At 41.2% G+C, this 140,449-nt stretch overlaps 1 protein-coding gene across 1 annotated transcript; it reads left to right on the forward strand.

Moving 5' to 3' along the window:
* Positions 1-24,203: 24,203 nt before the first annotated feature.
* FOXP4 (forkhead box P4) lies at positions 24,204-88,276 on the forward strand. Its single transcript, XM_075264289.1, has 19 exons — positions 24,204-24,426; positions 54,844-54,887; positions 58,645-58,830; positions 60,225-60,314; positions 60,405-60,527; positions 62,025-62,111; positions 65,587-65,737; positions 65,925-66,117; positions 67,831-67,938; positions 71,687-71,774; positions 72,150-72,233; positions 72,322-72,523; positions 73,120-73,197; positions 73,425-73,501; positions 76,936-77,037; positions 81,600-81,721; positions 83,316-83,382; positions 86,055-86,209; positions 86,344-88,276. The coding sequence occupies exons 3-19, from the start codon at positions 58,660-58,662 to the stop codon at positions 86,477-86,479; spliced, it is 2,034 nt and encodes a 677-aa protein (XP_075120390.1). The 5' UTR covers positions 24,204-24,426; positions 54,844-54,887; positions 58,645-58,659; the 3' UTR covers positions 86,480-88,276.
* The last annotated feature ends 52,173 nt before the right edge of the window (positions 88,277-140,449 follow it).

A 140,449-nucleotide genomic window follows, 5' to 3' on the forward strand; every position in this document is an offset into this window, starting at 1 on the left:
TGAACCCAATCGAGAATCTATGGGACCACCTAGATCTGATTTTTCGTGCCATGGATGCTCAACCGCGTAACTTAGCGCAGCTGGACACAGCACTGGAGTCAGCATGGCTTAACATCCCAGTGATCACCATGTGTTATTTTTTTTCAGTATTGTATTCAGGTATGTGGTTATGTTGTTTATGTCATTGTTTGGTTTTCTTGTTCTCTTCTGTCTCTATTCCATCTCTTCTACTTTTTCTGTTCCCTTTTCTCTTCTTGTACCTCTCTAGTTGTGTTCCCTTCTTCATTCTTTCATTCCCTCTCGTAGAATTGGTGTTTTTGTAGAGTTTGTATATCTGGTTCTTTGGTCTTTGTTTCTTTGGTCATGTTTGTGTCATCCATGTGTTTGGGTTGCAGCCCGAAGTTCCAACTTGCAATTCCTGTTTCACTGATTGGACTTATGCCGATTCTTCTTATGTTTGTAACTGTTTTTCTATTACATTGTAAAAGTTTCTTTCTTTTCAATAAAAATCAAATTTAAAATAATTAACATCCCAGTGATCATCATCACAACATCCCCTCTCTTCTTGCACATCTCGCAGCGGTCCGCTCTGCCAAAGGTGGTTATTCTGGATGTGACTGGACTGTGTAGATTTGTGTTTTAAAATAATATGGAGCTCTAGGTGGGAAAGTTACCAAAGTCATGTTATTTGGAAAAATATTTTCCTGAGAAGGTGGGGTATCTGTGGGTTGCATCAGAGGCCCAGCATAAGGGAATGAGGACTTTTGTTTTTCGAGATTACCTGAAGCCATAAGAGTTTGGCGAATCTTTTAGGGAATATAGACCACAGATTGAGAAAAATAAAAGATGGTGTGAGACATATGGGGTAGCCGCAGATCAGAACGAAGATATGTAGGACTTAAGACAAGTAGTCTTTAATTGCTTTGCATGACCACTAAATATGGAGGTATGTGCCAGTATGTTTATGGCAGCACTGGTACAAGTGGGAAGCTTCCAGAAAGTATTTATGTATCAATGATGTGGTCTTATAGCATCTAGTTGTATGTTGATTCTTGCAGTTGTACACATGTGGAAGGGTCTTGAGAGCATTTGAATATGGAGGTAAAATATTCTACTAGGAATCTATCAGTGGACTTTATAGCTCTCCTAGGCAAACACAACCAATGTTAAGTTAATGTGAAAGTGACAAGTATGTACTATGGAAAAACTGTTGGTAAGCAGGGAATAAACATGAACAGCGAGCTTTTACACATTTTAACATTTAAAACACTCCAAAAATGAAGGTTGAAGGGTGGAAGGTGTTCGTCTGTAGTTTTTTTTAGAACACACTTGGCAGTTATATTGCAAAAAGTAATAATTTTCTTGAAAAATTTGCACATTTTGATGATAAGTACTACAAACATGTTATTTGGGAGACAAATTTGCCGCTGTGAGGCACGTAATGAAGAAAAGTGATGAAGAATTAAATTTTTTTTAAGAAAAAAAAGCCACCAAAAAGTATCCCTTTATGGAAGCAAATGTGAAATCAAAATGATTTTGCTTTTTTTGATGCCACTGTGGCACCAATAGTATGCTATTGTGGAATGTGATGGACCAGGCTACAAGACATGTTTGTCTAAGTGGTGGCAGAGGTGGTAACTGTGGAAATATGTGTGGCAGCACGGCAGGGCATAATATGATGGACCAGGTGACAGGACATGTCTGCCTGAGTGGTGGCAGTGGTGGTAACTGTTTAGAAGTAGCAGGCAGAATCAGCAGTACAGTAAATAGAACATGATGATAAAGGGAGACAGTGACACGACTATTTGCAGACATCAGACAGAGATGTGTAGAAATCTTCACAAATCCATGTCTGTTTAATTTTGACAAAAGGAATTTTTTTCCATGCTTTCGATGGGTAGTTTCATCCTTTTAGGTATTACCACTTCTCCAGCAGCACTTAACATCCTTTCCCCAGTCATCCTTCACGACAGCAAAACAGGAGAATGGCCTCATGACCGAATAGACACAGGAAACAGAAAGATTTAAAAGGGTACTCCTACCCTCTGCACCCAGTGATTTCCTTTCCCTATTACGGCATGAGCAGAAAGGTGCTGGACAATGTCTGGCTTTAGATTTTTTCTTACCTTCCATTGAGGATCACTTGCTGCTGCCTATCTTCCTCTCCTGCAGCAGTTCCTCTGTAGCAACGATAGAAGTAAGTTAAGTCATTCTGGTCCTCCCAGCCGCCTCTTCCCACTGTCTTACTGATCCGGTATCACTCAGTGCTCTGGCAGCTTCAGTGATTCACTTCTTGATTGTCAGTACAAACGGCACCCATTTCCTTTAGGTGTAATACATATGCATTCCAGTCCTTGGATTTCGCTATTGGTTTTCCAGTTTCACACTTTGTTGACTAGAAGATTCTAATGCCAGGAGTACCTTTCACAGCATGGGGCAAGTTGATTTCCACTGCTACCACCAATGCAATGATGGCTAAAAAGAGAGAACAAAGGACACCAAGCGTCCCATAGCGTATTTCAATATAGAGGAACAGGAAAGGGTGAGGATATATAGGAGACCTTGTGCGGTTGTGGAGAACCACAACACCTTTGATCTCATTAGAACTGATTAATCAGAGGATTCCTCTCTGAGTGGCATGCAGCTGATTCTTTTACACCCTAGGGTGTGCAACTATTAGAATGGAGGACCAATCCCAATCCTTCTTTTAAAGATGGGAGAAACAAGAATCGCGCTTCCACAGTGGGTTGAAGAAATGCAATTTTTATTGGCAATAATTACACAACGCGTTTCGGGCACGCATACGCCCTTTTTCAAGTGTAAATTGCTGTTCCGTTGGACCAGATGCATACAAGGATTGGGACTGGTCCTCCATTCTACCAATGCAATGATAACGCTTTACAAGAAATTGCTCAGCATTGGCCAGGTCTGGAGAAGAAGCTTCTCCATCGCCCTATTCTCAGATCCATTTGCCAAAGGTAAGCCTGTAGTGTGCACTATGCTTGGCAATGGTGATTCTACTACTTCTACCTCTGTCACTGTTACATCTGCATCCTGTTAGCTGATGCAGAAACTGTCTCCCCTTGCCCACCCTTACCTAGAAAACATAAGGTCGCAGTTCTTTTAGATGTACCCTCTGATTCTGACCAAATCAGCCATCGCCCCCCTTAAGTGCTTCAACACTCCACAATTTTCTCTGGGCCATTTACCGCCCCCCTGTAGGCCTCCAGCTCCTATAAGGGGGCGTTATCGCCCACTTTGAGAAGCAATGCTCTACATTATGACACAGGTATCTAGTTTTGCATTTCAGAAACATGGGAAAGCTGGGCTCATTACATTCAATGGCACTCCATTACATCCTTAAACTGAATGGGCACTAATGTCATGCCAGTAAGCACTGTCTACCCAGTCTATGCCCATAAGATTTCTGCTAAACCGCTGAGAGCTGAAGATTAACAGTTAATCCTGTAGACATAACTAGAGATGAACGCGATCATGCATATTTCTGTTTTTATTTATTTTATATGTTTTTAGAGATAAATGCCCCTTTAACCCCTTAGCGACCCTTGACGTAACTGTACGTCATGGGTCGCATGAGGATGTATGGAGCGAGCTCACACGCTGAGCTCGCTCCATACACGGCAGATGCCGGCTGTATAATACAGCCAGGACCTGCCACTAACAGCAGCGGTCAGTGCCCGAGCCGATCGCTGCTGTTAACCCTTTACACACTGCGGTCAAACGCGACCGCAGCGTGTAAACAGCGCAGGCGGCATGGGCGCCGCTATGTTTCCCCGATCGCCGCCCTCCTGAACGTCACAAGAGGGCGGTGATCAGTTGCTATGACAGCCGGAAGCCTATTGAAGGCTTCCAGGCTTGTCTCTGCACTAGATCTATTAGACGATGCCAGAGGCATCGTCTAATAGAAGTGCTGGGATTCTGCTATTCACTGCAGTACTGTAGTATTGCAGTGAATAGTATGAGCGATCAGACCCCCTAGGTTTCAAGGTACCTAAGGGGTCTGATCATAAATGTAACAGAAGAAAAAAAAAGTTTTTAAAAGTATTAAAAAAATAAAAAAAATATAAAAGTTCAAATCACCCCCCTTTCCCTAGATCAGCTATAAAAGTAATTAAAGAACATTAAACATAAACATATTAGGTATCCCTGCGCTCCAAAATGTCTGAACTATTAGAATATTAAAACATTTATCCCGTACTGCGAACGGCGTAGCGGCAAAAAAAATAAAAACAGCCAAAAAGCGTTTTTTTCAACACTTTGCCTCCTATAAAAAATTGAATAAAAAGTGATCAAACCATCGGATCTTTCCCCAAATGGTATCAATAGAAACGTCATCTTGTCCCGCATAAAAAGACACCACAACCAGCTCCATACATGGAAATATGAAAAAGTTACAGGTGTTAGAACATGATGACACAATTTTTTTTTTCTATTTTGCAAAGTTTATCATTTTTTTAAAAGTATCAAAAAATTTCAAATACTATATAAATTTGGTATCACCGCGTTTGTACTGACACGTAGAACACAGGTAACATGTCATAAGAAAATGGCGCAAATGCATTTTTTCTCCAATTGCGCCTCATGCTGAATTTTTTTCCAGCTTCCCAGTACATTGCACAGCATATTGAATGGTGCCATTACAAAGTACAATTTGTCCCGCAAACAATAAGCTATCATGTGACTCTGTGAACTGAAAAATGAAAAAGTTATGGCTCTTGAAATGTGAGGAGGGAAAAACGAAAATGCGAAACCAAAAAATGGCCTGGTCCTTAAGGGGTTAAAGAGAGAGGCACATTTCTTTAGTGAAGTATATTGCATAGTTTGTTTATCTGCACTGTTGATTTAAGAAAAAAATAAATACAAATATACTTATGCTTCAAAACTAACCTTTTGTTACTGTATACAAAGTAAAACCTTGGGACAGACTTATTACACTATTTTGGCAAAAAAGTGGCATGAAAAAGTTATAAACCAGGCTTGCAAATTTGTATACGTCATTTGCGACAAAAATGTCTTCACTGACATTTTTATACTGCCTTGGCCACATGCCTTGCCACATGCTTGTGGTGATCATTTATCCAAGCAAATGATACCTAAATAGGAGACATGTGACTCATCACAAATTAGGCGCATTCTCCACTGGTACTGGGATCTTTTTTATTATCATCAGCGTCCAAAATGCTAGTCTTAATAAACTCCTATTGTGTGAATTGATTTTTTACTCTGTAATATCTCAATTTGTCTTTACTTGATCCCTAGGATTTGTAAAGTGCTGTGGAATATGTTGGCACTATACAAATAAAATGTTTTATTTTATCATATATATATATATATATATATATATACAGTCCTATGAAAAAGTTTGGGCACCCCTATTAATCTTAATCATTTTTAGTACTAAAAATTTTGGTGTTTGCAACAGCCATTTCAGTTTGATATATCTAATAACTGATGGACACAGTAATATTTCAGGATTGAAATGAGGTTTATTGTACTAACAGAAAATGTGCAATATGCATTAAACCAAAATTTGACTAGTGCAAAAGTATGGGCACCCTTATCATTTTATTGATTTGAATACTCCTAACTACTTTTTACTGACTTACTGAAGCACAAAATTGGTTTTGTAACCTCACTGAGCTTTGAACTTCATAACCAGGTGTATACAATCATGAGAAAAGATATTTAAGGTGGCCAATTGAAAGTTGTTCTCCTATTTGAATCTCATCTGAAGAGCGGCATCATGGGCTACTCAAAACAACTCTCAAATGATCTGAAAACAAAGATTGTTCAACATAGTTATTCAGGGGAAGGATACAAAAAGTTGTCTCAGAGATTTAATCTGTCAGTTTCCACTGTGAGGAACATAGTAAGGAAATGGAAGACCACAGGGACAGTTCTTGTTAAGCCCAGAAGTGGCAGGCCAAGAAAAATATCAGAAAGGCAGAGAAGAAGAATGGAGAGAACAGTCAAGGACAATCCACAGACCACCTCCAAAGAGCTTCAGCATCATCTTGCTGCAGATGGTGTCACTGTGCATCGGTCAACTATACAGCGCACTTTGCACAAATAGAAGCTGTATGGGAGAGTGATGAGAAAGAAGCCGTTTCTGCAAACACGCCACAAACAGAGTCACCTGAGGTATGCAAATGCACATTTGGACAAGCCAGCTTCATTTTGGAAGAAGGTCCTGTGGACTGATGAAACAAAGATTGAGTTGTTTGGTCATACAAAAAGGCGTTATGCATGGCATCCAAAAAAAAACAGCATTACACGAAAAACACTTGCTACCCACTGTAAAATTTGGTGGAGGTTCCATCATACTTTGGGGCTGTGTGGCCAATGCCGGCACCAGGAATCTTGTTAAAGTTGAGGGTCGCATGGATTCCACTCAGTATCAGCAGATTCTTGAGAATAATGTTCAAGAATCAGTGACGAAGTTGAAGTTACGCCGGGGATGGATATTTCAGCAAGACAATGATCCGAAACACCACTCCAAATCGACTCTGCATTCATGCAGAGGAACAATTACAATGTTCTGGAATGGCCATCCCAGTCCCCAGACCTGAATATCATTGAACATCTGTGGGATGATTTGAAGCGGGCTGTCCATGCTCGGCGACCATCAAACTTAACTGAACTTGAATTGTTTTGTAAAGAGGAATGGTCCAAAATACCTTCATCCAGGATCCAGGAACTGATTAAGAGCTACAGGAAGCGACTAGAGGCTGTTATCTTTGCAAAAGGAGGATCTACTAAATATTAATGTCACTTTTCTGTTGAGGTGCCCATACTTTTGCACCGGTCAAATTTTGGTTTGATGCATATTGCACATTTTCTGTTAGTACAATAAACCTCATTTCAATCCTGAAATATTACTGTGTCCATCAGTTATTAGATATATCAAACTGAAATGGCTGCTGCAAACACCAAAATATTTAGAACTAAAAATGATTAAGATTAATAGGGGTGCCCAAACTTTTTCATAGGACTGTATATATATATATATGAATTTCTGTCTGTCTGTTCTTTATGCGCCACCAAAAGACTGGACCGATCTTCACCAAATTTGGCACACATGTACATCAGGTGTCTGGGAAGGTTTTACACTGTGTCTCAGCTCTCTAAGACATTCCTGAGATACAGTATTCCCCAAACATGACCTGCATTAGCCAATAGAAGCCTGCAAGTCTATCACTCATATTCCAACAAACATAAATATGCTCTCATGTTCCTTATCAGCCAAAAGAAGCTCGCAGGTGGTTAGTCTCCACATGCACACAGCGTTAATCCAGGTTTCCATAACAACGCAGCCGTTTGTCCTCACTGTTGTAGGTCAACTTTAAAGGGGTAGGGCACTGTGGATGACACTGTTAGGGTGCATGCACACTACGTAACGCCGGGCGTGTATGAGAGCCGTACACGCCGGCGTTACAGCAGGGCTGCTGAACACTTCCCATTCACTTCAATGGGAGCGCTCGTAAACGCCGCTGTTACGAGCGCTCCCATTGAAGTGAATGGGAAGTGTTCGGCAGTCTGCTGTAATGCCGGCGTGTACGGCTCTCATACACGCCCGGCGTTACTCAGTGTGCATGCACCCTTACACAAGGTCACATACACACAGCTTTACTCTAGGTTTCCATAACAACCAATTGCAGGGTTTTCACTCATATCCAAACTGAGATCACATGACGCTTATGGGATCAATGGTAACTCCAAAGTTCTTCAGTCTTGACTTACACACAGCTTTACACCAGGTTTCCAAAGCAAGCAAGCTATATAGGATCGGTATTAGTCAATGGCAGTTTGCAGAACCTTAAATATTCAGTCGTATGACGTATATCAACCATTATGACTTCACATTTCTTTTAGCAGGTTTCCATAACAACACAGCCTTATATAGTCTGTACCTGTACTGGACTGCCATGCTGGATGTCAGCATTCTTATGAATTGAAACATGGGGGCCACTACACAAACAAAAAATAAAATATACCTGTGCAAAGCCAGGTCCTTCTGCTAGTTAACTATAAACTATATATAATCACTTATTGGGTTTCTCAAGTATCCACTAAACAGGCAATGTTTAGTTATGAGACAAGGCTAAAAATATTTGGGGTATGGTTTTTGCAGGATAAAGGTCCCTGCCAGCCAGAGACTAAGCACCACATATGTTCTCATCCCTACTATTCACTTTATCCTAAAAGTGACCATACACATTAAATAACTATCAGCCTAACAAGTATTCTTCCTAACTCCCCATGTACATACATTTATGGGTTGGTCAAGTGTGCGTGTAAACAATATCAGAGAAATCACTTCTCTGTGGCTCTTAAATGTTTACTGGGTAAAGTGACTTTATGAACAGAGTTGGCTCTCTTTTAGTCACACATGAAAACAAAACTACTGTTGTTACGTTCGACTAAGGTTCACATTAATAACACTAAACAAAAGTTCTACTTGTCCACAGTCTTCCAGGAATAAAAGGCAATTTTATCTGGTAATATACAGCCCATGGTCATGTGATATACAGTTCATGGTCATGTGATGGGCACACAGGTGTACAGCTCGTTATAGTTACAGCACAGTAATCAGACATCTGCCTGGTAATCAGCAGTGCACCTGTGTGTTCATCACATGCCTATGTGACACAAACAGCTGATCAGTGTGGGTGCCAATCTGATACTAATGACCTATACTAAAGATAAGTTAATATTTAACCACTTCCGGACCGCCCATAGACTATATACGTCCGGGAAGTGGTTGCCTTGTTCTGACAGGACGTGCTGGTATGTCCAGTCAGAACACAGCAGGTGCATGGAGATCGTGCAGTTGCTGATACTGGGAGCTGGTTTATTCCCGTCCCTGCCTTCTCAATCGCTGTGTATACAATGTAGCTCAATGAGCTGCGCGCTGCCATGATGGGGCCGCCCTCTGACCCGGTGATTACGTGATCCACCGGTGTCAGCGTCTTACCAGAGCTGTTGTGTCCTACAGGTCCCAAGTTAGCTCTGTAAGTGTAAAGAACAGTGTGCAGGAGGCTGGATTCCTCCTGCAACTGAGGCTAAATGTACCAGCCTCAGTTGCAGGGGAAATCAGCCTCCCTAACAAAAAAAAAAGTGATCAGATGTCCCCAAAGGTCTCTTATGACCTTATGGGGACACAATCTAAAAAAATAAGTAAATAAATAAATAAATAAGTAAATAAAATAATTTTAAAAATAACTAAAATAATACGCTAATAAAACGCCATTATTAAAGGTTATAGCCAGACACAATTTCCCTCCTATTATGCTTATATTTTCCCGGATAAAAAAAAAAATTAAAACACATTTGAAAATAACAACAAAATAAAAATAAAGCATCCCCGAAAAAAAGACGCAAAAATTAGTTGAATGAGACATACGATAAAAATGTCACAGCCCTCAAAACCGCACATACAAAAAAAAACCGAAAATGTGTCTGGTCCTGGACCACAAATTGGCCCGGTACTGAAGTGGTTAAAGGGGTATTCCCATATACATAATTATTTTTAAATTTGTAGATAATTAAAAGTTAAACATTTTTGCAAATATAAGTAAACATTTTGCAGAGTTTTAAAGATTTTCTCTTTCTTTTTTGTGGTCACAGTCTTGTGGTCTTTATCAGCTGCCAGTGGATACGACCATGAATGCAGAACCTTTCTAAGGTCAAAAAATCAGCCATGATTTCCTTATTGTGGCCGGGATATCTTCTGATACATATAGTGTCCTTGCCTGATAACTCAGCTACAATAAGAAAATCATAGTTCCTGACAAGTTCCTGACTGAAGCATTAGTGCTCGTAACCATTGGCAACCAATAAAAAAAAACAGACTCTCACCACTAAGAAAGTTAGAGAAAATCTTTAAAACTTTGCAGAATTTTTAATTACTTATATCTGCAAAAATGTTTAATAGATATGAGCGAACATTGAAATAGTCGATATTCGTTATTCATTTCGAATAGCCCCTCAATATTCGACCCCCATTATAGTCTATGGGGAAAAACCGTTATTTTCAGGGGAAACCACAATTTGACTCAGGAGGGTCACCAAGTCCACTATGACACCTCAGCAAATGATGACAACACCTCTGCAATGCATCAGGGGAAGCATGCCTGGGGGCATATAACACACCCAAGTCCCAGTATTACCCCAATATCACAGCCTATCAACTACACACTTTCCACACTCAAAAAACCCACTATGAAAGTGGAAAAATACCTGGAAACCTTCTTTCCTCCACAATTGGATGGACAGAAAACCAAATTTTAAGCTAAAGAAACATTACCAAGCACCCCTTTAAATCACGTTGCCCATGACAACCACAGATGGCATAGGTAATGGGAAATCCAACAGTACCCACCCTGAACTGTCATTGTGGATGTGTGTGTGTGATGTGGTATGACCTTCCAAAATTCACTTTTCTGGCCCTTAACGTGAGCCCTTCCAAATTAAGTTAGAGGCCTTTAAGCTGAGCTACCAGCAGAGATTGAGGCCCTTGAGGTGACTTCAGCCTTTTACCAGCAGAGTTTTTGGCCCTTTAACTTAGTTGAGCCTTGCACCAGCAGTGTTTTTGGCCCTTGAGGTGAGTTGAGCCTTGCACCAGCAGTGTTTTATTTTTTGGCCCTTGGGGTGACTAGAGCTTTGTAGCAGCAGTGTTTTATTTTTTGGCTCTTGGGGTGACTAGAGCCTTGTAGCAGCAGTGTTTTATTTTTTGGCCCTTGGTGTGACTAGAGCCTTGTAGCAGCAGTGTTTTATTTTTTGGCTCTTGGGGTGACTAGAGCCTTGTAGCAGCAGTGTTTTATTTTTTGGCCCTTGGGATGACTAGAGCCATGCAGCAGCAGTGTTTTATTTTTTGGCCCTTGGGGTGACTAGAGCCTTACACCAGCAGTGTTTTATTTTTTGGCCCTTGGGATGACTAGAGCCATGTAGCAGCAGTGTTTTATTTTTTGGCCCTTGGGGTGACTAGAGCCATGTAGCAGCAGTGTTTTATTTTTTGGCCCTTGGGGTGACTAGAGCCATGCACCAGCAGTGTTTTTGGCCCTTTGAGTGAATTGAGCCTTGTAGCAGCAGAGTTTTAGTTTTCGGCCCTTGGGGTGACCCCTAAAAAATTAGATTTCAGGCCCTTGGGGGTGAGCCCTAAAACATTAATTTTTAGGCCCTTGGGGGAGCCCTAAAAATATATTTTGCAGGCCCTTGGGGTGGAGCCCTAAAAAATTGCATTGCAGGCCCTTGGGGGGTATCCATGAAAAATTTATATATTTTTTAAGAATTGCATTAGGGTGAAGGGGTTGGGGGAGGAGGAGGAGGATGAATGAATTGGGTGCTGGCATCCCCTCTCCAGTACCTGGACTGTGGACTGGATACCCAGCTGGATATCCACGTCCACGTCCCCTTCTGCTACTGTCGAGAGGCACTGCTAGCAGCCCCTCTCCAGTACCTGGACTGTGGACTGGATACCCAGATGGATATCCACGTCTTCGCCCACTTCCCCTGCTGCTACTGTCGAGGGGCACTGCTGGCAGCCCCTCTCCAGTACCTGGACTGTGGACTGGATATCAACGTCCACGTCCTCGCCCATGTCCCCTGCTGCATGATTGGCAGGTTCACTGTATGTATACAGTGCTCCTGCAGTGTAGCTCTGAAAAGAGCTGTTTTATGAGAATATTTTCATGCCTAGACAAGGCTAAAATCAGTGTATTGCCCTGAGACCAAGTTCTCCCTATCACTCTAAAACGAAAATGAGACGAAGATGGCCGACACTATGCTTATGAATCAGAGGTCACATGTTTTCGGCAGCCAATGGGTTTTTCAATTTTTTTTTTAAATGCCTACATTGTCGTAGTTCCTGTTCCACCTCCCTTGCACAGTTATTGGTGCAAAAAACGTGCAAGGGAAGGTGGGAGGGGATACGAATTTTTACTGCGTTTGCCGCGCGTTATTCGATTGGAATCAAATATATCGAACAGCCTGATATTCGATCGAATACTAATTTTATCGAACCGCGTACGCTCATCTCTAATGTTTAACTTTCAATTATCTACAAATATAGATATGATTATGTACAGTACATGGCAATACCCCTTTAAGTCCCAGAAACCCCTTTTAATTGTGGTTAACGGATATTTTTTAAATGTGGTATATGATTACATAGTAGATGAGGTTAAATAAAGACATTAGTCCATTAAGTCCATCCTATAACCCTACAATCCCTACAGTGTTAATCCAGGGGAAGGCAAAAAACCCCATAAGGCTCCTGCCAATTGCCCTATTTCAGGGGAAAAAATTCCTTCCCGACTCCAAATCTGGCAGTCAGTATAAAAACCTGGATCAACGTGTCCTTAACATCTAGAATCCATAACCCGTTATATTTTTCTCTTCAAGAAAGGCACCCAGGCCCTCTTTGAACTTGTTTAAAGGGATTCTACCATTAAAAAACTTTTTTCTGTGGATAACATGTCGGAATAGCCTTTAGAAAGGCTATTCGTCTCTTACCTTTAGATGGGATCTCTGCAGCGCCGTTCCTTAGTAATACCGTTTTTTACCGGTATGTAAATTAGTTCTCTGGCAGTGATGGGGGCGGGCCCCAGCGCTGAAAATGCGAGGGCGTCCCCACGGCTGCCCGAGAACAGGATCCTGCTACACCTCTATCTTCTGCTGGATCTTCCCCTTCTTTCTTCAGCAGCGTCACCTCTGTCGGCTCTTACACTAGTAGAGCCAACTGCGCATGCTCACAATTGCAGCCTCGGAACTATGGCTGCGCATGCGCAGTCGGCTCTACTAGTGTAAGAGGCGACAGAGGTGACACTGCTGAAGAAAGAAGGGGAGGATCCAGCAGAAGACAGAGGCGGCGCAGGATCCTGTTCTCGGGCAGCGGTGGGGATGCCCTCATCGCATTTTCAGCGCTGCCAGAGAACTAATTTACATACCGGTAAAAAACGGTATTACTAAGGAACGGCGCGGCGGAGATCCCATCTAAAAGTAAGAGACAAATAGCCTTTCTAAAGGCTATTCCGACATGTTATCCACAGAAAAAAGTTTTTTAATGGTAGAATCCCTTTAATGAATACGCCATCACCACTTCCTGGAGCAGAGAGTTCCAGAGCCTCGCTGTTCTTACTGTGAAGAATCCCCTTCTATGTTTCTGGTGAAATTTTCTCTCCTCCAGACGAAGAGGGTGTCCTCTTGTCAATTTAATGCTGTATATTAGGTAAAAGTGGTCGATGGTCCTATTCAATGACTGATAGCCATCCCGGATTCACTGCGTATAAAGAGTTAGCTGTAAGTCACTTAGTAGGACCACCCACTATACTCGTAGGCATATAAAAATGCTGCTTCAATTATAAAGCCACTTTCCATAAATACAGATATTTTGTATTTTGTAGTATAACTTATTACAGAAATATGATTCCTTTTACACTTATCTTTACTAGTACAGTGCATCTCAATTGGCATTTTGTCTAGCTTCCATAGAAAGCATAGATGACTATGATGCTTAGAATCCATGTCTCTGCTTATGAGGAAGTGTATTCATATGTAAACTTACTGATCTGCTACTTTCTTGTAAGATAGGAAACTCAAGTCTTTGAATTGTTGTTTTCTCTTTTTTCACCAGCAGTACTACATCTAGAATGCCAGCAGAGTCCTGGGAATGTTGGGCTGCTTGAGTGACATGGGGGATCTGTTTCCAGTAAGGATTTCTGCTGCACACAGCTCAGGGGCAATTTAAATTACTTGCTAATTAAAGTAAGTGTGAGGCAAGTTATTGAAGCCCCTTGTGCACAAAGGATACACAATGACTGGCTTCTCCATGATCCCTCTCTGCTACAGGCCTGCAGAGCTGTATATTTCTATGTATTTCTTGCAGGACCTCGGGTTCACCTCCCTGTGCTGTACTTGAGGGAACATTTGTCATTAGGCTTATCATTGGCTGTTCAGCTTTACTACAGCATCTTCTTCAGCACCACCTAACCACAGCACTTCCCTTTGGCTGCACTTGACTCTGTGTGGTACCATCTCTCCTCACCACTTAAAAGACTCCTGAATCCTCTTGACCTCTGCTCCACCATTACACTTCTGAGTTCTTTACTGTCTTATTAGAAATGTAAATTAGACATTGTTTACTGTAAATCATATCTATTTACTTCAATATGTGTGAACTCAAACGTATCCGCCTACACAGATTCTACTAGTGTGGTTTTCTTCATATATAACATCACAGATCACAAGCAATGCTGTAAATCATCACCACACGTCTATGTATACACTTATAGCCTATTACGTTATTGACAATATAAAGTTTCAACCAATATTTATGTTTTTATAATGGGTTTTAGCGCTCCATCATCTTCAGTAGTGGTGCATATTATCCAAAAGAGAATAGATTATAAAAGTAAATGAATGGTGTAAACAAATATGTTGTAGAAACATAACAGGGAGCCCCAGATAATCTCTGTAAATTTGTAACTGAGTTGTATGTAAATTTTGACATGTAACTTATCCAAGAGGTTTTTGCTTTGTTTGTGTATTTCTAGTTCTATCATTCTTTAATTAAATGATATGTATGAGCAAACATATTATAATATCATAATAAACGGTATATACAATTTCAAATGAGTTTTCATTTGAACATGTTTTTTTTTTTGTGTGTCACCATCTTTCTACCAAGTGACAATATGCAGTAACATTTGCATTTTCCTATCAGAGACTATTAGATTGATAATCATACGTCAGGTTTCTTCTCCTCACACTGTTTCCAGAGAAATAAACAAGCTTTAACAATGCCTGCGTCTGCTCCCCATTACTTTGGGGTTCTGGTTGCTGTAAGACTTTGCACACACAAAACCCAAGTGAAATCAAAAAAACAAGCAGAAAGTTTCTCCCACTCTCCCCCCTTCCCTTCTCTTTTAAATGTGGAGCAGTAGGAGGCCAGGACACAAGAAAGGAATACAAGAAGAAAAGCGGGAGAAGCGCCTTCCGAAGGAGCTGGCTGTGAATTTGCTGAAGCTGGTTTCTTATTCGGACAGATTTTTTATTTACAAAAGACAAACTTTTCATTTACCGTGGTTCAATAAATGATGATACCAGAATTCGATAAAACAACAGTTATACTGCAAAGATATTAGGGAAAAAAATAGACTTTAGGGTTTTATTGCTTGAATCTTTTGTCTAGTGTCCAGTAGGAAGTAGTTTACTGGTGTTCACTGGATGTTGGGAGATGGTACATGTGATTTCACTGAAAATAGATGGCATGTATTAGAAGAGTAAGTAAAGGTGACCTGCAGGAGGATACGTAGGAAAGCAAGAATCTAACATATAGATCGTGATACATGATATGGATCCACTCTGATGCCAAATGTCATAAGTTGACCATATATTTTACATAACAACTGCCCCTTTCACACACATATACATTTACACAACTGCATAAATAGAGAGAAACAAGCCACTACTGGACACCTCAAAAAAAAAAAAACAAACCTGCAATTATCTCCCAAAATTTACAAGCCTGTCTTCTCAGGCACTGGCGTAACTAGGAATGGCGGGGCCCCGTGGCAAACTTTTGACATGCCCCCCCGCCCACCCGACACCGAAAACCTCGACTGACCCCCTCCTACGCATTCCTGCACACTCTATTATGCCCCATAGTGGCCCCTGCACACAGTAGTATGTCCCTTAGTGGCCTCTGTACACACTATTATGTCCTTCAGTGACCCCTCCACACAGTATTATCCCCCATAGTGGCCCCTCCACACAGTATCATCCCCCATAGTGGTCCCTGCACACAGTATTATGCCCCATAGTGGCCCCTGCACACAGTATTATGTCCCACTGTGGACACCCATAAACAATTATTATACTCTGGGGTCTTTTCAGACCCCAGAGTATAATAATCAGAGACCCAGGGGGAGAAAAACATAAAAAAAACTCTGTTACTCACCTATCTCCCATCTCCTACGCTGTCGGCCTCCGAAGTAGTTGATCTTCAATTACGTCAGATGTCAAATGACCCGGGATGCAGGCCAGGGTGATGAGACGTCAGACGACTAGGCCGAAGCCTGCCCAGATCGTGGAGAGGTAAGTAACAGTGTTTGTTATGTTTCTTACCTCTCCCGGTCTTTTCGGACTCCCAAGTATAATGATAGCAGCGGTAGCGGCTGTCACCAGGCCCCTAATGTTCCGGGCCCTGTGGCAGCTGCCTCTGCTGCTACGGCGGTAGTTACAACACTGTTCTCAGGGTACATAGGAACATATCACATATATAAAAAAGGTCCATTTGTTGCAGATTTTTCATATGCTCATGTGAGTATCTCTTTACGGAGGAAAACCACTAGTTAAAAGGCATGCTAAGGCCCCATGTAGTATCTTGCAGCAAAAAAGAGCTGTGGGAAAAACCTCAGCGGCAATGCATCGCAATTTTTCCCACAGCTCTTTTTACAGAAATTTTGCAGAGTTTTCCTCTGCAGACTTTCTGCTTCAATTATACCTATAGGGAAACCACCAGAGTTTTCATAGGTATAATTGACATGCTGCGATTTCCAAAACTGCGACAGTTTTTTCCCCATGTGGGACACTGGCCTACAGAATTGAAATGACCTCTGTGTTTATACCAGTTTTTATGCAGAGTCATTTTACAAAACTTTATAAACCACTGTAAATTCTTAGCGCATCTCTCAGTTTCCCATATCCTCTACTAAGGCTGTATTCACACTGTGCCACTTTGCGTCCTGTGTCGGATCTGTTTATTTCACAGATTCAATCACATCAATGGGCTAATCAGGGCCAATATGGTCCATAGAGACAAACCAGTGGGACTGATACATGAATAAATAGAGCATGTCCTAGTTTTTCATGGACACAACATATCTAGGAAACTTGGTCGTGTCAATACTGCCTTACATCACCAGAAACATTTTAAAGCAGGCTGGAAATAACTTATCTCTTTTCTGCCTACTCTAAAGTGTCCATAAGAGGACAAGAAAACACAAAATGATCACCTAAATCTCCACTGGAATAGGCCTCTGTCCATATTTGAAATGTTGCATGGTTATTCCATTGGCTGAAGAATACAGCAGGGAAAGTGATATGGAACACTTGTATATTAAATCCACTTCTTAAAATCCAGTGATGCCAGTAGTTCCATTGGGACCCTGAATGTGCTGCGTCTGTGACTTCTTCTTGACTTGAGCAGTCACAGCACCCTCAGGATCGTAGTGCAACTGCATTCATTTACATTCGTGAAGGAGTCACAGGGCAACACATTGATCTTTGGTCGTGCAATAGTAACACATCACAATTTCTAAAACAATACATATAAACCTCCAATACAATCATGGAAGTTTATGGAAAAAAATTGTAATATTATTAAGACAGGAACTAGTCAAATAGTAGTAGCACACAATAGTATAAATATGCATTATAATAAATAATAATAATAAGCTTTATTTATATAGCGACAACATATTCAGCAGCACTGTACAATTTGTAGGGTTCAAATACAGGCAGAAAGATACATAACAAAGAACGTCATATCACACACTGGGACTGAGGGCCCTGCTCGCAAGAGCTTACAATCTATGAGGTAGAGAGGGTGCTTATACAGATGTCAGACAATGTTGTAATAGAGGTGACTGTCATTACACAAACATAAAACTTTATGAGCCATGACTAGTGGTATCCTATAACATGTGGATGGAGCTTGGACATATAAAGTTAGCCTGAAATGGCATCATATCATGTGGGATAATGTGGGAGCGGGGACAGAGGAGGGTTAGATTTTGGGGATTCTAATTATATTATGGAAGGGTTTACATTAGAAATTGTGATAGGCCTCATATCAATAACTTCATACATGTGATCACATATCCTGAATATTTTGTATCTGTTGTTACAATATACATAAACATCATCTGCATCACCAGAAAGAACATTTAAATGGTCACTAGAGCATGTGATTCTGGACCTCAATGTAATGCGCTTCAAAAATGTGGCTGCTTTTTGCCTGAAAACCTCTCTATAGTTCCTGCCACTAGGTGTTTCCCTTGTTGCTATTTTGCAGTTGTCTCCCCTATTGCCAGAGAGGTATGTCCCTAGATACAAGATAAGATGGAAAGCCAGAGAGTGGAGGGGAGGAGCTTTTCCATCTTTATATAGTGAATGCAGATGGGAGGGACTGATTCTTCTCCCAGCTGGTATACACCTTTGTGCAAAGGACTGAACATTCTGTAAATCTCATAGTTTACAATGTAAGAAAAGTCTTCTATGTACTTGTATCAACTTCTGGCTGCCTGTGTAATAGCAGATAGGATATTATTCCCAGACAGCAAGCAACTGTCCAGATTGTGCTCATATACTAGATTCACAATAGTGTTTGGGTTTCCATTCTTCGGGTGCACACGGGGACCCAAAAGATGAAAACCCCATCCTTTTAAAAATCGGTTACACATGGAAACTATAGACTATGAAGGGGTCCACCAGGTTTCCACTGCTTTCATAAGGAAAACAGTGGAGAGAAAAGTCCTCCTTGACAATTTTATGTGGATTCAGGGGTGGAATGCTCAAACATTAGTGTGAACCTAGCTTTAGATTGTTTTGGGTTTTTTTGGATGTGTTTTAGCTGCTTGGCTGCATATATTTGCTAAGTATTTACAGTCTAATGTTCCAGGATCTCCTGTATGGTGGTTACTTGGGCTTTACTCAGCTAATTGTTTGATATTGTACCATTACTACTGACAGAATGGCAGAGCAGAGTCGGTAATGGATAGGAGTTGGGGTTCTCCTTATTGTAACTGCCCACAGTCTGAGACACAAAAGCAAAATGTGTTTCAACCACATTGTGCTTATCAGCAGTAGAAAAACTGACATGACGCCATGTATGAACACTAAGAGGTTTTTCTCCTTTTAGGTATTTTTTGCTACATGAGATGGAGCATTGTCATGAATGAGGATGATTTTGCTACGAAAGGCACAATTCTACTTTTGCACTATGGAGGAAAGTGTTCAATCAGAAATTTTAGATTCTTTGCAGAGGCCATTTTCACACCTTCAGGTACTTTAAGGGTCTACCACCTCTCTTCCCATGATTCCAAACCAAAACATGGTTCTGCCACCTCCTTGCTGACGTCGCAGTCTTGTTGGTACATGGTGACAAACCAACAAGCATCTAATACTCTATCTGTCTGAACATCCAGCGTTGCATGACACTCATCAGTAAACTTTTAAAATAATGTCTTCATATATGTCTGAGCCCACTGCAACTGTTTCTGCTTGTGAGAAAAGTTTAGGGGTGTCCAAATAGTAGGTTTAGGCACAACTGCAAGCCTCTGGAGAATCGTACATCTTGAGGTTTGTGGGACTCCAGAAGCATCAGCAGCTTCTAATATCAAATTTTTGTGAAATATCTAATGTTTTAATACTTTGTCCAAGGCATCGCACACTGCTTTTTATACTATCCAATCCATAAATTACATTTAAAAAATCTGCAGTGGAAATGCTGCATTTTCAAAGATGCCCGCATTTTTGAAAATCGTAGCATGTGAATTAAACCTGCGGAAATGCTGGCGTTTTCTGATAGACATAAAGTTCTCAGAAGCAAACTCTGTGAAAACACAATTAAAAAACCTGCAGCATTTTTTGCTTTCACCTAAGGTCCCACATAGAGGGAGAAAATGCAGCAGAAACATATCATGGTTTTTCCTGCAGCGCTTTTCAAGGAATGTTCGCAGAGGAAAACTTGAATTACACCAATTGGGAAACCGCCAGCGATTTTGGCTAATCCCATCCACACATTACAGAAAAATATCCTCGGCAAACAAAAACCACATGGTTTTGTAAATGGCAGCATGTCAATTATACCCATGGAAATGCTGGTGTTTTCCCTATAATTGAAGCGGAAAATCTGCAGAGACAAACTCTGCTGAATTTCTGTGTTTTTTCCAACAGTGCTTTTTGGTTGCAACTCACTACGTGAAACCTTAGTCTTAGGCTCCTTTCCCACGAAGTAACGTGCCGCGCATTCAGATACATATACACATGTCAGAGTGTGAGTGCTCAAAAAAGATCCCATTCACTTCAATGTGTGCCAGTTTACGGGTACTATACATTGAAATCAATGGGAGGCTTTTTAACCCATTGATTTTAATGTGTAGCGCGCGTGAGCCGGCACACATTGAAGTGAATGGGATCTGTTTTGAGAGCTCACACTCTGACACGTGTATACGTGTCTGAATGCACGGCGCATTACTCTGTGGGAACAGAGCCTTAAGGTTGGTTCAAGGTTTTGATTAACAATTCATTCTTAGGGTATGTTCACACGGCCGAATTTGCATTCCGCCTGTGAACATTCCGTGCGCCATTCAGCTCCTGATTAGGCCCAAATGCTAGCAGAAAAAAGAAGCGAGCGGATTTTGAGGCGGATTCCACTTCAAAATCCGCTGCCAAAAATATTTGTTGTAGAATTTGTTGAGCTACCTAATTGATGTTACGTCTGCTCAATGAGCTGTTCCTTGTAATTGTGTAAAGCTATTGAGGTTTAAGTTCGTAGTTCTCCCTTATTGAGGTTTGCATTAGTAGCTCCCTTTCACACCTTTAAAAACGTACCCATTAGAACCTAACTGACTACAATTACCTAACTAGTTTTTATATAAAGAGTGTTGCAAATGCTTAAATGTCTTTAATATATATTGAGGTTTATATTAGTAGCTCACTCTCAACCTTTGTCATTTCTGTATTAGAATTTTTAGTAATTTTTAGAAGTAGTGTTTAACTAGTTCTTCCCTTTAATAAGTTATACCTATTGACGGTGGTGCTAGTGGCTTTGTTTGCCATTATTATTATTATTTATTTGTTTGTTTGTTTATTTATTTATATAGCACCACTAATTATATGGAGCTTTACATTTGAGGGTTTACATGTGGTACACAAAATATACAAACGAATATAATACTAAAAATGATCGATTGACACAGTGGGATAGAGGGCCCTGCCCGCAAGGGCTTACAATCTATGAGGGAAGAAGGACAGAGACAGAAAGTGAAGGGGAGACTGTTCAGATGGTGGTGTGGTGACAGTAGTGTTATTGGCGGTTGTAGGCCTTCCTGAATAGGAGAGTCTTCAGGGCCTTCTTGAAGCTTGTGATTGTGGGGGTCAGTCTTATGTGTCTTGGTAATGAGTTCCAGAGTATAGGGGATGCATGTGAAGAGCGGATAAGAACAGAGCGGAGTAGGAGGTCTTTGGAGGATCTGAGGTTACGTGTGGGCAGGTAGTGGGAGATTAGGTCGGAGGTATATGGAGGGACAGGTTGTGGATGGCTTTGTATGTTAACGTTAGTAACTTGAACTCAATTCACTGAGCAACAGGTAGCCAGTGAAGGGACTGGCAGAGGGGAGCAGCCGATGAAGAACACGCTGAATGTGCGGTTGGTGAGGTATGAGGAGATCCAATAAATGGCCAGTTCTGAGATACCAAGGGATGAGAGAGTTTCTAACAAGAGGGGGTGGTTGACTGTGTCAAAGGCAGAGGAGAGATGAAGGAGGAGAAGGACAGAGTAATGACACTTGGCTTTGGAAGTTAGAAGGTCATTAGTGACTTTGGTTAGGGCAGTTTCTGTGGAGTGACGTGGTCTGAAGCTTCACTGTAGTCTAAGTATTAAAATATTTCAGGCTACAATTGCTTAACTAGAGCTCACCCAAATTGTGTTTAAAGGGGCTCTATCAGCAAAATTTTGCTGTATGAACCCCACATATGCGTGAATAGCCTTTAAAAAAGCTATTCAGGTACCGGTAAACTATAAAAACATATAGGTAAATCATACCTGAACGTGCACCCTGGGCGGTAATGCACGATCCGACATCATCTTCTGGCACACCTACCACTTCTTTCTTCTTCTTTCGGTGACACCCTCCGGTCCTGGCTCTTCCCCGACTTCATCTTCATCCTCTTCCGGCGGTTCAAATCCAATTGGTTGAAATCTGGCGCGTGAGCAGTAGTGCATCCTCCAGAGCTACTGAGCACACTCCGGTGGCACTGCCATTGAAAAAAATGGCCCTGGAGTGTGCGCAGTAGCTCCGGAGGGAGCACTACTGTGCACACGCCAGATTTCAGCCAATCGGATTTGAACCGCCGGAAGAGGATGAAGCTGGGGAAGAGCCAGGACAGGAGGGCATCGCCGAAAGAAGAAGAAAGAAGAGGTAGGCGTGCCGGAAGATGACGTTGGATCGTGCATCACCGCCCAGGGTGCACATTCAAGTATGATTTACCTATATGTTTTTATAGTTTTATTTTAAAACGGGACAGGGGTTTAATATAAGATTAGCGGTGCCTGAATAGCCTTTTTAAAGGCTATTCACGCATATGTGGGGCTCCTACAGCAAAATTTTGCTGATAGAGCCCCTTTAAATGGAGTTGTCCAGTTACAGACAGTCATCACTCATCCTGTGTCATGTCACTGGTGGTATGACCAGAGTGGTAGCAACGAATTAGGCACAGAGGGGGACGGACAAGTCCAAGTGGGTCCAAACTCAGGTATACCAATATTTTCACTATAACCATATAGTGCCTACTCGGCAGACAAATTAGGTGAATACAACACAGTAAACATTTAGTGACTTACAGGTGATCTCTCTATTACTGATTACGTTTCTCATCTATTTCATTTGGACTGCCATGTCCACTGCTTCCAGCTGTGACATGTCTCTGTAAAGTTTGCCACACTGCCATATTTGACTCCTTATTTTTTCAGACACCCAACCAACATAGCCTTCACTTACACAAAGTCTGCCTCCTACTGCTAATCTCAATTATACGTAATATAACCCCCTCAAATAAATAATACTCCCAAGTGCCCTCTTAAATAGTGTCCCTTATTAATAACACCCCCTGTCCGTCCTAAATAAGGTTTTTTTTTTCATAATGCCCCCTAGTGACCACTTATATAAATGATACCCCCTTATAACAACCATTTGACAGCCGACTCAAAAAGTGTCTGCCTCAAGCTGTTAGTCACTGCCATATGAGTAAGTCCCTTCTGTGGACTTGACAATACGGCCGTTTTTCACAGATGTTAGGTCTGTGAAGAACTGCAAAGTTGTGTGAATAAGGCCTAAGGCCATGCATCCTGAAACACAATTAAAAATGCAGTGGAAAAGTAGCAGAAAAAAAGCAGCAGAAAAGCTTACATTTTTTTAAATTTTTATCTTCTCTCTAAATCGATGCGGTGTGACCCACCAAGCACCCCGAGCAATTGCATGGGGGGTGGGAGCATTAAGGGGGCAATATTAGTTGGGCACCATAAATATCAAATCCGCCCCTGCCCCCATATAACTCTATGGGAAATACACAGTGTTTGTGCATATGAAGATTTTGGAAACTGCTCTGCTTTCTGGATGAGATGAGAGGGGTTAGTGCTGCTGTATATCTGATGCCTGGTCATGACCTCCAGAGTAGCTGGAAATGTAGCGGTGGCCTTGCTGCCATCCCCTCATGTGACTACTACTAAGACTGCATGTTCTGAGGTGACATAATAGGTTTTCATGGCTGGCGCACACCACTGACATTTCTCCTCTTTTTCTGTATGGTATATGAATAGAAGTGAGCTGAAGAATATTGTTGTTGCTGTATTGGATGCTCCGCAAGTCAATGGGCCGAATAAGAAACTTCAGTCACTGTAGCCAGTCTGGTGCCCATTTTATGCCCACTATGAAATGTGGCTCCTTTCAGGGAAGGAAAGCCTTGGCTGCTGACTGGATCGTGTTGCCGCCATTTACAGTAAATCAGAAGTTTGTTTATTTGTGAGTCAGGCCGGGAGTGAATGAGCCTGACTTGTGAAGAGGCGGCTCGGATTTCGGGCCTGGAGAGAAGTGCTGGGCTTTTCTTGTGCTTTCTTTGCTCTCAGCCTCGGAGCTGGTGTCTTGCAGAGCGGGCGGGAGGGAGGGGGAGGAGGGGGCCGGCACTGGATTGTCTGAGTGGGTTTTGGGAGGGGAGGGGGCTGTGAGCAGATACACAGAGGTGCAGCTCCGCTCTTGTCTTTGTAGTGTCACAGTGGGGGGGCGAGGAAAGAGGGTTTTTTTTTTTTTTATGCTGTTCCTCAGTCCAGTCAGTGTGCGCCTCAGGAGAAGCAGGGACAGGCTCTCATTCCTCTCAAGTTTTGTCCTCATTGCTCTCGGTGATATTCTTCTGTTGTTTCTTCTTCTTGCTCGCTTCCTCCCACAGTGTCTTCCACCTGCTCCTTCTCGTGGGACACATACTCGTCCATCCACATACGCGTGGAGCTGCTGTGCTGGAGGATAAGCCAGGACTGTGCAAACTTCTCCTTAAGTTCTGCGGATCCTTCCTTATCTGCATGGATTGTGGCAGATCGCTGGTGGGAAGAGACTCGGGGCGCATCTAGAGGTGAGACACCGGACTTTACTTCATACAAGTCGCCTCACTGCTGCTCCCTTGCTCCCCGGGACCCTATAGGCTCCTTCGTAAGTGATCTATTCACAGTGAGTGCAATGATTACACAGTCAGGTTATCTCGGCAGATCCTTCCAGTTAGGGACACTATAGATCCCGCTATAACCGATCAGAACAATGAGGAAATTGCAGCAATCCAGCGGGAGCCCCTGACATTATTACATCTTCATTACTGTATTGTGTGATCTCCCAGTCCTCTGTACACATGGCCAAGACTTGGAAGAAGTTTACTAAACACTTTGTTTGGTAAACTTGACTCTGAGGTGAAACTGGAGCCAAAGAAAAAACATAAGATGTGATGTGTGCCCAGTCCTTTCTGCAGATGGTCTCCAGTCACTTCTCTTTCCTCCCAGTCCTGGTTCAGTTTAGTAGGACACCTGTATATAAGATGTACCTATAGATATTTATTGGTCACCTCCTTGCTATAGTCTGCTACTGTAAATAATTGAAATGCAAGGTGTAAGATGACTTGTCTCCCTTGCTAAGTACGGCGGTGTCGGTGTAGATCTTGGGCGACCTTCCTGTCAGATTGTGCACATGCTAAGGAGGTGACGGTGATCAAGAAATGATGGCTTCCATTATCTGTGTGGGTGTTTCTAAGCTTGTGCTTGGTATGTAAATATATGGAGATATAGTGGGAACATAGATGGTAAAATTGACCTGCTTATTAATCCAAGTGGCAGCATAATTTTCAATAACACGTGTGCATTTCTATGTTGGAAGAAGTGCTACAGTAGTGTAATGTTATATTCTGCATGTGGTTTGGGTGGTATGTCTTTCAGGGCCCCCATTCTCAGCCTGAGTGAATGTAGCTTTGAAGGATCTTCTTTCCCACATGGCTCTTTTGTGTTGTCTTGCTCAGACACAACTTCTGTGATAGTGAGTGCTGTCTTGGGAGTGGCATCTTATGAGTGTAACCCTGAACTTTCACATACAGAAGTGATACTTAAGAGTTTTTGTACTCAACGTTATATGAAAGTAATGATAGTTTATAGATTTCTAAAGTCTGAACAAGTCCCTCATCCATCTTAAGTGGGACATTTTTCCTGGCCACCTCTGCGTGACCTCTAAAGACTCAACCTTCATTTATGATCCTGGTACTAAAGTGACTGTTCCTTCCTAGAAAGCCTCTTGTGTGGGTTTTGTTTGTGTACTGTCGTCAGGATGGCTAGTATGCGCACCTCTGTTTGTATATAGGTTAATGATTATATGTATAAGTAACATAGGAATATCACTATCAAAGTGGAAACACCATGGGACATTTTCATGTGTAATAAAGGCTTATTTCATTTTCCAATATGTAAAAATATAATAAAAATTGTTTGCTTGAACATATAGAGTACTTATTGACTAATCTTTAAGAACAATATATGGAATGGGCAGAATTTATGAATATTTGCAAAAAGGAGAATACATAAATGTGTCTTGTCAAATATATAAATAGGATTATATTCTATATAGTAGGGCATATATCTAAAATAATTATATATATATTATATTTATATATATATTTGTGTGTGTGTTTGTAGGCAGTAAAAAACTGGGGTGACCAAACATATGTAGATGCTATAAATTCGCACAAAAGTTGGAAAGTGGGGAGCACAAAGTTCCTAGAGTCTGGGATGAGCAGTCTGCAGGTGGAGAGCTTCGGATTTTACCTTGGGGATACAAATGTATTCCTGGGATTGAGATCCATGCACTTGTTTCCCTATATAACAATACTGAGCTTTGTGCTCCGATGTTGGGGGACTTAACCCTCTATCATATCTGCCACTAGGAAAACGCTGGAACTTGTTGAGCCTTTCTGTTCCACATATAATTTTTATTTCTAACGAAACCAAATCCATCCTCTTTATTATTTGCATTATAATTAATAATTTATGATATTTCTATCTGTTTCTAATATATAGAGAATAGAACATTTTGATGTTTACCTGTAATTTCCAAACATTAAGGAGAAATCCTTTATTGGCTCACATGGTTTAAAAACTTATTTTGCTGTGAAAGTGTGGTGTATAATCTAAAATTCCACGCTATCTACTTTTTTGAGACTAATTTTTTTATGTGTCTTTACGGAACAGTAATGTTCTCAGCAAGCTGTTAGGTATGGTCCTGGGAATGGTCCTGAGGTCCTCTATCCACCATTTGTAGTATCAGTACCTAAAAGTAAATGCATGGATGAAATACTTACTGTTAGATCCATCTGCCTATGCCTTAGTGAATAAAATAAACTAAATCATTTATTTCTATATTCTGTAGTTTAACCAGATCACATATAGTTTGTGTTAATTGCAGGACTTTACTATTTGTTAATATGTTATAGATCGGAAGTGAAATTCAGTGAAAGCATAGGCCTTTAGTCAAGAAGATCACAGGTGTCTTTGTGTCTTTTTATAAATAAAAATATAGAAAATCTTAGTTTTCAGAAATTAGTGTGCGAGTTGCTTTTTCTAAATGTCCATGTATGGATATGAATATGTGCTTGTGTGTATATATATATATATATATATATACATATGTAAGCACTATAGTATATTGACATTTATAGCTTCATTCAAGATATGTACTCAAAATTACAGCTTCTGCCTTGTCATTAATTTTTGTTGTTACTGATTTCAGTATATATATATATATATATATATATATATATATATATGTATATATATTTTTTTTTTTTGACCTTTTATCTACTTTACATGACAGTAATACAGTTCTTTATTTCACTATCTCTGTTGTCTAAAATTCTCCTTAGACTGTATGTCTTATAAAGGATGAAATGTCCATATTGTACGTTGTGCTCCTGGAATACAATTCGTTTTGGTGCCCATATTGCTCCTGAGGAAAAGTAACCTTTTACGATGGATGAAACGTTTCGGTGTGTTTCTATTGTTTCCCCAAACTTTTCCCAAATATGTAGACAAGAGGGCTCCGCTAATTTAAGGATAGTAGACATTCAGCATCTACATCTAAATGATATAAATGATACATGGTTATGATGGTATTGAAAGAGTTAAAGCAGTTTTGGGGCATCAAGAAGCTGTGTATACGTTAATGAAAACACTTCTTTTTATAGGGTTTAGCTTTTTTGTATCTTGTATTGTATTACAGAAGTAGATGCCGCACATTTATTTCAGACACCTGCTTAGTTTTAAGGATAAATATTTTTATGTGGGGAAAATAAATAACACCTGTTGAGTACAATGGTTCGCTTTATGTAGCGGAGCAGGGGCTTTGTCTGAAAGTTTGCCTTATGTGAAGTATATTACAGCAGGAAAGAAAGTCTTTGCTTGTGGATATGAGGAATCATTTTGCTGTAAAGTGAATTGCTATGTGTTACAGATCATTGCATGTATTCAGAAGTGTCATTTTTTCCAGCGCTTTAACAACAGCAGTAGATATGTCAACATCTTAGATATGTGCAGATCTGTATTATAGCCGATATATCAGAATACAGAAACTAGTGTAAGAGTTACATAGAGCTTCACAAGGCCAAAGAGCCGTCTGCATATCCCTTTCGGAACCTGGAGGAATTTTAGGGGGTGAGGATGGGATGTTTACACAGCTGAGATCAGTAGGACTGCAGGGAGGGGGCCATGATACTGCACAGTCACCCTACAGTGGCTCTCAGACCCCATAACTTTGGTGTGTAATGAAGCAGGAAATGTGCCATTAAAATCCAAGCGTGTGCAGGGAGGCCACCACAGTTGTGTCTTCTGCTGTCCTGTATGAAATTGTGTAGGAGATCTTGTCTTTGCTACATATACCATTTCCTGCAAAACTTTGCGACACTGCTTGTGTTGTACTAGTGTGTGGCACATTGTACACAGAGCCCCTAAGACAGAGTATGACTTCATGTTTCCTTTCCTATCCAGTGTCCTACAATATCCTGATGATAACGCTATGTGTGTGCTGAAGCAGCAATACATGACAATATTCTGCACATTTGTTAGACTCTTTTATATGATGTTTATTGTATAATTCTTTGCTATCTTGAGTTAAAAAATAATACCACTCATAATGTGCAATTCTAATCTTTGTTTATAGTGTATCTGCCAATGGTGACCTGATAGTGAACAAAAGTATCACTAGTTCAAGATATTGTATAGTAGAAGAATTCAGATTTGTACAATATGCACAGCATACCAATACAGTATATAATATAGCAATACAATAGAAACTTGTATGCAGTCAGAATTTGTAACTTGATATGTAGAATTAAGACATACTTCCATCAAGACATTACTTGTCTCGGTGGTGGAGCATCGCAGACAGAATACGAGCAGAGTAGAGGGTCAACGTACAGGAAGTGAGGAGAGACACCATTTTAGTGAATGTATGGTACTGGGGTATTACTGGTGCTTTTACAGCTGAATTTAACAGTATCTCAATACATCCAAACCTATGACAAATGCAACGAGTGCCATGTCCTGGTACATCTGCTTGCTCCTCTGTGTTTTATGTATGTGAATATTGGTTGTCCTTCTTCTTTGTCCTGTTCCTTTTAATAACTTGACTTCCATCTGGCAAACTTATAGTGGTCTGAAGCAGCATGCACCCACTGGAAATGCAGCACCAATCCTATTAGGATAACATATAGCTGAAAGTTCACTATATGTCTTCCCAGTGCAAAAATAATCTCGTGTAAAGTCATAGGGGATAGACTTTGTTAGCCCCCACAGTCTTGAGTACTCCTTATTAATCTTGTATCTTTGCATTGTTAACTTTTCCATTCAGACAGGCCCTAAGCAAGTGTACAGTGTAGTAACTTATTTGCCTATTCTGGATTTTGTTTGCAACCCCTCCATTTTCCCTTCCCTATGGAGAATGCTTCCCATATGGAACACTTTGGCATCAGGGCTGTATAGTTGATATGTTAACTTTTCGCTTCAGACAGGTCCTATGCAAGTGTACAATGTAGTAACTTATTTGCCTATTCTTTATTTAGTTTCTATTGATACTGGAATGAGTTGTTTGGTATTGTTGCAGTAAAAATACCAGTATCAAGAAACACCCATGCATACTTGTATGAGTTAGTTTGTTCAACTCACCTTTGACCCTAAGGAACACCTACCGAATGATTGCAAAAGTTGTATTATATTATAATGCAACTGCTGTAGTAAAATTGCCCTCCATTTTCCCTCCCTATAGTGATTGCTAAACTCTTTGCCACCAGGGCTGTATAGTTGGTATGGCAATACTGCTTCATAGACGTGAGTACCTTGTTAACCTGGGAAGAACACTGTTTCAGTTACATAAATAGAATTGGGAGAGTAGATGTCCAGGAAACCAGGAGCCATGTGAAGGTAGTAGCACAGTGTGGCGTAGGCAGTGCTAGGTAAGTACTATTCAGAATGAAGCGATCTGCTGGCTATAGCGCATGTACTTACCGATGTCAGTGTACTCTCATACAGCCCAGGCACCCCATTATAACTCCCTTTGTAATCCATACTCCAAATGTATTAATAAAAGATAATACTAATATTACATGTTCATTTTTTTTTCTTTAATGTTTATCTGCAACCACAGACGGTTGAACTGTCTCACCTGAACTGGCTGATAACAGAAATCATCAGCTGTACATCAAAAGAACAAACACGTTGTTTAATAATATGGCACTTTAGACCCTCTTGAAGGATTATCTCTCACGATTTTTCAAATATTTCAGTAACTTAAAACTTTGATTTTGTGTTTATTTTATTTTGCTGAAGTGGCTTTTCAGTCTGTCTGAAGTAGATATGATGCATTACATAGTACTAGTGAAAAGGCCCGCTCTCCAGCGATAGAGAAGTGTTACTGAACCCTCTGTCCCTTGGATTATTTCTTTCCATATAGTATCTATACATCTCAGGCTTATCATTACATACTTTATTTTGTCTGTGAGTGCCAGCTGCACATCTGTTTCTTGTCTCTGCTTTCTGGACTGTCCTTGTACATCATCCCTTTGTGTATTATACATGTGCCTATTATATCTGTATGTTGTGTCTGTATATCCCTGTCTTGTCTACTTCTATAACTTGTCTTGTGCTTCAGAAATACATAAGGCTGCTTTGGAGCAGATACCTAACATACCTCTTATAATCTCTATCACTCTTCACTTCATGTACTGTCTGTTTTTTTGTATCCTATGAAGTGCCAGGTCTGAGCTAGGGATCAGGTTGTATGATTAATATATGCACCTTTAAAGTAATGAGATTAATGGACACTTTATACAGTACAGGACAAAATATGTACAGTTTTCTGACAAATGGAACAATATGGACAATGAAGTAAGCAAATGTTTAAAGACTTTTAACATGATACAGCTTTGGAGTTCTCACTGGACAGATCAATGTAGTTTTTGATATGTGTTTTTTAGCCAAAGTCAGGAGGGGATCCTAAAGGTAACTAAGTATAAAGGAAAGACTTCTATGTCTCCTTTTTTCCTCTATACTCTATTTTGGCTAAAGTAACAAATCAAAAACAACATCAAACCGCACTTTAGAGTCTGGCCTAAAATGTATATCATATGGAAAAAGTAAGATTAATGTTCATCAAGTATTAAATTGAAAGATTTTTTATTTTGTCATTTACCACCTCTTTGGTTGCATCCTAATAGGGTAGAATGAACAAAATAAAAGAGAAACCTTAAAAAAAAACACCAAATCGCAATTCATATTAATGTAATTCCATTTGGGTTGTGTAAAACTAGAATAATTACTTTATTAACGGAGATCTCTGGTATCCTGCTGCAGGCATGTTGTGCTTGCACAGGGACATGTGACCACTGGCAGTAGTGAGTCACCTTTGTGGCCGGTAATTGTTGCTCCTTTTGTCCACAAATCCCCACTGCAGGAGGAAGTAGAGACCAGCAGGGAATTCGTGAGTTGTGTATGCCTTTAAGTTCACCATCATTCTCACCTGCTCTTAAAATGATTTCTATTTGCTTGACAACCCCTTTAAAAGCCTGGGAAGTCTTTGGGTAAGCTGCAACCTTTGACATTACAGGTGAAGGGCCACAAGTTTCCAATGTCTTAGAGAAAGATACATATGTGTGATCACTTTGCCATAAGGCTTTAGAGATTTATGTCATGTGAAAATGAACCAAGTGACACTTAGGTAGGTTCAAACACAATGGTTGGCGTCTGTAACATGGTGTATAATGCTACTTAGTTCATGGAGCTTAGACTATTCTTTTCCTAAGGATTTCCATGATTGAAAGGATGGCAGATGTTAGTAAAATAATGTCTTGGTTGTTTTTTTATTCATAGCATACTGTGAATACTTATAAATATATTCAATTTATTAATTTATTACATCTTCTGTAGATCTTCAGCAGCATGAGACTTTAAGAGTGTTAACTCTTTACATTGTGGTGTGGTGCAGCAACTTACAGCAACTGCACCAAAAACCAGACCCACAGGTGATACAAGGTTTTGCCTCAAGCAAACCAGTAGCTGTAGGAAATGTTCTTTAAGTACTTCTATGGAAAATTGTAATTTCTGTGTCGCACTCAAAATCAGTGACAGTAAGGCTCTATTCACACGAACGTCAGAAATGGGCCATGTGGCTATTTTTGTAACAGCCATGAAATGGTTTTAGAACACATCAATTTCAGTGCGTCTATTCACATCTATTCTGCGTCTATTCACATATCCGTTATAGCATACCGACAAAAAACAGGACATGTGCCATCTCTGCCCATTTTCACATATCCCTCATAGATTCAAGTCTGTAAGAGATCCATGAAAATGAATACTCCACAGATGTAAAGCAGCCTAACTCTTCCTACTGTAAGTGGACAACAATTAATAGTGTAGTCAGATTCTAGGAACAACTGTCAGCCATTTATAATACATGGTAAAATAAGATTTGGCTATTCCAAACACAAACAGGAATATGGTACAGTATGTGATCACGTATTTAATTCACTTCATGTATTGCTTTCACATGGGATACTTTCATATCATGCACCTGCCTATCCAATGTCATAATGCCAATGTTTACCCAGAATAAGATTTGGAATTGTTTTTCATAATTATTTCTAAGACTATGATAGAAATGTACAAATAGGCAGTGACCTAGCAGTGATCTGCGCCTCTTTGGCACTGCATTGTAGCCTCTTGTCCGGCCCCCACCTCTTATAATTTTCCAGGATAATGACAGCTACAATAAATAGACAAAAGGAATGTGATCATTGAATGCTGGAACCAAATGTAGGATTTTAGAAAATGTGCATAGCAGGTTCATTGCCTTTCTAGCCTGCTTCCCAGTTAATTCTTACACAGTATTTCATCTATGCCACATATTTTTGCTGTGCCACAGAAATATAACATTGCCTGCAGAATCTGGAAAACAACAATGAGACTAGTAGGTCAGTTAGAGTAAAGGACTACATGAAGAAGCCACGCACAACTGGCATTCGGTATTCTGGAGGGTGAATATTTGGTATCTGTGGGATTGTTCTCAGTCGTTTTTACTGAACTTTACGGATGCGGAGTCGTTCAAATTAGATAATTTTACTGGCTAAATTCCAACTTCCTACAAAGCCTTCATATGCTAACTAACTCATTTTTCCAGGCTCTGTGCTTACATGGGGAAATTGTTAAGTGGGGAGGGGTAAAAGAGTAGATGGAGAATGTGTTCTCTGCTCTGTTTGTTTTCCCTTGTAGGACACTCATTCCAAGAATTTCTGCTTTTAACCTGGTTGTCTCTACTTTTTATTAGTTTTTTTCCTATAAGTAAAAACCATCACAGTACATTCATTGTATATAAGTAAAACACTGAACATAATCCATCACACCGCATGAGATTTCATGATGCAATGGACCATCTTTTCCAAAAGAACAATTTAACATACGATGAAACCCAGCAACCCAATAACTGGGACTCTCCCCATTGCACTTGGAGTAAAGCTGAGTCTGGTTATTCCAGTGAGTAGTGGATCTCGATTCGAGGTCTACCTTTTATTGAGAATCTGCTTCTACCTTCGCCATTGTTTCTGTTTCTATATATAAGAAGTGTTAAATCTTTTTTTCCTGCCCTGCTGGAGTAGGGGGATGAAGCCAGTAGTAAGATTCATCTCTTGGCTGCTGGAATAAAAGCATGTAGGTTCTTGCTTGGCATCAAGTGAAATAACATTGTCTGAAGTTTTTTTTTTTTAATTGTGGATTTTTTAATTCTATTTTTTGTACTATGATTACGAGCACCTCCATCTTGGTTGAACAGATGCTCCAATATTTTAACAACATTCAGAGTTAAGCTTTACAGCAGTCACATGGATCATAAGTCCCTTTTGTGTGAAGGTATCTTATAGACCTCTAGCATTCTAGATATGCTGTCTGACCTGTGCCAGTGCAAAGGTTGTCCAGTGAAGGGAAGTAAATACGTTTTGACCATCACATAGTGTGAATGGGGATCCTCGTGTTCTGAATGATCTCTACAGAACAGAAACTGTTAGCTCAGTGGCCAATGTGAAATTTACAACAGTTAAGGTTTTTTTTTTTTTTTTACAGTTTTAATATAAAGTAATACCATTATTTTTTAATCAGCAAAACCTTGACACATTTCCTTTTATTTTCAATTTCATTTTAAACCCACTTCAGACATATGCCTTTTAAAAAATAGAAATGAATAGAAAACTTATTTTATAAAAGGATACACACATGAGTGTTGATATATAGTGTAGTTGACATTTTTTAATATGTTGACTTTCTTCACATGCATCCATACGTTTGCCAGAAAGAGTTTTCAGTAATATAAAAAGCAGAAAAAAAGAAGACAAACTGTTTCCTAATCCAAACTGAAAAATATGTCAAAAGGTTCTCTATGGACATACACCCGCCCTTTAACAGTAACTTCACTTGTGAAATTGTGGTGCATTTTTAATAGATCAGGTTTTGAAAAATGCAGCCCGTGCTTAGGAAACATAAGGCCATACTTACCAAATTGCAGCTAATTAATGCTGCAGAAAAAAAACATCAAAGTGTTTATTTCACTGTTTTTCTATTGTTTTATAAAAAAATACGTCACTGTTTTTCTATAGTTTTTTTTTTCTTCCCACCATATATGATAAGTCTATGGGAAAAATTGCAGCGTTTCTGCAGATAAAATTAACATATTGCATTTTTCCAAAAAATGCATTTTTATAGCACTTTTTTCCCACAATATGTGGATGAGATTAAAGTAAATCTTATTCACTTTTTTGGGACTCTAAAATACTGAACTTTTTTCATTTGGTTTGACCAACAGCCTTATGCCCTGTTCACATCTGCTTTTGTATTCCGTCCAGGGAGAGTCCGCATGGAGACCCCTGAATGAAATACAAGCGCAATTGCAAGTGCCATTATAGTCTATGGGGTCCGTATGCTTTTACAGCCCAGCGTTTGCAATTGCGTTTGTATTCCGTTCGCTGGGCCTCCATGCGGATTCTTCCTGGATGGAATACAAAAGCAGATGTGAACCAACACTTAGACTAAAACCACAACATGTGGTTTTAGCCTAGGGCCGCACGGAGTGGGCTGCAGCGAAAAAGCGCTGTGGTAAAAAGCACTTTTCACAGAGAGTCTGCAGTGGTTTCCTACGCAAACTTTCTGTTTCCATTATATTTATAGGGAAACCGCCAACATTTCTGTAGGTATAATTGACATGCTGCGATTTTCAAAACCGCGGCAGTTTTGGAAACCCTAGTGTTCCCGCTACACATGTTTTTCTGCAATGTGTGGATGGAATCCACAGTAAAACGCTGCGGTTTCTGCTGTGGCGTTTCTGCCACTTGGGGTCCAAGCCTAAAGCAGGCTTATTTAAAAATCCGTCAATAAATTAGCAGATATTTTTTGGATATAATTAAGTGCAAGGGCATTATTAAAGGTAAGCTACAAGTGTAGGTTTTATTTGCCAAATTTTATAACCCACCAAAAGCTATTTTGCAACGGTAATGAAGATCAATATGTTGAGCTTCAAAACTTGCCCCGGTTACATTCTACTTATTTTTTTAGTTATGGTTCTAGACTCAACTCTTAGAATTATGATTATGGAAAATTATTGAACCACTGTGTGTAAGAGTACATTATTTTTGGATTTGACATGTATTTCGCCGTGGGTTCTGCCCTGAAGTCCATATTAAATATGAAGACATTCTTCATGCTGTTCCTTTGTTCACATGCTTTGCAAAAATTTCTGCATAGATTTTTGTCCATTGTGGTGAAAATAGCTTAAAAAAGAAAGTAGGAGCCCAGTTATTTTGGTTAATTACTGATGGAAAAGCTGCAGATTTCCATGCGATCCTCCAGTAATCAATGGGAAGTATGAGGGCAGCCTGTCCACCCCCTGAAGTCTCCCACCATGGAAAGCAAGAGTGTGAATAATGTGTCTGTGCACTTGCAAGGACACACACAGTTGTGTTGATAAGGCCTCACAAGGGTTGGATTTTTACCATCACAGTTCATTGGTTTTTTCTAGAGATAAGGAGCATCAATGCTATTCAGTGGTAATTTATTTCCATGCAGCCAATTCTTTCTGGGTCTTAAAAATACATCTGGTTTGCAGACTGGGGAAAAGCTCTGCCCCACACCAATCCTCATCCTGGAAAAGCAGGAGGTCATAAGCTTCCTCCTCTACCACTTTCCAACTTGTTGGCTACATGCTGCCAGGGAGCAAGCAGTGTGGCCAGAGCAGAGGAAGGGCCAGGAAGTACAGTGGTGACTATTGAACACTCACTACTGTGTGGGAGAATGGGAATGTATGTTGGGGAGTGGGGGAACATAACCATCAGACAAATGTTTGTGTAGCTGATAGATACTGTACGGCCAACCTAAAGCTACCTTTCATCACTTCCATCAACTCAAGTACCTTGCATTATTTAATAGTTACCACTGCCAGGGCTGGCTCCAGGATTGTGTGGGCCCTTGGATGACAGAACCTTTCACAGCACTCAAATCAACAACATTGGGTTCCTCTAAAATCTGTAGCAGCAAATAACACCTGAAATTGGGTGGTCTGGCTGTGGCATCCCCTGCTGGAGTTGCTGTATGTCTCCTGTAGCCTCCAACCTTTGCTTTGTGCCGTTAAACCTGCTGCTATAATTACATGTTGTGGGTTTAAAACCATGGTGTTTTTGGCAGCCACATGTAAAAATCTCATACCAAGTGCTGCTATTATAGTCTGCAGCGGGTTAGCTGATGGCAAGTCTGAAGCATAACAGTGTAATAGCCCCCCTATATACCCATACACAATTTAAATGGCCCCCATGCACAGTATAATCCAACCCTTTTGTCCCAATACAATATAATGGCTTCTGGCCCCATAGGTCCGCCATCTTTGTTTGTAGGGAACGAGCAGTGCTACAGATTTCATTTTTACTTATTGTTCATAGCTCACCGGACTCCCAGACCTTTCTCTGAGCTCCGGCACCAAAGCAGATAAGTGTATGATCACTGGAGCAAGATGGGTGGGTTGTCCATAGAGCTATGAGCAGGAAGCAATAATGAAATATGTAGCATGGCACACTCTCTCTCTGGACTGTTAGCAAGGCAGTGGACTCTAGGCTCTAGGTGTTGACATCAGCCCTGGCCATTTAGCACATTATGGCGTGTTGGGAATTTTTTTCCCCACCTTTCCTTAGCAAGTTAATTTTTGTGACTGATATGGGTCATTCCATGTCCAGTGAAAGGTCAACAGTGCCCCAGAAATGTGATATCTGGCCCTAAAAATTTACAGAACCTCGTTTCAAACATACATGTACATCCTTATAAATTTTCAGCAAAATCGGAGAAGGTCGAGTGGGGCCGATTTTAAAAACTGGTCCACTTGATGTGGTATGACCCATATGCTATTTAGGTCCTCTACTGTTTAGTGGGTGATCTCGGCAAGAGCAGATAAAGGGATATGATTCTGAGCTCTGAAACTGTTTGCCTCTGTTTGAGCAGTTCTGAATCAAGCCCTCTTGTCAGCTTCTGCCTGAAACCTCCCAGTTGTCAGTAGAAAGTTTAATTTTCATATAGGGCACAATAAATAACTGCACTGATTGCTCAGGAATGATGTGTGCTAGAGAAGAAATTGCAACTGTGCCAGAATAAGTGGCGTAGCACCCATTAAAGAATTGAACATATGAACATATTTCCTACAGTTCTATTAAATACATTTCTTCTATATGAATACGAATATTATGAATACGAATGATTAGTCTGGTGATCTTCACAGAAATCCATGTACTCAGGGATAAGAATTAAACGTTACTCTATTAACAATGTGCTCAAGCCAATGTGCCAGGGTTCATACAGGGCAGCATAGGTATAAGCAACGTGTCAGGGCACTTTGGGGCACAAAACTATCAGGTCCTTATGGATCACTGAATTAGTGCCATCAAATAGTCCTAATGCTAATGTTGTCTATGGCCAAAATATTCAATAAAACAAACCTTTGTACTTCCCCAGCTGTTGTATTCCTGACAACTTCATAGCCCTTCTCTGAAACAAGAGAATACACTACACCTTAGCGCTCATCTACCGTTCCGTGGGTGGATGAGCAGTGAACCCGAGGTGTACTTCCCCGATTTCTCCAGTAAAGACCCAGCAGCTCCCAGAGATGAATCATCCCTGGATTGGTATAGATTTGGGACACTAGTCCATAAGGACGTATGAGTGTCAAATACCCCTGTCAGGTTCACTTTATAGTTACTGGGTCCCGATGCAAAATTTGTGACATGGCCCTTTTTAATCTTATCCATCCAGAAGTAAAATGTAATATATTGGTCCCCTTTATTATAATTTGGTCCATTTTTGTGAATAATTCTTACAGCCAAGAGATAGGAGAAGAACTAAACAAATTTCTAATTTTTTTTTAAATTGGCTCTTGAATTTGCCAAAAAGCACTGTATGAACATGGCAATATAGAAACAATTCATCAAAGTTTTAACGTTATATAGCGTTATATGGCCTCTTTCTTTTATCCATGTTCCAAAATTGGCATTCTTAGAAAAATACATACAATATTATTAGAGCCTTATGAAGGCGTTCATGTGATTTTCCAGACAGCTTTGTATTTATTGAATGTCTGTTTTCCTGCTAGCTGCATGCCTGCCCTCTTGTACTTTACTTTGGGAAATATTGAGAGAAGTTTCACCATGCAGTGTTTAATAATTAAATGGGCGTGGGATTTTTTTTTAATTTCTTCATACAGAATTGCTACTCCTCACACCCCCTCCCCAATTAAACGGTTGGAATGTACACGTTAAGCGAGGCGCCAGTGTCCTTTCGTGCCCCTGATGATTCAAAAAGGATATTCATTTATGCCTTTTAAACACCATGCCGATTAAAATCAGAAAGATTTTCTTCATCAAAATCTAACATCCTTGAAAAATTAATTTGATGCTTCTGTTATCAGTTAATTGAATCAGCTCAGGGACGAGGTTTGTGTGGAGGGTGATTAAAAGCGGCCTCTCTCTGGGCTTTCTTTTCCCTTTCTTATTTCAAACACTGCAACATTATGAAACCTTCCTTTTATTTTCCCATTTTTACACATTTTCACTAGAATAAGAAATGAGGAAAGATTGTTCCTCTTGTCTTCCAAGCTTCAGAGAAAGAAGAGTCCTGTAATTTCTTAGGTGCCCACAAAGGCCACTTCAATTTAAGGAGATGTTCCATGTTTTGGAATATCTGTACCTAGTCAGTCAGTTCCTTGACAACAGAATAACTAAATCTGATTTTCCTTATAGAGGCCATATCCTTTGTTTTTTAAACTTTTAATTATAAAAGTCCACTTTAAGGCCTCATACAAACGAATGTGGAAAACAGCTGTGTTACTGATATTTTCTTAAAGGGGGTGGCACAGGTTAAGGATTTTTTTTGCAAGGGGCTGGAGAAGGAGAAGAAAAAAAACATACTCACTGGTGCTCCAGTGTCCACCATTGTTGTCCGGTCCTGCTGCTTGGTGATCTTGTTTTGGCCTAAGGAAATGACATCACAGGTAGTGACATTACATGTCTGTTTTTGAAGTCAGTGGGTTCCTCATACACGTCCTTTTTTTTAGCAGAATGTTTTGATAGGCCATTAAAAAATAAGACCTGTGCATACAGAAGGATAGACCAATACATGTCAATGGGCCCATAATTAACATCCATCAAAACAAATGTACATCTGTTTGATGGCCATCAAAAATAAAGGATGAATTGGTGGGGTATAAAGAAAAAATAGACCAAAGAAGTTCATCTGTTTATATTTTTAACTGACCCCTCATTGTATTTGACTTGTATTGGATCCATTAGGCCAGAAAAACAATTGGACATGTCCTTTTTTTAACCAACGTTATTCTGTAAGGCTGAGTTCACACATAGTTTTTTGGTCAGGATTTTGAGGCCTCAAAATCGCCTCAAAATCCTGACCAAATAGACGGCTCCCATTGAAATCAATGGGAGCCGGTCAGTTCCTTTTTTCGGGAGCCGGAACAAACAAAGCGACATGCTCATTCTTCATGCGGATTTGCCTCGCTAATCTGCCTAAACACTCTCATTCCTCCCGACTAGGCCCATTCATGAGTGCGCGACTGGATGCCAGTACACTGCAGCTACCCGATTTTTGGTCCGGAAACTGAGGCGGCCTCCATGTGAACCCAACCTTACACGTCTGTTTATCAGTCTTGTGTAGATGTCGTCTAAATGATATCCATACATAACTGAAAAGATCCATGTCCCTCAAAATCAGATGGGAAGGCATGCAACTCACCAAAAAACCTACAGACAATTTGTAAATCCAGATTATTTTAGTAGTATCTGCTGTTAATCTTATGTATATGAACACCATAGACATCCTGTTTCGCCTTATTTTACACAATTTAGCTGGACCTGACAAATATCTACAGATAAATATCTTCTGTTTAAGGCCATCTTTAAGCTAAGGAAGGTTATTCTATGATCAGGCTAGGCTAAGGGAGCATTCACACGGAGTAACGCCGGGCGTGTATTACAGCCGTATACACTGGCGCTACGGCAGACTGCCGAACACTTCCCATTCACTTCAATGGGAGCGCTCGTAACGGCGGCGTTTACAAGCGCTCCCATTGAAGTGAATGGGAAGTGTTCGGCAGCCTGCCGTAGCGCCGGCATGTACGGCTGTAATACACGCCCGGCGTTACTCCGTGTGAATGCCCCCTAAGGCTGTATTCAGATTAGGTTAAAAAAACAAAACTTCTCTTAAAAAACAGATCAAATGGTCCCTTTTTTAGTCTATTCATTCTATTTAACTGGAAAGTGTATAATAACTATTAACTATTATTTAAATAACATTTCTATGTATAACATTATTTTAAGAATTTTTGGTGGTGTTTTTAATTTTTTTTAAATTTAATAGCTATATTTCAATCCTAAGCTTCTTGCAAATCCTGCTTTTGCCACTAAGCTTAAAGGGATTCTACCATTAAAACCTTTTTTTTGTGGCTAAGACGTCGAACTAGCCTTTAGAAAGGCTAATCGTCTCTTATCTTTAGACGTGGTCTCCGCTGCGCCGTTCCTTAGAAATACCGGTTTTTACCGGTATGCAAATGAGTTCTCTCGCAGCGATGGGGGCGGGCCCTAGTGCTCAAACAGTGATGGGGACTTCCCCACCGCTGCCATAGAATTGTCTCCAGCTCCGCCTCCTTCTTCGTCCGCAGCGTCATCTTCAATGTCTTCTTTCGGCGCAGGCTCATAACTTCTAGGCGTCGGGCCTTGAGCAGAGCAGACTGCGCAGGCACACAGGTCACGGGAAAATGGACGCTAACAGTACTGTGCAAGCGGCCATCGCTGCGAAATAACTCATTTGCATACCGGTAAAAAATGGTATTTCTAAGAAACGGTGCAGCTGAGACCACGTCTAAAGGTAAGAGACAAATAGCCTTTCTAAAGGCTATTCCAACGTCTTATCCACAAAAAAAAAAAGGTTTTAATGTTAGAATTAAAATATTTTGTGACTTCCTGTTTTCTATAGTTGGACCATGGGCCATAGAAACAAAGGTCTGGAGCAGACCCTATTCATTTGTATGGGAGAGTTTATTAGGCATGGTCTTTGACCTGGGCAAATGTCATGGTGTAGAGAGGAGAGTAAATAAGCTATGAAATCCTCTATTGAGTGGTGGATTCTTTGTCATATCATCAGTGTACTGATAAGTCAGAGAGCTGCTCCAAAGAAATCTATAGAAAACAGTAAGCCTCAGCATTATTATATGACCTAGTGGAGAATTTCAGAAATGCAGGGTTTTTAGGTATTAGGTAGATAGTTAATAACATAACAAACAAATAACAGATAACAAATAACAAAAATTTTAATACCCTCACCAAAAACTCTTTATGTCAAAGGCCGAATGTAGTGAGCCAAAGTCAAAAAGTGTTGCGGGAAAAACAATGGCAGAAACACATTGTGGTTTATCCCGCAGCGCTTGTCACCGAAAATGCGCAGTTTTATACAGCTATAATTGACATACTGCAACATTTTTTTTCAAATCACATCACGTACACTGGAAATTTTTCTGCAAAGTGTGGATGGGATTCTGGCTAATCCCATCCACTTTGCAGGTACTGTAAAACACCACAGCAAAATTGGGGCCCTACATGGGGCCCACGTTGCAGGTTTTTTGAATCAAAGTCAAGAGTAGCTACAAAAGGAATTGTAAATATATAGGAAGTATTTATGCTTCCACCTTCTGCTCATTCCACTCTTGGCTTTTGCTCAAAAAACTGCAACAAAAAAGCTGCGTTTCTGCAACATGGGCTCTCGGCATAAAAATATATTTAACGTAATAATTGATTGAAAAAAATAAATCATATTCTGATAAGATATTGCCTTTAAGTTGTTTCGTTATTTCACACTAACATTGCCTCTCCGTTGTTCAGGTCCGTCAGAGGTCCAGAACAATGGAGAGGTAGCTAAAATCACAGTAATACATGAAGTTCGTCACACCCCATTGCCTGTAATAGGGTGTCTGTTAGTTTTAGGCCGGGGCCCCACATTTATGAAAACACAATGTTTTGGCCGCAGTGGAAACTCTGCAGCAAGAAACTCAACATTTTTCATTATATGCAAAGGGAATGGGATTCTGGCGAATCCCATTCCTCCAAAGGATGTAAACGTAGCCTGGCCTGTGAAAAAGGAAAAAAAAAGGATATGTCCAATGTCACAGGGTCCCTCAAAAAACTCACGACATAGAAACTTGACACAAAGTTGAGTAATCTTATATGTAAAAATGAAGCATCACTGTACATGATAAAATAATGTATTTATTCATTTGTATTTGCAAGGTTTACAATGTACTTTATTCTGTAGAGTTCTGCTTCATATTTAGATATGAAATCTAATGTAAAGAGCACTGAAAGAATACAATTATGAGTCCATTGTATATATACAGTTATATATATCCTCCCTCTTTGCCCTGTCCATTACACCAGTGCTTGACAGGCTGCTGTGGACATTTGCATATACAGTAGTTGCTTAATCAATGGCCTGAAGAGTGTGTGTTGGGGTTGGGGGTTTATCGCTTTACTCATACAAAGTTGAATAATAACTTTGAATGGGTTTCCAAAGTGTCTGCCCGTGAGCGTCTTCTGCCCTCTGCGGCGAAACCGTTTTTTTATAACCGGACACAAAGTCAGACATGCAGGACTTTGTGTCCGGTAAAAAAAATAAACGGTTTTGCCACAGAGACCAGAAGACATTCACGGGCAGACACTGAATGCTGGATTTCCGTCTCCTGTCGGCAGAAGACGGAAACCCACAAAGCGGAGACAGGAGCAGGTGTGAACCCGCCCTTAGGCTAAGGCCCCATGTGGCATCCAGCAGTGGCTATGCATTGTGGTTCTTCCCGCAGCGCTTTAGATAAAGTTCACAGAGGTTTCCTTTGCGAACTTTCTGTTACAATTATACCTATGGGAAAACCCCCAGCGTTTCTATAGATATAATTGATATGTTGCGACTTTCAAAATTGTGCCAGTTATCGCGGAGTGTCCGCAGCACAGTTTATACCACAAAGTAAAAACCACTTTACTCTGACTGTAAAACGCCGTGATTTTTCCTGCCACGTTTACGCCACATGGAGCCCAGGCCTTAGGCTGAAGCCCCACATTGCGGAAACGCAACTTATTTTTTTGCAGATTTTGTTGAGGATTGAGTAGAAGCTAGAAGTGTAAAGCCGGTTTCATACGGGGTTTTTTTGGTCCGGATTTTGATCCTCAAAATTCAGCTCAAAAAACTGCCCCCCATTGAATTCCCTTCTTGACGCGGAATCTGCGGCACAACACTTCCTCTCGACTAGCCCATTCATTTGGGCCAAATCCGAAGTGGGATGCCAGAAAGTTCACACAGGTTTTTTTGGAGCGGATTTTGACGTGCAATATCTGCTCCAAAAAATTCTCCCGCGGCTAGCCGCGACTGGATGCAGGTGCAGTACACACAGAGTTTCTGGGGGGGGGTGGTTTTTTGGGGAGGTTTCCACCTCAAAATCCGGACCAAAAAACCCCGTTTGAACCTGGCTGGAAACTCAGTGTGCACTGCACTGGCATCCAGTCGCGGCTAGCCGCAGGAGAGGTTTTCTGGAGCGGATTTTGCGGGTTAAAATCTGCTCCAAAAAACCCTGTGTGAACCCGGCTTAAGAAATTCTAATATATTTCCCATTCGTTTTGTAGACTTCTTGGCTTTGACTCAGGATCAAAAAACCGCAACAAAATCTTCAACAAAAAATTGCTATATTTGGTATATGTCGCTGGTAGGCAGGGACTCTTAGCAGTATATATAACTGTACTACTAAGCCACCATACAGACGAAGTTTCATGCCTGAAACTCGGTCGTGTGAGTGCAAACTAAGTTTATACCACTTATTAGTTGGCTTCTTTTGAGACCTAATGTTATACCAAAATTTTGACACAATTTGGTGCATTTTGCCAGATTTAAGCATAGTTGCCAACAAAATTCCAGGAGACTTTGGCTGAGTTCACACATAGTTTATTGGTCAGGATTTTGAGGCCGAATTCGCCTCAAAATCCTGAACAAAAAGACGGCTCCCAGCTAAATCAATGGGAGCTCGTCAGATCTTTTTTCCGGGAGCCATTTATTCTGACCCCGGAAAAAAGAAGCGACATGCTCATTTGCAAATCCACTTGAAGACACTCCCTCCTCCCGACTAGGCCCATTTATCGGGCCTAATCCGGATCAGAGTGCTTTACTGGATGCCAGTGCACTGTACCAGCATCAAGTCGCAGCTACCTGTTTTTTGGGCTGGAAAATGAGGCGGCCTCCGTTTCCAGACTAAAAAAAACCCGTGTGAACCTGGCCTTTAGCCCTGGCCCTACCAACAGCTCAATTGGGAATGTCCATTTTACACCCAGGAACACCCACTAAGCAGCCACTTTAAGGGTTAAATTTTCTTGTGTAGAATGTCAGAAAATTTTTAACTCGATTTTCCAAGATGTGCAGAAATGTAGCACCTTTTGGTACCCTATGTGTTACGGAGTTTGCAGAATTTCTTCATAGACTTCAATGCTATTTACAATTCTGCAGCACAGATCTACAGTAAACGTACCACAAAGTCCACATCTTTAAACATTATACAAGCAAATTGCAGAGTTTGTGTAGTTGTAACCAGGCACCTGAAATTACTCCGGATGGTGGGAGTGCATATCCTATTATTCTTGGCAGGTATATTGGTGTAATACCATCATCGTAAACCTAGCCATTTGTTAGGCCCATGAGCTGGCACTCTGCAAACACGTGCCTTTATATTACTCAAGACCTCACCATGCAGTCACACGTCACAATTTAATTAGGCGACCCTAATTAACAAAACTTGGCACTCGCCTCTCTCCTGCCCTTGTCTTCTCTGGCTCAGAATCAATGGCTTTGATATGCTAATTAGGGAGTAATTTAATTTCAAAGGCCACAATTAACAAGGGTGTTGTGGACATGCTGTAGTTAAGCGCTGTAATCTAATTTGCATTAGTAACAAGCAGGGACTAATTAGAAGCTTAATTAGACACTTAGCTGGCTCTCATGTTTACCTTTTTAATGAGATGGAGAAGAGAAGCTTCCTCATCTAGTACAGCACTACTTAACTTTCAAGATCTGCTAGTATAAGGCTATGCAGGCCATTCATTACAAGCAAAACAAGAACCAGAGGACTACTGAGGTATTTGACCTGCACAATATAGCACAGGCTTATCTGCCTTTCAGGATAAAGGCTGCCAACTATAGTCAGATAGCTGACAAACATATATTACATTTTACTCCAATGAATGAGAACCATACGTTTGTGAAAGATGTGCCAATACAGAACAAGTAACAGTAAAAAATAGACACGATACTGATTTGTTTCATTCATGAATAAATCCTAGTGGCCATATATTTTGTTATCTATAAGTTACAAAATTCACGTTTTATGGGCCCCAAATTTTTAATGCTAATAAATAGCCCTTGTCTATGCAGGAATGTCTTGTACAAAGGCAGTGACCTGGCAATAGTCCCTTTAGGCTGGATTCACACACAATATCCCAGATTTATTATTGTGTGAATGTGACACAACTTGGCACATCTCTGATGCATCTCGGGGGATCTAGTATACAGTAGGCTAAAGAGTTCTGACTTACTAGACATGTGGGTGTGCCTTCTAAGTAAAAGGGAGGGGCTTAAATGTGGCAAACTTGCTTTGCAAAATTCTGGTTCAAAGTAAGCCAACTAAAAGGTATAAAGTTGAAATTCATAGAGTAAAGCATGGCACTGTGATAAATAAGGTGCATATTCAGACTGCTTGTATAAGGGTGAAATTACACCTAAAGGCTGGGTCTATATGGGGCTTTTGATTACAGTAAGGACTAGCACACATTACAATACATTTCACCTGCATGCTAATGGACATTAAATTTAGAAGCTTTGGTTTACTGGTTGTTAGCGTACAGTTGAAATGCTCCCTGTGAGCCCAACCTAGAGATATTCCTGAACCAGTGCTGATGGGCTACAAAACATGTCGGACAGATTACACAGGCTCATGCCGAGCTCGTGCAGGTAAGGTGATTGTTCCCCAGCATATAGGGTGTCCAGAAAATAAGTACACAAAATGAAAGGGTGGCCAGTATATGAAGTGTTTTTTATTAATGAGCATGTGACCGGAAATGCACCGTGGCGGCGCTGCAAGTAGACCAACACAGTGAATGTAAGCGTATTCACTTTCAGGCATTTTGTTGACATAAGCCATGCATCGATTCACATGGGTGGAGCAAGCAGACATTTATCTAGCCTACGGTGCCGCATCGTCTGTGAACACATCAACAACCGATGGTCAAATCGGTGGATTGGATGCGATGGACCTGTGCTGTGGCCCCTTGCTCGCCGGATTTGACCCCACTTATTTTTTCTTGTAGAGACATGTCAAGTCTAGCCTTTGCCAACCCGCAAAGAGCTCATGAACCGTATCCTGGCTGCATTCATCGCGGTGAGGGTCATAAGTCTGTGAACGGGTGCGTCAGTCCATCTCCTGGTATTGTACTGATTGCATCGAGGCAGGCGGACAGCACTTCGAGCAATTCTTATAAATAAGTAATAGTGATTAAACTGATTTCCCATTAAAGCGCTTACTCTTCTTCGTTTCTCCTTTCACATGGCGCAGCGAGGGATAGGAAACCGACATCTCGGTCTACCTGCAGCGCCACAACGGTGCATTTCCAGTCACATGTTCATTAATAAAAAATGCTTCATATACCGGCTAAAGTCCACCCTTTCATTTTGTGTACTTACTTTCCGAACACCCGTATACTTACATCGTCCATCAGCAGTATAGCCCTTAGTGCTACATACGGAAAATTTTTTTTTTTTCCTTCCAAAATCAGCAGATCACCTGATGAATGAGCAAATGCTTGTTTATAGGGTAATTGTTATCACTTTTAGTCTGCGTTCACAGTGTGTTTTTGCCAGATAAACACGTGTTTTATGCACTTTTTATACAACCCCTGGCCAAAATTATGGAATCACCAGTCCCTGAGGATGTTCCATTAACTTTATGAGTGATAAACAGTACTCTTCATCAATCTGGCTCCAGCCTTTTCTCATTGCAGTTGCCAGATCAGCCTTGCAGGTTGGAGCCTTGTCATGGAACATTTTCTTTAACTTCCACCACAGATTTTCAAATGGATTGAGATCCGGACTGTTTGCAGGCCATGACATTGACCTTATGTGTCTTTCTTCAAGTAATATTTTCACAGTTTTTGCTTTATGGCAAGATGCATTATCATTTTGAAAAATGATTTCATCATCCACAAATATCATTTTGATAGATGGGATAAGAAAAGTGTCCAAAATACCAATGTAAACCTGTGCATTTATTGAAGATTTAATGACAGACATCTCCCCCGTGCCTTTACCTGACATGCAGTCCCATATCATCACCGCCGCAGAACAGAATCCCATTGACTTCAATGGGTTCCGTTTAGCGTGCGTAACACATTGAATTCAATGGGTTAAAAAGCCTCCCATTGATTTCAATGTGTTACGCGCGCTAAATGGAACCCATTGAAATCAATAGGATTCTGTTTTGCAGTGCTGATCATTACACGATTTATCGTGCAAGAATCAGTGCCACGTTACATCGTGTGCATGCACCCTTACAGGGTCACTGGTGACATACATTTACTACTGTTGTTTAGGGCAGTAATAAGAAATACCATGGAGTGTTTTACTTTATCTAAATTCACATCTTCATTGGAGACTTTGTCAAAGTGTCCGTCAGAAATTGCCAGGTCGTGCAAGTCCGATTTTTTTCATCTAGTGGTTTGAGTTTAAAAAAACAAAAAAAACAAAGCAGACACCTGACAGAACACCATTGTAGTCAAGGGGTCTGTGTGGCTCCATTGGTGTCTGCTATATTAGTGGGCCATTTGCTCATTTTTCCTATTCTCCAACATGCCAAAACAACAGACACCCCAACACTAGTGTGAACCTAGCGTGACTTATAAGTGGAAGTATTTTTTAGCCCCAGAATTGAGCACAGTTATAGCTGCGTTCATACATGATATTGAGGAGTACTTTTGGAGCAAGGCTGTTTGTTGTACCAACCATGCACCTCACACCGCTACCCATCTGCTTTATTATAGCTCATATCAGTTTTCTGGCGTAGTTTTCCACTTTGGCGTAGGGACGGCAGACAGATTTATGAAGAGGCTGCAGCCTCACAGTAAATCTGGCCAGTGTTTTTTCACTATGTTTTCCTACCATTTTTAATGGTGTTTCTTTTTGGTCAAAATCCCTGCAGGCAGATGTTACTTTAAAGCCTATGTCAACATACACAGTAGTTTCGTTCATGGTGTCTTTATATGAAAATGCAGCATGTTCTGGGTATGGCATTGTTCTTGTTTTTTTGTTCCCACAAGAAATTCAGCTTTTTTATCAGAACAATTTTATTGTTTTCCTATTCCACCATTGCCATCATTGTTATTTAGAAAACAACTTAAAAGCTTGCCATTACCATTTGGGGTTCCTACAATGGCCCTGTCCAGTTGTACTGAGCATTTGTCCTTCTGCTTTTTAGAATTTCAATCTGTATGTATAAGCTACTGAGAGATACAGAGGTATCACTGTTATGTCTCATTCTTTTCTTCATAATGTTTTACAAGCAATAGGCTTTTTTGTATTGTCACTATGATCACTGTTTTAGACTCGCCACGACAATCATAGCTTAACTGCACTTCATGTGAATATGTCATTTATACTGTAACTTGTCACTATGTGTTTGTACTATCCACCTCGGCCTATAGGCCAACTACCACAAAAAGACAGAATAATCTCTCAAAAAATATATAAATTTATTGAAAATTACATAAAAATTAACAATATATTCAGAAGCAGTGGTGCAACCAGCAATAGATGCAATGAACATACATACTAGTAGGTTTTCATGGTATACTCAATAAATAGTCAATGCAATGCTCCATGATATAACATTTTAAGAAAGTGAATGTCACTGGCTATATAAGAATAAATATAAAAACTTGGAATTACCAAAAGCATACTAGGTTACAAGGCCAATGATTTAACACTTAGTGTTGTAAGAGCAACATTGCAGACATGAGAAGATAGCATATGAACTACTAGGACATTACCTTTATGTATTTCATGCACCGATACGCGCCCCGACGCGCGTTTCACCACACAAGTGGCTTCGTCAGGGGGAGATAGCTATCTCCCCCTGACGAAGCCACTTGTGTGGTGAAACGCGCGTTGGGGCGCGTATCGGTGCATGAAATACATAAAGGTAATGTCCTAGTAGTTCATATGCTATCTTCTCATGTCTGCAATGTTGCTCTTACAACACTAAGTGTTAAATCATTGGCCTTGTAACCTAGTATGCTTTTGGTAATTCCAAGTTTTTATATTTATTCTTATATAGCCAGTGACATTCACTTTCTTAAAATGTTATATCATGGAGCATTGCATTGACTATTTATTGAGTATACCATGAAAACCTACTAGTATGTATGTTCATTGCATCTATTGCTGGTTGCACCACTGCTTCTGAATATATTGTTAATTTTTATGTAATTTTCAATAAATTTATATATTTTTTGAGAGATTATTCTGTCTTTTTGTGGTAGTTGGCCTATAGGCCGAGGTGGATAGTTCTTATAAATACTACCTAGATTTGCCCTATATTTTTTGTCTGACAGTAACTATGTGTTTGTATTATATTTAAAAATGGATGGACACTTACATGTAAGCACATTTATATAGGGTCTGTATCTTCTCTTGAAGCTGAGTTTTTAATAAATGGGCAAAGATGAAAAAAATGACACATACAAACAGAAAGCAATATGGCAATAACAAATCAAAAGCAAGAGTACTTCAGTGGGTATAAACATACAGGTCCTGGTTGTACTAGACATTTCCAAGAGTCACTGCTTGAGTTCTTTGACAAGCATGAATCTACTCTATCTGCAGACTGTCCATCGTGAACAATACCAGGTGACCTCTGGGGCCAAACACACAGGTGTTGAGTCAGTGCCTGGACCACCGAGGGTAGGCCACAATTCAAATCTGACACAGCATCTCAGGGCTCGTATGCCTAGTAGGCCAAACCACCAACTCTGACCCCTCGATTTTTCCTCAGTCTGATTCCAATTCCTGCTCTGACTCCTTCATAAATTGCTGACAGCTATGGTCAGTGAGAAGCTGTAAGGATCCTCTAATTCATTAAAAAGCCAGTGGTTGAATTCCTATGAAAGTAAATATGCAACAAATTATGCATGTCATTATCAATTTAATATATTGAAAAGTAATATTTTTATTTTTAAGTCAAAGTCGGTAACTTTTTTCCCAAGTCTGACCCCAACTGCACCTAAAACTGGCCCTGACTCCTACAGAATTTTTAATGGAACATAGCAACAACTCAACAAGGTTGAGCATACACTGAAAACCCCACTGTTTTCCCCCAAAATCAACCGTGAGAAAATGGAGGCACACTGATGCCATCTCTCAGTCATATTTCACACAAGAAACTCAGTAGTTTGAATAGCGCCTTAAACAGAACTGTATTTCCTGATTATAAAAAAAAAACCTGAAAATATATTTTCTACTCACACCCTTTTGCTATACCCCTCCTTTTTTTTCTTTCTCTTCCTTTTCTCCTCTCTCCTCTGCCTTTCTTCTTTCTCTAGTTCTCCATCCCCCCCTTTTACACTTTCATCCTTTTCTTCTTCTTATATCTCTGTAGCCTTGCTGGCTGGGTCTGTCTGGGGGTCTCCTCGGGTGTTTCCAGCCTGCTTTGCTTTCTTTAGGTTTTTTGAATGTTTGCATCTTTTGGGCTATTGGTCTGTTTCAGACCTTGCTGTATATATATATATATATATATATATATATATATATATATATATATATATACAGTATATAGTGATCACCTGGAATAATGACTGATTTGCAAGCAGAAAATACATGGAGTGCCATCCCAATTTTATTTACTTTACTGAAGCTTTGGGGTAATGGTCAGACCCCATCATGCACCTACCTGTGCAGTATCAGCCAAGTGCTGTCCTACACACATAGAATTATATTCATGTATAGGGAGGAAGTAATGAGCCATGATGTGTCTACAGTTTATTATCAGTAGTGTTATCCTGTGTTATCTTCCTCCAGTATCTTTTATTGCACTGCACTGTCATGTAAACAGTGACAAGGAGAAAGATAAAACACTGCATATAGTTTTCTGATAATAGATTGTCTTTAAAAATTAACAAGGATGTCCAAGATTTACTAAAACAACTTAAGGCTAAGGCTGGTCTTACATGACCGTAATGAATGTATGGTCCGCAAGTTGCTGATCAGCAATACTAGTTGCTGATCGGCAACATAGGCTTCGCAGATGTCCGTGTCCTGCCGCATTCGCCCATAGAGTTCTATGTTCGAGTCCATGCAGTGCCGTAATTCACGGCCATTAAGGACATGTCCTATAAATTGCGGACCACGGTTGCGGCCCGGCCACACCATGGATAAAATATCCGGTGGTGTAAGAGGCCACTTTAAATATAATGTGTCCGCAAATGGTCTGCAATTGAAAACCCTCAATTGCGGACTTACATTACGGCCGTTTAAGACCAGCCTAAGGCCCCATGTGGCATCCCGCAGCAAAAAAGCAATGTGGGAAAAACCGTGGCGGCAACGCTTCAATGTTTTTGCTGCAGCGCTTTTGACAGAAAGCTTTCCTCTGCGGATTTTCTGGTTCAGTTATACCTATAGGGAAGCCACCGGCGTTTCCGTAGGTATAATTGACATGCTGCAATTTCCAAAACTACAATGGTAACAAAAGTAACAGTGTTTCCACTGCATGTATTTTTCAGTAATGTGTGGGTGGAATTCGCTAGAATCCCATCCTCTTTATGGTGATTATAAAACACAGTGATTAATGCAGTGCCATTTAAGCCACGTGAGGCCCCGGCCTAAAACAACAAAATGTCCTATACTTGGTTATTGAAGTAGTAGATGCTGTGTCTGATAACTTTAGCTTTTTTATTTGTTTTGTTCATGGAAATACAGATGTCGCAGAATTAACCCAAACTTCTGCAACTGGTAAAAAAAAAAACATTGTTCTATGACTTTTCATTGAGTTCAGTTTTACAGCGTATTCACACGACCGAATTTTAGTCTGGTCCATGTTTTGACCAGATTTACCAGCCTGCATCTTATAGGAGGGGGACTCCTAACGTTATAGTTCTCTTTCCTATTATGTGTACTCTAGTATGTTGCTGGGAGGCAGAGACCCCTAGTAGCATAGGTTATTATTATTTGCTTACTTGTATAACACCATCATATTCTGCAGCGCTTTTACAGACATTGTCAGTCACTGTCCCATATAGGGCGCACAATCGGTATTAGTGTAGCATGTCTCCACATTAGACGCGTCTCCACATTCTCCACATCGCGAAAGCGTGCGAAAATGATTAGACGCGTTTCCACATAATGTGTACCGTAGTGCAGTATGTCTCCACATTCTCCATATCTTCCAGAAGAACCAGTGAAATCTGTCTAGTGATGGCTTTTAACCCTAAACTAGACATCAGCTGAGGTAAGTGAAAAAAGGCGGGAAATTTGAATTACAGTGCACAGCTTACACTATCTTTACTTCCCTGAGTGAACCTGAGGAGAAAAGGTATATTTTATTAATTTACCACACATTTTGGGGTACCATGCCGCCATGTATCCCCCAAGCAAGCCTGCTTTGGGGGTCCCTTGTCATTCTCCACATCGCGAAAATGCAGAGTAGGTATAAATATCAGGCTTAGTAACAACGCGATACATGGCTTTAGATCCAAATATTTACAAATTCTGTGAGCTAACGTCGACTGAAGATCTGGCTATTGAATTTGCCAAGCAAATTCGATTACTTCTGTCGGATCAACAGCTTAATCAGCAGCAACAACAACATTGTCTGCTGGGAACCCAAGGCTGCACTAGTGTGGTCTCGGCAGCAAAAAATGCGATATTTTTTAAGTAAAACGCTTTTTTCGAATGTGAAGATATGCTACACTAGAGCAAAAACGTGTGGCGACATGCTACACTAACACCAGCACAATCTACATTCCCTATCAGTATGTCTTTTGGATGAAACCCCCACAAACACATGTAGAACATACAAACTCTTTGCAGATGTTGTCCTTGGCAGGGATCGAACCCAGGACTAACCACTGAGCCACCTTGCTACATAGATAACTATACTGCTAGGAGTCCCTCTCCTGGCATAAGGTGCAGGCTGGTAAAAGTGACCAGAACACGGACTGAGTTTCACGGCTTAAACTCGGTCATGTGAATGTTCCCTTACTCTGCTACATCTGTATGTCGGGTGGACATAAAATAAGATCTTATCGTGTGAAACTGACTTGCTATCTGAGGAACATTGCTTCATAGGTTTCTGCAAACATAGACTCTATTTTTGCACCATAAACACCATATCTGCTCCATACATCCCACATATATCTTTGTGTTATATGCACACATCAGTCTTTTGATCCATTTAAGTTTTCCTTTTATACAATGCAGATAGTAAGGCACGGTTCACATCTGCATACGGTATTTCACTCGGAGAGTCTGCTTGGGGACTCCCAGAACGGAAACCTATACGCATTAAAAAGCGGTTAGCTAAGAAACCACACTGACCCCATAGACTATAATGGAGTCCATGTGATTTCCTCTCTGTGTTTGCACAAATCATGTGGAGAGAAAAGTACTGCAAGCAGCGCTTTTCTCTTCGCATTTTTCGTGTGGAAACACACGGACCCCATTGTGGTTTCTTAGCTAACTGCTTTTTAATGCGTTCGGTATTCCATTCGGTCCCCAAGTGGACTCCCCTATCGGAATATGAACGCAGATGTGAGATAAAGATAAGATAAACAAAAAGAAGTAAAAAAGACATCCCAGTACATCTTCTAAGCATGTTGTGTATATTGCTCTGCCGTGTATGTGTATATAAATACATATACTGTATATTTATTACAGGAGATCTGTGGATACTTGTTTATTTCTCAGCTATAAGTGTAAGGTTTATTAGTCTTTTCTTGTACGTTGTTGTAAAGTTCTTCAGACAAGTAATGGGCAGAGCAGGATTTTCCTATCTGAGTGGGGTGTGGGAGGACAGAGTCCAAGACCCTTCACCCGGCTACTTGTGTCAGGTGTGCAAGTAAAACAATGAGTACGTCTCCGCCTTGTCCTTTTCTTATCGCAGTCACCTCCTCCCTTCAGGAGTAGAATGTGGATTGGCCACTTTTGAGTGTCGGCTGTAAACTAACGCCCTGTAATGTTTACTTGCTTAGAGGGGTACTCGTACCTTGAGCTGTCCCCACTAGTCTCAAGTAGATCAATACACTGACAGAACTGACATGGATTCTTTATTTTAGGCAACCTGCTGTGCACTTACGGTTCCAGGATTTGTACTCCATGTGTGAGTAGTGTCATATTAAATTACCTTCTTACAATAGTCAGTTTATCCAATACTTATACTAATGACTATACGCATATTCTCATACATAATAGCATAAGTTTAACTCTTTCTAGTAAAATCTTCCGTACGTTCATTTACATAACCATTTTCTTTCAGCTCTAATTCACATTTGATGCTGCAGAAATAACAATGCATACGACTGTATCATAATGAGCAGGGTTATTTATTTTACATATTTTGTGATGCTGAACAGAGATTATCATTATATATATCCGGCCCTGTCCTCATTTTGGTTTACAATCTAAATGATAATATAACGCGAGTATAAGCCTGTGTTCATACAGATTGTGGACATCAGAGTGGGAAGTCCATTCGACTGCACAGATAAGGAAGGCAGTGCTTAAAACTATGCCAATATTATTGTCAAATAGTATGAATGGATCTTATAAGATCCTATTCACTATTTCAGCATGTCTGGCAGCTGTGTTAGGCCTCATGCTCACATAGCAGGAGGGTGGAGTTCTGTTTGTGTGCAACTACCACAGTGTTAGCATACACCCTTATATAACATGTGTGTATATAATATATGACACATGACACGTATATAATATATGGCCGTTTGGGAGCTGACTATGAGGCAGTGATTCCTACGCACACGACCAAGTTCAGTCCAGGAAGGCCACAGACGGGATTCATTTGTGTGAACTGCATGTCACCTGGCCATGTTCAGATTGAGGTCTTGTGCATGTCAGGTGGTTCCCTTAATAGACAGAAGGTGTTTTTACACTTTCAGCTTCTCAGATGCAGTTTTTGAAGCCAAAACCACGTGTAGATCATAAAGTGAATAAAAGTATAGAGACAGCTGTGGCTTCTCTATTGCTTTTCCAATTTACTCCTGGTTTTGGCATAAAAACCTGCATCTGAAAACCTGAACATGTAAATGCTCCCTTACCAATATATTTCCTAAACACTGGTTAGGCTACTCAGATTATTTCAATACAGGAGATTAGAGAACTCTACAAGTGCTTTCAACATGGTAGGGTGGAGGTGCAGCCAAAGAGGATCTTTCACATCCTCTAGCACTGGCGTTTTTATATACCGCTGGAAAGTTGAATTCAACGCACTGTCAACTCTGACGGTACATGCCCAAAACTAACGGCAAATAATAAACGAGTATTAATTTACTCTCATCTGTACAATTTCATTTTGGGAAAAACACGTTTTATTTATACCTATTAAACACTTCTTATTGTTTCCCCATAGATTTATAAAGGGGGGAAATTTTAAATTATTGTGGAAATTCAATGAAAAACACAATTTTTTTTCTGGGACTGTCTTTTCTGGTTTTGCGGGCTAAGGTCCAACGTTGTGGAAATTCAGCCTTTTTTTTTGCAGCGTTTTTTTTTTAGCCAAAGTCAAGAATGGCTGTGGAAGGAATGGGAAATATATAGAAGTGCTTCTATTTCCTGCTCAATCCACTTCTGGCTTTGGCTCAAAAAACACAACAAAAAAATGTTCCATTTCTGCAACTTGGGGCCTTATACTTTAGCTGCATTTTGCTCTGTGTGGCCTTAGCCTGAAACAGAAAAAATACGTGTGGTTTTGCTGTAGTTGTTTTAAAGGCAAAATTCTTATTTTACACGTTACAGCTTGCAAAATCTCCACTGAAAACCACATACAGTTTTTCAAATTGAGGGGAATTTACTAACATATCTATGCCAGAAAACTGGTGTAAAAGTGACAAATTTTTGTCCCCCACTTTGATGTTTCTGCACCCCACTCGCCACTTTTTATTAAAGGGGCTCTATCACTGGGAAAAGTCATTTTAACTAATCACATCCTTGCATAGGCTTTAGAAATGCTACTTCACACCTACCTTTAGTATGCTAATGAGCTTCCAGCCAGCTCAGGAAGTTCCCAGCAACCTCCTCTCTTCTATTATCTCCTATGTGTGTGAGGCAATCAGGAAGCTGAGTCATCATCAGCAGCAGCAGCCTCCCATAGGAAAGAACAGGAGAGGTGTGCACGATTTATCGTGCAACAGTCTAATTAGCATATGAATAAAAACGGACTTATTCAGAAACCACTGAGGCAATTTACATACTAAAGGTAGGTGTGGAATAGACTTTCTAAAGGCTATGCAAGCATGTGATTAGTTAAAAATGACTTTTCCCAGTGATAGAGCCCCTTTAAAGTGGCCAGACCAGGGCCCTTCAGATTTACTATAAGTTGCACCAGAAAACTAGCCTGAGTTGTAGCTAAAATCTGTGCCAATCCCTGAAACATATGACCTCCCAAGATCCAACCTAATGGTTGAATCCCCCAATCGTGTGCTCACCTGGACCATAAGTAGGCAACTTGATTTGATTTAAAAAATGCTTTTCATGTACACTACAATAATATAATAAATATTAAGTGATTTATTAAAATTACAAGTATAATATTTCTACCACAGAGCTTGCAGAATTCTCACAATTGTAACAATTGCTTTACACATTCTTTGGGTTACGTAAATTGCAATGTGTATTTGACCGGCTTTCTAGCTGCTTGGTCAATGCCAGAAAGCTCGAATCTGCCTGGGAGATTTCTGTAAAAGTCTTCCTAAAGCCCTTTTAGTACGAGCAATCATTGATTTTTGTGCATTAGGATTGGGCACAAATCATAATAGTGAAACGATGCTCAAGGGTATGACCGCCACAAGGAAAGAGGGAACCATTTCCTAGTATTTTCTTTGAAGTGTTCCTTTGTTTGATTAAAGAAGACAATTTCATGTCCTCAAAACCATTACAGGGGTCTCCAACACTCGGAGTCAGCGGGGGTCCAAAACCTGGGATCCCCACTGATCAAATGTTAGTTTACATTCAACACTGATAGCAGTACTAACAGCGCAGCTATATCTGGGAGCAGCTACCTGAACAGGAAACATATCTTTTGGATTCAGTGCAAAGTGACTCTCTAAGGGTGCATTCACACTACGGATATGGTGACTGATTCTGAACGTTAAAACACGGTCAGAATCAGCGCATATAAAGCAGATCCCATTCATTTCAATGGGAGCCGGCATACGAGCTCGGAATGAGCCGAGCGCCGGGCCCCTTCACACGGCGAGCCGTACACACGAGCGCTTCCCATTCACTTCAATGGGAGCACTCGTACAGAAAAAAGCAGCCCATTCATTTCAATGGGGAGCGCTCGTATGCCGGCTCCCATTGAAATGAATAGGATGTGCTTTATACGCGCTGATTCTGAACGTGTTTTAACATTCAGAATCAGTCACCGTATCCGTAGTGTGAATGCACACTTAGACTAAGGTCCCACGTAGCTATAGCCAATAAACTCTGTGGAAAAAAACGCGTTGGAAATGCATCTGTTTTTTTTCTGCAGCTTTTTTTTTTTTTACAGGAAGTCCGCAGAGTTTTCCTCTGCAGACCTTCCGTCTGTATTATACCAATATGGAAAATGGTGGCATTTCCATTGGTATAATTGACATGCTGTGATTTTCAAAAACCTGTGTCTTTGAAATTTCCTTTTCAGCAAGCTTGAAAAAGCGGGTACCAGAAAAAAAATGCGTAGAAAAATGGATCAGACTGAATGGAAAAATACACTGTTCTTTTCACTTGCAGATATCATTTCTAGCAAATTAAAATTGGGGAGAAGGAGAACTGCAGTAATGAGCAAAATCACTATTTTCTGAAGCGTTAAACAGTGGTAAATTAGCTTACTACAGGAAGGACTCATTGTTCTCTGTCTTACACAGGTTGTAAAAAACGTCATGATGGTGGAATCTGCATCTGAATCAATTCGATCAACTCCAACCAGTCAAAATGGAGTTGGTACTATTCCCAACCAATCAGATGGAGGTGGTACACGGGAAGGAAGCGCCAGTGGGGACACTAATGGAGAACTAAGCACAGCAGAGCTCCTGCATTTCCAGCAGCAACAGGTAAAGGGAAATTTAAAGCAATTTTTGAATACTAGAACATGTGAATTGTTAATGTAAGCCAGTAGGTGACTGGCTTACATTGCAAATTTTTAGCATAAAAGCAGTTGCATATCACCATCTTTGGCTCTTCAAGCTCTGGACATTTTGTCTCTTGTCTAGTTTTTCTAGTGATAGCACCCCACTTTCACGTTGCCACTGTTCCTTTGCTACAACCCTGGCAAAAATTATGGAATCACCGGTCCCTGAGGATGTTCCTTCAGTTGTTTAATTTTGTAGAAAAAAAGCAGATCACAGCCATGAAAAGAACTAAAGGCATTTCATATGGCAACTTTCTGGCTTTAAGAAACACCAAAATAAATCAAGAAAAATAATTGTGGTAGCCAGGGAATAAATTATGGAATCACTCAATTCTGAGGAAAAAATTATGGAATCATGAAAAACAAACAAAATAACACTCCAACACATCACTAGCACTCACTTTGTTGCACAACCTCTGGCTTTAACAACTGCTTGGAGTCTCTGAGGCATTGACCAGACACATGTCCTGCATGTCCGACTTTGTGTACGGTTAAAAAAGAAATCCAGTTTCACCGCGGAGACCACAAAACGCTCATGGGCGCTCATGGCTGGACACTTTCCAAACCCATTCAAATGAATGGGTCTGGAAACTGACTGCAGGTTTCCGTCTCCTGTCCAGTTTCTCGGGCATAAACCGGAAACATGCAAAACGGAAATTGGGCGCTGTGTGAACCCGCCCTTACTTGAATATGCGCAGAATTGGTTCTGACCCTGTCCTGTGCAGTAGCTTCCAGTGCTAACATGTGGACAGATCAACCGAAACGCATACAAATCAGCTACTGATGTGGTCTCTCATTAGTCTGAGAAACCACATGGAGACTGGAAGTCACCTTAAAAAATATATATCTGAGCAAAGTATTCAGTCTTCCTTCTTAATGAAATTGTCAAATTTTACATCTCTTAGCAAATTACAAATTGTCACAAATCATTATTTGAGTGAGCTCAATATTATTACTCCTATAAAGCATAACTAAACTTTTGGACAACTTTCAAAGTAATATAGGATTTCACATGAAGGAACCAAAATTTAATAAAGTATATCACAAAATTTTTTAATGATACAAATACTGCTGTAAAATCAAAAGTTGTCCAAAACTATAATTACGCTTACATAATAATAACTTACATTTAAAGAATTTTATTCTATATATATTTACGAGGGAAAGTTATAAAATAAGAAAAGGAAAATTAAGGGAAAAGTTGAAAGTAAAGGAATGAACAGAGGACAACATGGATGACATTTTATTTGATAACTATAAACTATGCTACATGCATTACAGCAGATAAACTGGCTATGTTCATCATTTTTCCTGTAGGCTCTACAGATGGCCAGGCAGCTTCTGCTCCAGCAGGCAACAGGACTGAGCACTCCGAGCAGTACTGAGAACAAGCAGCCTTCAGTTCAGGTGAGACCATTGCACAGTTGTGCAGTGAAGCAGATGTATTTTCTAGCAGATGGCTACAAAGATCATATCTTTTCTGTATCATTACTACAGGTCCCAGTTTCAGTTGCTATGATGTCCCCACAAATGATCACACAGCAACAGATGCAGCAGATATTGTCTCCAGCTCAGCTCCAGGCCGTCATGCAACAGCAGCAAGCTCTTATGTTACAACAGGTAAATTCTGCTTCACACATGAAAATATGATTAGAAGCCTTGACTAGAGCTACATATGCAAAACAATTGTTAAATATTAATATATACTCCAAGCCAATTTTTCTTTATGAATATTATGCCAAGAGATATTATTGTATAGATATCATATATGCACATTAGCCTAGATTTATTATGGGTTTTAAAGGGATTCTACCATTAAAAAGCTTTTTTCTGTGGCTAACACGTCGGAATAGCCTTTAGAAAGGCTATTCGTCTCCTACCTTTAGATGGGATCTCCTTAGTAATACCGTTTTTTACTGTTATGTAAATTAGTTCTCTGGCAGCGATGGGGGCGGGCCCCAGCGCTGAAAATGCGATGAGGGCGTCCCAACCGCTGCCCAAGAACAGGATCCTGCAACGCCTCTGTCTTCTGCTGGATCCTCCCCTTATTTCTTCAGCAGCATCACCTCTGTCGGCTCTTACACTAGTAGAGCCGACTGCATGCTCGCAATTGCGGCCTCGGAACTATGGCCGCGCATGCGCAGTCGGCTCTACTAGTGTAAGAGCCGACAGAGGTGACGCTGCTGAAGAAAGAAGAGGAGGATCCAGCAGAAGACAGAGGCGCGCAGGATCCTGTTCTCGGGCAGCGGTGGGGACTCCCTCATCGCATTTTCAGCGCTGCCAGAGAACTAATTTATATACCAGTAAAAAACGGTATTAATATGGAACGGCGTGGCGGAGATCCCATCTAAAGGTAGGAGACGAATAGCCTTTCTAAAGGCTATTCCGATGTATTATCCACAGAAAAAAGTTTTTTAATGGTAGAATCCCTTTAAATCCATTTTTTGGTGTGCAAGGCATAAAAAGTTGCAATTTGTTTTTTAATGCTGTACCTCCTCCCCGACTTTCCCAAAGGGGGTATGGTGAGGGTATGAAGGAGGCTGGGATAGTGACCTCAGTGGGTTTTCATATTTTTGCACAGTTTATGGTTTTTGATTCCCTATCTTTATGATTTGACTTTATGCCAGTCAGCTCTTGAATGGGGCTTTGCATGGTACTACACATAGCTTTCCCCTATTCTCTTCAATGAAGCAGAGTTACAGTAATCTGCATATACAACCTCCATCAGATGGATGGCAATGTCCCGTATAAATGATGAAGAAGCTGCAGCACTAACTTGTAAGTCTTAGGCTAGTTCACATCTGGGTTGGAGATTCCGCCGCAGAAACTGCTGATATTCGACGGAGAGAAAAGTCCTGATCGAAGAACTTTTCTCTCTCCACCGGTTTCAGTATAAAACCAGAAACCTGACAGACACTCAGGTGACCCCAATATAGTCTAGTATTATCGGATAGCTTTTTATTGTTCGAGTACTCTGCCAGACCTGAACAACAGAGAGCTCAGCGCAAGTGTGAGCCTAGCCTTATATATGTTTTATTTCCAATATTTAGCATGCAGACAAAATACTTTCAATCACTGTTTCCGGGTAGTTATTGTATTTCCTTTTTATCTTGGCAGCTTCAAGAATATTACAAGAAGCAACAAGAACAGCTACACCTCCAGTTACTTTCCCAACAACAGGCAGGGAAACAGCAGTCTAAAGAGGTGAGCAGATGCTAAACTGAATACTTTCCAATCTCATCCTTCTAATCCTGATCCATCCATTAATATGCACACTTATTTTACCCTAAGAATTAAAGCTATGGAGTAGCTAATGCAGACTGATTCTGACTCCAGCTTACTCCTTCATAAATGGCGGACTTTATTATTTATTTATAAAAAAAAATTTAAGAAATAAGAACCTTAGATTCATTCAGTTAAACATAGCATATATTTTTATGGTTACAATTTATGAACTTTCCTAAAACTCTGTTCAGATAATAGTAACACATCTGTGTTATGGCTGCAAATCCAGTCCCTACCTCAGGACACACTAGTTAATTTTATTTAACTGATCATAAGGAAAGAATTTACAGACTGTATACTACAGCCCCCTGAATACAGCCCAGTAAATTTGTCATACAATATTAAAGGGTCTTACCGGTCCCAAAATAATTTTCCTCACTGATGTGAATAGGTCCCCTCCCCCCGCCCATCTACTGATGTAACTTCCAGCCTCTGGAGACTGCCAGAACAGTTGATCACGCACTGAAGATCAATACTATGGATAGGTCATCAGTATGAAAATGGCTTTTAGGGCTGGAAAGTCCATTTAAAGTGGATATGTGGGCAATTACATTATTCCACAGTATACTACTTGCCTGGTGGTTGTACTTACTAATACACATCCCATTTCCATGTGACATCAATTCTTAGATTTGCAGAGTGCTGCTTGTACACAGGGTAAGTCACACAGCCCCTATCAGCACCAGATGTATACTAGGCAGTGAGTGAGTAACATATACTTTTTCATCAGTTCAGTTCCAAGCCAGAGTTAGAATCAGTAAATTTCTACTCCAACTCCACTCAAATCAGTCCCACAGGTCAACAATTCCAACTTTACAGAGAGCAATGTATGATAGCGGATGACTGGTACAACTAGCCAGTACCATGAGGTCATTGAATGTAAGTGCATGAATACGTACATTATAAAACCAATATCCAAATATGCAACCAATACCATTTGCAGACATATCAGAAGACTTCTAAAATGCATATAAGCTTTAAGGGCTTTTATCTGACTACAAGGAGCTGCCAATATGTCTGCAGATTTATAAGTGAAATTGTATGGCATCTTCATCTCATGCTATGAGAAGCCAGCATTAAAGTGGCTCTATCAGCAAAATTATGCTGTATGAGCCCCACATATGCCTGAATAGCCTTTAAAAAGGCTATTCAGGCACCGCTAATCTTATTTTAACACTCCCCCCATTTTAAAATAATACCCTAAAAACGAATATGCAAATGATACTTAACCGTGCATGGTGGTCGGATGTCATTTTGTTGTCACTCCTTCGTCTTCTTTCATCTTCCAGCAACGTCCTCCTGTCCTCGCTCTTCCCCGCCTTGATCTTCTGTTGTTCCAGCGGGTTTGATTCAAATCCCACGCGTGTGCAGTAGCGCTCCCTTCGGAGCGCTACTGTGCATGCTGTGGGGCCATTTTTGTAGTGGTTCTAAGTTCCCCGTAGAACTACGCGAGCGTACTGCACATGCGCAGTACGCTTGCGAACCTCTTCATTCCGGAAGAACAGAAGATCAAGGCGTGGAAGAGCCAGGACAGGAGGGCATCGCTGGAAGAAGAAAGAAGTGGAAGGCGTGAGAGCAAGATGACGTCGGCCAGTGCACGACCACCCACCGTGCACTGGTAAATATCATTTGCATATTCGTTTTTAGGGTATTATTTTAAAACGGGTGGTTAAAATTAAGAGCCCCACATATGCCTGAATAGCCTTTTTAAAGGCTATTCAGGCATATGTGGGGCTCTTAATTTTGCTGATAGAGCCCCTTTAAAGATTAATTGCTTTCTAGTAACTAACATGGGTGACTCCAGAAAATTTAGGGTGCTCCAATGAGAAAAAAGAAAAATAATTGATAGTGGTCTCAAATGTATCTGACCACTCTTCTTTGTTATTTTACCAGGGAGGACCTTGTAAAAGGTTTTTGTTGAATCAAACAAAAAAGGGCAATAACTATAGGTTGTCTGCTAAAGTATATAGCATTAAAAGACAAGGGTGTAGCAGGCATCATGGGCAATTGCTGCTACAAGGACAGTAGCAATATGGTGCTCAATACAACTGGCACTGCACTCCTGTTACCATCAAGGTACTGCTTCACTGTCTTGCCTTCACAGAGTCACTGTCCAAGTAAATAAAACTTCTGCCATTCAGATGTAGTGGATTAAGTGATGATATATTCAATGGAAATGCAACCCATGTACATTCAGTCACACTGTGACTCCAGTCCATGGACCTTCCTTAGACGTGAGACTGCTACTGGGGAAGAAAGAAAAGCTGTAAAATAGTTAAGTGGAATGACTTTTCCAATGGACATACCTTCACTTGATCCACTACATTTTAATGTCTGCAGCTTTTACTTATTTGTGAAATGGAGTGAGTTCCTTTATGGACACTTTGATTTACAGAGTCTCTGTAGGTCATTTGAAGTCTTCCACTATCAGAGATAGAACACATAACACCTAGTTACATATTATGGTTTCCTTTTTACCGCAGCAGATGGTATTTGCAGAGATGACAGGCAATGAATCTCTATGGGGGTTCTGTCACCGCAGTACCCAGGATCCTACTGCTAGTTGCCCTTCTTTTCCTGCAAGTTGTTTCTCTGTCTTCCTGGCTCCAAAGTGTGGGAATGACCCTTAAATGCTTGGCCATTTCCTGCCATAGGTAGCGACGGTAACATGACATCAGTAAAGTCATACTATAGTGGAGCAACAGACAATTTCTTCTACGGCTCGACTCCTGAGTGCAGCTTCAGTCTTCCTCTCTGGAAGCCTAGTGTAATACAGCATCTAGAAAGTACCAGAACACACAGTACAAATACATCATAAACCCATGATAGAACCAACGGACAATAATACTTGCGGTGCACTAACTTTACTAACACTGTGCATAGGGGCACAATGAATGCGCAGTCAGAGGTTTAACCCTTCCCTGTGCAACCACCTTCTCAAGGTGTGCATCAGCCACCACCTTTCAAGTGCTGCATTTGTCAAAAACTATGGGAGAGGGGCCACACAGTGGCTCAGTGATTAGCACTGCAGCCTTGCAGTCCTTGTTTCGAATCCCGCCAAGGGAAAAAACCATCTGCAAGAAGTTTATATGTTCTTCCCGTGTTTGTGTGGATTTCCATCCCATACTCCAAAAACATACTGAAAAAAAATGTACATTGTGAGCCCTATATGGTGCTCACAATCTACATTAAAAAAAACTATGGTCGTTCTTATGGTCATCTTACATGAATTTACGAGGTTAAACTCTCAGGAAACTATGAGTCTTGCATATTAGTCACTGTCTGCTCTGTGTTCATCCCTCTAAATACCTGACTGTTTTCCATATGTTGACATAGCATTGTATAAACGCTTGTTATTGCTTGTGTAATTCTTACTGAGATATCTGATTTCCAGGCAGCGCTGGGGAATAAACAGCTAGCATTCCAACAACAGCTATTACAGATGCAGCAGCTACAACAGCAGCACTTATTAAATCTGCAAAGACAAAGCCTAGTAGGACTGCAGCCAGGCCAAGGACAAGTGACATTGCCAGGCCTGCCACAAGGTTAGTATTCATAAGTATCTGCATAAAAAAGGTATTTTGTTTGGCCTGATGTTTTGTACTCTGACATGAATGATGAAGCCTGCAATGTCCTGTCATACAGAACATGGCAGAAAAGGACTATTTGTAAGGGATAGGAAGCGTCTGACATGAATATTTCCTTACACATGATTTTGGAATCTCCTGCTAGCTGTATCCCCATCAGATCTTCAGCAGCTCCTGAAGGAGATGAGTAATAGTCAAGAGGATTCCAGCAAACAAGATAATGCAGAACTGAGCAGCACAATCTCTACCTCATTCTCAAGCAGCAAGGTGTCTCCTCCCACAGTTCACCCTTCTCTACCCAATGGTCAAAGTGCCCTACAGAATCCACGGCGGGACAGGTAATGACATAAGCAGCACAGGCATTTATAAGTGCAGTACTGTAAATATCTCAGGTCAGGCTGCCTTTCTGCCTGATTCCTGTATCCATCAGTAGTTACTGACTTGTTTATATAAAGTCTTTTCACAAAGCAAGTTAACAAGGGTATAGGGGTAGAACATATCCACTCTGCTACTGTTACCCAAGGGAGTTATTTAAGATCAGGTATTGTTAATTTATCCTTAGTGGTGCTGCACAGAGCCAGAAGCAGGCTGCTCCATACATTGTGTAGTGCCACACTATTGCTGCTCGGCACAGTCACTACACAGTGTATCTGTTTCTAGCATCCCGCACTGTGTTGAGAACAGCTGATCATGGGGTTATTGAGCTCCCACCAACTTGATATCAATGACCTGACCAATAGAATAGGCCAGTGATGGCGAACCTTTTAGAGACCGAGTGCCCAAACTGCAACCCAAAACCCACAAAATTTCCGCGGAGTGCCAACACGACAATATAGACTTAATACTATGCGGATCCACAATTGCGGACAGTTACTGACCAAAAATTACAGTCATGTGGGGCTTTACAGAGCTTTCAATAATACAAACAACGATGTACTGAAATGTAAAGGTCTCGGCATTTGGTACTTTGAACAATTAATTTTCACTATTTACATCGCACAGGATCTGTTTTATAGTTACCGTGTAATATTCTTACATCCTGTACTAATATCACGTCTGCTATAAAACAGATACTGTGTGATATAAATAGTGAGGGGACCCCAGACAGTATTATATGCTCTGCAGTGGGCCCACCACACAATATTATATTCTCCACAGTACCACAGTAGCCCCCCAGTGTTATATGCTCCGCAGTAGGTGTCCCCCCCCCTCACAGGATTATATGCTCCACAGTGGCATCCACACACAGTATTGTGTGCTTATAAATAGCCCCCCCCCCCAGTATTATATGCTCTTTAGTACACCCCCCAGTATTATAAGCCACCCCAGTATTATAAGCCCCCCCAGTATTATACACTCCCCCCAGTATTATAAGCCCCCTCAGTATTGTACACTCCCCCCAGTATTATACACTCCCCCCAGTATTATACACCCCACCCAGTATTATAAGCCCCCCCAGTATTATACACTCCCCCCAGTATTATAAGCCCCCTCAGTATTATACACTCCCCCCAGTATTATACACCCCACCCAGTATTATACACCCCACCCAGTATTATACACTCCCCCCCAGTATCATACACCCCACCAAGTATTATAAGCGCTCCCCCCAACATCATATACACAGTGAGCCACTCTCATACTCACCCCTGAAGAGCCGCCGGCATCCACTTTCTTGTCACTGGCGGCGCTGATGACGTCATCGCGCCCGCGTCGGGGCAGAGGTCAAACTCTGCAGCCAGTGTAGGCCGCGGTCGCGCGATCCGCGGCCTACCCTGACAGCTTTCAGCTGTATGTGCATTTGCACATACAACTGAAGGCAGTGATCGCTCATCAACGGGGAATCCTGTACCGGATTCCCTGTTGGTGAGCGATCCGGGCGACCGCACGCGTGCCAGCATGGAGGGCTCTGCGTGCCCTCTCTGGCACGCGTGCCATAGGTTCGCCATCACTGGAATAGGCCATTGATATCTGATCATGAAAAACTCTTTTAATCTTCATCCACTACTTTCTTCTGTAATTTCTATTGTTTGTTTCATTTCTTTTCACAGTTCATCACATTATGAGGTACCTCCCAGTTCACACCCACTTTTTGGACATGGCGAATGTCGATGGCCGGGCTGTGAGGCTTTGTGTGAGGATATGGGACAGTTTATCAAGTTAGTATCAACTTTAAATAAGCACAGTCTATTACAATGTATGCACATTGTATAATCAGACTTTTCATGATTTCATTGTTAGGCTGAGGTCCCATGTTGCAGAAACGCAGTTTTTTTGTTGCAGATTTTGTTATCCCATACCTAAATATTTTTGAAAGTAGACACCTGCAACATTGTCAAAATGTCGGTACTGTATAGGAACTGGCACCTTCATACAATTTTGATTTAACGTGTTTGTTTTATCAAATAATACAAAAAAAAAATTAGTTGCTAAAAGTTGAAAACAAACAAAAAGTTATATGCACCACATCTCCTAAAAATAAGTTTAACATGTGCAAATCACCAGAACTGGAAGGAACAAAAATCTACTTTGAAGCTGGAAATGTTTAAAAAAATATCATCATGTAGGGATTACACACTGTGAAAAGCAAGTGCAACCGTTAACCCTATATATTTCTTGAAAGTAGACAACCTGAAGAATACATGTGTCTTAATAGGTTATCAATAGCCATGTCCACCTTCATGTAACTTTTTGACAAACATAAATAATTTTTTAAAAAATGCACTAAGGGTGCATGCACACTGAGTAACGCCGGGCGTGTATGAGAGCCGTACACGCCGGCATTACAGCAGACTGCCGAACACTTCCCATTCACTTCAATGGGAGCGCTCGTAAACGCCGCTGTTACGAGCGCTCCCATTGAAGTGAATGGGAAGTGTTCGGCAGCCCTGCTGTAACGCCGGCGTGTACGGCTCTCATACACGCCCGGCGTTACGTAGTGTGCATGCACCCTAATGCCTATATTTGCAGCTAAAATTCATATTCAATCGTACATTCACACACAAAACACACATAAAATAATAGATTAAAGTGTTTATATATACTGCAAACCTATAACAAGAGTTTGTACTCTCAAAAACACTGATACAGAAGACAAGCAATATTTGCTGTCATTCCCTGTGACACCAAAATTTTACTTTTTTTGAGATTGCACAGCATACAGTATATAAAACACAACTTAATGTTTCATATATACAACTACCTTCATGCAACTTTGCAGTAAACAGAGATTACAAGCAAAAATTGCACAAAAATTCAAATTTGTCGTTAAAGTGCTTGCTCAAGCAATCCATTTCTGCAAACAAAATGTACTTTCTAGAAACCTGCAAGATGTGAAGAATTCATACATATCACACATACACACAAACACATATATATCCTATCCTACTAATATTATAAATGTGAAAGTTTGGATGTTTGTGTGGGTTTGGATGTTTGTGTGGGTTTGGATGTTTGTGTGGTTTGGATGTTTGTGTGTGTTTGGATGTTTGTGTGTGTTTGGATGTTTCTATATTTGGATGTTTGTTCCTCAATCACGCAAAAACGGCTGAAAGGATTTGAATGACATTTGGCACATAGTTTGTAACCTCGATTAAAATATAGGCTACTTTTTATCCTGGTAAATGACATGGCTTCATGACTGTTATGAATTTATGTTCACATATTATATTACACTGCTCTTGCAGCAGCTTATCTCAGCTTCTGATAACGCCAGGTCTGTTATCTCTCTATGTAAAAGCTCAGCTAACCCTCAGTGGATTGTGTATATGCATTTGCATATTATCTGATCAGCACCAGGCAATATGCAATGACAGCTATGAAGGTAGCCAGAAGCCAACAGAGTTCTCCTCAAGCAGAGCTTAAGGGGATCATCAACGCCAACAAACGCTCATTATATGGCATCCCAGCGAGCTGCTGAGATGCCAGAACAATCACGGGCACAGTGCGAGGATCGAGTTCAAGGAATGCGTTTAGCAGCAGGCCAGCTTGACAGCTGCCGAAACGCCGGAGCAGGCGGATCATCAATGCCAACAACTCGCTCATTATATGGCATCCCAGCGAGCTGCTGAGATGTCGGAACAATCACAGGCACGGCGTAAGGAACAAGTTCAACAGCATGACAGCTTGAGAACTACCAAAACACCATAGCAAGCAAACCATCGACGGCAGCAATTTGCTGAATATAGGCGGATCATCGACGCCAACAACATATAATGTATATTTACAAGTGCAGGTGTTAAAGAAATGCCAAAATTGGTACAAATGCAGCAAGCAATTCTGTGCATACAAATTAAATAGGGATTTACATAAGAATATAATATATATAATTGTAACTCCAATGAATAATTATAATCTCTATAGCCAGCTAAGGCCAGTTTCAGATTGGTGTAACGCAGCCGCTTTATTGCTCACATATTATGGACACAACCTTTGAAGTTCCTGAGGTTCATCAATACTGGTGTTAGAGAGCCATAATTCTAGATCTAATGACCTGCTGGATGTCCAGGTGTTTTGTTTGTACTGTGGACATAAGAAAAAAGAACTCTTGAGAGGTATTTATTTATCCCTTTATTTGACAATCAGAGAGCAATAGTATAGTATGCACTCTGATTGATAGAAGAGGGGATACCATGATTTGCTGTTAAAAACACAGTCTGGAATTGAGATCTACATTGGGATCTCCATGTCAAACTTCTGCTACTGTGTGCCGTACTGTCTGGACTTTAAACTTTATGGGTTTTTTTAACTGCCCCACAAGGGAATTTGAACCTGGGATCTACATGTATGTTGCTTGGTCTCCTGACTGCCATGGCAAACACTTGGACTCCACAATCTTATCTCAGGAGGAGGAGGGGCGACATCTTGCCCCCAGACAACCTGGATACCGTGGAGGGACCACCACTGGACCAATCCATCTGGATGGGTTGCTGGAGGCAATGCTGCAGTGCTCCTGTGCCCAAGGCATTACAGCGCTGTACTATTATGTCACTGAGCATTAACTCTTCACTCAGCACTACTTAGTAGTACGGCACTGAGTGGGAAGAGGTTATTGGTGCTTTGGAATACCCATAGCTTTTAGAGGGTTCCTTGATGATTAGCTGACTCAAAAGTATCTTGCTGTTAGAAGCCCTGAAAATCAGATGTCTGTGGGAAAACTTGGCAGTGAGTATTCAGTTTTCCTGAGAAAGTCGGCATTACACAGAGCCAATTCAGATTAATAGATTTTCAGTTGTAATGCTGGACAGGACCTCCAGAACAAGAGACAGTAGGGAGATTTTTTACCCTCTTAGAACACAAAAAAGTCACAAACTTCAGGTTTGCAACTGACGCCAAACCTATTTACAGGTGTATGTGAGAAATGCAGCTTCTGAAGACCTACATTTTTTTTTTTTTTATGAAGATTGTGAGCCCCACAATGTACATTTTTTTCCCTATCAGTATGTTTTTGGAATATGGGATGGAAATCCACGCAAACACGGGGAGAACATGCAAACTCCTTGCAGATGTTTTTTTTGCCCTTGGCAGGATTTGAACCTAGGATTCCAGCGCTGCAAGGCTGCAGTGCTAACCACTGAGCCACCGTGTGGCCCCAAGATCTACATATTATTGTATGCGACAGAGACTTTCAAACAATGCATCCAAATTTTTTTTTTAAAAGCATTTTTTACAGATTTTTACTATTAGATCTAGTCTAGTTAAACATATAGTTGTGTGCATGTGTTTGCATTTATCTATACATTGTGCACTATTATAAGTTCTGACATCATAATATTAGTTGTTATTATTTATTGTTAGTATTGAATGGATTACATTTAGGTCTGTGGATCTCAACTTTGCCGAGCAATGGTTCTATTTCGTATTGCTTGATACAGTATTATAATCCTATACCTTTTATGTTCTTTAAAGGCATTTAAACACAGAACATGCGCTGGATGATCGTAGCACAGCGCAGTGCCGGGTACAGATGCAGGTAGTTCAGCAGCTGGAAATACAGGTAAATGGCAGTAAAATCCATTCTCCATTAATTTCATGTGTTTAGAAATGTTTTAAAGGGGTTATAACATAATCTCCAGTGATCAGAAGAATAGTGCCTGCCACTTTCCCTGAAGCTTTATAGGGTAAAAGGGCTGTGCTGTGTTCTATGCATGTGTAGCCCCTGGTTCATTCAATATTTTGGATGAACTTCCAGTATGGAGCTCTTCACATAGAGCAGTCAGGGAAACTTCTGATCTATGGGAGTCCAAGCAGTCAAGCGACCACACCTTTATTCCTTATCCTGTGACTTAGTGCAAAAATTCCTTTTAATAATCACAATCCCTGAGTTGCTTATTGATAAAAGATTCACGATGGTACATTGTTTTTATGTTAGTTGGCAAAAGAGAGTGAGCGGTTACAAGCAATGATGACACATCTGCACATGAGGCCAACAGAACCAAAACCCTTCAGCCAACCAGTAAGTCTGAACCACTATCCCTGTTCCCTCTTCTTCTAGCCAGGTGCTCATGTCCTTGCACATCTCATTCATTTGTTTTTTTTTCCAGCTTAATTTGGTCTCCAGTGCATCCCATACCAAAATGTCTCCAGACAACTACCCAGATGGCTTACCTCAACCTCCAACCTCTGCAACAGCCCCAATCACTCCAATGAGAGCAGGTACATCTGTGATCAGCTCATCAAGTCTGCCTAGCATGGGTCCTGTACGGAGAAGGATAGTGGATAAGTTCTGCACTCCAATATCTTCAGGTGAATGCTGCTTTGTGCAAATCCTTACTCCTGCACAATTTTGCATTACATTTTTTTTCTATGCTTGCTCTAACTTGTGTATTGTCTGCCATTTTTAACAATTTTTCCAGCATTAAGTAGGCCTCTGTATGTCTCTCTGGTAGTTGCTATATGAAACTTCTGTTTTCTTAGATATGCAAACACATAGACTCCTACGTTAATAGTACACTATCTTACAAATCTGCGTAATAAAAGGTGAAGTTTTCACAATAGTACTTAAAGCACACTTCTAACCAAAAGCCAAGATTTCAGTTTATACTGAGGTTAACCCTAATTTCCCACTCTTTGACATAAATCTCCGGAGCTGGGTATGCAGGGTATTTGCATGTAAAGGCTGCTTTATTTGTCTTTAAGCCTCCCTGTTACATGGAGAGAAATGATAGTCACCAGTGATTTTTTTTTTTCCTTGACTTAAATAGTGACTCTGCAGGAATAAATAGTTAGAAATAGACAATTATTACCCTTTTATTCATAAAGCTCCACATTGTTAAACAGAGTCATTATTTCGATAGTCAGAAAATAAATTCACTGGGACTAGCTTGTTCCATCCATGTCAGTTCTGCAGGCACAGAAACAGCTGTACAGTGTGAGGACCCCAGCATACATCTCCACCTTCCACAGCATCCTGGACCCCGGTGAGTGTGGCTTGGGTGTGGGATATTAAGCTTAACTACAGTCAAACTGGAATTTTATGGATGAATGGAGGTGTGCTTAAAATGTTCCTTAAAAGAAAAAGAACAAAATGATGCACAGTAAACACAATGGCTACACATTCCCCACTGTTACTATTCCGTATAAATGGATTGTGAGTATATGCAGTTACATAAGTGCTAATGCAGCCTTTTTGTCTTTTGATTTTTAGAGCTTGCTCAGAATCATGAGTTTTATAAAAATGCTGAGGTTCGCCCACCATTCACATATGCCTCTCTTATCCGGCAGGTAAGAGCATGGAAAGCGCAACGAAGCTAAAAGTGAATGTATTTGAAGCAATACTGTCACTTGGAAAATTTAGTCAGATCCATAGGTAGCATGTTACAGTGCAAGTTAGAAAGAATTTTGTGAGAAACAATTCACTGTTTTCTTAGTTCCGACACTTAAAGTAAGTTTGGTTTAACTTTTCGCTCTTGTGTTGGGGGTGTTTAGTGAACATCCTTCTAATATATATTTTACTTTCAGTTGAAAACAGACTCTAAAGTTGTCACTACCAATGCTCTAACCAAGTAGTGCCAAAGAGAGTCTGTCCTGTACACCTGTACTCAAGTGTGTATTGCCAGTCGGTATATTTGTGGCAATTGCCAATGCCAGAGTCACTTTATGTGGTTGTATCTATACCAGTGAGAATAGTGTTTCTGTTATCATATGAAAGCTGAGAGATCCATCCACAATAAAGCTCAGATTCCTGACTGAGCTCTGTGCTTTTAACTAAGAGAAGAAACCATAGCATGCACGCCTGATCAACGCAAATTATCAGTTGTTTTTTTAGTTTGTTTTTGGACAATCCATATTGTGTAAAGAATATGCTGTGTAACGTTTCATGAGATGTAAGCAATGCCGGCATCCATAATGTGATGATGTGGACGGCGGAGTCTAAGATCGGTCCACAGCAGTCTCCATTCTGGGCCGATATTAGACTCCGCCTCCTCGCAGACGAGCCTCCAGCAGAACCAGCGTTGATTGGCTGAATGCTGTACTCTGTATGGCATTTGGCCAATCAACACTGGTCAATGCATTCCTATGGGAAAAAGTCAGCTCGCGCATATCGCAAGCTGACAGGGATCCCGACCAGATAGAGTTCCAAAGAGCTGTTTGAGTGACATTCCCACCTAAATAAAGGTAATCCTTAGCTAACCCTGCCTGTACATCTATCCCTGTCTCACAGTCACATAGTTCACAGTCTCATATGAACCGGATATTAAATCCAGTGTTCGTATAAATTGGAGGTCACCTGAATTAGCCAGCCAATTACTTTTTCCGATTTTTTTTTCAATGCCTCCATTGTCATAGTTCCTGTCCCACCTCCCCTGCGCAGTTATTGGTGCAAAAAAAGTGCCAGGGAAGGTGGGAGGGGATACGAATTTTTAGTGAGTTTGCCACCTGGTGTTCAACTCGAATCGAACATCTCGAACAGCCTGATATCTGATTGAACATGTACTCGATCGAACGCTGTTCGCTCATCTATAATTATAAATGGACTGAAACGTTGCATATTAATCTGGATACTGTCTTTTTGAGTTATCTATCACACGGTGAGTGATGGCAATGCTTTCATCCTATAGAATATTACATGATATTTTCGTTACACAATATATGTGAATTGTCAAAAAAAACTGACTGAGTTGCATTACGAAGTATGTGTGCTGTGGTTTCTTCTCATGGTTGCTTTGGGTTGGAGAACTCTAGTAAACTAGCACCACATCTTCAGAGAGTGATCTTTTACTTCTGTGTTTTTAGCTACTGATATTCCTGAGCCATACAGCCATATGAAGCAACCATTCCCTGTGTTGTGCCAGTTATACATATTAGTAATATAGATTTTTACAGATTTTCTTCCCTTGCAATTAGAGGGCTGCTAGGGAGATAGAGTCAGTTTCCTATTAAAAAAAAAGTAATATAGGTTAATAAAGTATTTTACAAATATGTATAGTTTAGATCAGGGGTGGGCAATTAATTTTCCCATGGGGCCACATAAGTAATTGAAACTATACTAGAGGGCCGCGCCACGGTAAATTTAGCTCCACCCACTTCTATGTTGACTCCGCCCATTCCCAATCATCTTTCCATGTGCACCCACACAGTATAATCCTCCTACAGTCATCCATACATTATTTGCCCCCAAATTATAATGTCCCCTTCCAACTGCCCCACAGTATTAGGTCCCTCTCCTGGTGCCCCAGTTTATACTGGAGGAAACTAGAGGGGGCATGAAACTGGAGCAGCTGGAGGGGGACATTAAACAGTGGGGGTAGTTGGAGGGGGGCAATAAATTAATGACAGCTGGAGTGGGACATGAAACTGGGGCAACTAGAGGGGGACATTAAAATCGGGCAGCTGGAAGCAGACATTAAACCGTAGGTTTCGCTGGAGGGTGACATTAAACTGGGGGCAACTAGAGGCAGACAGGTCCCCCTATAGCTACCTCCACGGTTTAATGCCCCCTCCAGTTGTCCCCAGTTTAAGTGTCCCCTTCATCTACACCCAGTTTCATGTCCCCCCTTCCATTTCTCCCTTTGTTTCATATCCCCCTTCATCTGACCCTTTCATGTCCCCCTCCATCTGCCCACAGTTTCATGTCCCCCCCCCCTCCATCTGCCATCTCTGCCCTAGTATAACATTCCCCTTCCATCTCTGCCCCTAGGTTACTGAGACACAGACACACACAGACAGACACATATAGACACACAGCGTTTTCAACGAAATGGAAACACGGCGCTCTCAGGTCACAACAGGATTTTATTCAATAAGACAATGATGCACAACGCTAAAAAATCGCCGCGTTTCGGGCACACCTGCCCTTTTTCAAGTGCGTAACTTCACACAAAGCTCGGTCAGTCTGGAAGATGTATACAAATTGTATGCCCCATATACATACGCGGCGATTTTTTAGCGTTGTGCATCATTGTCTTATTGAATAAAATCCTGTTGTGACCTGAGAGCGCCGTCTTTCCATTTCATTGAAAACGCTATCTTCCCCGGCCTTGGCCGGTGTCCATCAGACGTGCTGCCTCCTCCACCTGACGGTAAACCCCAAACGTAGTTGTGAGCGATTGTCACAACCTCATCAGGTGAGAGGCCATTTGGTCCTTTTAAATCTTCTGGTTATTTCCACCAAAATTTATCAGACATTCTACACTATATAGTGTGCTCGGTGTCTCTTTTGTTTTTTACATATAGACACACACTCCACCCTGCATCTCACATACCCCTCCCCTCTCAGTACCTTATGACAAACACCACGTGTCTCCATCTTCTTGCACTGTCCTGCCGGCACTAAGACACGCCTCCCTAGTCAAGCTATGCGGGCCGGTCTGAATCAGTCAGAGGGCCGGATATGGCCCGGGGGCCGTGCTTTACCCAAGTCTGGTTTAGATCCTTGCTTATTCTGGGTTTGAGTGTACTCTGGGTACGTCTGATCAGTGATTTGAAAGACTTCCCTGAATGAGTAGGACTGTTCAAATAAATCCCAGAATTGGCAGATATAGATCAAAATATGACAAGTGATGCAGAATCTCTTCATATAGATCATTTCCCATTTATAAATTTGCTTGGATCTTCCTGTTATATAACATGTCCGCTAGTTGGGCTTCATTTTCTCTGTGACAGGTTATCTTTAAGCATACTCAAAATGCTTACCCCAACCATTTACATTTTAACAGGCAATACTAGATACACCTGACAGGCAGCTGACTTTGAACGAGATCTACAATTGGTTCACTCGCATGTTTGCATATTTCAGACGAAACACAGCCACGTGGAAGGTAAGGTCTAGATTGTATGGGGGAGAGGAATTTTTAAAATCAACTTTGCTGGAATATTTGTTGCTGTAATTTGTACCAAATGTCACAGTATGTACAATATAAGTCTAAAACTTCTATCCGAAGATATTTTCTGTTTTTTTTGTGACTTTTTAAAAAGTTGCATCTGGTGTACCGACAGCTTTACAAACTACCACTTTCCTACCCACATTTTAAGGTGAAATGATTGGTGTAAAAATACAAAATGTTGAAAAATGTTTGCACAAATAAGTAGAAAAAGTTGCACACCTTTTCTGCACAACTATTTATACAGCAGAATTCGGAAGTGCAGGGATTGATAAATTCCTAACTGTGCGTTTTACATAAAGTTTGTTTATGATACAGCCCAACTTTATATAGCTTTGTATATAAAACACAATACTTTACTGCCTTTGCAAGTCTATGAAATCCTTTATTTGTGGTATGTTGTATTTGTAGATGCAGTTCCTGAAAAGCAGTGGCATTATATTAAAGCATTCTTTTTGGCTACACAAAATTGCCAAACGTGCAGGCAGTTAGTTATATTACATGTATTTTTCGTTTACAATGAGAGGGTCTCCTAACACATTATTAAAGCCAGCAGATAGACAGATCTGGATATCACAGTATGGCTACAACTTCAATAGTTTTTATGGTAAAAGAGGTTGTATCAACCTCTGCAATTATACTTGACTCATAGGTGACCAGAAATCTAAAGAACCTTTTACTCTAGGTTCACACTGGCAGCAGTTGGTCGTGATTCTAATCCATCAGAGGAACAGAACAGCACACAGCTGGTCCACTAAAATACCCTGTTTCTTCAAAAATATGCCCTACTCTGAAAATAAGCCCTAGCTTGATTTTGCACGTTTTTGGAGTAGCGCCTCTAGCACTAGGTTATGTCAAATGACGTCACTCGCATAAAAGAGATGGAGAATGGACATTCTATAGCTACCAACCGTCCTAGACAAGTGCTCTGCTACCTACTGCCATGACATGGCAAAATCCGCTCACCGACACTATAGTCCCATCTCCTTCCTCCTGAGACCACCTTCCGAGTTTTGCCTCCTCATGGCCATTACTATGCTGTGGGCTTTTCTACCAACGTAACCAGACATCATGCCCACAGATGCAACCACTCCACTACAGCAGCTCCCCCATAGCATAAAGGAGAGGAGATAGAGGGCACAGTGCAACTACCACACAAAGTGTTGAGAGAGAGTTCCAGTAAGTTAAAGACCCACTGACGCTGCACCATCAATTGTGAATGTAAGTTAGTGTTAGGGTTACTAACCGGAACCATTTTACAAGATTCATCCAAAGCGAATCATTAAAAAAATCAGATTTGCTCTGGTGTATGAAAAATAAGATCTACACCAAAAATAATCACTAGCCATTTTTTTTGAAGAAAAAGTAATATAAGGCCCTACCTTATTTTTGGAGAAAAACGGTAGCCTGTTGGACCTAATTGACTATCATGGGGTATGTCATGTACCCTTTGTTTTTAAACTGAAAGCGGGAGATGAAAAAGTCATGTGCAGTCGCAGCCAGACACCTGCTCCTAACGCCTTTGATCGGAAAATCACTGTTGCCGGATATTTAACCTTTTACATGTCACGGTCAATAGTAACAGGGCCATTTAAATTGTTTTGTAGTGAGTGGGCTCCCTCCTTTAGGAATGGTCACCCCGTGAACGTTATTGCTGGGTGCCTATGCCTTTACATGGCAATTGGGCCTAAGTAATAAAAATATTTTTAAAAGAATTAAACCTAAACCATATACAGGGTGTGGCCAAATCCCTGTTGTTTTCCTCGCATGGTTAACAGTGTAATGAAAATGGTGCCAGATTTGCTTCTTTTTTTTTGTTAATCTGAAAAATGTTATAAAAAGCAATCAAAAAGTTATATTCCCCCAAATTACATCTATAAAAAGGTCAGGTCTCGCCCAATATGACCTCACCCAATTCCATTAACAAAGAAATAATTAATTTTTAGGTCTTGGAAAACGGGAATGAAAGAAAAAAGTTTCCTACAAAGGTAGTTTAATTTAAAAAAATAAAAAAATACTAATTTCATATCCATGTAATTAAGCCTGGGGAGAAAGGCGCAGAATTTTTAGGCTAAACGGCAAAATCGCTCTTATTTTCTATTAAAATGTATATTTTTATATTTCACTTTCTGATTTCAATAAATGAAAAAAATGGCAGCACATTCTTGTTAAGAAGTCAAGCACTACAAAGGTCCCATTCACTTCTGTCATCCCTAGTTATGGCCGTATACATGGGCCTTAAAGCAGATTTCATTACTTATCATGTACATTAGTAGTTTAGGAATTGTAAGCAGCGAGTGGTGTATTTGTGTATCCTTATAAAGAAAACCCATTTACCACCACTATCAGTCCGTGTCCAGCCACAAATGAATTTCTGTCAGCTATAGCAGGTGCTTTATAAGTCATACATGTAAAATGAAGGTTTCAGTGTTGATTTTATTTACAACACATTTCATTTAGATTTCTTCTACTGCCCTTATCTCTGTTGTGTATTCATTTCCCTTCCTTCTCTTCCCTTCTGATTCTCATTCTTCCTATAGCCCACTCCCTCCCGTCTGTCTGAGCTCTGGTTGCCTGACCCCTTTCTGACCTCTCAAATTGCTGTTAATGTTTTAGCCTAACGAATTAGTCTCTCATCTCCAGCCAGGGCTTAGAATGAGAGAAGGGGCGCTGCTTTGAAATTGGGGTCATATCATTCGAGTGTGGGAGTGTCAGGAAAGGGTGGTGATATGCACGTGTTGCCATCTTTGCCCTGCCATTAACTCCTTGGTAATCAGAAATGGCAGCTTATGAGACTCTTTCAATTGTACTCTGTTGATTAGAGGCAAATTAGTTTGCGTAAAAAGAAAGTGGAATATTTCATATCAGTTGCTTGCTTCATTTGTCTCTAAGACGTGATGCACACTTTCTCAGATTAACCCACGCCTGCCAAGTTGGACAGTGAAGACATTAACCCATTTATGCCGGAGGTTGTATTTTTTTGAGATCCAATAATGGAACTCTTGGCATAAACGGGTTAAGCTTGGGGAGAATGGCGTAATATCTTTTAGCTAAATATTGCAATGGAAAAATTACTGTTATTTTTTTTGTTAAAATGTATATTTCTACATATTTCACTTTCTGATTTCAATAAATGAAACAATTGGCAGCACATTCCTGCTAAGAAGTCAAAAGTGTACAAAGCACTACGAAGGTCCCATGCACTGTTGTATTTTTAGATGGCACACAGTACATTTTTGCAAAGATAGTGTTAATTGGTTTTCTTTGAAATGTTTCAGTGTTTTTGTTTGGTTTAGGCCAGAGACTAGTTAAAGTATTTCACCAACTCAGAACTGCACATTTGCTTATGTATAGAAATAAAAGCAAATGAAAACGGCGATAATAAAGGAAATGAAGCGACTTTTTTTTTTACATGCATTTACTATCCTGTCACATTCTAATGACCCACCCATTTACCAGCGTACCCTAATTGTGACTTGAGAAAAGCAGATCTGTTTCATTGTATCTGGCAGTGTATGATGATTCAGGGCTATTGGAAACAAGTGACTGGTTGAGGTGTGGATGGTGCATCTGCCTCTTGATCCAGAACCTATACTTTATGTAGTCTACCATAGGGTACAATGCCTCATACTATTGCAACAGTCCAATTCTGAGCTACGAGATGCCATCTCCTAAAATTGTTATTGCCTTCTCTCCCAAGCTCAACCAAAAGGCTTTATGGAAAAGAATCATTACACTTTTCCCATACACCAAATGGTATTTAGAATCAAAACTAGAGGGAAGATTTGGGTGGACTCTATATAGGAAATGGTCGTAGGAACTGGGCCAGTTTTATTTAATTATTTTTTTTTATATTTCACATGCTATTAGTTTTGAACATTATAAAATACAGTGAACACATCCAAAATTACATTTGCCATACAAAAACATGGTCATTATTCAGCAGTTCTAACACCTATGTAGGATTGTCAGAGAGCCGCGTAGCCTGGGCCATATCAGCGGCCAGACCCAACCAGGCATCACATGGAGGACATTGCCAGGATTAGGTTTAAAACATATAATCTTTGTCCCAACATGGAATCTCTGAGAAGTGACAGCAATGAGAATATCACAAGTAACATATAAATCAAACAGGGACACAAAGTGCGCTCAATACAGCTGCCTGGTGGAACTTGTTGGACATATCTGTTTTGTCAACTATACTGATTATGTCACGTTTACTCATAATATAACAAATATAATGCAGTACCATACAATACATGAGAGCATGCCTAAACATCAGTATTGAACATATGTGCAGGGCTCAACTACTGGCAGCCTTGCTACATTTCTCTATATAGTGGACAGGGACATCAAGTAACTACCAAAAGAAGCCCCATATCTAAAAACTGTAGCATCCTATTGTTCATGCTGAATGTACATTGTATATTAAATGAAAATACAAATAAAAAAGTTAAAACAAGAAAGATAAATAACTGTCCTTGTTGACTGCTCTGCAGAATGCGGTTCGACACAATCTGAGCTTGCATAAGTGCTTTGTGCGTGTGGAAAACGTGAAGGGTGCCGTGTGGACAGTAGATGAGCTGGAATACCAAAAGAGGAGACCACCAAAGATGACAGGGTAAGTTATTGAAAAATAAAACTAGTTGGTTAATGAATGTTACTAACAGACTAGAGCAAAAGAGTGTGACCTGTGGGTTAATGAAGTTATGTGATATTATTTTCAACCCAACTTCTTGGGGCAAAGGCAGTGACCCCTTCATGATTTACATCACAAGCTGTTTGTTAAATAGCAGCCTCATCCCATAGATGTGAACAGACTATAGTTATATCACATGGCCGCTATAATATAGACAGCGTGCAATGTTAGTGAAGGGATCAATGCATTTGCACAAGCCCCATCAAACAGCTGGTTGATGTGGGTTCTAGATTTCAGACCCCACAGGTCATATTTATTAATGACATCCTCAGGATAAGTTATCAATAACCAAACTGGACAACCCTTTTAATATTACATGCCAACTATATATACTGTGACACGATAGAATGGACTACTAGTGACATGGTTTACGGCAAGTTTGCAGAGGCAAGGGCTTCATGTTAACTTTGGTCATGACTCCAGCTGCATGACCAAAGAACATTGGACTCTTTCACTCATGTAACTGGGTGAAAGAGTGGGACCTATGGGATCTTTGCTTTATGCAACTAGAAGTCGCAGTTGCAGCACCCTCGGGTTCGCAATGAAATTCCTATTCACTTAATTTAGCGAAGGAGGGAATGTGCTGCTAAATTCGTTGTGTGGCCCTAGCCTAATTTTAAGCTGCATTGTTTTGTCTTTTAAGTGACCAATTGACATGGCAAAGCAAAGTGTTCCCCACATAGTTATCAGTGCTCTTATAGTTGTAATGTAATAGTTCCTCCACTTCCGTATGTAATAGTTTCCTATTTATATCCCCAAAGAAAATAGTGCCCTGAGAGCTACATATTGATCCCCAGGTAATAAAGTCCAACCCCCTCCCACCACGCAATGCCACCCCACATCACATATAGTAAAGGCCACTCTATTTCTTGAGGGAATTACATACTTACTTTTTTTCCCAGTACAGTGCTGATGTGAAGCCCGGTTGTATGGCAAGGGGGCCTGTGAGGCCTATATGACCTAAGTGTGAAAAGTGAATTATGTGGTGAGGAGTGCAGGGAATCTTCCCTCACTGCACATTATTTTAGAGCATATAGCCATTCAAAGACTGAACAAACTGGGTGATGTTAGGTCACGTCATGTGGGCCTCCTTAAGTCACATCACCTAAGATGAAATTGGTCCTGCATATTGTATAGGTTGGTTTAGGTGTACAGTATCGTTCTTATGTTTGCCTTCTAAGATAGAATTCAGCCAAAGTTTTAAGCTACAACAATCTTCCAAGCATCAGTCTACTAGGCAGTTAAATTATAAATAGTAGGTCATCAAAGTTATGGCTTATACGCCCTAACTAAACTTACTCAATGCATCGCTAAGAATTCACCAAACATTTCCAGCAGATGGCAGCAGTGATACATTTTTTTTCAAAAGTGAACATAGCAGAGTATATCAAAACTTTGTACTGAAGCTCGACTTTCTAGGCTCTATCCAGATAAAAAAAATTTAATATTATTTTGTAAGATTTTACATGTATTCTTTACCTCAAGTAACATATTTTTTACTGCTAAATTTTTGCAGGAGCCCAACCCTTGTTAAGAATATGATTTCAGGCCTTGGCTATGGAGCCTTAAACGCAAGCTACCAGGTAAGATGGAACATTTGTGATGGGGTCACAACTTTGTGATCATATTGACTGTGGCAGTCATCACCACAGTAGTTTATCAAATGACTGGTATCTAATGATGTATTCCACATGTTAAATGGCACGGATTGTGTCACACTGCCAATTACCATGCAGTGCAGGTGCAGCCGTGTCCAACAGCTGATTGCAGGGGGCACCAAGAATATGACTCCCATCTGTCTTAAAGGGAAATAGATAAGCTGTGATATCATCTGTTTGTAGTAGCAGATATTATGATGGGTCACAATGGGTGTTTTCTTATAGAAGCTTAAGGCTATGTTCACACGACAGAAAATGAAGAGGAATTCCTCTTCATTTTTCACTGCGGTCTAGTCACAACAGGATCGCGGCATCCTGCTACTGATTAGGCCCAGATGAATGGACCTAATCAGCAGGGAGTCTTGAGCCGCGGACACCACACCTGAATTAGCCACGGAAAGATTGACCAGGACACTGCTTTTTCAGATTCTGGGTCGAAATCTGCGGCAAATTCCTCCATGTGAACACTGCCTTAGTGAGAGTTCACACGGAGTTACATGCCGCGTGATGTGGCACGTAGACGCCACGTGAGCTTTTGCGGGCCGTGCACGCTCCCATTGATTTCAATGGGAGCGTGGAACGTATACACGCCGCTATTTTGCGGCCGTGATTTTGAAATCAATGGGAATCACAAATTCTGAAAAAATGTGTTTCCAATAAAAACTCGATTAAAAAAAATAGGCCTTTTTTGGTGATATATTCTCTTTCAGCAAAGGCCATCAATATTACGAAATTTTATAATCTCTCCAATTTTAAACTATAACAAAGCCTCTGTCTCTCTTTTGGCAAGACACATTTTGGTGTAGCCTAAAATAAATATATATATATATATATATATATATATATATATATATATATGAAAAATAATATATATATATATATATATATATATATATATATATATATATATATATATAAATATTGCTATTGCTATGGGCACGAAAACTCAGTTATGAAATGCTTAATAAAAGAGCAACACATAGTCATACTTTAGAGTGTTAATGAATGATATATGCCAAACTAAACTTCCTTTCATTCATTCATACAATGATGCAGCTTTCACACCATTAAAAAATAAATAAATAAAAACATCTTATCAGACATAAAGATTCAGAAAATAAAAATACAGACTGCTGCAGATCAGTCGCCCGTTACCACATGCAACCATCAACGTCTTTCAGTCAGACATAGACATTTCTGAAGCTATTGACAATTGGGTGTTACCAGCTTAGGGTTTTGTCTGTACACTGTTCAGTTAGTACTGACGGTGTCAGACTGTGTAGGGACACTGTAACAAAGGGAATACTAGCACCCAACTGGCAATTTATTCATAAACTTCTAAAAGGAGCAATAACAGGGACACAACACAGAATGCTAAAAAAAAAAAAAATTCTCCAGAGTTATCATGAGGAATACTAATACCCTTATTGACAAAAAAAAAAACAACTTAAAAACCTCTCTGCCCCTACCTATGTCATTTCTAGACACTTAGCAGAAGGAAATTTGTATTTTAGTAAAATACACGTGTAAAAAATACACGTGCAAAAATAAGACTCCTATTGACTTCAATGACATTTTTTTACACGTGTAAAAAAACACGTCAAGATAAATATCAAAATACATGTCAAAATACACGTGTAAAATGTTAAATTTTGCCAAAATACAAGCGCGTTTACTCCAGCTGCAACAACTTTGGGCTGATGTGCTGAAGGATATGATATGGAACCTGTATGTCTCCATGCTGAATAGTCTCATCTCGACTTGTATCCAGGCTAGAGGAGGCCTAACACGTCATTAGACTCTCCTTTCATTCGTACATTTTTCCCAATAAAGCCTTTTTTTTGCTCTAATTTTGTAATCTCTAACATATATCAGACATACAAAGTTTCTTTCAATTCCAGCAACTTCTTTTTGCCTCTCTCTCTCTCTCTCTCTCTCTCTCTCTCTCTCTCTCTCTCTCTCGGTGAGAGATCCACTTTAGTTTGCTATTTTTGTTCGCAATGTAATTACACTATAAAACTTAAGTTTGACAGTTGATTAAAGGCTATTACATAGGTTATTAAAAAAACTGTCAATCTGACTATTTCATTGCTATTTATACTTCATACTCTTTTAAAAACTACTTGTATGAACTCTTGTACCAGCACACAGATTGCCTGTGGCTTTGAAATAAAGTGCCATAGGGGAAAATACTTTTTGTAATAGCCTGTAATAATCCACCAAATTCAGTAACAAGTGTAGGTACATTATTGGTGATAACATTCTGTGGGTGCTACATTATGGAATCCTACTTTAGCAGCTGGGGAAAGTGTGAAGCAAAAAAAAAACTCGCCTGTCTTCTGTTGTCTACCAGTGGTGCCCTTTCTGTCTCGTGCTAAGGCCTTGCTGCTGGAAACCTTGAGACACATGTGACCACTGAGACCAATCGGTGGTCACTGGAGAGGGATTGGTGATGCCACTCACATGTCGCTGTTTCCTTGGCCTCACCCACTGAAGCCACTAACTTTATGACCGAGACAAATGCGTTAAATATTTAGTCTTGTAAATAGTGTGTTATTCTCCTTCCTTTACACTTATGTGTCTTTGTTCCAACCCAGGCTGCACTTGCAGAAAGTAGTTTCCCTCTACTCAACAGCCCGCCGCTGCACAACAGTTCGGGCAGTGGAATTCATGGTGGACATGATGATGTCACCAGCACTGGGGAACCTGGGAACAGTAATGGGAGCAGCCCTCGCCTTTCTCCTCAATACAGGTAACAATTGTGAAAAATTCTTGCTTACCTTCTGTTCAGGTTTAAGTATTTTCCATTATGTTATTTTAGGAATTTGTACGAATTGTGTACCACAATTTTAAGTTTCTCAAATTCTTATTTTTTTGGAATTGCAGTCAGTCTGTTCATGTCAAAGAAGAGCCGGCTGAAGAGGACGTCAGGCCTGCTTCTATCTCAGTACCTAACCAGAGCACAGTGCTGCCCGAAGACCATGACTTGGAATCAGAGACGGCTATGGAAGACTTGTCCTAATAGACAAGCCTAAGTAGGGCCCAAGTGTTACCTCCCTTGTCCCAAAGTTCAGCACTTCCATCAGAGACCAAGATGACCCCTTTTTCCCCAAACTTCAGTTAAAACTGAATGAGACTTGAACATGACTATTTGCAACCCCTTGGGTCTTCCTCAGTCAGACAGCAGCACTTCAGTGATTTATGGACAAAAGAGGGATGTCCCACAATCTATTTATCACCAAACAGATATGGAATAGGCACTGACGCTATATGGCAAGACATTACCAGCAAAGGGGCACTCCTGTTTTCTTACCCCTTTTGCACATTATGGACATATGGACTCCTTTTTTATGATGACTCAGAGGAGCATATCTGGACTTCTCTCTCCGTCCTACTAAGCATGCAGGACTGGGTGTCCCTTATCAAATTATCTTTTCTAGCTCTTATGTCTGGTCACTTCTGAAGGTACCAAAACCCAGACTTTATTTATTTTCTTTGCTTGTTTTGGAACAATGTTACTGCTGGCATTCCTCACTCAAACTTGTGAGTACATGGTACGTACACTAACAGATGAGTCTAGACACATCCAAAATACTAACATAGTGAATACAAAATTCATTCTTCACTTGTAGACAAATGCAGGTGTGGAGGACTTTCAAGAGCAGTGTTGCTTGTGCCTTGGAGGGAATTTGTGCACCATATAGGACAAATGCTGCTTCGTCTGTCTACAACAAAAAGAAAAAAACCATGAACACCTGGATTACCATCTCTTTAAAAACTTTCCAAATATTTTTTATACTAGTTAGATATATTGCTCCAGGAATGGTGCAAATAAAAATTGCAAAAGTGACTACACACTTCTGCTGAAAGTCAGCTGTTAATGCCCATTTACAATAGAACCTATGATCTCCTTTCATAAGCTGCAGACATGACACTTAAAGGGAATGTGTCATCAGAAAATGACCTACTGTTTAAATCACATTCTTATGTTAAACATATTTTTAAAGCATTATTGGTGTTTTTTTCATTTCCATGTCATTATCTATACATTTATATTTTTCTTATACTAAAATCAAGTAGTTTCACTGTGGCCACTGAGTCTAACAGTAACCATACTCTTCCTGTTCTGTAAAGATCACTTTTCAGCAGTCATCTCCTTATTATCATAGACACCACTAATGAAATGTAACACATATATACAAGAACACAACATTCACAATGATCATTGCTGACCTGTACAATGACCTCTGCACAAATCACAGAATGTTACTAAAAAAACCTCCTGTAGAACTAAATGAACATGTTCTATCCATTATTCCAATAGTCTTTGTGCCTGCCATAAAGCATATCACTACCGCTGTTAAAAGCACTTCACGCAGGATGGCCACCTTGTAGAGAAAATAGAACTACTAAAAAAAACAAAACTAAAATGATTAAATAAAATTAAATTAGGAAAATGTGTCAGTTTCTGATTTGAACTAGAAAATCTATAGGTGATACATTCCCTTTAAAGGCTTATATAGCTGTCTGTAACAGTCACAGGGTTGTACATCGCTAGATACGTTTGAATAAAAATAGCTTTTATTGTTGGCTAGCTAGAAAAATGACATCTCTGAGAAATGTGACACAGAGGTATCTAGTTTCCTACATTGTGCAGTGGTTAACACAGTACATTCTTCCTTGCTGAATATAATTATAATGTTCCAACACATTTAGGAATATCAGACTTCCAAAAATACAGCTACATACTAAGAATGTTGGTTTGGGTTTTTTTTATGATGGGCACAAGCCAATTCTGCCATTCATATCATTCCTTTCTGACGCCCCTCACAAACATTTACATAAAAAGCTACTGTTCTTATACATTTTCTATTATTCATGACTTACATGGTCTGTTGAAATGTTGATGTTTCATGGTTTAATGTGCATATGGTCTCCCATAGCTCCTGCACAAGTGAAGGATTAGTAGGACCCTTCTTCCTCCTATGCCTCCCTGACCAAAGATACCTCTTCATGCCAAATAAACCAAAACCACCTCTTACTTTGGCTTTATGGTCCTGGTACAAGTATGGAGGTTACCCCAAGCCAAAGGTTCTTATGTCTCAGCAACACTTAGCAAGACAGACTAAATCGTGCCCCCCAATCCCATCCATGCTGGAGCCTAATCTCACCTCATTCTTTAGATCATTGGTCTACATAAGTACATTGTGAGGCATGGTGTCGCATACGTTGCTTCCATCCTCCACTTATTTGATTGTGTTAACATTTGTTGATTGTGTATGTTTGTAGACTGCAAGACTAGAGAAAGTATTAATTTTAATCATATAGAAGTCATATCATAAATTGAATGTGTGTTGCACACTGATAATTTTGTGCCCAGATACACTATGTGTGCAAGTTGTTGGTGAACGTGTGTGTATTTTATGTTTCTATTTTTTACATTTACAAGGTATACATGATCATTGTTTAAAATGTTACTGGCAATGTTTGTGTACAGCCATGGTTGAGAAGATGTACACACTGCAGTCCATGTCATTTGTCCTTTCCCATGGAAATGCCCATATGTTGCCATTATGCTGCTGGTTGATGGGAAAAGGAGAGAAAAGGCAGGAATTGTTACCTCATCAGTGCAGGGGTCTCTGTATAAAGGATCCAACACTGTACCAACATCACGTGTGTGCCTGGTACAGAATCCTCGTGTACAGTAGGTTCTAGGTGCATGAAATAAATATGTATGGACATTGGCATATAAAATGCAATAAATATAATTGTCACACAACTGTTACTTGTGTAAGCAAAGAAGTGTGTCCATGTCCTATATGAACATGATTAAGGATTTCTGCCACTTTCACAGTATTAAAGGGAGTCTATTAAACCAGGAACACAGATCAGGCTCATCTGAGTGTAATATTTTTTTTCCTATGAAAATTCATGCCTCCATTGCCAAGATATTTATTTCACAATATGAAAATGAGCAGTCAGGAGCACCGAGGACAACTCCATTGCTTCACATTGCTCTAATACGCCCTCGTTCCATTGAGTGACCGGGTCAAGGAGCTATGCTGAAATCTTGCCTGGCCTGGTGTTCCATGAACTCAAGTCATCGTATTACAGCAGTGTAGCCCGAGCACACCCTCAGTGGTCCAGCCTGCTCATTTGCATATTGTGAAATAAATTAATATCTCAGCAAAGGAGGCACCAATTTTCATGGCGGAAAAAGGTGTTATATTCAGGCGAATCTGATCTATCTAACTATGGTATTGCTTTAATATTCTCAACAATGATGACATGCGTTACTCAGTTGCTTATAATATCTCAAATATTGTTCTTGGTTGGATTTGAATCCAGCACTGCAAGGCAACAGTGCTGACCAGTGAAACAGTGTAAACCACTAGACCTACATGCACATTATTCAGGACTTTTATTGAACACTTGAGGTTGGGATATTATATGTTAAAGGGGTTGGTCAGATATTCAACTTTCAACACCTTTCACTTTAGAGCACCTTTTGTTATGCTAGTCACTTTTGTAGATTTGGGGAAAAATAACCTTGAAGTCTTATGAGGCAGTTGGTGCATAGGGTGCAGGCCTTCAGCACCCTTTACTGTATATACTACCCCTTGCATGGGAACTGATCCTCTAAATATGATCACACCACTCATCTAAGCAGTAAGAGCAGTGCTCTCTGAACTGATGTCCCCCCCCCCCCACCTAATTTGCAAAAGTCTTCAAAGTTGCTTCTTTTCCACATCTACAACAATGACATACATTACAGAGGTAAACTGTTTATCCACGAAATGTGCTGTATAACACCGTTGTGGAAGTTTATTATGCTTAGGGGAAGTGATAGACTCCCTTTAAAGGCTATGCATGTTACCTTAGGAAAATTGGGAAGAGGCATTCAAATCAGTTCTGCTTTCTGGCAAAGGAAAACTATAAGTCAATGCGTTACCTTCAAAATAGCCTTGTGATATGACTTTGGCTTATACAAGGGAATCTCTTCCAAAAGGAAAAGACACCATTTCATTCACAGCTGTTTAATCCCTTTCTATAGGACATATTGGATATTATAAAAAATGGCGCCCTGCTTAGGATCCTCCTTTATAAGTCAGAATGGAGTGGAATTGCAAACAGCCATTTGGTTATTACATGTGTACAGACGGCATGAAATACTACATTTCCCCCCAAGTGTCTAGCAACAGCTTCCTAAAGTTGCTCCTGTGTTGAATTCAGGGCTACCTTAAATATAGAAAAGGAAGTCCCTTGAATAAAAGATGAAAGCTCAATTTAAAGCTGACTACTGTGAAAACAAATTGACATTTTCTGGTTTCCTATGTAATCTTCCACATTTTGTAGGGTTTTTCAGGTGCTGCCATATTCATTGTGGTCTGTCCCCCAGAAGCCGCTGCACCCCCCCCCCCCCCATCACTTCCTGTCAGCCTAGCCCTACTGAAGGCTCCTAGACCTGTCATTAGTGCATTTCTATTACATTTTTAATAGAAGTGAAGGCATTTTGGAATATACATTAGTATTGCAATACATTGTATGCAATGTATCAATATTGTGACTCAAAGAAATATTTTTAAAAGTTTAGAATTTTTGAAAAGAAATTAAAACATAAAAATGGGGGGAGGACATGTCTAGCCGGTTAAGCAAGCAGACATACTCTACAGAGCTCCTCAGACTGTTGTCTAACATAATATTGCTGTATCCCTGCATTGCTTTAAACTTAGTTACCCCGAGGTTCTCCCCCAGACCTCAGTCAACCTATTTGGGGTACGATTTCAGATCCCATACCTGTATAAGCCGGACTTCGGGGACCGCAACCTAGTATTGCTACATGACTGATCTGTCATCTTTTTCTGTCTAAGGGCTCGTTCACACGGGGCAAGAGGGAGCGGATTTTGGTGCTGAATCCACGTCATAATCCGCCCCCTCACAATAGAGGTCTATGTAGACCGCTAGCTTACTCTTTTCTGTGAGCGGCATGTTGATTCAGCCTCACAGCAGCACGCTCCGATCTAGGCCCATTCATTTGGGCCTACTCCAGAGCGGGAAGCTGCAACTGTCGGAGGCCACGAAAGTCGCGGCAGGCGTATTTTGGTCCTATTCTGACGTGGCCTTACTTGTGCGGCCTACCTCTACCTCACAGCACCACACAGACCTGCTGTCTAGTCCACCCCCTGTATCTCCCCAGCTGATTCCACAACCTCGGAGACGTCAGGACCAGAGACTCAAGCGTAGGCTGCCAGCCAGGAGATGGAGACCTGCACCTGCTACATGTCACGGATGGTTCCGCCATCATATCAAGATTCTGTGATGACCAGCTATACGAGGACCTCCCCATAAATACCCGCCTTCACTTTGGTGCTCCAGCCTTTTCAGACTCAGTGAAAGGCCACTACATGAACATTTTTTTCTTGCTAACCTGTGCTGATACCCCTATCCTATATACAGTATAACTGTATACATCTACAATACAGTACTGACCTTCACAAGGGATATACACTCCATTGAACCCGGTGCAAAGTGGCACAAAATCAACATTCAACGTTGGCTCTGGAATGTTGTCCCCTCTCCCCTGCATACGGTACTTCTGTATTTGACTACTGGACTATAAGTTTTGTTCTTTTTTGTTTGTTACGAATACGATAAACCATACTCAGCATTTCTCTGTCGCTCTTGTGAACTGTTAATTGTTATCCTACTGTTCTACCTATTACACTTCATATACCCTTACGTTAGCCGACTGAGTGCAGCATCTTCACATTTACACTATGGTGATCAAATTATCCTCCAATAATGCTCAGGGCTCAAAAAGCAGAGAAGAGGGCTCTCCCTGCAGACGGAACTCCTATGTGTCCAAGGGACCCATCTAAACACCCCTCCTTCCCAGTCATTATTAATGCGAACCATATCAAGAAGAAGATGATGGTGCTCATAGCATTTAATAACTCAACCACCTTCTCCCTCATTGATCATAAGACTGACCCTAAAGGCATGTATATCATTGCAGTGTGCCTTATTCAATTTTCCTTACACTATTGTTGCTATCTATGCACCACATTAGCACTCTTTTTCCTTACTGAACAAAGTATACGAACACGTTAGCAAATTCCAGAGGGGCGCACTGGTGCTCTGCAGGGACTTCAACGATATCAAGGACCCAGGTGTAGACACCACAAACCCCTCCAGAGTGACAAAAAATTGTCTTTGGGCCCCTTCACACGGCTGATACGCTGGCTGCTTTAGAACGTGTAAACGTTCCGTAGCAGCGGCGTCTAAAGCAGTTCCCATTGTTTTCTATGGGAGCCGGCATACGTGCGCTCCCCATAGAAATGAATGGAAAAAGCAGCCCATTCATTTCTATGGCGAGCGCGCGTCTGCCGGCTCCCATAGAAAACAATGGGAACTGCTTTAGACGCTGCTGCTACGGAACGTTTACACGTTCTAAAGCAGCCAGCGTATCAGCCATGTGGAGGGGCCCTTTCCCAATTCTCTTTCAGAGAACATTTGTTTGACATATGGCGGGCACAACGTACCTCAGAACAAGATTATACCCACTTCTCCTTGGTGCATCACACGTACTCTTGCATCAACTTGTTAGTGGACATGCCTACACTACTATGCACAGTCTTTCACTTTGGACTGTTTACATGGTCAGACCACGCAGCTATTGCTCTTGAAATAGAGGAAACCTTTCCAATGTCTAAAAAAAGAAACTGGAGAAACAATACCTTCATCTTGATTTATTCTCCCAACAAACATCAAGAAGGATCTTAAAGATTTTTTTTACCACTAATTCTCTCTCTGTATCTGACCATTGTGTTCTATGGAACGCCCACAAGGTGTTCATCCAAAGCACCCTGATTAAACTAGCTCGTAGAGACAAAAATTCTCACCATTAGGAAATAGCCAACACCTTGTCCCAATTGACCACTGTAGTGAACTGAAATAAGGCTCAGTCCTCCCCCAAACTCTCAATCAAATCTTCCAAAGAAGACCAGTTACGTCTCCTTGTTCAAGTTTATGAGAAAGCATTGAAAAAGTCCAAAGCTAAATAATATTTACAGAGCAACAAGTCGGTCAACCGCTAACTCTTAATACAAGAATTAAAATCCAGATCCATGAAATCCAAAATCCCATGCATAAAACATCATTCCATGGCTAAGAAACTAACAGATTCCAGGGACATCACTGAATCCTTCAGGACTTATTACATCCAACTCTACAACTTGCATGAACAATCTCCTCTAGCCTTGAACCACCACGCTTTAATTTCCGACTTCTTAGCTCATATGCAACTTCCAACTCTATTACCAGAACAACCATCTACCTTGAATGAAACTATCACCCTCCCAGAACTCCAGAAGATCCTCATGTCTCTTCCTAAAGGCAAATTCTCTGGTCTTGACGGATGCTTCAATGAATACCTCCTGCAATTCCAACACATTGTTTTTCCCTACTTACTGAACTTTTGCAACCATGTACTGCCATAGAGTTTTTTGCAACCATACCAGTACTTTGGCATAGAGTTTTTTGCAACCATACCAGTACTTTGGCATAGAGTTTTATGTTAGAGTTCAATAGTGAAATTGGCTGGAAGTTTTGCAGGAAGTCAGGAGGCTTTCCGAGTTTTGACTGCGAGATATTTTTTTTTAAAGGAGTAATCCAGATCTCTCAATCCATGGAGTGACTATGACAAATGCCTTATATCTGGTTTCTCTTTATGCGGCTGATATACTTTCTTTGACAAGTCTAGCCACCTCCCTTGAACACGCAATAGACGTAATCAAACTCTTAGACAACTCTCATTTTACAAAATCAATAAAAACCAAAACTCAAATCCTCCCCTTTGAATAACCCCTCCCCCTTTCTTTTAACTGAGCTACAGAAGGCCTTCCCTTATTGATTGAGGGACTACTTTGGCATAAACATTACCCCCTCTCTTGACCAAACATCTGGAGACAATTTTACTTGCAAGCATCAAAAAGAACTTTCAACCTATACAAAGCATAACTTATCCTAGGCACTCCCATCCTCATGATTACTACGTGACCTCTCACCTATCCACTTTGAGAGACTGGTGGTATAGCAACAAAGACAAGTCTTGGTCTCATATCGAAACCTTTCTGATCCCACAACATGACCTTAAAACATGGCTCTACCACTCCCTCTTAAACTCGAAAGTATCACCACCTCCATCCAGGATCTTACTACATCTCACCTACTTATGGAAGCATACCCACAACTTGATGGCGAAAAGACAACCCATAAGTTTATCACTTGCTCCACTAGAACTGTTGGAAGTGAGTGTCCCGAATCTTAGTCTGAAACCCTGGAAAATCGCAGGCATCTCTCACATTTTACAGCTCTGGAATGATAGCACCATGATGCCCTTTGAGCACTTGCAAGTAAACTATAACTTCCTGTCTCAATGCCCGTTTCTCCGCATTAAACAATTTCTAACGGCCTCCTATAATTCTGATGTCATATATAACAAGGACTTTCAATTTGCTAAAATCTTTGGCCCCATTTATCACATCCTAGGATCCAAGCAATCCTTCATTAAAACTGCTCTAATTTGAAGTTGGGAAATGTCCCTACAGAAAACTCCTACTGGTGGGATGTTTTCCATTGGTTGTCCTCCATCGTGAACTTACCAATTCCTCCTTCTCCGGAAATGGCCTTACTCTTTTTGAATAGACACAACTAACTATCGGACATTCGGACAATCATGGACCATGTTTTCTTTCAGTTCTGTTGACTCCTCTGAGACGGTGGAAGTCCATGCACATCCCAACCATTCCAGAACTATCAGACATCCTCCACCAAACCTACTGTTTTGAAAAGATCCTTTCCCTCTGTGTTTTCAGAGACGCATACATTGGCAAAAAATGGCTACCATGGGTATCCTATAGACACCCTCTCTCTACCTCCATAACTTTGATGTTGCTCCTGGACTTTGGACTTCACATTTAACTTACTCCTACTGCAATAAGCTTCACTTACAATGTAATTACTGCTGCACTCACTCGCAGTTTCTATGTTTTGTCTGACTTTTGATTTGGCTCCTAATGTATCATCTTATTTTCTTCTTTCGTAGTCTCCCTCTTTTCTTTCTTTTAGCAACATCTGCAACCAAGATTCACGTCCATATTGACAATACATTTGACTAGTTGTATGTTTGACTAGTACCAGTTTATTTTCAAAGGTATTTATTGAATAACACATGCAGAACAAAGTAGAAAACAGAGAACAGCCATATCTACAATGTAAATATGCGAAACAAGGTAAGCACAGGACAAGGAAACAGATATAGATCCACTAAGAAGAGCTATAGGCAGTGGCGTAACTACCGGGGTAGCAGGGGTAACCGCTGCTACAGGGCCCAGGACATTAGGGGTCGCAACCAAAGCTTTTTTTTTCTTTTCTTAATAGGCCGTTACCGTTACTGGAGTTACTCCAGCCGGTAACGGGCCCTATTTGCTTACCGATCCTGGCAGTGATCAGTAAGTGACGCCACGGGCCCCACAAACATCATTATTATACTCAGGGGTCTTTTCAGACCCTCGAGTATAATGATCGGAGGTCCAGGGGAGGTAAGGTAACATAAAAAACGTGTTACTTACCTCTCCGGGCCGGCTTCGGGCCTACTTCTGTGACTCTCCTTGACGTCACATGACCGGGGCCTGCGTCCCGGGTCATGTGACGTCCTGGATGTTATTGAAGATGGCCAAAACCACTGAGGACTGCAGCAGAGCCAGGGATTGGTAAGTAACATTGTTTTTTTTATGTTGGTATCCCCCCTTTGGTCTACGATTATTATACTCTGGGGTCTGAAAAGACACCAGAGTATAATAATTGTTCATGGGTGTCCACAATGGGAAATAATAGTGTGTGTAGGGGCCACTATTGGGCGTAATACTGTGTGCAGGGGCCACTATGGGACATAATACTGGGTGTAGGGACCACTATGGGGCATAGTACTGTGTGTAGGGGTCACTATGTGGCATAATACTGTGTGCAGGGGCCACCATGGGGCATAATACTGTGTACAGGGGCCACTATGGTGCATATCACTGTGTGCAGGGGCCATTATGGAGCATAATAGAGAGTGCAGGAATGCAAGGAGGGGCAGTTGGGGTCTTCGGCAGGCGTCGGTCGGAGGGGGGGGCCCATGTCAAATGTTCGCCACGTTCACCCCGCCGATCCTAGTTATGCCACTGGCTATAGGGTAGGTATAACACCCCAAAAAAACAATAGATACAATGGGAATGGGGGGTGGTGAGTAGCACTGTAGTATAGGGGTCAGGGTATGAACAGGAGAGCGATCCTGCCTGAGGAAAGGAAGCAGGACACCACCCTCAGGCCTACTTCTAATTTATAACTGGAGACAGTATGGTAGGCCTGGGACATTGGATCTAGCGACCCAGGGTGCCCAAATTTTATCAAAAACTCGGCGAATATCAGAGATGGAGGCATTGATTTTTTTTGTGGAACAATATAGAATCAGCTTGTTGAATAACATCTGTCACCGAGAGAGAAAGCCTCCTCCAGTTAAAGGTGACATGAATACGTGTAGACATCAAGATGTGTTGTAGCAATTTAAATTAGGCATATTAACAGCTAGATGGTTTAAGGCTAAGGAGAAAAGTAGTGGCCGAAAATGGAAATGACAGGCCAAAAAGCTGCTGCACCACATTCTGTCACGCAGAAGCGACAGACATGAGTACAGGACCACCAAATATGGAAAGTAGTGCCTCATAGACAAACAGGTGAAACAGAAGGATAAAAGCTGTGTAAGCAATGGGAAACCTTCAGAGAGGGTTCTATAAGAGTGACCTGCCAACTGCCCTTGCTAATGGATGTGCAATAGTCAATCCATTAGGCCATGGGTCAAAGTGGAATTGAGATCTCATTCCCATGCTGTCATAAAGTCCCCTTAGTATCCAGGGGAGGGGCATTTAGTAAACTGCATATAAACAAAAGAGTACTCTTATCCGTTGCTCTAAATAAACTTACCGTAGATCTCAAAACTGGTGGGGGAAATTTTTGGGTTGAGTGGGAGAACAGAGGAAATGAAAGACCTGTGTAGTCCTAAAAGCCTCTAAAAGTCTCTGATGGAGTCAGGGAGTAAGTACTGATTAAGTATTCCTTCGTAAAGACCCAAGGTCGCAGAGGAAAACCAGTGAGATAGCGAAACATGAAATCAATAATCTTGACTGCTGATTAAAGTGTATGGAAGGGTGATTTTGGGGTCCAAAGAAGGGCTTGTTAGGAAGCTGGAGCGATTAGTGCTGACTCCAGGGCAACCCATTTTGGGCAGTTTGCTACATTACAGATAAAGGGATATTGTCACTCCTTAGGGAGAGACCACCATGTAGGTGTGTGGAGTTTTATTAAGCCATTTACGCTCCACTGTAAGGGATCATGGTAAGAATATGGGAGACAGCGTCTCAGTCATGCTGCCCACTAGGGGGAACTCCCTTTAACATCATGCGTGAACTTCCCAGAGGCCTTTGCTGCAATGATTTGGGATTTTACCAAGTTAGTCTCTCAGCCGAGGACAGCTTTTTGATTGAAAATAACTTTTATTCACAATCAGTCATCAAGCAAAGTATTTACAGAGTACTGCGACGCAGCGCATGTGATACACCACTTACAATACTCTCAGCCGAGGACAGCTGTTTCACTCTGATTGGATCTCTTCAGCCCAGCGCAGAGAAGACTGACTTGGTGAGAGGCTTATAGACCAGGTTAAAGGGATATTGTCACTCCTTAGGGAGAGATCACCATGTAGGTGTGTGGAGTCTTGCAGCTAAGCCCTCTGGGAAGGTCAGGCATGATGTTAAAGGGAGCTCCCCCTAGTGGGCAGCATGACTGAGGGACTGTTTTTCCATTTACATCTCGGGAGACAGATTTGCATATTCTTCCCATGATCCCTCACAGTGGAGCGTAAAGGGCTTAATAAGACGCCACACACCTACATGGTGGTCTCTCCCTAAGGAGTGACAATATCCCTTTAACTTGGTCTAGAAGCAGTGGTGGATCCAGGCTTTGCGGGGCCCTGGGCAATTGACTTTGGCAGGACCCTACTTACCGAGAGGTCTGGGGGTGGAAGATTAGAAAGAGGGGTAAAATGTGCGGCACGCGCACCGCGCCGAGGCAAAGTTACTGTTATGGTTTGGGGATCCCTGACCACGGACTGGCCCCGGACTGATAACTTCTCAGTACGGTACAGCAAAAACATATATAAAAACCAACAATAATAAGTACGAGCAGTTTGGACTTCTAGTGTGGATCCTCCTACACCCTGCCTCGCACAACTAGAAGTAGCCGTGGGCCCGACTAACTTGCCTGAAGGGGCACGAGCACAGCCGGAGACGTAGCTAACCTGCAAAGGGAAATAGAGCCCCTGTCTAGCTTCACGTTTACGAAAGAGAGGCAGATACAGAACAAGCCCCCCACGGATGTCCAGACTGGACTAACGGTGAACATGAAAACACAAAAGCATAGGGAGAAAATAAACGTGAAACACAGAGTAACTGAACTAAGCAAGGGATAGGAAAAAACAGAACTTAGGATCACACACAAAAAACCCCTATCAAAATTCCAAACTTCCAAACAGAAAAATACCTAGGGCTCGCTGCGCCCGGAACACTATGTCTGGATACAAGCTCAATACTTAGTGAACAGTCCTGTGTGAACAGGAGCAAGAAACTGGATGGGCCAGGATGCAGATGGAGAAGCTTCAGAAAACAGACATTCACTAGGAACAGACGTTTAAGACCGGCATCAGGTAGCATGTGCAAGAACCTTATATAGTAAGAGAAGGCCTCGCCCATGGCCTGTAAAGTATTCAGCACTGCAGAGAACTTAACCCCTTCAGAGGCCAAGACACACCAGGCACTGATCCACCAGGCCACTCACCACGTGAACCACGCCCGAGTGCCAGAGCAGAAACTGCATGTCTGGTGTGAACATTCCCCTGCCGTGCATCAGGTGGTTCACGCACTGAATGCCGTCCGGACACTCTGCGCCTGAACCTAACAGGCCAAGACTGCTGAGACCGGGTCATAACAGTTACCTCCGCCCACTTTTATGTTGACTCCACCCATTCTCATTCATTTTTCATGTGCTCCCACACAGTATAATCCTACTACAGTCACCCGTAAATTATATTCCCCCTCCATCTCTCCCCAGTTTCATATACACCCTTCATCTGCCCCTAGTTTCATGTCCCCCCCTCCATCTCTGTCCCCAGTTTCATGTCCCCCCGACTCTGCCCCAGTGTCATGCACTTCTCCCGTGCATCCCCCATACTCTGGAACTCCTTACCACGACACATAAGACTGACCCCCACAATCACAGGATTCAAGAAGGCCCTGAAGACTCACCTATTCAGGAAGGCCTACAACCTCCATTAACACTATCACCGCACCCCCATCTGTACAGTCTCCCCCTCTCATTCTGTCTCTACCCCCTTCCCTCATAGATTGTAAGCCCTCGCGGGCAGGGCCCTCTACCCCACTGTGCCAGCCGATCACTGTTAGTATGATATCTACCTGTATATTTTGTGAATTGTATGTAACCCCCAAATGTAAAGCTCCATGGAATTAATGGTGCTATATAAATAAACAATAATAATAATAAATGCCGTTCTCCCCCCTTCATCTACCCAAGTGTCATGCCATTCTCCCCCCTTCATCTGCCCCAGTGTCATGCTGTTCTCCCCCCCTTCATCTGCCCCCATGTCATGCCGTTCTCCCCCCCTTCATCTGCCCCCAGTCTCATAGGCCCCCTACATTATATTCCAGCTTAATGTTTAACACAAAAAAAAAACCACTTACACTCACTGTGTAAACTCACAGATAACTCTGAGTCCATTGTGAACAAGCTTCTGCATGTTATCTGATCTGCTCTAGGCAGTGTTCTCACAAACCTCTTTAATCCAAATCGGCAGTTTGCTAATTTTAAACATGAAGGGAAAGAAAATCTAATTTGTCGCAATATTCTAAAAGCTATGAAGGTAGCCAGAATTCAACAGAGTTCTCCTCAAGAAGAGCTCAGGGGGATCATCGACGCCAACAACACACTCATTATATGGCGCCCCAGCAAGCTGCTGAGATGCTAGAACAATCATGGGCAGGGCGCGAGGAACGAGTAAAGCAGCAGGCCAGCTTGACAGCAGCTGAAACACCGGAGCAGGCGGATCATCAACGCCAACAACACACTCATTATATGGCATCCCAGCCAGCTACTGAGATGCCGGAACAATCAGAGGTACAGCGTGAGGAACAAGTTCAGCAGCCGGACAGCTTGAGAACTGCTGAAACGCTGGAGCAGGTGAACCATCAACCGCAGTAATTTGCTGAATATAGGCGGATCATTGATGCCAACAACACGCAGACGAAGTCGCAGGCAGAGGCTAGTAATAAATAAATAATAGGTCTTCTTTAAGTCTTTGGGACTTGATGCATGTCATTTGTCAGTTGTCACAGATTTTATGGTTGTCACTCAGCAGTCTGATGACACTGAATAATACATTAATATAAACCTACATAGATTTCATCAAAAGTCACTTAATGAAATTTATCAGGTTCAGCCTTATACAGAGACTTTCACAGAGAAGTACATTTATAGAAAAAAAAAAAATCAGAAAACTTGAGAAAACAAATACAGAGTTGGTAGCAATTAAGTTATGTGACTGTGTGCTGTACAGGCAACAAAGAGGGCTTTGTGAAAGTCTGCAAATACACAGACAGGCAGGATACAGTCTAACTCCAGATCTGCAGGCAAAGAGTAGGCATCAGAGGCAATGATGACACCAGTGAACTGTACCTGTACTATGACATAAAAACACATATAAACATTTATGAATGTGCAAAGTACTGGAAGTTTGTGCTTAACGTTTTGTGGACAGAATTAAAAGGACTCTGTCAGCAGTAAACTGGCTATAAACGTAATCCCAGCACCTTGTAGACGTGATTCTGCAGTTTACAAATATGCCTATTATTGGGATTTGGGGCCCATTTTAATGTAAATAGCTGTTTTATTAATATGCAAATGAGAGGGAAGAGCTGAGAACCTAATCCAGGCAAGCAAAGACATGGCCCCAAAGCACCTTTCTTGTCATTTGTATGTGAATAAAATATTAATTTACGTGAAATTGGGACTCCAAAGCTGAGTAATAGAGGCATATTTGGAAACAGTAGAATGAAATATTAATGTACATAAAATTGGGGCTCCAAAGCTGAGTAATAGAGGCATATTGGAAATGGTAGAACCACCTCTACAAGGTTCTTTGATTTGTTTTCTAATGAATTTACTGCTGACATACTCCATTTAAACAGGAATTGAGATATAAATAATATATTGGGCCAATAAATACAATAATATGTGAATCACGTAATATGGACAACAAAAACAAAAAATACCATGACCACTAAGAGAAATAAATAAAAGAATTTCATTTTATTAGTACATCACAATAACAACACAACATATAATAAGGGGAACAAACTATACCATGATAGTGGCAAGGAGAAATGGTGGACAGTCACAACATAATAGTCAGGATATGGGTAGGACAGGAAAGGGCAGGACTAAATAGCATAAGAGAAACCTCAGCATAGAACATAGCACATAACATTATAGTCTGCCCATTACCCCATAAAGACAAGAATACACCCCAATAATAAATATAGGAACACCATTCTTACCTTACCACACGCTCACCCCAATGACGTTTTGCCCTAAGGCTACAACAATATACTTCATAATATACTTTATTAACAGATTTTGGTTCCTTTAAGTGAAACCCTTCCCTCAAATCCACTCCTGTCTCTTCTGTGTATTCTTTACTGTCTTTTCACTAGAGTGAGGGAGCAAGGACTCTAATAATGCAGGGAAACTGAGTCTTAGGAGGGTCACCTCAAACAGTTATATGTATTATAAACTGTAGATCAATGCTTTTCATATCATATGAAAGGTAACATCATCTTTCATTAGACAGTCCTGACTGTGTTTTAACTGAATATCATCGTTCATAGGACACAGTTATATATTGCAAGATATTTATTTACTACCATCATAATCTGAAGTGCTTTTACAGATATTGCCAGCATTGTCCCAAGTAGAGCTCACAGTCTGTTTCCTATCAGGTATGTCTTTAGACGATGGATGGAAACCATAGTACCTAGAGGAAACCCACACAAATACAGGGGAACATACAAACTCCATGTAGATGTTGTCCTTGGTTGGATTGAAACCCAGAACAAGGCTGCAGTGCTAACCCCTGATCCAGGTTTGAAGTAACTTACCCCTGCCCCCAATCTGTTTCCCTGCATTATTACAGATCATACACGTGTACTCCAGTGAGAAGTAGTATGAGAATCAAGGTGAAGAATACTGAAGGAATAGAAAATGAAGGATTTCAGGGAAAGGAGCAATAATCCAGAATGTATATTACAACAACATATTATTATTATAACATATTATATTATTATTATAAGGTTATACGTTATAGCAATGTAAAGACTATTGAATATAAAATCACATACAAAATAAATAAATATCACCATTTTTTTAAAATATGTATGCCATATAAAATTAGCAAAAATTTCAGGCTTAGAGTGAGGGATTTAAAATAGCACCTTACATTTGTAAATACAAGCGTATATTTATGGACTATGTTTGTAGAACCTACTTATTAAGGTAACATAAACTCCCACATTGTCCCCAGAGAGGAAACTCACAGACAGACTCCAGTGAGACTTCCAAAACCAAGTAAAGACAGATTGAGAAGTAAAAGGAGGTAAACGTCTCATGAGTACAGAGGTCCTCAGAAGAGGAAAGAGAATCACAGCAAAGTGGGGAAAAAACTTTAGAGTTTTATGAAGAGAAAAGAAAAGTAAAGGTACGTGAATGGGGAGTGGGTCAGAATAGTCCGTATGAGATTAAATAATTGGAATTCAGAGAAGTAGGGGGAGAGTAATGCAGACAGGCTTTAGGAGGGGGGTGTAGGAGACGAAAGAGAAGTAATGTCATGCTGAAGAAAATCTGGAAAATGGCACTAGAATGCCTGCATACGAAGAGACCACTAAAACCAGTAAGAAGAGCACCAAACAGGTACGTGATGGAAAAAAGGAAACAAATGCTGCTGCTTTAGTAATGTTATAAATTGTTACATGGCTCCAAAGAATTATCTATGACAATGTTGTATAAAGGGAAATTACTGTTCAGAGAATTACTATGTATTATTACATTTTTTATATAACTTTTGATCATATAAAATCTATCACCCTAAGATGTCATATTCAATAATAGATATCATAGTTTTAGATGTCACATCCAATATGACACTAACAGTTCAGAATTGGCTTTTGTTATTCACACATCTTTTGGATTTTGTGTTCGTGTATTACCCATAGTTGTTTCAAATTTGTGAAAAAAGGATCAACATTCATTTCAATGTAAAATTCTATCTTAGGGTGCATTCACACTGAGTAAACGCTAGCTTATTCTGAACGTAAAACACGTTCAGAATAAGCGGCGTCTAAAGCAGCTCCATTCATCTCTATGGGAGCCGGCATACGAGCGCTCCCCATAGAAATGAATGGGCTGCTTCTTTCACTCCGAGCAGTCCCATTGAAGTGAATGGGGAGTGCCAGCGTATACGGCAAGCTCTGCTCATGCCGGAGCGTACACGCCGGCACTTCCCATTCACTTCAATGGGACTGCTCGGAGTGAAAGAAGCAGCCCATTCATTTCTATGGGGAGCGCTCGTATGCCGGCTCCCATAGAGATGAATGGAGCTGCTTTAGACGCCGCTTATTCTGAACGTGTTTTACGTTCAGAATAAGCTAGCGTTTACTCAGTGTGAATGCACCCTTACAATGTGTTTGGGTCCTTAGAAAACAGACATGTGCTGTCAATGATTTCACACACCCATAGATATGAATGGAATAGAGCAAGTCTCTTTTTCCATGGACCAAATCCATATTTTTCATGTTGGGAAAACTTAAGGTATACTATTTTTCATTTAAGAGATACAACTGCAAAGCATTGTACAGTATGTAGACTATTTTCAGGCAAAGCTCCATGGGAAAACAAGTATGCAAATTAACTAAACACCAGCCAAGTCAGAGACATGCGTATGTAGAGTGCATTGATTTGGGTTTCAGCTCAGGTGCTCCATACAGATGAGAGGCAAGAACCTCAATACAGTGCTCTGTACAATGAATCTCTGTGCATCGTATGCTATTAGTATATGATGCTTTGTATAAGGGACATTAGACCCGCAGGAGTTCAGGAACTTACAATGTCATTACTGTGATGCAGAATTCAGTTTATATGAGCCATTGAGATGTATGTTGGTGCCATAGAAGCAACATAAATGAAATATTATTAGGGTTTACAGCAAAGTAAATAATAATAATAATAATACATTTTATTTATATAGCGCCAACATATTCCGCAGCACTGTACAATTTGTAGGGTTCAAGTACAGACAGAAAGATACATTAAAAGGAAATAGTCACTTCACACAATGGGACTGAAGGCCCTGCTCGCAAGAGCTTACAATCTATGAGGTAGAGGGGGTGACACAAGAGGTAGCAGGGGCGGCATTGCTTATACAGAGGTCAGACACTTTTGTAATAGAGGTTACTGTTATTACACAAACATAAAACTGTATGAGCCGTCACCACTGGTGTCCTTTAACGTGCAGATGATGCCTGGACATATAAGGTTAGCCTGAAACAGCATCATATCGTGTGGGGTAATGTGGGAGCTGGAACAGGGAAGAGTTCGTCTTAAGGATTCTAATTACAATACGGAAGGGTTTACATTAGGAATTGTGATAGGCTTGTCTGAAAAGATGTGTCTTTAGTTTGCACTTGAAACTGTAGAAATTGGGAGTTAATCTGATTGTCCGGGGTAGAGCATTCTAGAGGAGTGGTGCAGCTTGGGAGAAGTCTTGTATACGAGCGTGGGAAGTTCTGATAATAGAGGATGTAAGTCTCAGGTCATTTAGTGAACGGAGAGCATGGGTTGGGTGGTAGACAGAGATGAGGGAGGAAAGGTAGGGAGGTGCAGAATTATGGAGAGCCTTGTGGATGAGGGTGATAACTTTATATTTTATTCTGTAATGAATAGGCAGCCAATGTAGTGACTGACACAGACTAGAGGCCAGTGGCGTAACTAGGAATGGCGGGGCCCCGTGGCGAACTTTTGACATGGGGCCCCCCCGACACCGAAGATCTCGACCGAGTCCCTCCTACGCATTCCTGCGCGCTCTATTATGTCCCATAGTGGCCCCTGCACACAGTATTATGTCCCTTAGTGGCCCCTGCACACAGTATTATACCCAATAGTGGCCCCTGCACACAGTATTATACCCAATAGTGGCCCCTGCACACAGTATTATACCCAATAGTGGCCCCTGCACACAGTATTATACCCAATAGTGGCCCCCTGCACACAGTATTATGTCCCTTAGTGGCCCCCTGCACACAGTATTATGTCCCTTAGTGGCCCCTACAGGACTAAATACTGTCACCGCTGACCGCTATACCAGGACAAATTGTGGATAAAAAAAAATCTGGTCCTGTGCATTACAATTTAGTAACTCCATGTGCCTCATATTAATAGAAGTTAACCCCATCATCTCCCTCACATTAACCCCTGTCTGCCTCACCATAAGAGTTACTGATATGTGAGAGACATGGAGGTAATAATAAAGTATCTTCATTACTATTACCCCCAAATGTCTCACATATCAGTAACTCTTGTGGTGAGACAAACAGGGGTTAATGTGAGGGAGATGATGGGGTTAACTGCTATTACTATGAGGCACATGGAGTTACTAAAACACAAGTAATCCCCCCAAATGCCTGATAGTAATAAGTAACCCCAGTACGTACCTGTGTATCTTCAGTTTCATTTTCCTAGAGCAGCTTCTTCCTCTTCTCTTCTGTGCTGGACGGCAGGGATAAGCCCCGCCTCCTCCTCTCATTGGTGGGCAGAGGACAGCAGAGAAAGGGAGGGGGGAGAGAGGGGGAACGTCCTGCAGCGCTGACAGGAGCCAGACCTGCAGCTCCTGTGTCTCAGCCGTTGCTGCAGCTTCGGGGCCCCCTGTTGGTGGAAAGTATTCCACCAACAGGGGGCCCCGATCATTATACTCGGGGGTCCGAAAAGACCTCCGAGCATAATGATAGCAGCGGTAGCAGCTGTCACCGGGCCCCTAATGTCCCGGGCCCTGTGGCAGCTGCTACCGCTGCTATGGTGGTAGTTACGCCACTGCTAGAGGCATCTCTGTAGAATCTGGCCGCTGCATTCAGAATAGACTATAGAGGGGAGAGTTTAGTAAGGGGAACACCGATTAGTAAGGAGTTACAGTAGTCAAGGCGAGAATGAATCAGAGCAACAATAAGTGTCTTTAATGTATCTCTGGTAAGGAAAGGGCTGTGAAAGAAAGGTCTGAGTCAAACACAACCCCAAGTCAGCGGGAATGCTGCCTAGGAGTTATAGTAAGGCCTGAGACTGCAATGGATATAGCAAGGACAGATCTATTAGATGGTGGAAACAGCAGTTGTTCAGTCTTTGAGAGATTCAGTTTCAGATACAGCAAAGACATGATATTTGAGATAGAAGAAAGACAGTCACTGGTGTTCTGTATTAGTGCAGGGGTGATGTCATGGGAAGATATATATAATTGGGTGTCATCAGCATAAAGATGGTACCGGAAGCGAAACCTGGTGCTGGTTTGTTCAATGGGGGCTGTGTAGAGAGAAGAGCAGGGGGCCTAGGACCGAGCTCTGAGGAACCCCAACAGCAAGGGGAAGAGAAGAAAAAACAAGTAATGTGTATCCATGTAAATGTAGAAACTATGCTTTAGCAGTAATAGCCAACATTGGAGAAAGTCTGTTCATGACAATTTAAAGAGGACCTATCACCACTTGGGGCACATGCGGTTTTGTATACTGCTAGAAAGCCGATAGTGTTCTGAATTCAGCTCGGCTTTCATGTTCTGTGCCCTGGGTGAAGAGCTATTGGTGCCGGTACCGTAGCTCTTTACCGTCAGAAGGGTGTTTCTGGCAGTGAGTCAGGAACGCCCTTCCTCACAGTAGCGCCTATAGTGCTGTACTGTGAGAGCTGGGGTCTTTTCATACCCCAGAGTATAATAATTGGAGACCTAGAGGGGATACAAACATAAAAAACACAGTTACTTACCTATCCCTGGCTCCACTGCACACCTGGCTGATGTCGGCCATTTTCAATGATGTACTGGACATCACGTGATCCGGGGCCTGCATTGACGCATAAGGATGCAGGCTCTGGTCATGTGACGTCAGGGATGTTACTCAAGTAGGCCTGAAGCCTGCCTAGAACCAGGAGAGGTAAGTAAGTAGGGCCCGTTACCGGCCTATTAAAAAAAAAAAAAAAAAAACGCAGCGGTAGAGGCTGTCACCAGGCCCCCTAATGTTCCAGCCCAGTGGCAGCCACTACCGCTGCTACCATGGTAGTTATGCCCCTGATGCTTAGCATACACTACAAACAGCCTCCTCACCCTGGATCTGAGCCATAGTCAGAAGTCAGAAGTGTGGCATTTTTGTACCAAGATGGAGTTTACTCACGACTCTCAAAAGAAAAATTCAACAAACTCACAAAAATTGTCAGCACTGAAAAAAATTGCAGGTGCATGTTCCTGTGGCTGCAATAGAAATGCAAACACAAAAAGTTGTAATAGCACTCTGCTAGCACCGACCTTCTATACACTGACATAGCAGCTTGTCATGAACATTAGGTCCCTGAAAAATGACACAGTCGTGTTAATCTGGTCTTAGTCTCAATGGGAGAATCATGCAGAGAGGAAAGTAGTTCATGAAGTACTTTCCTCTCTGCATGACTAATGCGGAAATTCTCGGACCCCATTATAGTCTATGGGGTCTGTGTGCTTTCATTTGTCAATGAGTTTGGTATTCCATTCGGGGGGTCCCCAAGCAGGGCAGACTCCCCAAACGGAATGCCAAACGCAGATGTGAACCAGGCCTTAGTGTGGTAGACTGAACACAGTTGAATCTCTTGCAGTGTTCCCCAAAAGAGCCACTTCTAATGACTAAACTGCTTTATTTATGTGAAATATGTTTCCATTGTTTTATGCTGTTCTTTACACTTTCCAGCTTCATGCTTGACACTCAAGAGTTAATTGGCCATTTCTGTGTTGCTGTGCAAACATGAGTGACTTCTACTCTGGTTTCTAAATTGTGGGAAGAGTTAGTAGTTGCTTGGAGATCCCAGTCTTTAGCCAATGGTAGTTCCTGTTTCAGACAGTTGGCAGGTAGTTGAAGAAGTTGTGCCACGAGCATTGTTTGTTTTAACTGACGGTCTGTCGTCTGTGCTTTTCTTTGCACATAACACCAAGTGCACCTTGAAAGAATATCACACAGAAGAAGCAGAGAGTGCCCTGGGGAACCTTCATCACCTAAATGCAATCCCCTTGTTGTTGTGCCTTCTCAGAGTCAGGAGTAGGATTCGCCGCCAATAGCCAACATAAAAATAATAGCCACCATCTTGTGTCTTTATCAAACACTGAGCCCTTGGACATTCAAATTGTTTATCTGTTACTGAAGTGGATTGTGTTTCTTATACATGCCTGAGTGCATGCAGATTTACTTATACTTTGATTTCACTTGACTTTACACCCATAGAGATTATTTCCTATATTTCACTGTAGCCAACTGTCCAGATTCCAAAAAAATGAAATAAAGATGCAAATTTTTCCATTAAACCAGCCTAACATAATTTTGAAAAAAAAAGAAAGTTTTAAGATATTGCAGCTGAGTAGGAATAAAATATTGATGGAAGTCAGGAACCATAAACCTCCTTCCTTTGCTTGCAACAACGATAATTACATAAATGCTCTTTCTACCTGCCCAAATAAAGTCTAATAGAACCCCATTTTTTTTATTTACAAACTTTAATCCACACAGAGTCATTTTTATGAACATATAACACATCGAGAAAGATAAACCACTTAAAAAAATGGAATATTGAGTTTCCCCCAGATCTTACACTTTCCTATAATCCCTTAGTGATGCAGGACATAATGGAACATCCTAGATGCCATGGTCATGGTGCATCTCTATTTATTACATCCTATGTCTTCCGGAGTAGGTGTTGGTGTTACAATCAGGGTTTTTAACCCCTTAGATGCTGCTGTCAAACACGACCGCAGCATCTAAGAAGTTTCCACTGCCTGATTCCCCCCATCAGCTCCCCAGCAGCACATTCATACCTATTTTCCACAGCCTGACCCCGGGCTGCCAGAAGCCCACATACCTGGTTGATCCTGCCAAGTTCAAAGGAAGCTATCCTATATTTACCAAAATATAATCTGGAAATAGTAAAATGTTTTCACCTATCCCTCCAAACTCAAAATCAGATCATTGGGTCTTTCGTAATACACACTGCCAATGGCTCCACTACCATCACAAAGATCAATAGGGTCAAGGGGCAACATCACCTCAATAATCATACTATATTCCATTTGTACAACACCCTATTTGTACAACACCCTCTATCTTGACAATATCTTAATATAAACTATGCCAAAACTGGTGTATTTAGGCACATCTAGCTTTAGACCTGCTTGAAAGTGGGGGGTGGATTTACAGAAAAGAGCCATGGTTTTGAAGGGAAAGAGGGCATGGCTTAAAATGTGTAAAAATCCTGGACCAAAGTAAGATAACTAATATTGCTTATGAACTTAGACTACACAGTCTAAAGATGTACCAGATTTAGCATCCAGCATTAACCACTGTGATGGCTAAGTTTATACTGTTTAACTTTTAGTAAATATGGGCTTATGTCAACAGGGATATTTCTCCATATATATAGATGGAAAATGCTACGATTTCGGAAGATTGAAGGCATACAGAGGTCCACTATAATATTATGGCACCAAAACATGTTTAGATGTATGAAACAAATGCAGAAATCTTTGCAGCAAATGTGTCACTTGTCAATATACATTAGCCATTAGCTGTATCAATGCTATGGCTAGCAACCGCACCCAAGCACAGATTGTAAGTTTACACTATTATTGCTCCTGCTGCTACATATGGAAGGTCTCTTATTATCTATGAAATTGAGATGGATGTAACTGTATGTGCATGATTTTTGCATACAACTATATCTCCTTTCATAAAACAGTAAATTAAATTTAAAGGGAACCTATGAGATGGTTTTTCCACCATAAATTGGTCCCATCATGTGCAGTTCCCTTTCCATTGGAGTCCCTTTGTAATCTTTCTCAGCCGAGTCACGCTATCCCTTGATAATCACCCCTCCAAGGCATGATGGCATTGCTTTCAGTCCCTCCTAAGTTCCTGACCTCTCCTATTAGATCAATGTGATGGACCAGCCAATCAAACGATTCAGCAAGAGGAAAGCGCTCATCCAGGAGTAAATTCAAGGTTTTGTTCTTTTTCTTTAATGTAGATTGTGAGCCCCATATCGGGATCATGATGTACATTTTTTTCTTATCAGTATGTCTTTATAGAATGGGAGGAAATCCACACAAACATGAGGAGAACATACAAACTCCTTGCAGATGTCGTTCCTGGCGGGATTCAAACCCAGGACTCCAGTGTTGCAAAGCTGCAGTGCTAACCACTGAGCCACCATGTTGCCCCTAAATTCAAGGTTGCACTGGAGAAAGGGCCGTGTAGGACATGGAACGCATTGTGTGTTTCCCTGCCACAATAAAGAAACCTAGAATTTACTCCTGGGTGAGCGCTTTCCTCTTGCTAATTGCTCACATTGTTCTCTGGTACGTCTTCATGACATGGAGCAGCAGCCACCCTGAAAAACCTTGAATTGGTTTACTACAAAGGCTTGGGTTGTGGTGACCACATCACAACCCACCAAGGTGAGAAGTATTCTGTCTTACCTAGACTACTGTACCACTCCATTAATAGACGAGGATCGGCTCAGTGCTTTCTCATTTATTTTACACTCTCCCGGCAGATGTCCATCATGGCAAGGCGGCATGATTAACAAGGGGACGGCATGACTAGGCTGAATCTGTGACTACTTGGGTTAATTTTCAGATGGCTTTTTATGCTTTCAAACATCTATAATTTTAGTAAATTATAGAAAGACATCAATGGAAAGATAATTACGTTATCCTGCACGTAATGGAACCAATTTATGGTGGAAAAACCACTTTACAGGTTCCCGAACACAAATAGCACAACAATTCACCACTGTCTATCTCTATGCTATGCCTATGTTTTGTTTTTGTCCTTTTTTAGGCTTTTGGACTGTCTAACATCTGTGAATGGCCCTGAAGCTAAAAAAAATAATTGATGACATTTTTTGTGGCCCAATGTTATGTTAGTAAGTGCAGTTTCTTATAACCCTTATCAGGCACTATGCAGATCTAGTTTAGACACTGCAGATATGTTTTAGGCAAATCTGTAACAATGTAAACCAATGTAACCACATTGGATTTAAAAGAAATACTTTAGAAAAAATAAAATAAAACATGACTTATACTATAGTTATCAAGTATTTTAGCCACCTTATAAGACCAATGTATGACTTTTAGGAAAAGTTAGTGTAGCTTTATAAGACAGGGATTTTAAATGGAGAAAGCGGGCATGGCCGAACACTGTACGCCTGCCCAGGAGAGGTGGGTAAATATAACTAACACTTGTATTCACCTCTCCTGGGCTTCTGACAGTCCCCAGAGTCCCATTTGGAACTCTTCTTTGCTGCAACTAATGTCAAGCACCCGGGGATCAAAGTTGTGGCCCAATCACAGGTCTTAGTGGTGATCCTGAGGGAATAGGTCGGGTGGTGAAATCAGCCACAGGCTCAAAGAGGATGCTGGAGAGGTATGGCAAGTGTTTTGTTATTTTTACTCATTCGCTGGGGGTACACATGTTATATTCTGGGGTCAGAGGTGACCCCAGAGTGCAATAATAGCACCGAAAAGAACCAGAGGGCCCAACCTCATGAATATTAATTGAAACTAATTTTGTGGGGTTTGTCTGACAAGACTTGAGGCAGCTATACCTTTTGATAGAATTTTATACTCTGTGGTGCCACTATGCGGAAACACTAAACTGTGGGGGAAGATCTGGGGAGCATATTATACTGTATAGTGTTGCTATGGAGCATTATACTGTTGGGCCTCTGAGGAGTATATTAAACTGTGTGAGGCAACTGGACCTCCACTGACCTCTTAGACCTTAGACTGTTAGGACCCCTGCAGATTGGCTGTTTCCAGAGCACACAACTCCCAATATGCTGTACTACACTGTACTGTTCACTCATCGCATTCTTGATGACTGTAGATGTGGGTATTATAGTTGTATCCCTTTCAGGTATCTGAGATACTGCTGCTGTATCCATAACCCTTGCTATAAATAAATATGCTGTAGGCGGCTCCGGTCAAAGTTTGCACTGGGGTCCACAAGACTTTAGTTGCACCATTAATCATAGAACAGTATGATGTTCTAAGTTTGGGTCAGTAGACCCATAATCGGGGATCGGATACTAAGATGTAACATGGCACTGAAATATGGAAAAAATGGGGTTGATTTATAAAGACTGGTGCATTGTCTTAACCATTCGGGTACTAGTGTAAGTTTCTAATATAACTTGTGCATGTTTTCTGGTGTGAGATTTGGATAATCTGACTGGCTGAGGCTTCCCCATAGCTCTTTAAAGCTTTATTGATGTGAATCATACTTAGGTCTTCGGGTTGTACATATGTCTTCATTAACCTATACCTAAAACAAGAACAATGGACTTCTAGCTTAAATTCAGGTAACACTGCTGTCAAAATATTATTTTGTACTTAAAACTTTGAAGTAAAATGTAACTTTTTTAGAAAATGTCAAAATTCTGTAATGATTTGCTTGGGTGTTTTTGGATTGGTTTCAAGTTATTTTAAGTTGTTTCCCCTAGTCATATACTGTACATAGCTGCTTTTATTACAGATAATTCTGCTGCTTTTGCTTGGACCAAACAGCAGTTTTGCTCTGTACAGCCAGTGTGCTCGGCTCTACAAGTCTTGTTTCAGTGTGCACAAGCCCTAGAACTGGAATAGAAGCATTATCTGTTACTATTTATGTACACATAAATTCCACATTAGATGGTTCAAAATTCTTCTATGTGAGTTTAACCCCTTCCCACTTACCACCGTACTATAAAGTAACACTGAAAGTATAGTTAGTGCCCAGTGCCACTATAGTATGGTGCAGATCTATAGCAGGAACAGGAGCTGGGCCTGCTACATGGATTACATGTCCCCACAGTTTTTACAAAGCCAGGAGGCACCCAGGACTAGCTCCCAAAAAGTGCTCAGTTTCTGACAGTTTAACCCTTTACATGATCAATAGCAAACACAGAATCTGGGTGGTTATGGGGGTGAGAGCACACTGCACACCCCCAAAGAGATCAGTGGGTTTGAGAGGTTGTCATGACTTCTTAAGCTCCTTTAATGAGCAGACTCTCTGCAGCTGAGTTGCTGCCGGAACATCCCCAAACTGTGGACTGGAGGGGGGTGGAATGACAAATCCCATTACCAACCTACCTGCCATTCCTAAAAATCCAGCCCAGTAACCGGATCTTTGAAATAACCCTCAACAGACAATAGTTATCTGCTGAGAAACGTTCTTTCTGGAGTGTTCTCACCTCACCCACCTTAGTAGTCTGGGTGACATGTACACCACCTCCATTACCTGACCAGCCATCGGCTTACAATAGATAGATAGATAGACAGACATTGATATGATGTATATACTTACACATATACAGATCTAGTCACACACATACATTCATATAAAACATATACACACACTCCTATCTACACACATACAAGACTCACAAAGTATATAAAACACATAATGTAAACACATATACACATCTATACATATTTTACCCAAAAATATACTTACATTGCTGGGTGCCCAGGACATGGAGGAAACTGATGTGCAGCTCTGTCTGGCAGTAGAGAAAGCAGCTAATCGCAGAGGACGTCTCCCCTCACACTCCGATGCTGAGGAAGGGGAGGGGCGGCACAGGAAGCTGCTGTGTGCAGGGAAAGTTTTACAAGAAGCGATCGGCAACCCCTGCATCTGCAAATGATTTCTCTGCTGGCAATCTTGTCCTTATGGTAGGGAAAGTATGGGGCCCCTGTGAATGTGGGGGCCCTGGGCAATTGCTCAGTTTGCCCCCCCTAACTCTGACCCTGGGGCCCATTATTGGCTGGAGTAACTCCAGCAGTTAACGGCCTGTTAAGGAAAAAAAACCCTGCAGGGGTAGCAGCTGTCGCCGGGCCCCCTAAAGTCCTGGGCCCTGTGGCAGCTGCTACCCCTGCTACCCCGATAGTTACGCCACTGGCTGTGCTCGTGATTGTTACGGTATCTCAGCAGCTCGCTGGGACATGATATAATGAGCGTGTTGTTGGCGTTGATGATCCGCCTGCTCTGGCGTTCCAGCAGCTGTCAAGCTAGCCTGCCGCTGAACTCATTCCTCGGGCTGTGCCGTGATTGTTCTGGTATCTCAGCAGCTCACATGGACACATATAATGCATGTGTTGTTAGCGTCGATGATCCTCCTCAGCTCCGATTGAGGAGAACTCTTTGACTTCTGACTATCTGGCTACCTTCATAGCTGTCATTGTTTGCGACAAATTAGATTTTCTTTTCCCAGGCATGTTGAAAATTGGCAAACTGCCAATTTGGATTAAAGGTGTTTGCCCATGTCAGTTTTTCAACAGTGCCTGGAGCAGATCAGATAATATGCAAATGCATGAACACTGAGGGTTAGTGTGTATTTACACTGATAGATAACAGCTCTGGCTCTCTCAGAAGCTGAGATAAGAGCAGTGTAATATAGTATGTGAACATTAGTATATATTAGCTGGTACCCGCGACTTCGTCTGCGGTGATTGTAGAAGTGGGTATATACAGGCGGGGGTAAGGTTTTCGTACTGTGTATATGGTATGGGATATGAAATGTAAGTTTGTATCTTGTTTTTTCTGTAATTCAGAGAATACGTGAGACTTTTGTGTTGAAGTTAATTTGTATTTGAGCTGCTATACGGTGTTGTGAGAAACTTTACATAGTGACTTTGGGACAGAAGTATTTGAAGTTAACCCTTTCCCGCCGATGGCATTTTTTGATTTTCGTTTTTGACTCCCCTCCTTCTAAACCCCATAACTTTTTTATTTCTCCGCTCCCAGAGCCATATGAGGTCTTAATTTTTCCTGGGACAAATTTTTCTTCATGATGCCACCATTATTTATTCTATATAATGTACTGAGAAGCAGGGAAAAAATTCAGAATGGGGTGGATTTGAAGAAAAAATGCATTTCTGCGACTTTCTTACGGGCTTTGGTTTTACGGCGTTCACTGTGCAACCAAAATGACATGTCCCCTGTATTCTGTGCTTCGTTACGATTCCGGGGATACCAAATTTATATGGTTTTATTTACATTTTGACCCCTTAAAAAAAATCCAAAACGGTGTTAAAAAATTATTTTTTGAAAAGTCGCCATATTCCGACAGGCGTAACTTTTTATACATGCATGTACGGGGATGTATAGGGCGTCTTTTTTGGCGGGAACGGGTGTACTTTGTAGTTCTACCATTTTCGGGAAATGTTATTGCTTTGATCACTTTTTATTCAAATTTTTAGCAGAATCAAAACAGTGAAAAAATGGCGGTTTGGCACTTTTGACCATTTTTCCCGCTACGGCGTTTACCGAACAGGAAAAATATTTGTATAACTTTGTAGAGCGGGCGATTTAGGACGCGGGGATACCTAACATGTATGTGTTTCACAGTTTTTAACTACTTTTATATGTGTTCTATGGAAAGGGGGGTGATTTGAATTTTTAATCCTTTTTATTTATATTTTTTATATATTTTTTTACTTTTTAAAACTTTTTTTTTTGCATTTATTAGACCGCCTAGGGGTATTGACATGGGTGGGCGGTGTCGCGGATTGTCAGAGTGGTGGGGGTCGGCAAACATGGCTGCCCCGGAGCGTTAAAGAGCGCCTCCTGGAGAATCGTTAAGGTGAGGGGCAAAGTGGTAAAGTATATGTATATGTGATTGTGTGGGGTTAGGGGCTAGGCTGAAGAGGGCAATATGAATTTTGTGGCTTGCTATGGTCCAAAGTGTGTGAGATTGCAGAGATGGTGGTGTGAGTTTGGGTTTTGTGGGGGTCCTGGCACAAACGTATGTGCGCTATTGTAACAAAAAGTAGCCTATTGTTTAATCGAGTGTAATGACTATGTTTGTGGAAAATTTAAGCCAAATCGGTGGAGTGGTTTTTCCGTGATTGAGGAACAAACATCCGAACATGCAAACATCCAAACACACAAACCCACAAACTCACAAACTTTCACATTTATAATATTAATAGGATAACATATAGTATGTGAAATTCATAACAGTCGTGAAGTCATGTCATTTACCAGGATAAAAAGCCTATATTTTAATTGAGGTTACAATCTATCTATGTGCCGAATTTCATCCAAATCCATTCAGCCATTTTTGCGTGATCGAGGAACAAACACACAAACATCCAAACACACAAACTTTCACATTTATAATATTAGAAGGATTAGTAGGATCCTGATAATAAGCAGCTGATATATATATAAAAAAAGTAATACATGACATTTCAAAGGGCTCCACAGATTCCATTGAGTCAGATGTCGCATTTAATGATTCCTTTTGTTTTGTTTCTTCCATTTTACCCCATGAGTTGATCCGAGAAACCAAAGATTTAGAACAGCCAGACATAGACACAAAACATTATGTAAGGTTAAGGCCCTATGCAGTAAATCACTGCAAAAAAATGCTGAGCAAAGTAAAAGTAATTATGGGTGAGGATGAAATTTGTGAGTTTCACCACAGCTTCAGCGTTCATACCTTGCTTTTTCATGAAGACCTGGCAGGCATTTACACTGAACATTATACCAGAGAACTAAAAAAGATAATCGGTGTATCTGATGGAGCGAAAAGCTTAAGTGGCCTCATACCAGCAAGTCCAAGGACGGACTTTTTATATGCTTCCAAAATTACCAAACCTGGGAATCCAGAGAGACAGATTATGTGTGAGCACCCTCACTGAACAAATTTCTGGATGGGTGGAGGGTATTCTTAAAGCTTTAGTGAAGGATACAGCCAGCTACATTAAGGGTACAACAGACCTATTGAATAAACAATCTATCATAGGTCCCCTTCCAGAGGAAAACCATCATGGCTACCATGGATGTAGAATCCTTGTACTCCAACATCCCACACCAGGATGGTGTAAATGCTTGTCAGGTCTTCATGGAAATGCAAGGTATGAACGCTGAAGCTTTGGTACAACTCACAAATTTCATCCTTACCCATAATTACTTTTCCTTTGGTGACTGCATCTACTTACAACAGACCAGCACAGCAATGGGGAGCAAAAATGGCACCACAGTATGCTAATGTTTTCATGGCCAAGCTTGAGATTGACTTCCTATCCACTTGCACCACCAAGCCTCTGTCCTACTACCGTTTCATTGACAATATCCTAATCCTTTGGACTGGGTCTGAACAACAGCTGAAAACCTTCCATGAACATTTCAATCAGTTCCATCCCACCATCAACCTGACACTCAATTACTCCTTCTCTGAAATACATTTTCTGGACACAGTCATCAAGATACAGAGCAACAAAGTTGAGACGTCACTGTATTGGAAGCCAATTGACAGCCCAACCTACCTAAGATGGGATAGTTTTCAACCGAAACACATAAAAAACTCCATTGTCTACAGTGAGGCTATCAGATACCATTGCATATGCTCAGACACTGTAGATATGAACAAACACCTTGGTGACCTCAAAAATACATTCTTGAGACAGGATTATCATCCAAGAACAGTTGAAAACGAAATAGCCAGGGCCACCAGAATACCAAGATCAGATTTACAATACCAAACAGGAAAACAATCGGGTGCCCCTGGTCTTCACATACAACCCACACCTGGAGATGCTGAAAGGAATCACACGCAAACTACATCCACTACTGCAAAAAAGATGACCAACTAAAATCCATATTTTCCAGACCTCCCTCTCCTGTGCTATAGACAGCCACCTAATTTCAAAAATATGATCATTAGGAGCCCACTGTTACCTCCAACTACAAACAGAACATTTCCGTGTGGACAGAAAAAGTGCAAAACATGCCTGCACACACTGACTACCGACAAGATAAAGATCCCCAACTCTAATCAGGACTACAAGATTCCAGGTACCTTCCTCTGCAGCACACCTAAAGTGGTGTATTTAATAATATTTACCAAGTGTCCCACTGGGGGTCTGTATGTAGGAGAGACAGGACAGACACTCAGGATGCGGATTAACTCACACCGTCACGATTACAGAGCAGAGAATGGACCTCCATGTGCCAAAACTCTTCTGCAATCAAAATCATAATATCATCAATGATATGAAGATTTTGGTTTTAAGGGGGAATTTCAAATCAAAGATAGATAGAAGAATATGGGAATATAAACTCATGATGACCTTTGACATATTCCAGAGGGGATTAAATCTGTCCCATGGTTTTATGTCATATTACAACAACTAGGCATCACATGACTAATCAAAGGGACCATAAAACTCAGAGAGCCGTCCTGTGAACTAATAATTTGTTTTTTAACTTATTTATTTTTGTGTGTATTGCTTTCCATCACTTGTCACCTGATTACTTTACCCGTTTTGTGTATAAATTTGTTTGCCTTCAGAAATTGTGTCATACCATGCCTGATGAGGTATCAACTACTGAAGACTCAATCTTTATACTCAAAAAAAAATGTTATCCTGGGCATAACAGCTTTTGGAGTGTTCATCTCTGACAACCTAATGCACATTGAAATTACGTGTTTCTGAAAAAAATTAACATTTTCACTTTTTACCAACAACTGCGCATCAGTTTCATCAAAATGGGGATCATATATCAGGGGATTCTACTTTATTGGTATTTCATTGGATTCTACTTTATTGGTATTTCATAAAGTAAACTTCAATCAAGAGCCAAGCCATCATTTTTTTTTTTAATGAGTTAAAATGTATATATATATTCCTACAGAAAAATAAAAAAAGTTAAGGGCTTTGGAATATGTGGAGTCAAAAACAAAATTTTTTAAAAAGCTGTTGTTGGATGGACTCTCTTTTACCAAACTCTTTAAGGCCAGGGCCACATGCTGCAAAAACTCTTCCTTTTACATTATCTACAAATTGGATGGGATTTTGGATAATCCTATCCACATGTTGCAGAAAAAAATCTTCATTGAATATGCTGCAATTTCAATTTAGTTTTTGTAAATTGCAGCATGCCATTAATACTTATGGAAATCCTGGCGTTTTTCATCTAGGTATAATAGAGGCAGAAAGTCCGCAGGGGAAAACTTTCTGGGAAAAACGCTGCGGAAAAAAAAGTGACGCATTTTTGCCATGGTCTTTAGCTCAGCGTTTTTTTTTGTTTTTTTGCAGTGATCCTCTGTATGGGGTCTTAGCCATACATCATGTTTTGCATCTATATCTGGCTGGTTCTAAATGTCATTATCTTTGTTTTCTCAGATCAACTCATGGAGTACAAGGAATCATTAAATGCGACATCTGAGTCTATGGAATCTGCTGAGCCCTTCGAAATATCATGTATGACAATTTTTTTTAAATTCTTTTATATCAGCTGCATATTATCAGGACAAGATTATATGGAGAGCAACAAAAACAGTACAGGAGTCTTTACCACCTCGAGGCTTCCATCTTTCAGAACTTTCCTGCCATTCCCATATATAACATACTAGCAGGAGGAACCGGCTTTGAACGGGTATATTTCATTTTTTGTTTGTGTAGTGGCCCCATAAGAATTGTCCAGTTTTGCACTAGTATATTTTGTATATCATTTGTGTGTGTGTCAATAAGCATCATGTGATCATGTGTATCTCATTTCGGATATAAGTGAAAAACCTGCGATTGGTTGTTCTGGAGACCTGGAGTAAAGCTGTGTGTATGTGACCTTGTGTAACAGTGTCATCAACAGCACCCTGCCCCTTTAAAGCTGACATAAAGAAGTGAGGAAAAAATGGCTGGGTTGCAATGGAAACCTGGAGTAAAACTCTAATATGTGTGCAGAGCCGTGTATCTAATCCTCCGGCGTGTGGTATTGTGTGATGTGGTGCGTATCTAATCCTCTGGCATGTGGTATTGTGTGAAGTGGCACATATCTAATCCTCTGGCATGTGGAATTGTGTGAAGACGCGTGTATCTAATCCTCTGGCGCTTACTACTGTGTGCATACGCATGCATCTAATCCTCCAGTGTGTGATACTGTGGGCAGACGCGCGTATCTAACCCTCTGGCGTGTGATACTGTGTGCTGACTTGTATATCTAATCCTCCAGCATGTGATACTTTGTAAAGGCACACGTATCTAATCCTCTGGCGTGTGGTACTTTGTGCAGACATGTGTATCTAACCCTCCCCATGTGGTATTGTGTGCAGTAGCATGTATCTAATCCTCCGGTGTGTGGTACTGTGTAAAGACATACGTATCTAATCCTCTGGCATGTGGTATTGCGTAAAGATGCACGTATCTAATCCTGCAGTGTGTGTAACTGTATGCATTGTCATGTATCCAATCCTCTGGCGTGTGGTATTGTGTGCAGTGGTGCGTATCTAATCCTGCAGCATGTGGAACTGTGTGCAGACGTGCATATCTAATCCTCCAGCATGTGGTATTGTATGCAGTGGCGTGTATCTAATCCTCCGGCATGTGGTATTGTGTGAAGTGGCACATATCCAATCCTCCGACGTGGTATTGTGTGAAGTGGCGCTTATCCATTCCTCCGGCGTGTGGTATTGTGTGCAGTGGTGCATATCTAATCCTCTGGCGTGTGGTATTGTGTGCAGACACACATATCTAATCCTTTGGCATGTGGAACTGTGTGCAGACGTGTGTATCTAATCCTCTGACGTGTGATACTGTGTGCTGACTTGTGTATCTAACCCTCATCGTGTGGTATTGTGTGCAGTGGGGCGTATCTAATACTCCATCATGTGGTATTGTGTAAAGACGTGCGTATCTAATCCTTTGGCATGTGGAACTGTGCCAGACGTGCATATCTAATCCTGCGGAATGTGGAACTGTGTAAAGATGCACGTATCTAATCCACTGGTGTGTGAAACTGTATGCAGACGTGCATATCTAATCCTGTGGCATGTCGTTCTGTGTGCTGACTTGTGTATCTAATCCTCCAGTGTGTGGTACTGTGTGCAGATGCATGTATCTAATCCTCCAGCATGTGGTACTGTGTGCTGAGATGCGTATCTGATCCTCTGGCATGTGGTACTGTGTGCAGACGCGTGTATCTAATCCTCCGCTGTTTGGTATTGTGTGCAGTGGCGCGTATCTAATCATCCATTTTGTGGTATTGTGTAAAGACGTGCATATCTAATCCTCAGGTGTGTGGTACTCTGTGCAGACGCACGTACCTAATCCTACGACATGTAGAACTGTGTGCAGATGTGCGTATCTAATCCTCCGGCATGTGGAATTGTGTATAGATGCGCATATCTAATCCTGCGGCATGTATAACTGTGTGTGGACGTGCATATCTAATCCTCCAACATAAGGTATTGTGTGCAGTGGCACATATCCAATACTCCGGCGTGTGGTATTGTGTACAGTGGTTGTTATCTGCTCCTCCAGCATGTGGCATTGTATGCAGACATGTGCATCTAATCCTCTGGCGTGTGATACTATATGCTGACCTGTGTATTTACTCCTCCAGTATGTGGCACTTTGTGCAAACGCACGTATCTCATCCTCTGGCACGTGGAACTGTGTGCAGATGCATGTATCTAATCTTTCTGCATGTGTTACTTTGTGCAGACGCGTGTACAATATCTAATCCTCTGCCGTGTGCAATTGTGTGCTGACCTGTGTATCTAATCCTCCAGAGTGTGGTACTTTGTGCAGATGCACATATCTAATCCTCTGGTGTGTGGAACTGTGTGCAGACGCATGTATCTAATCTTTCGGCATGTGGTACTTTGTGCAGACGCGCGTATCTAATCCTCTGGCATGTGGAACTGTGTGCAGATGCGCGTATCTAATCCTCTGGTGTGTGATACTTGGTGCTGACCTGTGTATCTAATCCTCTGATGCATGTATCTCAGTTTGGATACCACTGTTGGATTGTACATGTGCAGTTACTGTGTATATTGCAGTTAGAATATGAGTGAAAGACTTGTAGGTTTGTTTTGACTAATGGGGGGGTCAGGGCTTTGGGAAAGCTGTATCTCTGGAACGGTACATCCGAGTGAGTTGGGGCCTCATCTTAAACCTTCCAGACACCTGAAGTATCTGTGTGCCAAATTTGGTGAAGATTGGTCGAGTCGTTTGGTCGTGAATAAAGAACAAACAGACAGACAGAAACTCATTTTTATAATATAGAGAGATATATGGGATTTGAGTGTATCTCTGTAAATTAAAAAATAAAAGGTGCATTCAAATATTTTTTTATATAATATCAATATCAGATTGAGGGTCTGACACCATCAGTCGATTGATTGAAGAGATAAAAGTTGAGGTTTGGTGTAGCTGGGTGTAGACTGCAATCTGCACTGATAAGAAGTAAGAACAACAAAACAGATGCAGATTGGATTGGTTAACATGTTATGTTTCAAGGCCTGTTAAAATGTTTCACATGGATTTATAACATGGCGGCTTTTCACCAAGTGATGGTAAAGGTACTTTTTCTTTTAGAGAGAGAGAGAGAGCACTCATTTTCATACCTTTTCCTACAGATGGCCTCTACGATTTTTTGTGTCTACACACCACACATCCCTTTCAAGGGCTCACCCAGATGAAGAGCTACCTGGATCTTTCATTTCAGTATTCTGTATTCTGTTCTTGCAGTGAACTTATGGGGATAGCTTGGGTACTTGGCAGCTACTTACAATCCTCTCCCCCAGTAGATGATCTTCCAGAAGATAACATTGATTTATGTGAATGTGTTTAGCAATTTTTCATAAAGCTAGAAAAGGGGAGGGGGGGAGTTCAGCTGATACCGTAGGTATCAACGCGATTAGCCAATAATCTCATATGAGGGATCCTGAAGGTTATCTCCAGATTAGCATTGTTGAGCTTCTATGGTAGAGTTGGTAGAATTCCATGTTACCTGAAATAGCTGACTTTATGTCTATTGCAGTTAAAGTGTACCTCCAGTTAGTAAGCAATGAAACAAATAATATAAGTGCATATAACAAAGTCTGTAACAGTCTACAATGATAGAGAGCTATCTTACCTACGAGCTAGCAGCCTCCTCCTCCTCTCCATAGACTAGTGTTTGAGGCTGATAATCCAACTCCTCTTTGCCTCTGGCTTTTATTATTGACTAGAGGGAGGACCCGGCTTCGCACGGGTATATTACATTTTATGTTTGTGTAGTGGCCCCATAAGAATTGTTCAATTTTGCACTGATGTATTTTGTATGTTGTTTGTGTGTATGTCCATAAGCGTCATGTGATTATGTGTATCTCATTTTGAATGTCAGTGAAAAACCTGTGATCAGTTGTTATGGATACCTGGAGTAAAGCTGTATCTAATCCTTCCCCGTGTAGTACTGTGTTTAGATGCAAGTATCCAATCCTTGTTGGTGTGGTACTTTGTGCAGATGCACATATCTAATCCTCCCCGTGTGGTATTGTGTGAAGAGGCACGTATCTATTCCTCCAGTAAATGAAACTGTGTGCAGACGCGCGTATCTAATGATGCAGACATGCGTTTCTAATCCTCCGCGTATGGAACTGTGTGCAGATGTGCATATCCAATCCTCTGGCGTGTGGTACTGTGTGCAGGTGCGCATATCTAATCCTTCCCCGTGTGATACTGTATGTAGACGTGCGTATCTAATCCTATGGCATGTGGTACTGTGTACAGACGCGTGTATCTAATCCTATGGCGTGTACAACTGTGTGAAGACATGTGTATCTAATCCTCCCCTGTGTGGTATTGTGTGAAGAGGCGCGTATCTAATCCTATGGCGTGTGGTACTGTGTGTAGATGCACGTATCTAATCCTCCTCCATGTGATACTGTGTGCTGACACGCGTATCTAATTCTCTGGCTTGTGGTACTGTGTGCAGAGGCATGTATCTAATCCTCCAAAGTGTAATACTGTGTGCACACACACGTATCTAATCCTCCCCTGTGTGGTATTGTGTGAAGAGGCGCGTATCTAATCCTTCGGCGTGTGGAACTATGTGTAGACGCGCGTATCTAATCCTACTGCATGTGGTACTGTGTGCAGACGTGTGTAGCTAATCCTATGGCGTGTACAAATGTGTGCAGACGCGTGTATCTAATCCTCTGGAGTGTGGAACTGTGTGTAGACGCGTGTATCTAATCTTATGGCATGTGGTACTGTGTGTAGACGCGTGTATCTAATCCTATGGCATGTGGTACTGTGTGCACACGTGTGTATGTAATCCTATGGCGTGTACAACTGTGTACAGACGCGCGTATCTAATCCTCTGGAGTGTGGAACTGTGTGTAGACGCCTGTATCTAATCCTTCGGCATGTGGAACCGTGTGCAGACGCACGTATCAAATCCTTCAGTGTGTGGACCTGTGTGCAGAAGTGCGTATTTAATCCTCTGGTGTGTGGGACTGTGTGCAGTCCCGTGTATCTAATTCTACGGCATGTGGTACTGTGTTTAGACGCGCATATCTAATCCTACTGCATGTGGTACTGTGTGCAGACGCGTGTATCTAATCCTATGGCGTGTACAACTGTGTGCAGACGCGCGTATCTAATCCTCTGGAGTGTGGAACTGTGTGTAGACACGTGTATCTAATCCTACGGCATGTGGTACTCTGTGCAGACGCGTGTATCTAATCCTATGGCGTGTACAAATGTGTGCAGACGCGCGTATCTAATCCTCTGGAGTGTGGAACTGTGTGTAGACGCCTGTATCTAATCCTTTGGCATGTGGAACCGTGTGCAGATGCACGTATCAAATCCTTCAGTGTGTGGAACTGTGTGCAGAAGTGCGTATTTATCTTCTGGCGTGTGGGACTGTGTGCTGATCTGTGTATCTAATCCTCTGATGCATGTATCTCAGTTTGGATATCAGTGTTGTATTGTGCATGTGGAGTGACCATGTGTATTGCAGTTGGAATATGAGTGAAAGACTTGCAGGTTTGTATTGGCTAAGGGGGGGGCATTGCGTTTGGAATGCTGTATCTCAGCAATGGTTTGTCCGAGCGAGTTGGAGTCTCGTCTTAAACCTTCCCGGATACCTGAAGTATCTCTGTGCCAAATTTGGTGAAGATCGGTCCAGTCGTTTGGTTCGCATTAGAGCACAGACAGACAGACAGACAGACAGACAGACAGAAATTCATTTTTATAATATAGGGAGATAACAGGCTCGGTAAAGGAAGGAAGGTTAGGGAAGGTAAGCAGTTTCATAAAATTTACAATATGATACATTCACCTGTAATATTCATTTATGAAAACTTATTTGTCGGAAAACTTCAAATCCTTTTACAGACTAAAGGCCTTAGAAAGTGCTAGAGACCTATACATGGTGATACGTTTACCAGCTATTTCAGTAGTCAGAAGCGCACCAACTAAATGTCTGAGGCTTCTATAAGGCTACTGGTTTGTCATAGGATCAGAACAACAGACTAAAAAGCTGACAGAATGACAGTTGCAGACAGACCACATTCTATCTGGAGAATCCTTCATAGTTTACTGTACAGCACAATTTAGTCTAATTTCCATATTTGGCGTTGGGAAGGAATTTTCTTCTTTTTATGGGAAAATTGGCATCAGCCATGTGGGTATTTTTTTCCTTCCTCTGGATATAGGTTGAACTTGGAGGACCTTTAACTTTATCCAACAGTATCTACAAAGTTACTGTAACACAAATTTTGGTTTTCACAAATTTTATTTTATGTTTCATGATTTTTTGTTCTTGTAATCAGATGTTTCTATGGTAGACTGAAATACAATTATAAGCATTTCATAAGTTCTTAAACTTTTATTGACATTTACTTCAAGTTTACGCAAAGAATGAATATTATAGTGTTGACCCCTATTTTTTAAGACTTAACCAGCATGCCAGAGCAAATTGCAGATTAGCTTCTGGGCCAAATCCCATTCTTGTGCGTGTAGTTTATCACAACCTCTATGTATTCGTTTGTCCACCAGCTTTTTATGGATTAATCACAGGTTCTCAATGAGATTGAGATCTGAAGAGTTTCCTGGACATGGACCCAACATTTAAATGTTTTGTTCACTGAACCACTTACGCTGGGTTCACACTAGCACTTGTACTCTATATGTTGTTTCCGTTCCCCTCTCCACAAGCAGCGCTTTTCTCTGCATTTTTCGTCCTTTTCAGCTTGACACCGAACAGAAACCACGTGGACCCACTTATAGACTATGGGGTCGTGGGTAACTGCTTTTTTAAGTGGATTAGGTTTCTGTATGGGGTCCCCAAGGAGACCTCCCAAACAGAAACTGGAACGCTGATGTGAACCTAGCCTTAGTCATCACTTTTGCCTTCTGACACTGTGCTCAATCATGCTAGGAAAAGCATTAATCATCACCAAATTGTTCCTGGATCATTAGAAGCTGGAGGAGCTCACCGTTACTTCACAAATCATTCTTCTAGAAGCCATTTTTCTCCAAGACTAACTCAGGAACGGATTGCACTGCAGAAGACTGGGTAAAGTTATTTTTTCGCAAAAAGTCCTTATTAGTGACGAGCGAGTAGTATTCTATTGAATACCTCGCCCTGCATAGGAAAGTGTGTAATCGGCTAAACACCAAAGGGTTAAACACATGGTATATTCGATGCGTTTAACCCCTTGGTGTTCGGCTGATTACACGCATTCCTATACCGGCGAGGTATTCGATCGAATACTACTCTCTCATCACTAGTCCTTATTTCAGACTGTTTAGGACATCTGGAAAAGTCATTGTCAATAACTCACCCCATTTTTAAAACTGCACCCCTGCAATATATTAACAACAGCATATAGGAAGTGTTTTTAATCTCTTTAAGTGTTTCCCAGGAATTAAAATAAAATGTAATTGAAATTTTACATATTTGAATTTTTTTCACTAATATATTCATTTACCCCTAGAAATTACATAAAGAGTTAAAGGAGAAAATGCATTCCACACTTTGTTATTCAATTTCTCCATAGCTTGAAAATGGCTTATGTGTGGATGTAAACTGATGCATAGGCACACAGCAATAAACAGGAGGGAAGGAACACCATTGGGATTTTGAAGGGCAGATTTTGCTGGTATAGTTTTCAGGTGCTGTGTCACACTTGCCAAGCCCCTGAGGTACCAGAATAATGGAAAGCCTCAAAATGTGACCCTATTTTGGAACTTAAACTCCTCAAGGAATGTATCAATGGGTGAGACCCTACAGCTGTTTCATAGAATTGTGCTGTGAAAATGACATTTTTATCAATAAAATGTTACTTTAATTCTTCATTTTCACAAGAGAAATAAAGAAGGAAACACAGTAATAATTTGTTAAGCATTTACCTCTCAGTATGGATGTAAACTGCTGTATGAGCACACAGTGGGACATGGCAAATTTTGCAGTAGTTTCCAGGTGCCAAGTCCTTGCGATAACAGTACAGTGGAACTCCCCAACAAATGAAGGTGGTGAGGGCAACCTGGGCTATCCCCAATAGGATCCCCTATAGCCTTTTGGTCTCCCTCTTGTGACTTTCACTGTCCTTCTTCCTCTACAATGTCCAATGTCCATGGTAGGTGAAGTTCTTACGGTTCACAGCTATAATTACTGTAAGCTAGCAGCGGCACATGAGCTTGTTCAGTAGTGAACAGTTGTACTTGTTGTATCCCCTGCATGGTGACCTGACTGACCCAGCAAACAGGAGTTGGAGCTGGCAGAACATTGCGGTTATGCATGATGAAGCAGAGACAATCAGAGTAGTGAAAAACGAAGAGATCTGCACTGAAGCGCTACACTCCATTTACTGTATTTCACCAGATGGGGTGCCACTTTTAATTTTTGCACAGATCCTTGAAGGTGATGATAGGGAAAATAAAATTACTAATCCATGGATGTGGCCCCGTTTGTTGGGGCAGGTGTCACACTGATAAATGGTGCTCTTCCTACTGCCCTTTAGGAACACATTCTGTACCATTTTTGGGTTTTCCCTCTGTTCCAGTTTGTGGGACTTCACTTGAAAAGTGTTACCCTGTTACCAGGGCCGGCGTCAGCGCACGGCATAGTCGGGCAAGTGCCGGGGCCCCCAGAGCCTCTCCGTCGGACGCCGATGAGCTGAATACATAGGCGATTAAAGCAGGAGCTGTGAGCTCAGCTCCTGCTTTAAAGCGGTGGCCCGGCTTGCGTGTGTAGGCGCAATGACGTCATCACTTCGCGCCTACACACGCAAGCCGGACCGCAGCTTTAAAGCAGGAGCTGAGCTCACAGCTCCTGCTTTAATCGCCTATGTGAATGGAGTGAGAGAGCGGAGAGAGGAGCGTCGGGGGAGCGATGGAAGGTGAGTGTAAGTGTTTGTTTTGTATTAAATATTAAGGTGGAACATAATGAAGGGGGTCCATGAAACTGGGGGGCAAATGAAGGGGAGGGGGGGGGACTGCATGACACTGGGGAAGATGAAGGGGGTGGGGAGAGAACGGCATGAAACTGGGGACAGAGATGGAGGGGGCCCAATGAAACTGGGGGGCAAATGAAGGGGAGGGGGGGAGCGGCATGACACTGGGGAAGATGAAGGGGGTGGAACAGCATGACAGTGGGGCAGAGACGGGGGACATGAAACTGTGGGCAGTTGAAGGGGGAGAACGTGATGAAACTGGGGACAGAGATGGAGGGGGGGACATGAAACTGGGGGCAGAGGAAGGGTGTATATGAAACTGGGGGAGAGATGGAGGGGGGGCATATAATTTACAGGTGACTGTAGGAGGATTATACGGTGTGGGAGCACATGATATATGAATGAGAATGGGCGGAGTCAACATAAAAGTGGGTGGAGCCAAATTTGCTGCGGCGCACATTTTACCCCTCTTTCTACTCTTTAAAAATTGGGACGTATGGCGTTGGTGACACCACACTCCTGCGTGACGTCAATCGCTTCATCTGCAACGCACAGTGTCTCGACTCCCCCACCTCCTTTACAAGGGGGCCCAATGAAGCTCTGTCGCCCAAGGGCCCATAAAAACCTGGAGCCGGCCCTGCCTGTTACAATACAGGCACCTTCAATTCCAGAAGAACTGGGACCCAAATATCTGCCTTCTGTAACTGAAGGAATGTTCCTGTCCTGCCTGCACTTTATGATCGCACATAGGCGCTATACAGTTCCATCTTTTTGTACCACACTCTTGTTTTCTGCATGGCACTGTACGGATTCAGGACTTGGTCAGATAGATCAACCCCTCCTATGTACTTATTATAGGCCATGATGAGTCTGGCTTGGGAGTAGTAGGAGTATCTCATACAAGGACCATGGTACAAAGGGTTATATTAAAAAAATAGAATCTGCTTCCCAGAAAGGATCTGTTGCTGACTTGGGGGTTATCCAGTAGCCAGGAGAGGGAGAAAGTGGTACAGACAGAGATCACAGCAGAAATGGCAGTACAAGGGGGGACAGAATGAGGGAGATTGCAGCACTATCGCAGATGAGAACACAGGTAAAGCAGCTCACAGGGCAGCACAGTAACAGTCGTAAGGTCTTGTCCATGTTGCCAAAAATCTGAGTTTGCAGATGCCCAGAGAAAGACACCCACCTGAATGCATAGAGCTTAATGTAAAATTGTGTACAGGAGATATGATATGGGGCTGTTTGCAATGGTTTGGGCTAGACCTCTTATTCCAACTTTGCGGAAGCATACAGCTCCTTACCCGTTGGAACATAAATGTGCCCCTGAGCATGAAGTAGGGCTATATAACATGGTTCAATGAGTATGGGGTAGAAAAAATGGAGTTCCCTATACGTCAACCCCATTGAACCTTTTGGAATCATTCAGATGCCAATTGTTAATCAGACCTTTTCTTCTGCTATGAGAGCCTGACCTCAAAGATGCCAATGTTCCAATCTTATGGAAAGTCTTCCCAGATGACTGGAGGGTGTTATAGCCACAATAGGATGCCCAAGTCCATATTTATACCCACTCCAGCTTTGGGACTGGATGGCCAAGAGGTCATGTATGTAGTGTATTTTAAGATTTTTTTTAAAGCTTAACTTAGCATGGCGTACAAATAGATATTGCAAATTCAAATATGTATTAATTAATATAGTAATGAGTTTGTTTGCCTTCTCCTTGCAGGTCATTCTGTGGCTCCTCCAGTGACCCAAGCTCCTCAAGTCACCAATGGGACATGGTGTAATCCTTACCCAGAAGCTATTTCCATTCACAAGCCTAAAACCAGTTCTAAAAAAAAGGTGTCTTCCCAACCACCTCTTGAGAAACAGCCCAGTCAAACAAGTAATGAAGGAAGTGAACCTCTATACCTTCCTCCTGGTGCCCAAGAAGGTACAGTATGTAGAGTCTTTATACAAGCTTATTCTTCATGCATACATACTACGCATTAAAAAAAAAAAAAAAATTTCTTTCATGGAATACAAATCACTATTATTTCACAGAATGTGGCGAGCATTCAAACCAGAGAACTAATTCACAAAAAGGAATCAAGTGACAAATAAACAAAAAAAAAAATTGAATAAATAAAACTTAACTTTTATTTCTGATCCAAAAATAATTGTGCTACTAAGGCAATGCCAAGCGAATGTCCGCAAAGTGATAATAAAAAGGTCTAGTCACTAAACTACTAGGTAGACACTAAATGTGAGGTGTACATACAGTAAATTCCCCATCACCGAAAAATGGAATAGCATCAATATGTAGAGGAGGAGTGTACAAGTGCACGTAACCATTGGTCAATTACACTTGTCTCCACAACCTAGCTGACGCGTTTTCCCTTACAAAATGAGGATCTATAAATAAATTAATTAGACCAGATAATGCCGAGAAAATAACTAAATTTGCAGTTATAGCGGCAATTCCCAAATGATGGTGGCAATTCTCTGATGGTGAGCTCTATTACTAAGTAACCCAGTCTACCCAGTAGTTTAGAGCCTAGACCTTTTTATTATCACTTTGTGGACATTTATTTGGCATTGACTTAGTAGCATGCTTTTATTTTTGGGTTAGTAATAAAAGTTACATTCATTATTTTTGAATAGCATTACCCACGACTTCATCCGCAGCCCCCTCCCCCCCTGTTGCCTTGAGTCTTCTGCGGGTCCCTCCCACACCATCGCACCCGCGGACACCTGGCCCCACCCATGCGCTCCTGGCTCCCCGCCCTCCTTCCCCTCCTCTACCCCCTTTCCCTCCCACCTTCCTCCCCACCTCCCTTGCTCCCTACCCACGCCCCATTCCCCCCCCCCACCCACGCCCCTGGCCCGCTTCCCCCCCTCATCCCCCCCAGCACCCACAACCCCAAACCCCCTTCCACCCCTCATTTCCCCCCCCAGCACCCGCAAACCCAAACCCCCTTCCCCCCTTCTGTTTCCCCCCCACCTGCAACCCTGGCCCCCAGCCCCATCATGCGCCTAGTGTACAGGTGTGCATATGGGCGGCAGACTGTGTCACGCAGCAGCTGTGGCCATGCACGGAGCTCCACGTGTAGACGGCGGTTTGCCGAACTTTGTCACAGTTCCCCCTACCCCTTCCCACCCCCGTGGCCTCGGCAAACTCACCGATCCACGCCGCATGCCGGGCTCCACCGATGGCGGCATGTTCGGCACTCAACTACCCACACAAGCGACGCCATTTTCTTTGCTCTGTGTCTGGCTTGAGCCTCTATAGCTCAGCCCACTTTATCGCAAGAGCCAATGTGAGAACAGCGCAAGGGCCTGACATGACGTCATCTCAGGTCCTTCAGCATACACCGACCGTGATATGGTGCTCACGGTCGCCAAGCCCGGCAATCTACAGGGATGGTAAAGCGCCTATGTTCTATTCCGGGAGCCATTCTAGGTATGTGTCAAATTTCGGTGCAATCCGTTCGGCTGTTTCGGCGTGATTGTGGAACAAACATCCAAACACACAAACATCCAAACACACAAACTTTCACATTTATAATATTAGTAAGGATTTGTCACCATTTGTCACCATTCTTTTCTGGGAATTAGTTATCAAATCATTATAGCTTCTATATATAAAAAAAAATATATATATTATTTCTTATTACATCTCAATAAAACTTGAGGAAAAATTCTTAAAGCTCAACTAATGATAGCCCCAGCCCCCACCTCAATGATTGGTATAGCATTCATTCTAAAATAATTGTAATACAGGGCCCTATAGTGTTCAGTGGAAATCTTCAGGCCGCTGCTTAGCAAACATTGCAACTAAAAATAAAAAAAATAACAGATCTATGGTTTTAGCATAATTTTGCTATTCATGCTTTTGCAGGTTTGTGGTTTAGGTTGTTTTGCAAACAGACAAGATTAAAACTAGACATACTGTAAAGTAAGTAAATATCTGCGTCTTCTGAGGTTTTATGTATCACATTGTGCTTGCAGGAAATTTCACTTTGCAAACATGTGATTATGTGATTTTCTTCCTTTCAGTTTTGATAGTATTCTTGCAGGATGCAAATGGTTAAGCTAGATGTCTAAAGACAGTAGTTCTTATCTTTTAATGGAGACTCTGGTTTTGATTACCGTATATACTCGAGTATAAGTCGACCCGAATATAAGCCGACCCCCTAATTTTACCACAAAAACGGGGAAAACTTATTGACTCCAGTATAAGCTGAGGGGGGAAAATGCATGACATTCTGTTTGTGCTCATGTTAATTCTAGCCGGCTTTAGGCCTATATGGTAATATCCCAGACGTCACGTGGTCTGGGATATTACCATATAGGCCCAAAGCCTGTGATAGTAGTAATAGCCTGTTACTGCTAGCACAGGCTTTGGGCCTGTATTGCAACAGGCTGCTACTGCTACCATAATGCTTTGGGCCTGTATGATAATGCCCCAGACGTCTAATGCATTGCTATGGATTGCAAAATACTGGGGCTTCTATTGCAGGCTACTTAGCCTATTCATGGTCCATGCAGGATGCTGCATCCTTCGGAGAAGTCCTTCCTGAGGTCTGTGAAGGGCCGTTATATAGCTTAGAGGGTTGGAGACGATTTCTAGGGGTGAGGGGGATCTCTCATCTTAGAGAGAGTCTGAAATAGAAGAATCCTTATGTACTTGGTTGAAAAAGCACGAGCTTGAGAATTTCACTAAAACAATATTATACAAGTAGGTTCCAGCTACATTCTGATTTACTGCCATTAAAGATACATGTCCGGAAGTCTTCTGAAATATGGAGTGACCTCCCAGACAAGCTGGCAATTCTGCATCTGACAAGCTTTCTTAAACTATACATGGTATGGGCACGTTTTATATGCAGACAAAAAAGAGCGTATTCTGCACATTCTTATACCCACATCACAGAAAGTGTCTTGCAAAAAGGAATGTGGTTACTCCCAAAAAATTTGCAGTCCCCACCCAAAAATTGGGAAGTATGCAAACACAGTGACCTTCCTTTACCATTTCTGTCTTTTGTTGGTTTCAGCTTATGTTACAGTACAGTGTCACTTATACAGATGTGTCAGATTTGTGTCCTTGTGTTGAGCGAGTAGTATTCATCGACTACCTCGCCGGCCTAGAAATGCGTGTAATCAGCCGAACACCAAGGGGTTAAACACATCGAATCTTTGAAGTGTTTAACCCCTTGGTGTTCGGCCGATTACACGCATTCCTATGCCGGCAAGGTATTCGACGAATACTACTCGCTCAAAACTAGTGTCCCAACCTTTACACTGCACTTGTGTTAAAATGATTATCTATGAAGTGGATATAATAAGGAGAGAAACGTGAATTTGTATTGACCTTAACCCTGCAGTGTCTCATATCATATAATTCCTTTTTCGCAGATTGCTGTGTGCGCTGTACCCTGGCCCTGTTATTCTGTCAGTTTCTTTCTGTGTGTAACTTGCTGCTGGATGTCCTGACATGTGGTTCGTGTTCAGAGGACTCTGCCGGCTTCTGCTGCTCCTGCTGCTCTATAGGTGCTTGTCCAGACTGTGGGGATTCCTGCAGCACTGACTGTGGCATTGTAGATGCCTGCTGTGAATCTGCAGATTGCCTGGAGATTTGTATGGAATGCTGTGGTCTTTGCTTCTCTTCTTGAGCTGAGAAGATACAGACACGAGAGCCACAAATCAGACATTGAAATGTGAACAAAATACTGGATTGCCCCGCCTTAGGGATTATACTCAATGTATATGCCACAAAATGGAACATTTACATTAAGACAAGGAAATGGTACGGAATGGAACAAAACTGATCCCTTAATTATGTATTATGTAAAGACTTATGGCTAAAACACCATGCTCTGTTCATTTCATGTAAACTTGCATGTCACTGATCTGTCAAAGTTTGCATTATATCCTTCTGCCTACTGGAATGATGTCCGGCCCTAAACCATCAATGCTGTCAGCAGCACAAAACTTTGCCATGATTTAGTCAAAGTCAAAGCATGTAGTTTTTCATAGACGTATTGAACATTTTTATTATTAGTTAGCATGGCATAATAAAACTACTTTTCTTTGGCTTACCTTGGCTGTTCCATGTGATATGAGTAAGTATTCAATACAGAGATACAACCACATTTACGTAACGTACTGAAGTCTATTATAAATCTGTTACGGTCAGAAATTCATGTTTCCCTTTGTATCTTATTGCTGCATGTGTGTGAACACAAAGAATTATGAATATTGTTGTATCTGTCAGAGAATATAATAAAACTAATTGGTTGTACTAGAGAATCGTATCAGGGGGAAAGAAGAAACCAGAACGACAAACCATAAATGGCACATCAACTAAAACAAGTATACACTATCAGTGTTTTTTATAAGCTGTGCAAATTGGAAACAATAGAGATACAAAATACTACACCATGCAGATAGGTAAATGTGTAGTTGAGCGCATCGACCTCATTCTGTTTTTAACTGTTTGATTTCCAGAATGTTCAGAAGGAACATTCTCTCCACACTCAAGAGCCTCTACATTAATGGTAATGGACTATGCTGTACTGGATAGTCAAAAAACTTATTTATAGCAATGCAAACTGCAATGCTTCTTTAAGAAAGATGGTACAGCTGGAAATTCTATGCAAAATATTGTAAGGGCACCATAAAGTAGTAAAGCAACCCTGATTCCTACTGTGTGTCACTTACTTGGCAATATGCAGTGGTTTTCATGAAGTCCCAGTCTATTAGAGGCAGTGCGAGCTAGTGCGGTTACCCTGGAGTCTTCTCAATAATAAGTGTGTGCTCAGCTTGCACTGCACCTAATAAAAGTTCTGCATATTGCCAAGGCAGTGACACATGGTTGAACTTTAGATAGGGCTGCCTATAACCTGGTGACAAATCCCCTTTAATAATATTACATAGTTTGTAATACCTTGTATAAGTAATTGTACATGATTTTGGACAGTTTTCTTTATATGTATGTCTATGAGAGGTACATAAAATATTTATATCTGTACTTTTATTGCCAACTATCCAGTGGTGTAGCTAGCAGGGGGAAAGAGGGGGTGGCTGCCTCAGGCTCTTTGACTCTGTGGGGGTTCACTCCAGGGGCCGCTATTAATACAAGCTTTACTTTTAACTAGATCGGTGTCTGCAGACACCGATCTAGTTAAAAACCATCCTGCAAATAACTGTTTTGTATACTGCAAGCCACTTCAGGCCTGTGTTTTACAAAACACTGAGACCAGACAGAACATGTCTACTCTCGGCACAGGCACGTTCAATTACGTCATAGCATTGCGCCTCCTGCGCAGAGACGCAGACATCCTATGCATGGATCCTGCTCGCAGAGTGTGGGTCATGAAGAAGAAGTGGCAGCTCTATTCACCAAAGGTTATTTATATAAGGGGTCATTAGGGGTTTAGTATTTATGTCAGGACGAATCAGGGGCATATTATAAGGGGGCGTGTAATTTAATTAAGGTGGCAATTGGGCTTTAGTAAGGCTAAGGCCCCACGTAGTGTGCTGAAGCAAAAAAGCACTGCAGCAGAAACCGTGGCGGTAACGCATCACGGTTTTTCCCTCAGCGCTTTTCACAGAAAGTCTGCAGAGGTTTCCCTTTGCAGACTTTCTGCTTCCATTATACCTATAGGGAAACCAACAGCATTTCCATAAGTATAATTGACATGCTGCGATTTCCAAAACCACAGTATGTTCACTGCAGATATTTTTCGGCAATGTGTGGATGGGATTCACTAAAACTGTATATTAACTGTAAAACACTGAGTTTTTTCCGTGCCGTTTACACCACATGTGGACCCCAGCCATAAGGAGTTTTCCAGCTCATTTTTATTGACGAGCTATCCTTAGAATAGATCATCAATAAGAGATAAGTGACTCCCCACTGATCAGCTGATTTAAGGGGCCATTGCACCAATTAAATATCTTATTATCTTATATAACTGGGGGTAGCAGCAGGATGGGTGTGCAGGTGAGGACAATGTGGATCAGGTGCCTGGAAAAGTAAGGAGCCAAAGATGTCTTTGCTTTACAGAGACGAGAAGAAGTGGTCATGGCGGTCCAGATGGAAGAGACAGGGAATGTGAACAATTAGTCAGAGACGTCACCTGTAAGTCACAAAATGTAACTGCACTGTATTCACCTAAATCATCTGTAGAGTCCTGTGTAGAGCCGATATATACCACTATACGTTCACCATATAGTGATAATATCGATATATCTAAGTTGGAGGCCCATCTGGACATGTTCACACCTTCCTGTGCTGAACCCCTAGCTACACTTCTGCAACTATCATAATAAAAATAACCACACCTACTGTTAAGAGCAAAAAAACTTTGAGGGGCAACACGGTGGCTCGCTGGTTAGCACTGCAGCCTTGCAGCGCTGGAGTCCTGGGTTTGAATCCCTCCAGGAACAACATCTGCAAGGAGTTTGTATGTTTGTATGGATTTCCTCCCATTCTACAAAGACATACTGATAGGGAAAAAAATGTACATTGTGATCCCTAAATGGGGCTCACAATCTACATTAAAAAAAAAAAAAGAAGTAAATAAGTTTGTTTAGTCAATATGTATGTGTATATAGATAGATAGATAGATAGATAGATAGATAGTGACATTTCATGAACCAGATAAAGTTTTATAAGGTCAAAGCTACAATTGAAGCAGTATCTGTAAAATGCCATCCTTCTTCTGACAGTATGGCTGGTGCACACAATAGGCCTTTGTGCATGAGGATGTACTGACGCATACATTTTCCTGTGATATACTGCAGAGCCATAGGCACTTCACATGTTTCCACATGGTGCTCCATGTAGTGCTGTATTATGGGGTTATTATTCTAGGAATTAGTAGGGCAGGGTCCCATAGAAGTGAGTGGGTGCCCATAGTATGCTAAACGACCTCCAGACAATAATGTTAGGCTGAAACAATATGGCCTACTATACCTGTCACAGGCAAATGTTATATTATGACTGATGAAGATTCCAGTACCAATTCATTACCCCCAAACTGCTACACCCATTCCTCTGCTAGCAAGGTCTATTCTAGCTGGATGGCCACACTGAGCTCAGCATGTCGCATCAATACGGCTTTCACTGATTCAAAACTGGCAACAGATTTCATTTGACTAATTACTAATTAGTGTTAAGCGCCCTGCTAATTATGTTATGCCAAGTAATTAAGCAGCTAATTAGCTTAGTGTAAGCTGTGAATTCATTAGCATTCCCTGTGAAGATAGAAAATGCAATGTTGCATAGATGTGGGTCTGGATGACATGGATACTGTATAATATCCACTAAATGCTACACAAGAGGTACAAGCAGCGTATCGTACATGCTGATGTCTTCATACTATTATTTGCTTATGATACAACCCGTTTTCTTTGGCAGTAGCTGAAAGGCAGGCAACAAATATTGCCTAAACTACTGTATGTACCATGTAAAGAAATGAAATAAAATTGGATTTAACCTCTAATAAAACCAACGCTGTAAATATCCTTCAGAACCTTCTCCTTTCATATAATGAAGTCCATTTAATGCTTTTTCTTTCCAAGTGGTGGAAATTAAAGGGAGATAATCTAAATCTAGATAAGGGATGGAATTCTGCTTTTCCCAAACCAATCAGATATATAAACCACTGAGGACTAAGACACAGCGGCTGATTAGAATATTTTAATTAATTTGTCTGCTAACAAAATATTCCATATCATCTTTGGGCCCAGAAACATTTTGAGCATCTACTGACCTTTAAAATCGCACCAACAAACTATGGGGCTGAGTACTAGTAAAATCTCGGAGGAACTTAAAGGCGTAAATATTGCCGTTCTGAGGCATCTGTCTGTCTCTTGAGAATCTAAACAAATTAAGATATCGAAACAGTTTCAATTACTACAGCGCAGACGTAATTGCATATCTTACAGGGTGCATGAGATAAAGACAAAAAGGGTTGGGTTTTTTTCTCCTGCCCTCTCCCCTCCCCACCAAAAAAAAACTTAACTTTTTTTTCTAGGTGCTTAGTCTGCAATTGTAGATTGAAGTGGCCTCAGCTATTGTACAACAGTAATGTTTAGAGGTTGCTGTCATGTGGCTGAAATATATGCTAAGAACTTTAAGTATAATATGGGGATGTGAGCTCCAAATGTTTTTTTCCTTTACAAAATGTATCTATCTATCTATCTATCTATCTATCTATCTATCTATCTATCTATCTATAACCTATGCTTATTTAACTGTTTATCAACATTCGTTGTAATAGTACCTTGTTGGGTATATAAATATGGTGGCCACTCAGGAGCTTAGTGGAGACCCCATTGCAATATCCACAATCAGTGACTGCACTGATCACAGGCATTAACACGTCTGACAGCTTGGTCAAAAGCTCACTGAGGCACCATTTTACCAATGTTACATCAGTGCAACCATTTTGGAGTGGATCTCCAACCCCCGGAATGAGATCCATGGCCAGCCTTCCATTGCTATGGAAACAGGGAGCCTATTGAAGGTTCCCAGGCTTGTCTGGCATAGAGTTGTATTGTAGGCTGTTCTATGTAAATTCAAATCACTTCAATTTCCCTAGAACACATATAAAAAATACATAAGTACCTGTGTATTTTTTCCCATATGGTGAACACCAAAGCGGTAAAAAACCAAAATAGTCCAACCACTGTTTTTTACTGTTTTACTTCCTATAAATATAAATTCCTCTTTGTTTTCCATCACCGTATTCAGCCGCAGGATTGCCAATGCAGATGTATGTGCCTAAACAGCAGGGACTGCTGAGCCGCAGTATCTGCGTCAAGATCAATGCTGATTTTTTGACATTCTGCTGCAATCTTTGCCACCCATTGAAAGCAATAGGAGACAGATTTGGGATTGAATCTGCCACAGATTCAGGGGTGGATTCTGCCCCTGAATCCATGTCAGATTCATACATCTGATCCTAGTCTAACAATGCATAGCCAGGGAGACTCGGTCTGTACATATGTACTCAATGTAGTATATAGAGCGGAGGCTTTTACCAAAGGGGGATGGGCACTTCAAATGGCTGTATCTGCTATTTTATGCCACCTAGAAAAATGGCATCATAAGAAAGCTGAGATTCTCTTTCATGCCATACTATTTAAGTACTAGCCATGACAGAATCTGAGATGTCACTAGTTAAAAACACAGTTGAAGAATGTTATAGTTTGTTTTATAATGAAAATTAAGTAAGATAACTTAATAAAGTATATAACATTAAAATGGTCCTCTCATATGGCTCTGTGAATGGAAAAATAA

Source organism: Leptodactylus fuscus, chromosome 2 (assembly GCF_031893055.1).
Source record: "Leptodactylus fuscus isolate aLepFus1 chromosome 2, aLepFus1.hap2, whole genome shotgun sequence".
NCBI lineage: Eukaryota > Metazoa > Chordata > Amphibia > Anura > Leptodactylidae > Leptodactylus > Leptodactylus fuscus.

Bases quoted from the DNA above. Each gene is read 5' to 3' on its own strand.
- FOXP4 (XM_075264289.1), top strand. From the start codon at position 58,660: ATGATGGTGGAATCTGCATCTGAATCAATTCGATCAACTCCAACCAGT. The intron at 58,831-60,224 runs GTAAAGGGAAAT...TTTTTCCTGTAG, and splicing joins TGCATTTCCAGCAGCAACAG to GCTCTACAGATGGCCAGGCA. The intron at 72,234-72,321 runs GTAAGTCTGAAC...TTTTTTTTCCAG, and splicing joins CAAAACCCTTCAGCCAACCA to CTTAATTTGGTCTCCAGTGC.